The sequence below is a fragment of the Papio anubis genome, chromosome 10 (genome assembly GCF_008728515.1).
Source record: "Papio anubis isolate 15944 chromosome 10, Panubis1.0, whole genome shotgun sequence".
In the NCBI taxonomy this organism is placed as follows: Eukaryota; Metazoa; Chordata; class Mammalia; order Primates; family Cercopithecidae; genus Papio; species Papio anubis.
In genome coordinates this window covers 107,493,482-107,637,660 of record NC_044985.1, presented here as the reverse complement: position 1 = coordinate 107,637,660, position 144,179 = coordinate 107,493,482, and the positions used below count along the sequence as shown (strand labels likewise).

At 42.6% G+C, this 144,179-nt stretch overlaps 1 protein-coding gene and 1 pseudogene across 1 annotated transcript; one reads left to right on the top strand and one right to left on the bottom strand.

Annotated features, from left to right (window-relative positions):
* Nucleotides 1-3,264: 3,264 nt before the first annotated feature.
* On the bottom strand, nucleotides 3,265-3,950 carry LOC116269195 (annotated as a pseudogene).
* Nucleotides 3,951-30,456: 26,506 nt separating this feature from the next.
* AP1S3 (adaptor related protein complex 1 subunit sigma 3) lies at nucleotides 30,457-108,764 on the top strand. Its single transcript, XM_003908009.4, has 5 exons — nucleotides 30,457-30,744; nucleotides 88,971-89,149; nucleotides 90,835-90,943; nucleotides 100,824-100,961; nucleotides 107,422-108,764. The coding sequence occupies exons 1-5, from the start codon at nucleotides 30,742-30,744 to the stop codon at nucleotides 107,455-107,457; spliced, it is 465 nt and encodes a 154-aa protein (XP_003908058.1). The 5' UTR covers nucleotides 30,457-30,741; the 3' UTR covers nucleotides 107,458-108,764.
* Nucleotides 108,765-144,179: the final 35,415 nt, after the last annotated feature.

The following is a 144,179-nucleotide window of genomic DNA, read 5'->3' as shown; positions in this document are numbered from 1 at the left end:
TTTGAGGCAGGGTCTCGCTCTGTAGCCCAAGCTGGAGTGCAGTGGCATGATCTTGGCTCACTGCAACCTCCACCTCCCAGGCTCAAGTGATCCTCCCTCCTCAGCCTCCCGAGTAGCTAGGATTATAGGCATGTGCCACCACACCCAACTAATTCTTTGTATTTTTTGTAGAGACGGGGTTTCGCCATGTTGCCCAGGCTGGTCTTGAACTTCTGAGCTCAAGCAATCCACCTGTCTCGGCCTCCCAAAGTGTGCCACTGTGCTTGGTCCTTCTTCTTTAATTATGATTAAAAAAAAAACTAAGTCCTAATTATGCAACGATGTAAAATGTGTGCCTGGCATCTGAGAATGTAAGGTATATATCATTCACATGACTCCTTAGAAATTTTTTAGAAAAATTTTACATTGTTTTACAAAGACTGAGATTATACTTGTGTGAATTTGAACCATTTAAAACGTTGGTAACGTAATGGATGAAGAGGAAGAAGGAACTTTTATATATTTTTTTAGATTTCAAATCTTCAAAGGTAGTTTTTAAAAAAATCTGTCTTTTTAAAAAAAACTAAAATTGTTTTTAATCTAGTGTTTTATATGTTAAAATGTATTAACTAAGGATAGTGCACAATTAGGCACCTAATTGTGTTGAAAATGCAATTGCACATTTAGAAAAATTCTCCCTGGTTTGTGAAGTTGTTTCTGTGTTCTTATAATCATTTCAATTGCTCTTTAATCTCTCTGTTTAAACTGTGTGTCTGCATCTTAATGAATCCAGTGGAAGCTTCTAATTAAGTGCATAGTGCTGGATTTATTTACACCAATTGCCTAAGTCTCAAAACCAAGTCACAGCAGGATCCAGGAAAGCAGTTACATCTCAGAGAATAAAACACCGTTACAGGATTTATTCCAGTGTTTACACTAGTGTCTAGAAGCCAAATACTGAAAAGAACATAAAAGGAAGTGGGTGTGCTTTGAGTAAGTCTTGAAGCCTACTTAACTTTTTTTTCCCCCCATCAAGGGCCTTATTAGAGTTAATTTAATGAACAACAAAAAAACAGGATTCGGCTCGCACCTGTAATCCCAGCACTTTGGGAGGCTGAGGTGGGCGGATCATGAGGTCAGGAGATCGAGACCATCCTGGCTAATATGATGAAACCCCGTCTCTACAAAAAAATAAAAAATTAGCCAGGCGTGGTGGCACGCACCTGTAGTCCCAGTTACTCGAGAGGCTGAAGCAGGAGAATCACTTAAACCCAGGAGGTGGAGGTTGCAGTGAGCCAAGATCGCACCACTGCACTCCAGCCTGGGTGACAGAGCGAGACTCTGTCTCAAACAAAACAAAACAAAACAACAAAAAAACATGATTCAATATATTCTTCGATGCATCTCTGATGAAGTGAAGGAAATTGGTTATTACCCAAAGCCAATTGGTGATTTTAACAGAGTCAAGTTAAAAGATAGGGCATTGAAGATACAGATGGATCCCTGCCTCCTGGACATTACATTGCAATATAAAGAAATGAAACAGGGAAATGTAGCTGAAATTCTGGTGTCAAGTGACAATTGATAATCTATTTAAATCTTTTTTATATATATGTATAGTTTTATTAAGACAAAAACTGACAGTGTAGTATGAAGTTTACATTTAAACAAAGTTTACACAGAAATCTAACACATGCCTAAAAGGATTTTACAATGTAGCTCTAGATGCAAGTCTAGATAATATCAAGAACTGATGGATCTGGCCGGGCGCGGTGGCTCAAGCCTGTAATCCCAGCACTTTGGGAGGCCGAGACGGGCGGATCACGAGGTCAGGAGATCGAGACCATCCTGGCTAACATGGTGAAACCCCGTCTCTAAAAAAATACAAAAAAACTAGCCGGGCGAGGTGGCGGGCGCCTGTAGTCCCAGCTACTTGGGAGGCTGAGGCAGGAGAATGGCGTGAACCCGGGAGGCGGAGCTTGCAGTGAGCTGAGATCCAGCCACTGCACTCCAGCCTGGGTGACAGAGCAAGACTCCGTCTCCAAAAAAAAAAAAAAAAAGAACTGATGGATCTCAGGACTCAAGACAGAGCATTTTGGGTATCAGTTACTTCTTAGGATTTCTTAAAAAAAATTGTGTGTGTGCGTGTGTGTGTGTGTGTTTTAAAGTGAACCACTGCCCAATATGAAAGTTTAATCTTCTTCTGAGACCAAGGCTTTTGAAATCACTAAACTCTTGGATCAATTCAGTGAAACTTGTGCTGTCAGTGACTGAACCCTGCCAACAATGATTTCAGAGTTCAACGCTCAAAAAAGGGAATGACTCCAAGAGTTCTCCCCACTAAGAGCATGGGTCCTTGTCTTCCCTACTGTCTTATCTCCTCTACCACCCTCTTCCTCTTTGCTAACACCTCAGCCAGTGGCTTGGATGAACAAGCTGATATTTATAACTTCATTACTGGAAAAGAAAGGGTCTTCTAATTTCAGGAGTTAGCACCTCTGAGACAGAATAATCTGCTTGTATACTCTCCAATAAAAGACCTTCCCTCCTCATCAATTTCCGTCTCCAAAATGGCAACTTTGTTAACTTATGAACTGACTTAGTCCTTTGCAGGAACAGCAATAAGTTTAGGCAGGGAACACCTTGACTTATAGGTTTCAGACACTCACAGCTTTTAAACAGTCTCTCACAATCCTTATTTATGGTGCCAATGACTTTTTTTTTTTTTTAAGGTAAAATATTCTGGACATAGAAGCAAATCATTAGTTGTCTGTTCTCTTCCATTGCTTCACCATTTCCCTATCAGGCCCCAAATGTTAATCAAAATGATGCTACCCATCCCCCTCCTCCCCATCCCTCCCTCCCCCAAATAATACACCAGTAATAGCCAAAGACTGCACACATGCTATGCTGTAAAAATGCAGAGTTACCACTATTGGGAAGAAGGCTGTGGGTTGTGGAGATGCTCTTTGAAGATCTACAGTATTTTTTTGCTCTCCCACACCCCCAATTCTGCAAGTTTTGTCCTTCATAGAAGGCCCTTTGCTTTTCTCAGCAAAGTGCAGAAAAGGTTGCCTTGAAACACTTATCCCCTTTCCCCTCCACTGGGATGGGTGTGTCAACTATACAGCTTGAAACGGCTTTAAAGCACTTGGGCTGCTGCAGGGCACAGAAACTATACTGGCTCTTCAAAGGACATCTTCTCAAGCTACCTCTATGGTGTCGAGACAAGTAGAACCCCTTCCCTTCCCACTTGAAACCCACAGTCAGAGGTGACAGGGGTGGTACTCAGGAGTGTTAATTCTTGTCATCTTTTTTGTCGTCATCCTCCGAGGGGTAGGAATGCCACGTCAGCCTTTCCTCATAGAAGGATGTGACAACCTGTGGGCACTTGACATTGGCTGCCTTGGCAGGGACCAGGAAGCCTCATCAGAGTTTTTCCATTTCATCAGGAACATGAGCTCTCCACTGGAGTCTGTAGCTCCAATAATCCCCTCCGGCTCCTCCAGCAAAGCCTCGTGGCTTTTCTGACTCTTCTTTCTTCTTCTTTGGTTTGCTCTCCTCTCCCTTATCTTCAGAATCAGAATCAGCTCTGCGTTTGCCTCCCTCTGATTTCTCTGTCTCATGTGCTGTTTTCTGTGACTGCAGAAACTCAGCAAGGAGGTCGGGGCAATCCAGGTTCTCTTCTGGCTCCCATGTGTTGTCCTCATCTGAGAAGCCCTACCACTTTAGGAGGTATTCCACTTTGCCCTTGACCACTCGACGGTCAAGAACTTCTTCCAGCACATATTCCTCTTCCTCCTCTTCTAGCACCTCCTCCACTTTCTTCTTGCTTTGTTTTTTCCCCATAGTGCCCGCCAGCTTTCTGGTGTAAAGGGTGACGCTGCTCAGAGCAGCGCCCAGGAGCCCGAGAGGAATCGGTGCTGCGCTACTGGTGCGTCGCGTCGGGTCGGCTGGGGGAGTGGCGCCCAGGAAGGCAGCAAGCCGGGTGGCCGCAGTGGAGCCCCTCACTGAAGCCCCGCAGGCCCGGGCAACGGCCCTCCCCTTGGCCGAACGAAAGAGCCTGGCACGCTGCGCTGCCCACCGCCGGCAGATAATCTATTTAAATCTTAATACAAATTCCAAAGTCTTTGAGGAATATACAGGATTTCATAAGAAGGAAAAGTCCATCTTCCTGGGAAACTTCAGTTAATTAGAGATGACTCCTTACTGAGGTTGAGTGGGGATTGCCAGTCGGTTAAAGACCAGTTAGATCGATGGGTGAAGAGGCTCTGGGGGTTGTGTCAGTCATTCCAAGATGTATTCAACAGGAACCAAGCAAAATGGTGGAACAAGTCAACTGCTGAGGTAGGGTCCACATGGTTAGTACAGGAGGATAAAACGTTTGGAGGGAAAAAGAGAAGCCTTTCCCTGCTTCATCCTATTGACCTTTTGGCTAAACAGACGTGATTGAAAAGGAAGTGGCTGATGCCCTAGGTGGAGAGGACAGTGAAAGCAGCTGGCTATGGTCTCACTTGGGTTGCGTTGTCTGTGCCCTGGGTCCTTCCGTTTCCTTTTCTCTTTCCTTTTCTTTCTCCTTACTTTCCTCTTTCCTTTCTCTTTCTTTCCTTTTCTCTTTCCCTTCCCTTTCCTTCCCTCTTCTTTTCTTCCCTTCCTCTCCTCCTCCCCTCCCCTCCCCTTTCCTTTCCTTTCTGTTCACGTTCTCATTTTGGTAGAACACCTCCGATAAACTTCTCCTTTTTTTGAGATGGAGTCTCACTCTGTTGCCAGCCTGGAGTGCAATGGTGTAATCTCGGCTCACTGCATCCTCTGCCTCCCGGGTTCAAGAGATTCTCCTGCCTCAGTCTCCCAAGTAGCTGGGACTACAGGCGTCCGCCACCACGCCTGGCTATTGTTGTATTTTTAGTCGAGATGGGGTTTCACCATGTTGCCCAGAATGGCCTTGATCTCTTTTTTTTCTTTTTTCTTTTTTTTTTTTTTTTTTGAGACGGAGTCTCGCTCTGTCGCCCGGGCTGGAGTGCAGAGGCCGGATCTCGGCTCACTGCAAGCTCCGCCTCCCGAGTTCACGCCATTCTCCTGCCTCAGCCTCCCAAGTAGCTGGGATTACAGGCGCCCGCCACGTCGCCCGGCTACTTTTTTGTATTTTTTAGTAGAGACGGTGTTTCACCGTGTTAGCCAGTATGGTCTCGATCTCCTGACCTCATGATCCGCCCGTCTCGGCCTCCCAAAGTGCTGGGATTACAGGCTTGAGCCAGGTCTTGATCTCTTAACCTCACGATCTGCCTGCCTTGGCCTCCCAAAGTGCTGGGATTACAGGCGTGAGCCATAGCGCCTGGCCTCCATAAACTTCTTAAGGAAGAATGCCTGGGAGATGATTACGTTTTTAGTCTGTGATATGGTTAAGCATTTTGTCCTCACCCAAATCTCATCTTGAATTATAATCCCCGTAATTCCCACATATCGAGGAAGAGACCAAGTGGAGGGAGGTAATTGGATCATGAAGGTGGTTTCCCCCATGCTGTTTTTGTGATAGTGAGTGAGTTCTCACGAGATCTGATGGCTTTATAAGGGGCCCTTTCTCCTTTGCTTGACGTTTCTCCTTCCTGCCACCTTGTGGAGAGAACCAGTTACAGGCAGTTCTTTATAACAGTATGAAAATGGACTAATAGTGGCCGGGCGCCGTGGCTCACGCTTGTAATCCCAGCACTTTGGGAGGCCGAGGAGGGCGGATCACCTGAGGTCAGGAGTTCGAGACCAGCCTGGCCAACATGGAGAAACCCTGTCTCTACTAAAAATACTAAATTAGTCAGGCATAGTGACGTGTGCCTGTAATCCCAGCTACTCAGGAGACTGAGGCAGGAGAATTAGCCAGGCATAGTGATGTGTGCCTGTAATCCCAGCTACTCAGGAGACTGAGGCAGGAGAATCTCTTGAACCTGGGAGGCAGAGGTTGCAGTGAGCCAGGATTGCACCATTGGCACTCCAGCCTGGGCAACAAGAGTGAAACTCCGTATATATGTATATGTATGCTATATATACACATATATACGTATATATGTGTGTATATACTATATACATATATACACTATATATACATATATGTGTGTGTATATATATAGTGTTTGTGTGTGTGTGTGTGTGTGTGTGTATATATATATATATTTGCTGTCAGCCTATGATTTTAGGTTGTGTTCCTTTGAGGCCAAGCCTGTATGGATGCAAAGTTGGTCACCTTTCTTTACAACTAGGCTGCTCTCTCCTTTTCCAAATGGCCTGGCGTTACTGCTTTTATTGTGTGAGCACCTGAGTCCAGAGAGGGCAGAGAAGGTAAAGGTGAAGGAGGGGGAGAAGAATTCCCAGTATGCATTGTTATTCTTTTCCAAAGTACTAAATTCTTTACCTGGATTATTTTATTTAATCCTTTAAATAACTCCTTGAGGTAGGAATTTATTTTTATTCCCATTTTATAGGTGAAAAAATGGTCCTCAAATTCTGCTTTTTCCCTTTCCCAAACACATCCTTTTATTGCCTGCCCAGGGATTCTGGGCTCCCAGAGGTGGCCAAAAGGAGGGGCTAAGGAACACGTTCATGCCAGCCTAGGGTAGAAAGAGCTTGGACTTTGGACTCAGACTTATCTTGGTTTGAATTCCAGTGCTGCTACTCACTGTCTATGTTAACACTTGCAAGTTATGCAAACATTGTGGACATTCACAGGTTTTATTTTCTGTAAAATCAAAACCAGTGTGCAATAATATAATGTATGTAAAGATTAAGACATGTAAAGTGGCTAGCCCGGTATCCTCGGTGGATAATAAATATTGGTTTCTTTCTGCTTCCTTCTTTCAATTGGAGATGATGGAGATGAACTGGAGCTTGAAGCTGCCTTGTGGAAGGAGATGGAGGAGAAGGAGCCTTTGTGGGAAGTGACCGGGAAGGCAAAGCTCACCCTGCAGTGGCGAGTTGCCATGTCTATAGACTGGTTGTTGCATCCTGAGTTCCTGGTTCACGGCCTAAAAAGAATGTAGGGTGAGGCTGGGCACAGTGGCTCACACCAGTACTCCCAAACTTTGGGAGGCTGAGGTGGGAGGATTGCTTGAGTACAGGAGTTTGAGACCAGCATGAGCAACGTAACGAGATGTCATCTCTACAAAAAATACAAAAATTAGCCTGGTGTGATGGTGCATGCCTATAGCTCCACCTTCTCAGGAAGCTGAGGCAGGAGGATCGCTTGAGCCTGGGAGACTAAGGCTGCAGTGAGCAAGATCATGCCACTGCACTCCAGCCTGGGTGACGAAGTGAGACCCTGTCCCAAAAAAGAAAAGAAAAAAAGACTGTAAGGTGTTTTTCCAAAAGGCTAGTACTGGGCAGTGCCAGCCAGTTCTCTGACCCAGCCCTTAGAATACTTGTTACCCCCTAGTTTCCTGGAAGAGGGAACTATAAAGACTGAATGAGCAGGGTGGGAGGTGTGGGTGAGGCCCCACTCTCCAGGGGTGGCCAGGATGCCTCAGCATGGATGGACACCCTCCAATGGAGCTGCGGGGCTGAAGATCAAGGTCCAGAAAGGAAGAGTATCTGGAACCCAGGAACATTCCTCAGGGGGATCTTTTTTGTTTTTTTTCTCTCTTTTTTTGAGATGGAGTCTCCCTCTGTCACCCAGGCTGGAGTACAGTGGTGTGACCTTGCCTCGCTTCACCCTCCGCCTCCCAGGGTTGAGCGATTTTCCTGCCTCAGCCTCCCGAGTAGCTGGGACTACAGGTATTTTGTATTTTTAGTAGAGGCGGGGCAGAGTGAGACTCTGTCTCAAAAAAAGAAAAAGAAATGTTTGGAAAGACATCAACAAAATATACTTACAGAATTAATGAATGAAGTTTCTAAGAACTTCATTCCTAACCCTGGTGCATAAAGACCATTTTCCCACATAATGCCTTCAATTTTCTCTAGGTCAGAAGGTGGGGAAAAGCTCTTACTGGTAGCTATTACTCAAAATGAACACAGGAGGTCTCCACTGCCATGCCTTGGCCTAAAATGATCTTGGTTTTCCTTGGAAGTCATCTGCATCTGCCTCTCATAAGACTGTTAACTTAGTCCTTAAGGTTCAGAACAAAAATAGAAAATGTTTATGTGGGCCGGGCGCAGTGGCTCACACCTGTAATCCCAGCACTTTGGGAGGCTGAGGCGGGCGAATCACGTGAGGTCAGGAGTTTGAGACCAGCCTGACCAACATGGTGAAACCCCGTCTCTACTAAAAATAGAAAATCAGCGTGGTGGTGCTTGCCTGTAATCCCAGCTACTTGGGAGGCTGAGGCAGGAGAATTGCTTGAACCCGGGAGGCGGAGGTTGCAGTGAGCCAAGATTGCGCCATTGCACTCCAGCCTGGGCAACAAGAGTGAAACTCCGTCTCGGTGGGGGAAGCGGGGGGCGGAAAAAGAAAACATTTATGTGCTGCTCTGGGAGATTCATTTTGACCAGATATCCAACTCTGAGCATTCAGGCTCTGATTTTGCCTGAAAGTGTAAGTTTTATGCCAGAGAACCATCTAGGCAAATGTTCAGTGATGACTAAATGGGAGAGATGGAAAATGTAAGACATTCCCAGTCACCTCCCAAGGAAAACGATTTCCTGTGTTGCACAGGGAGGCTCAGGTAAGCAAGCACCCCACTGCTATGGCCTGGGGGAAGGGGGACACCATTTGAAAAAGGATTCAAAGAGAAAAAAATGAGACTGGGCGTGGCAGCTCATGCCTGTAATCCCAGCACTTAGAGAGGCCGAGGCAGGAAGATCACTTGAGCCCAGGAATTTGAGACCAGCCTGGGCAACATGGTGAGGCTCTGTCTTCACAAAAAATAGAAAACTTAGCTGGGCGTTGTGGTGTACACCTGTGGTTTCAGCTACTTGGGGGGCTGAGTTGGGAGGACCCTTTCAGTGCAGGAAGTTGAGGCTGTGGTGAGATATATAATTGCACCATTCACTCCAGCCTGGGTGACAGAGAACCTGTCTCAAAAGAGAGAGACAGACAGAGAGAGAGAGGGAGGAACAGGGCTGTGTTCACGAGTTCTTTACCGATGAGGACTGATGAGGTTTGGGTGCTATTCTGCTCAATAAGCTAAAAGAAACAGGATGTTTTCTAATAAAATTCCATCTCTGTATCAGAGCCCAGCAGGCCTGCCTCACCTGGATCTCCTCTCACCTGCTGCTGCCTCGATTCAGTCTCAGGCACTGTCTCTCCCATGCCCTTCACCTGGTTGATCTCCTTTCAGGCTTCAGGGTAAATGTTTCTTCCTCAAAGAATCTCTCCCAGAATCCCCCCATCTCAGTAGATTTCCCCATTATTCTCTATCACTGGCCCCTGGTTTTATCCATCAAAGAACTTTCATTATTTTTATTTTAGTTTAGTTTTTGAGACAGAGTCTTGCTGTTGTCGCCCAGCCTGGAATGTAATGGCGCAATCTCGGCTCACTGCAACCTCTACCTCCCGGGTTCAAGCAATTCTCCTGCCTCAGCCTCCTGAATAGTTGGGATTACAGGTGTGTGCCACCACGCCTGGTTAAGTTTTGTATAAACTCACCTAGGGCAGGGATACCATCTGTTTCATTCACTGGTGCATCCTGGTGAAAGGAAAACTTCAGCTGAATTAAATTTAAAGGAGTTTAATTGAGCAATGAATGATTCGTGAATCGGGCAGACCCCAGAATCACAGCCGATTCACGGAGACTCCAGGGTCGCCTTATGGTCAGAACGACTTTATAGACAAAAAAAGGAAGCGATGAACAGACATGGGCAGTGAGGTACAGAAACAGCTGGATTGGTTACAGGTGGGCATTTGCCTTATTTGAACACGGTTTTAATACTCAGCAGTCTGTGAGTGGGTTGAAGTATGGCCACTGGGATTGACTCAGGTGTTGTTACCGGTGCCTGCTCCCAAATGAGGTTTTCCATCTTGCCCGCCTATTAAGCCAGGTTGCAGTTTATCTACAAGGATTTAAATATAGAAGTACAGAGTCCTTCTCAGGCCATATTTAGTTTGCTTTAACAATGTGTACCTGGCACATAGTAGGTACTTAATGTAGAATGGCTGAATCGAGCTTAATAAGGAAATAACTAATGGTGGGTGAATGAGGTGCTTGTGAATAAGGAAAGTGGCACTAGGAGCCTCTAATCATTTAACGATTATTAATAAATTAATAGAAAATTAATGCAAGTTCCCCAGTCATTTATGTCCAAAAGTGAGGTATATTATCTGCCTTAAATCTGGTATTCTTTACCTAGATCAGCCTTCAGGGCTTCACTTGTGATGAGAGAACTGGGTATGAAGCAAGTGGGCTGAAGCGAACAGGAAAAGAATTCACTCTGAAGCCTGTGGAACGCGTGTGTCATAGGCAGAGAGAGAGTCGGAACTCTAAAGCCTCTACTGGTCATGGGGTAGGTAGATGCGGTCCAAGTAAGTTATTTGCGTTTGCCTAGGACAGTGGTTCACAGATTTTGGTATCAACAAGACAAGTTAACTTCTATTTATTTATTTATAATAGATGGGCTATGCACCCTGAAGGAGGAAAGAGGAGATTGAAAGTTCAGGAACACAACAAGATGAAAACAACATTTTTGTTTTGAGACAGGGGCTCACAGCTGGGTGTGGTGGCTCACACCTGTCATCCCAGCACTTTGGGAAGCCGACACAGGTGGATCACAAGATCAGGAGATCGAGACCATCCTGGCTAACATGGTGAAATCCCATCTCTACTAAAATACGAAAAATTAGCCAGGCGTTGTGACAGGCACCTATAGTCCCAGCTACTCAGGAGGCTGAGGCAGGGGAATTGCTTGAACCCAGGAGGTAGAGATTGCAGTGAGCCGAGACCATGCCACTACACTCCAGCCTGGTGACAGAGTGAGACTCCATCTCAAAAATAAAAGAGAGAGAGAGAGAGACAGGGTCTCACTCACTCTGTTGCCCAGGCTGGAACACACTGGCCTTATCTTGGCTCACTGCAGCCTCAACCTCCTGGGCTCAAGTGATCCTCTCACCTCAGCCTCCTGAGTAGCTGGGACTGCAGGCATGTGCCACTATGCCGAGCTAATTTTTTTAAAGTTTTATTTTTAGTAGAGATGGGGTTTCACCAGGTTGTGCAGGCTGGTCTTGAACTCTTGAGCTCAAGCTATCCACCCACCTCAGCTGTCCAAAGGGCTGGGATTACAGGCATGAGCCACCGCGCCTGGCTAGAACAGTTAACTTTTATCAAGCACTTGCTAGGTACCAGGCATCATGCTAAACACTTTTCAGGTAATTATTGTGGTTAATTCTCACAAGAAAACTGTGAGTTGGGTACTAATATTATTTCCATTTACCGATGAGGAAACTGAAGCATGGAGAGGTGCTGTAATTAGTCCAAGCTTGCTGTGGTTTTAGTGTGTTGCCTCAGTGACTCTGTGCACACCAAGCCTGGGGCCACTTCTCTGGAGGAAGGGTTTCCATGGCTTCCCTGAGGCCTCAGCAGGACTTGGCCCCTGGGTGTGTGAGTTCTCTCTTTGAATCCTTGGAACCTTGGCCCACATCCGGGGTGGCAACTCCACACCTCAGGCTGGACGAAGAGATGTGAATGTGGTGTGCAGGACAGGGGGCCCTCTTCAGAATTTTGCCCATAAACATCCACGGTTTGGGTAGAATAAGTACAGCTAAATGAGTGGAGAATGAAGGACAGGCATAGAGGAAAGCTCTAAGTCCAGATACAAACTGGAGGCTGCAAGGATAAGGGCAGTGGAAAGACCACGGGCTTGAGAGCCAAGATAACCCAAATTAGAATGCCAGTGCTTTGCTAGTGAGATGATCTTAACAAGTTACTTAATCATTCGGAGTCTGTGTTCTTGCTGATAAAAGAGAGATAATAACCTACAGAGAAGACCTGGAACTATCTCAGTGCTTTCTAAAATATGTTAGGAAAGAGGAAACAAGTGTCAAGGAAAAGAATGTGGTTTAAGAAAATAGATAAAAGGAGGATGAGTTTGCAGAGAAAACCTCCATGCTGAATGAATTCCTGGAAATTGATTGCTTCACCCACGCCTAACATCTCTAGGTCAAAGGGGCAGAATGTTTGACTTAAAGATAAGATGGACAGCCAGGACCTATTACCAATTTAACACTGTTTTTAGACCCACATCAGAAAAAGCCAACATGAAACTACATTCTTAAGGTGGCATAATATCATAAAGACAGAAATTAGAAAGTAAAGTACTTGATTGCCTTATTTTTTTACTATTATTTTTAAGACAGAGATGGGGTCTTGCTATATTGGCCAGGCTGGTCTTGAACTCCTGGTCTCAAGCAACCCTCCTGACTTGGCCTCCCAAAGTGTTGGAATTACAGGCATGAGCCACTGCAGTAGCCCTGATTGTTTTAAATAGAAGAAGGTAAAGTATTTTCTCACAAAAATTTCTGAATGTGGGAGGCAGCCTACTGACATTTTTTCACGTAACAATCTCCACTTTACAGATCCACCAAATACCAGTATGCTTTTATATTCCTTACCCTGCAGAATCCTATGCATGTGACCAAGCAAACCCCGCTTCTGTGTGTGATGACTGTTCTGCTTGTTTGTTGAGTTTCATGTGAAATTCGAGTGGGGCTTGCACTGCTGGTGACATCCCAAGACATCTCATTCAGCTCTCATCATTGCTTTTATTTATTTATTTATTTATTTTTGAGACAGAGTCTTGCTCTCTCACCCAGGCTGGACTGCAGTGGTGCAGTCTTGGCTCATGGCAACCTCTACCTCCTGGATTCAAATGATACTCAAGCCTCAGCCTCTTGAGTACTGCGATTACAGGTGCCCACCACCACACCCAGCTAATTTATTTTTGTATTTTTAGTAGAGACAGGGTTTCACCATGTTGGCTAGGCTGGTCTCAAACTCCTGGCCTCAAGTGATCCGCCCACCTCGGCCTCCCAAAGTGTTGAAATTACAGGCATGAGCCACTGTCCTCAACCCACCATGGCTTTTAAACATGCTTGTAAGACTTCACCATCTTCACATGCTTTGGGAAAAGGTATTTTGAGCAGTGAGTGTGCAAGGCAGGTTTTCCATGCTGAATTTTATAATTTTAATTAACAATAGTTAATATTTTCCACTGGTGTTACCAGAAAGGGGTCCCTATCCGGACCCCAAGAGAGGATTCTTGAACCTTACGTAGGAAAGAATTCAGGGCAAGTCTGTAGAGTAAAAGTGAAAGCAAGTTAATTAGAGAAGTAGAGAAAAAAAAGAATGGCTACTTCATAGACAGAGCAGCAGGATGGGCTGCTCAACTTAGTTATAATTATTTCTTGATTATGTGCTAAATAAGGGGTAGATTATTCATGAGTTTTCTGGGAAAAGGACAGAGATTTCCCAGAACTGAGGGAACAGGCTATATAGGGTAACTTCTATATAGGGTCTTTTAGAGCATATCGACTATAGTCTTTTAGACTGTCTAGGATAACTTCTATATAGGGTAACTTTACAAATGCCATGGTACTTGTAAACTGTCATGGCACTGGTGGGAGTGTCTTTTAGCACATTAGCGTAGTTGTGATATAATGAGCAGTAAGGACGACAAGAAGTCACTTTCATCACCATCTTGGTTTGGGTTGGTTTTGGCCAGCTTCCTTACCGCATCCTGTTTAATTGGCAGGGTCTTTGTGACCTGTGTCGCATGCTGACCTCCTATCTTATCCTGAGATTAAGAATGTCTAACCTTCTGGGAATGTGACCCAGGAGGTCTCAGCCTTATTTTCCAAGCCCCTATTCAAGATGGAGTCACTTGGGTTCAAACACCTCTGATGGATGGGTACAGTGGCTCACACCTGTAATCCCAGCATTTTGGGAGGCTGAGGCGGGTGGATCACCTGAGGTCAGGAGTTCAAGACCAGACTGGCCAACATGGTGAAACCCCGTCTCTACTAAAAGTACAAAAATTAGCAGAGCATGGTGGCACATGCCTGTAATCCCAGCTACTTGGGAGGCTGAGGCAGGAGAATCACTTGAACTCAGGAGGTGGAGGTTGCAGTGAGCCAAGATTGTGCCACTGCACTCCAGCCTGGGCAACAGAGTGAGACTCTGTCTTAAAAAACAAACAAACAACAACAACAACAACAACAACAAAAAAACACCTCTGATACTAGTAGTAATAATAGCTATACTTATTGAGTACTGACTAATCCTACCAGCATCTTTAGGAGGTATAGGAATTATTATATTCATTTTACAGATTAGGAAACTGAGGCACAATGAAGTGAAGTATCTTGCCCAAAGTCATTTGGCTGGTAGGAGAAGAAGCTGGACCAGTGCTCAAGGCTTCTAGCTGCAGATGCTTCTCTTCTGCTGTAAGACAATCCAGGGCTCAGCACAGGACTACAAATCCACAATACCCTGGGTAAGGCTTAGCTCTCAAACGTTTCGCTTTCCAATTCACTTGAGGGCTAGGTGACTGATTGTTCTCCATCCTCCCCAACCCTCCAAGCCCCAACCATGCTATGGATTTTGAATCACCATCCTTGAGGTTTGTTTGGTCCCTTGCCCAATATATACATTTATCTAGTGACTGCACTTATGCTGAACCTACACATGGTCACAGGATTACACAGGGAGTTCACCTAAAAGCAACAAAACCAAGGATTACTCATCAGAAGCACCAGGGCTAACGATTCTCTGGCTGATGTTGAAATTTAACACCAACTATGGAGTTCAGTGTGTTGGATAGGGGGTTGGCAATGTGTGATACTATCAAGCTTCAGACCAAACCAAAGACCTTTCATGTATGAAGCTCTGTCCTACACAGCTCTGAACATGGCCCCAAACACCACTTAGTTGTACTGAGCAATTACCTACACCTTCTCCTGGAGTTCTAGGCCAGTGGATATGTCAAATAGCCATATGCACCTTTTTTCTTTTTCTTTTCTGTCTTTTCTTTTCTTTTTTTTTTTTTCCTGAGATGGAGTCTCACTCTGTCGCCGAGGCTAGAGCACAGTGGCACGATCTCGGCTCACTGCAACTTCCATCTCCTGCGTTCAAGCAATTCTCATGCCCCAGCCTCCTGAGTAGCTGGAACTACAGGTGCATGCCAACACTCCTGGCTATTTTGTATTTTTTTGTGAGACGGGGTTTCACCTTGTTGGGCTGGGAAGGCTGGTCTCAAACTCCTGACCTCAAGTGATCCACCTGCCTTGGCCTCCCAAAGTGCTGGGATTTCAGGTGTGAGCTGCTGGGGTTGGCCTAAGCACTTTTTATAGTGTGGCAATTATTTGAGCATTCAGATTTCCAAAGTAGGATGCATGTGGATGGTGAGTAAATGGTAGCAGAACTCAGATAAGAGTGGGATGCAGCAGTCAGGAATGACGCCCGTTCTTTTAAACCAAGACCCTGAGTGGGGAAGGCAAGTCAACCAACATTGACTGTAGGATCAACTCAAAAGCTGGTCTTTACATGGGAACACATTCTGGTTGCTCTAATGGCTTTAAGTCTTAGCATCCATTACTCCAGCATATACTGTGTTTTTGACTGTGACTGTAACTGCCAGCCCATATCTAAGGTGCATTTGGATGCCATATTTTTTCCTTTTTGATGTCGCCGTGATAACCATCAGCATGCTTTATTCAAGTACTTCATATTCAGTAGAACTTACCAGATAAGAAACTCAGAAGCTGCTCCTCTCTGAGCCAATGAGAAACTCAGTTGCTGCTCCTCCCACGGGCACTTATCTTTAGTTGAGTTAGCCTTTAATCAGATTGTCATTATGATTGGGCTCTGTTCTGAAAGAAAGACCTCATAAATCTTGTTTGATGATGCCAAGTAAGTCATGTCTATTTGCAGATTTCAAAGATTATTTCTAAGAATTCAGGCTAGGTGTGGTGGCTCATGCCGGTAATCCCAGCACTTTGGGAGTCCAAGATGGGCAAATTACTTGAGCTCAGGAATTGAGACCAGCCTGAGCAACATGGTGAAGCACCATCTCTACAAAAAAAAAAAAAAAAAAAATTTATAGGCGTGGTGGTGGGTGCCTGCGGTACCAGCTACTCAGGAGGCTGAGGTCAGAGGTTTACCTGAGCCCAGGAGGTCGAGGCTGCAGTGAACCAAAATTGCATCACTGCACCCCAGCCTGGATGACAGAGTAAGACACTGTCTCAAAAAAGAAAAGAAAATAATTCAGTAGCCATTAGGGCAGGCTTTGCATAATCACATAGACAAAAATGTCCTCTTTTGCTGGGCATGGGGATTCACACCTGTAATCTCAACAATTTGGGAGGCCGAGGTGGGTGAATCACCTGATGTCAGGAGTTTGAGACCAGCCTGAGCAATGTGGTAAAACCCCATCTCTACTAAAAATACAAAAAAACTAGCAGGATGTGGTGAATCATGTGGTGTGTTCCCTGCTACTTAGGAGGCTGAGGCATGAGAATCACTTGAACCTGAGAGGCAGAGGCTGCAGTCAGCTGAGACTGCACCATTGTACTCCAGCCTGGGCAACAGAGCCAGACTCCATTCCACCCCCCTACCCCCCAAAAAAGTCCTCTTTTCCTTTGAATATATACTTTTTTTTTTGTAAAGACAATCTAGCATTTTATATTAGTCTGTTCTCATGCTGCTAATAAACACATACACAAGACTGGGTATTTTATAAAGGAAAGAGGTTTAATTGACTCACAGCTCCACATGGCTGGGGAGGCCTCACATTCATAGCGGAAGGCAAAAGAGGAGCAAAGTCACATCTTGTATGGCAGCAGGCAAGAGAGAATGAGAGTCAACTGAAAGGGGGGACCCCTTATAAAAACAACAGATCTTGAGAGATTTATTCACTATCACTTGAACAGTATGGGGGAACCTCCCCCATGATTCAATTATCTCCCACTGGGTCCCTCCCACAACACATGGTTATTATGGGAGCCACAGTTCAAGATGAGATTTGGGTGGGGACACAGCCAAACCATATCATTCCACCCCAGCCCCTGCCAAATCTCATGTCTTTACGTTTCAAAACCAATCATGCCTTCCCAATAGTCCCCCAAAGTCTTAATTCATTTCAGCATTAACTCAAAAGTCCACAGTCCAAAGTCTCATCTGAGATAAGGGAAGTTCCTTCCACCTATGAGCCTGTAAAATCAAAAGCAAGTTAGTTACTCCTAGATATAATGGGTGTACAGGTATTGAGTAAATACACCCATTCCAAATGGGAGAAATTGGCCAAAATGAAGAGGCAAAGGTCCCATGCAAATCCAAAATGCAGCAGGGCAGTCAAATCTTAAAGCTCCAAAATGATCTCCTTTGACTCCATGTCTCACATCCAGGTCACACTGATGCAAGAGGTGGGTTCCCATGGTCTTGGGCAGCTCCACCCCTGTGGCTTTGCAGGGTACAGCCTCCCTTACAGCTGCTTTCACGGGCTGGCATTGAGTGTCTGTTGCTTTTCCAGGCACATGGTGAAAGTTGTCAGTGGATCTTTCATTCTGGGGTCTGGAGGCTGGTGGCCCTCTTCTCACAGCTCCACTAGGCAGTGCCCCAGTGGAGACTTTTTGTTGGGGCTTCTACCCCATATTTTCCTCCTCACTGCTCTAACAGAGGTTCTCCATGAGGGCCCCACCCCTGCAGCAAACTTTTGCCTGGACATCCAGACATTTCCATGCATCCTCTGAAATCTAGGTGGACGTTCCCAAACCTCAATTCTTGATTTCTGTGCACCCACAGGTTCAACACCATGTGGAAGCTGCCAAGGCTTGGGGCTTGCACCCTCTGAAGCCGTGGCCTAAGCTGTATCTTGGCCCCTTTTAGCCATGGCTGAAGTGGCTGGGACACAGGGCACAAAGACCCTAGGCTGCACATAGCACGGGGGCCCTGGGCATGGCCAGGAAACCATTTTTTCCTTCTAGGCCTGAGGGCCTATGATGGGAGGGGCTGCCTCAAAGGTCTATGATATGCTCTGGAGGTATTTTCCCTATTATCTTGACAATTAACGTTAAGCTCCTCGTTACTTATGCAAATTTCTGCAGCTGGCTTGAATTTCTCCTTGGAAAATTGGATTTTCTTTTCTATCACATGGCATCATCAGGCTGCAATTTTTCCAAAATTTTATGCTGTTTCCCTTTTAAAACTGAATGCTTTTAATAGCACCTAAGTCACCTGTTGAATGCTTTGCTGCTTAGAAATTTTTTTTCCGCCAGTACCCTAAATCATCTTCCTTAAGTTCAAAGTTCCACAGACCTCTAGGGCAGGGGCAAAATGCCACCAGTCTCTTTGCTGAAACATAGCAAGAGTCACCTTTACTCCAGTTTCCAACAAGTTCCTCATCTCCATTTGAGACCACTTCAGCCTGGACTTCATTGTCCATATCACTCTCAGCATTTTTGTCAAAGCCATTCAACAGTTCTCTGGAGAGTTCTAAACTTTCCCACATTTTCCTGTTTTCTTCTGAGCCCTCCAAACTCTTCCAACCTCTGCCTGTTACCCAGTTCCAAAGTCGCTTCCACATTTTTGGGTATCTTTATAGCAGCGCCCCATTCTATCAGTACCAATTTACTGTATTAGTCTGTTCTCACATTGCTAATAAAGACATATCTGAGACTGCATAATTTACAAGGAAAGAGGTTTAATTGACTCACAATTCCACGTGACTGGTGAGGCCTCACAATCATGGTGGAAGGCAAAGGAGGAGCAAAGTCAAGTCTTGCATGGCAGCAGCCAAGGGAGAATGAGAGCCAAGTGAAAGAGGAAACCCCTTATGAAAACATCAGATCTCATGGACTTACTCACTACAAGGAGAACAGTATGGGGAAACCACCCCCACCATTCAATTATCTCCCACTGGGTCCTTTCTATGACACATGGGAATTATGGGAGTTACAATTCAGGATGAGATTTGGGTGGGGGCACAGGCAAACCATATGATATTTATAGTGTGATAACATTTGAATAGTATTAATTAGTAGATATAGGTGATATGGTTTGGCTGTGTCCCCACCCAAATCTCATCTTGAATTGTAATTCCCACAATCCCCACATGTTGTGGGAGGAACCCAATGGGAGGTGATTGAATTATGGGGGCAGGTCTTTCCTGCGGTGTTCTCATGATAGTGAATGAGTCTCACAAGATCTGATGGCTTTAAAAGGGGCGTTTCCCTGGATAAGCTCTCTTCGCTTGTCTGCCTCCATGTGAAACATGGCTTTCACCTTCCACCATGATTGTGAGGCCTTCCCAGCTACATGGAACTGTAAGTCCATTAAACCTCTTTCTTTTGTAAATTGCCCAGTCTCGGGTATGTCTTTATCGGCAATGTGAAAATGGACTAATATGATAGGTCATCTGGATTAAGATGCCATTAAACCCCTAGTGCAGAAGATGAAAGTGACTCTAGGTATATTTGCCTCATTCTTTAATAATTTTACATTCTCACAGTTTCACATTATGCTACGTCTACACAAATCCTAAGGATGTCATGAACAAACAACAAGGCAGACCAACCCTTGGTGATATGTATGTAGCTATGTTTTGTTTAATGAATTCGTGGTCTTTAGAGATAATGGGCAAAAGTAATTTATGGATGGACCTGAAGCCTGGCAGTCCAAGCCTTTTCCTGAAGAGGGAGGGACCTACTCAAGGCATCCACTGCAGAGCACATCCCTGGTGACTATAAATCTGTGGCAACTGGCTTGCTGGCTTTTGCACTTTCCTTAGGGATCTGTCTGGCACCCACCATGGCTCTGGCTCTGGATTTGAACCCCTCTTTTCATAAATCCTGACTGCATGGAAAGCATGTTGTAAACATGCTCAGGTAGAAATGGAAACAACTCGAGAATTTGTATACGGGCCTTCCCTGGTGATTAATTTCAATTGGCAATAAGAGCCACAACCTAAAGGAACTGAATGAGGAATTCAAAGAGTTGCTTCTATGGGGGCATGTGTGTGTGTACGTGTGCACATGTCTATGAATTAAATTATACACAGACTTTTAATTTCATGGCCAGATGACCAGCTTCTTCTCAGATCTGAAAAAAAAAAAAAAAATGCATTTAAAGTCTCACCCAATTGGGCTCGCAGCTGTTTGAACAGTTTCTTCCAGCATTATGTCCCCATGCCCTGCAGCCTAATACCTTCTCAAGTTCATCTCCCCCCAGGCACAGCCTTGTTCCAGCCACACAGTAACCCCTTGCCCTGTACTCTGCCCCCATCATCCTCATCCTGACTGAGAACTAAGCTCTGATTTTTTTTATCTTGCCCAAATTCCTAAGGGGTCTGGAGAGTCATGCCCTACAAACCATAAATTCTCATCAGATGGGCTTTATTTAGCCCTATATATCATGAGTTACTTTCCAACCTGACTCTGGCATAACATTACAAGACAAGGAAGAAAATAAAAATATTTTACCCCAAAACATATTTCTTTGCCATATCTTGAAAGGCCCTGCAAAGTTGTCCTCTGTGGGAGAAGATTTGCATCTGCGAAGAATCTCCATTAACACAGCTAGATCTTCTTCTTCCAGGTCCTCCCGCCCCCCACCCCACAATGGTAAAGATATTAACTAAAAGTCTAGCACCTTTTAAAGATCTGAATAGGAAACATTTGTCATCGGTTGTCTCTAAGGGCAGCCACTGCAAAAAGAACCTTGTCCTCCACAATCTTTTATCTTAACCTGAACATTTCCTTTCTATCAATCCCAGGTCTTTAGACAAACTCAACCAATTGTCAACCAGAAAATGTTGGAAGTTCCCTCCTACCCCGCCCACCTTTGAGTTGTCCTGCCTTTTGGGACCAAACCAATGTGTTTCTTAAATGTATTTGATTGATGTCTCATGCCTCTCTAAATGTATAAAAGCAACCCACCCCAACCACCTTGGGCACACCTCCTGAGGACTGGGTCCACAGGCCATGGTCACTCATATTTGGCTCAGAATAAATCTTTTAAAATATTTTACAGAGTTTGACTCTTTTCATCGACATGACTCAAAACCCTGTGATAAATCTTCCTTGTCTAAATTATTTGACTGGCATAAGTTGTCTTCAAAGTATGGGTCTCAACCTATACTAGCAGGTTTAAAATACCCACTTTCCTAACTTTCTCCATGTTCCAGCTAAACTAGGGGGTGAGTGTGAAGATGAGAGCTGTCCAAAGACTGAACTTGGGTATGACAACATGTAGAAGTTTGGAAGATGAGAAGGATTCAATAACAAAGGGACATGGCCAATGAAGTAGAAGGAGAGCCCAGAGAGGGGTGCTGTAGAGGCCAAGAGAGCAGTGTTTCTTCCTGGAGAGGGTCAGGAGCAGTGTGGTCAAAGGCTGCTGATGTGTGAAATGAGATGAAGTCTGAGTGTTGCCCATTGGATCAGACAGTGCAAGCTCATGGTGATCTCATCGGTAATCTTATAAAAGTATCTTGGTGGAGTGCGAGGGCAGAAGCCTAATGAGAGTGGATTGAAAGAATGTGGGATGAGATCATACCACACCCAGCAGGAATTTATTCCAAACTCAAGAATCACATGAGTTGTCATTACTGATAGGAATTGGTGAAACGGAGACTCTCATATATCAGTGGAAACCCAGTACAATCTTTCTTGATGAATAGATAGATACTGATGCAATAAGCCCTGATTGTGCGACTGCACTTCATCTTGGGCAACAAAGCAAGACCCTGTTAAAACAAAACAAAACAAAAACCCTAAACAACAACAACAAAAACACACACACAAAACCCTTTATGAATTTATCCTGATATAACCAGAAGCTTGGACACAAATTTTATGCACAGGACTTCTGTTGTAGTATTTGTAAAATAACAACTGGAAACAATCTCTGTATTTCGTTTTAAGAACATAGACTCCAGGAATTATATTACTTATCCAATTATAAGGAAATAGAGAATGAACAACCCGAAATGGCCTATTAAATGTCCTTTAAGTATCATGGATTTTTTTTTTCTTTTTTAAGTTAGAAATTGGCCGGTGTGGTGACTCACACCTGTAATCTCAACACTTTAGGAAACTGAGGTGGGCGGATCACTTCAGGTCAGGAGTTCGAGACCAGCCTAGCCAACATAGCAAAACCCCCCCATCTCTACTAAAAATACAAAAAATTAGCTGGATGTGGTGGCACGTGCCTGTAATCCCAGTGACTCGAGAGTCTGAGGCAGGAGAATCGCTTGAACCTGGGGAGACGGAGGTTCAGAGAGCCAAGATCATGCCAGTGCACTCCAGCGTGGGTGACAGAGTGCAACTCTGTCCGGAAAAAAAAAAAAAAAAAAAGCTAGAAATTGATATTGGGAGATTCTCATGTATAATAAGTGAAAAGTCCACTATGACTATCCTGGTTGAAGCCACCATATCATCTCTCACTTGAAATGTTATGCCTATTAACAAGTCTTTTATCCTCTCTCCTCTGCCATGGTTCTATTGTTGACACTGTAGCAAATAGGATTATGGAATTATTTATTATTATTATTATTTAGACAAAATCTCACTCTGTTGCCCAGGCTGGAGTGCAATGGCATGATCTTGGCTCACTGCAACCTCTGCCTCCTGGGTTCAAGCGATTATCCTGCCTCAGCCTCCTGAGTAGCTGGGATTACAGGCATGCGCCACCATGCTTGGCTAATTTTTATATTTTTAGTAGAGATGGGGTTTCACCATGTTGGCCAGGCTGGTCTTGAACTCCTGACCTCAAGTGATCCACCCGCCTTGGCCTCCCAAAATGCTGAGATTATAGGCGTGAGCCACTGCATCCGGCCAGATTATGGAATTATTAATAAACATCTCTAAAGCGTGATCTTGCCACTTCACTGCTTGTGTAAGCCTTAAATGGTCTCCATTTCTTGGTCTCCCATTCTGAATCATTAATGAGACATCCAAGGACCTGCATGATCCAACTCCTTCCTGAACTCTGGCTTTCTTGCTGCAATATTCTGTGGCCACTCCCGCTCCAGGTCTCTTGCCCATGACCAGGCTGTCTCCTCTGCTTCAATTGCTCTTTGTGTTTCATTTCTGCTCCAGACCAGCTTAACTCTCGCTCATTCTTCAGGCCTAAGTTTATACTTTTGTTCCCTGACTCTTTTATGTCCTGAATCAACTTGGCCACAAGTAACAACCCAAATTGGTTCAGGTAACTGCAAAGTCCAGGGTTATCATCAGGTTTGATGCAGGCCTCAAAAGGTGTCACTAGGATCTGTGTATCTCTCCTCCTCTTAGTCCAATCCTTGATGTGGGCTCCATAGAGAAGCTCAGCCTTCATGGTGCTAAACTGGCTGCAGCAGCTCCAGCTTCTTCCTTTGCGTTCAAGCCTAACAGGAAGAGTGGATGCACTCTAAGAGGATTCCACAAAATGTCCCAGAATGTACTCTGTTTTTTGTTTTTTTTTCTGAGACAGATTCTCACTCTGTCACTTAGGCTGAAGTGCAATGGCGCAATCTCGGCTCACTGCACCCTCTGCCTCCAAGGTTCAAGTGATTCTCCTGCCTCAGCCTCATGAGTAGTTGAGATTACAGGTGCGTGCCACCACGCCCAGCTAATTTTTGTATTTTTAGTAGAGATAGGGTTTTGCCATGTTGGTCAAGCTGGTCTCAAACTCCTGACCTCAAGTGACCCACCCATCTCGGCCTCCCAAAGTGCTGGGATGACAGGCGTGAGCCACCGCACCCAGGCCAGAATTTAGTCTTATTGGCTTGAATTATTTGACTCTGGGAATATGCTTATTTTAGAACCAATCATTATTGCTGTGGGAAAGCAATATTCTGACTGGCCAGGAGAGCATCATGTGCAACCCCTAAAGTTAAGAGTTTATGTGTGGATTGGGTCCCCAAGCCCAAACTGAAAATTACAGGAAGCAGGGGAATGGATGCTGGGGAGGCAAACAGGAAATGTCCACCAGCAATTTCTTTGTTGCATGTTTGCTAACATCTTATCCTTTCCTTTCAGAGCATTCATGATAATTAAACAATTATGTATGCTATTATTTATTTCATATTTGTCTTCCCCCATAACACTGTACATTCACCCTGAGAGGGACCACGACTCCTCTCTTCACTGTTCTATGCCCAGTGCCAAGCACAGTTCTTATCACGAGAGTAGATGTTCAAACAATATTTGTTCCATAACTGTGCTACTACAAGAAACCCAGTAGGATGCAAAAGAGTACATACAGTAGGTGTCTCAGTTCGTTCGTGCTGCTATAACAAAATGCCCGAGTCTGGATAATTTATAAGGAATAGAAATTGATTTATCACCGGGCATGGTGGCTCATGCCTGTAATCTTAGCACTTTGGGAGGCTGAGGCTGGCAGATCACGAGGTCAGGAGATTGAGACCATCCTGGCCAATGTGGTGAAACCCCGTCTCTACTAAAAAAATACAAAAATTAGCTGTGCATGGTGGCACTCATTTGTAATCCCAGCTACTTGGGAGGCTGAGGCAGGGGAATCACTTGAACCCGGGAAGCGGAGGTTGCAGCGAGCCAAGATTGCACCACTGCACACCAGCCTGGTGACAGAGCGAGACTCTTGCTAAAAAAAAAAAATAAATAAAAATAAAAATAAAATAATAATAATAATAATAATAATTTCTCACAGTTCTGGAGGAGGCTGGAAGTCCAAGATCAAGGCATCAGCAGGTTCAACGTCTGGTGAGGGCTCAGTCTCTATTCTAAGATAGTGCCTTGTTGCTGCATCCTCCAGGGGGCGAAAGTTGAGTCTTCATGTGGTGGAAGGGATGAAAGGCTAAAAAGGGAGTAAGCTAGTTTCCTCCAGCCCTTTGGTAAGGTACTAATCCATTAATCCACTAACCATCACTTCTCCAAAGGCCCCACCTCTTAAAACTACCACAGTGGGGATTAAGTTTCAACATGAAGTTTAGAGGGGACTCTCATTCAAACCACGGCAGTAGAATTTCAATTTTGGTTTTAAAAACATTTCAGCTGGGCACAGTGGCTCATGCCTATAATCCCAGCACTTTGGGAGGCTGAGGCAGGTGGATTACGTGAGCTCAGGAGTTCGCCACCAACCTGGGCAACATGGCAAAACCCTGTCTCTAAGAAAAATACAAAAATTAGCCGGGTGTAGTGGTGCATGCCTGTAGTCCCAGCTACATAGGCGGCTGAGGCAGGAGGATCACTTGAACCAGGGAAGTCGAGGCTGCAGTGAGGTGAGATCATGCTATTGCACTCCAGCCTGGGCAACAAAGTGTGACCCTGTCCAAAAAATAAAATAAAATTAAAAAATCTTTCTATCCTTTTCTATCTCTGTAGAATACAAATATGCAAGGAAATACACCAAATATAACAATCGTTATTTCTTGTTGTTAGAAGTATTATTATTATTATTTTTGAGACAGAGTCTTGCTGTGTCACCCAGGCTGGAGTGCAGTGATGCAGTCTCGGCTCACTGCAACCTCCGCCTGCTGGGTTCAAGCAATTCTCTTGCTTCAGCCTCCTGAGTAGCTAGGATTACGTGCATGTGCCACCACACCCAGCTAATTTTTGTATTTTTAGTAGAGACAGGGTTTCACCATATTGACCAGGCTGGTCTCGAACTCCTGACCTCAGGCAATCCACCCGCCTCAGCCTCCCGAAGTGCTGGGATTACAGGTGGGAGCCAGCTCACCTGGCCTCTTGTTGGTAGAATTAGAGGGAGGTTTTTATTTTATGTTTATTTTTTATTTTTTGAGATGGAGCTTTGTTCCTGTTGCCCAGGCTGGAGTGCAATGACGTGGTCTCAGCTCACTGCAACCCCCGCTTCCTGGGTTCAAGAGATTCTCTTGCCTCAGCCTCCCAAGTATCTGTGATTACAGGCATCTGCCATCATGCCCAGCTAATTTTTGTATTTTTAGTAGAGACGGAGTTTCACTATGTTGACCAGGCTAATCTCGAACTCCGAACCTCAGGTGATCCGCCAGCCTCAGCCTCCCAAAGTGCTGGGATTGGAGAGGTGAGCCATTGCACCCAGCCTAGAGTGAGGTTTTGAAATAACACCTTCTGATGTTTTCCAAATCTGCAATGAACCTATATTATTTTATAATTAAAAATTTTTTGAAAATACCCTTTAGAAATATATTAAGTGGAGTTTTTCCATTTGGAATAATAGGCCCTCTTTTGAAAAGTAAAGGGTGTTTCTAAAGAGCGTAAGGCCTCATACTAAAAGTTTCACCCTGACAAGACGAATTCCTGAACGCTGCAGAAGGGATTACTGGCGATGTTGATTACTTAAGACATTAATAAGAGGGCAGTAAAGAACAGCAGGATCAGGCTTCAGTTAATGCCTGTGAAGGCACTGCGTAAGCTGACTTTGAAGTTGGCCTCTCCTTTGCTTCTTTCAGTTTCTTAAACTCACAGCTTGATCTTTCTCAGTTTCTCTGAAGTTAGTATTTTGGTTCATAGATTATCATTATTTTACTTTATTATGTTGTCCCTAACTTGCTCTTCTCCCTTGCTGTGGACTTGATGGTGGCTTTTACTGCACTCTCTCTGCATCTTCTGCTAATATTTAAATATAGAATGATCTGAGAAGTGAAACTCCTAAATCAAGTTGACCAAATGCCAGGGCATTGTTTTATGAGTAAATATACACACAAGAGAGTCACATGCACCAGCTCATAAACAACCTAACCGGAACCACGTAATACACTGTACTGGTCTTCTATGACATTAGATTTTGAATCTAAAAGCCTCTTTAGGATCTGACCAGGGAACTCCTCTTCAGAGTGGTACATCTTGAGTGATAGGGCCTCTGGGTCCTCCCTAGGGTTTTGCTATTGGTGGGCCTGATGTGGAGTCAGGAGTTTGAACAGGAGCAAAAATGGGATACAGAAGTCGAGACTAAGGCTGGGTGTGGTGGCCCATGCTTGTAATCCCAGCACTTTGGGAGGCCAAGACAGGAGGATCCATTGAGGCCAGGGATTCTCAAGATCAACCTGGGCAACATAGTAAGATCCTATCTCTATAGATTTTTTTTTTTTTTAAAGGAGAAGTCAAAGCTTAAAAATGCATGTTATTCTTCTGAGACAAATGAGTGACGACATAAACGCTGCTTAACTCGCACTGTTGTGTTCTGAGTAGGTCTGTCAGGAGTAGGGCTTTAGGGGGAACCAACTTGAATCCTAGTGCCTTGATTCTAGGCTTATCCCTGCCTCTTATTAGCTTCTTTTTATACTTATTTTTGTTATTATTATCTTTAAAATAGAGACGGGGTCTTCCCATGTTGCCCAGACTGATCTCAAACTCCTGACCTTAAGCAATCCTCCTGCCTCGGCCTCCCAAAGCGCTGGGATTACAAGCCTGAGCCACTGTGCCCAGCATGCCTCTTATTATTCCTTTTGAGCCTCTGAGCCTCAGGCTCTCACCTGTACCATGTCCACGGTGCTCCCTTTCTTACACATTATTTTAGGGGCAGCTAAGATAACCCTGTGAAGTGTCCGGCTCACTGCAGGTCTCCCTCTTTGGTGATTTGGGGTATGGTGTGAGAATCTGGAGGGAAACACACTGGGTGGCAGAGGCCCCAGAGAGCATCCACTGCCCATCTCAGCCAGGCCAGGAGGAAAGGCAAAGGACACTAATACTTTTTAAGTTACCTGCCCCCCTCAACCTCCACGTCTTTAATTACACCCTCTCCAACCATGAGCCACACGGTAAGGGAACCTTCTCCTGCTTTATTTTTTTAATTTTAATTTTTTGAGATGGAGTTTAGCTCTTGTTGCCCAGGCTGGAGTGCAGTGGCACAATCTAGGCTCACTGCAACCTCCATATCCCAGGTTCAAGCCATTCTCTTGTCTCAGACTCCCAAGTAGCTGGGACTACAGGCACGTGCCACCACGCCTCTAATTTTTTTGTGTTTAGTAGAGACAGGGTTTCACCATGTTAGTCAGGCTGGTCTTAAACTCCTGACCTCAGGCGATCCACCCACCTCGGCCTCCCAAAGTGCTGGGATTACAGGCATGAGCCATCACTCCTGGCCTCTCCTGTTTTAATATTTGACTTAACTGTCATGGCAAGAGCACTGAGAAGATTTCTTCAGCTTTTTAAAAATTTTTTATTTTTTTGAGATAATCTCATAGTGTCGCCCAGGCTGGAGTGCAGTGGGGATCTCGGCTCACTGCAAACTCCGCCTTCGGGGTTCAAGCGATTCTCCTGCCTCAGTCTCCTGAGTAGCTGGGATTACAGGCACCCGCCACCACACCCGGCTAATTTTTGTATTAGGGGTTTCACCATGTTGGCCAGGCTGGTCTTGAACTCCTGATGTCAGGTGATCCACCCACCTCCGTCTCCCAAAGTCTTGAGATTACAGGCATGAGCCATGGTGCCTGGCCTGAGATTTCTTTAGCTTTGAAATTCACCTTTAGTAATTCTGCTTCTTTCCCACTAGCAAAGAAACCCTTACAACAGAAGGCTCTGGATGGTGACACAGAGATGGGCCCTGTCCTGAAGTTACCTAGAAAGGAGGAGAAGCACAAACATTAGATTCTATCTAGTTAGATAAAGCATGATGTCCTGAGTTAGGGAAGGAACAGGCCCTGCGGGGAGAACACAGGAGTTAAAAAGTAGCTCTCCTAGATTCACTTTTCTTTCAGGAAGCGAAATCACCCCACTGCCTGGGGTTTAACTGTTGTCAGACAGTCCTCCTCCAATGCCCCCGGCAGAATGTCACAAGTCCAGGTTTCAGAGCTTTGAGGCTGGAGGCTCTGGCTCTCCTGGGGGCTTGCAGTGATGCCCTAATGTAGAGAACACTCATTGCCTCTGGCCCCTGCCCACCTCTGGGCCTCCTGGCACTTAACTCACATAGAGGCCTTTTTTTGAAGTCTTTCCAGAAGGACTGTTTTTTCTTCTTCTTCTTCAGAGCACTGGCTTCTCACATCCAAGTCTCCTGTCACCTCCCCAGAGGGCACTTACTTGACCACTCAGCTAAATCAATGTAGCTTCCCTGTGCCCATCCCAGGAACTCAAATATCTCCTTCTTAGCACTCATTTGAATTTCTTATATTTTATATTTTATTTACTTGTTTATTATGTGTTGTCCCACAAGAGACTGTAAGCTCCAGGAGACAGACCACCTGTTTGTTCCCAGCTGGGTCCCCCAGGCTCCTGTTGCAGGGCCTGGCCTAGTGATGAATATTTGCAGTGTGAATGCAGGGGTGGATGGAGTTCCCCTTACTTTCAGTCACCTGGGTGGGCCTACATCCATAGGAAGGTACACAACAGATCCTGGGAAGGACTTTCACTGATTTGGGGTTCCAGGGATCACCCAGGAAATGGTGTTTTGTTTTGTTTTTCTTCCCGGACTGAGTCTCACTTTGTTACCTAGGCTGGATGATCTCAGCTCACTGCAACCTCTGCCTCCCTGTTCAAGCGATTCTCTCCTGCCTCAGCCTCCCTAGTAGCTGGGACTACAGACGTGTGCCACCACGCCTAGCTAATTTTTGTATTTTTAGTAGTGATGCGATTTCACCATGTTGGCTAGGCTTGTCTCGAACTTCTGGTCTCAAGCGATCCGCCCACCTCGGCCTCCCAAAGTGTTGGGATTACAGGCATGAGCCACCAGGCCTGGCCCAGGAAATGATTCTTAACTTTTGCAGGGTGTAGGATCTCTTTAGCTATTTAATAAAACCAGTGGACTCCCTTTCTCAAAAAAAACCAGAAATATGCATTCAAAACTTTGTTTACATCTAGTCTGTCTATCTGGTAAATATAATTAAAAGAAAAAAGAAAAAACTCTGCTTACAGGTTGGGGGTTTAGAGACTCTCAACGCCCCAGGTAAAATCTCTAGACTTAAGAAAAGTCAAGGGGAGGAGAGAAATTGGAGAACCTACTCTCTACACCACAACTTCTTAGGAGAGACTTCTTAAAAGGAGGGCGTGCTGCCAGGAGCAGTGGCTCACGCCTGTCATCCCAGCAGTTTGGGAGGCCGAGGCGGGTGGATCACCCTGAATGCAGGAGGCGGAGGTTGCAGGGAGCCGAGATTGCCCCACTGCACTCTAGAGTGGGCGACAGAGCAAGACTCCGTCTCTAAATAAACAAACAAATAAATAAATAAAGTCCTGCTTAAAATGATCTTTGCCCTTAAACTTCAGAGTTTACTTTTTAAAAAGTGAAATGGGGGCAGAAGGGGATAAGAAATCGCTTCTAGTTCCTTCTCTGCCAACTGCTCCCTCCCTAGGAGGCTCGGGATAAGACAGCCTCCGACACTTTTCTGCGAGTATATCGGAAGTATCTTTGTCAGGTCTGATGAACGTTTGTAGAAGGAATACAGGACACAATCGTGCGGCAGAATCGCGAAAGGTCCCCAGAGTTCTCCGCGCAGGGAGTTCCTAGCGGGCCACGAGCTCTCGCCTGCCCGCCTGCTCCGAGCTGCGGGCTGTCGGGGTAGAGGCGCGCGCGCGCGCAGGTGCATTCTCCCCAGGTGCGGCCGCGCTGGGCGGGAGCAACTGCGGCCAAGGCGGGGGCGGGGAGGGGGTACAGAGGAGAGGCAGAAAGGAGGAAGGAGGAGGAGGAGAAGGGAGGAGGAAGGAGAAGGGAAGAAAGAAGATGAGGAGAAGGGAGAAGGGGGGGGGGAGCGGGGAGGAGTGCGCAGGGAGGAGGCAGCGGGGAGGAGCGCGCGGGGAGGAGGCAGCCGCGCTGGGAGGAGTCTGAAAACTTTCAGCGCGAGGGCATTGTGGGAAGCAGCCATGGTCTAAGCCGGGCGCCTCACCTGTCAGCCGCACCGGCTCTTGCGCTCGCCTCTCGCCTTCGCTTCTCCAGCGCTCCTTGCTCGCAAGGCGGGGGCGGCGGCCGCCCAGCCACCATGGTGAGTGCGGGGGAACCGCCGGCCGGGGTAGGCGATGGGGGCGCTCGCGCTCCGGGGAGGCACCTGGAGCGTCCGGGCCGGACGAGCGGCCGGGTGGGGGTGCGGGCCGAGTCCTGCCCGGTCCCCCGAACCGTGCGCCCGGGTGGACCCGCCGCCCGGGACGGTGCGGGCGCGCCAGGATCGCTTGCCCGGGATTTCTGAGGCAACGCGGCGCGGCGGCTCCATTCATTCATTCGATCCCGGTTGGCCGAGTACTTAGTCTGTGCCGGGCTCGGAGCTGGGCGCGGGGATGTCGCGGGGGACTAGGCGGAGCCCCTGCTCTCCAGGAAGCTTACCTTCTAGGAGGGGTATGCGGAGGGAGGGAAGCATGTAATATACAAGTAAAATGAAGAGAACTTCTATAGTAAGAAGCGCTCTGAAGTCTCAAATACAACCGGGTGGAGTGGCAACTTTGATTTGGCAAAGCCTCTTCAAGGACATGACATTCTAGCTGCTGGAGGTCCTGGAGGGGCGCTACAGGTGGATTAGAGAGAGCAAAGCGGGGGGTGGGGGGAGAGAAGGCCTTGTTTGTGGCAGGAGAGGTGGGCATGTGCCAGGTGAAGCGGGTTCTTATAGGCCAAAATAAGGAGTTTGGTTTTGGTTCCAACTGAGTAGGGGAAACCTTGGGAACGTGTTAGCAAGAAAACTGACCTTACCCGTTGTGCACTTTTTTTTTTTTTTTTTTTGAGACGGATCTCGCTGTGTCATCCAGGCTGAAGTGCAGTGATATGATCTCGGCTAACTGCAACCTCTGCCTCCTGGGTTCAAGCGAGTCTCCTGCCTCAGCCTCCCGAGTAACTGGGATTACAGGTGCGCGCCAGCACACCCGGCTAATTTTTGTATTTTTAGTAGAGACAGGGGTTTCACCATGTTGGCCAGGCTGGTCTCGAACTCCTGACCTCAGGTGATCCGCCTGCCTCGGCCTCCCAAAGTGCTGGGATTACAGGCGTGAGCCACTGCACCCGGCCTTGTGTGCACTTTTAAGAGATCCCTTTGGCTGTGGTTGGAGAATGGACTGGGGTGTGTAAGGGCAGGGGATAGGGGGTCAGGATGGAAGCTGAGGCCGGCTGCAGCCCTGCTGGTGAGAGATCTGGTGAACTGCACTTGGGTGGAAGCGATAGCTCAGGCTCCTCTTGCTCTTGCCTGCTGTTTAGGGACAGCCTTTTGAGAGTGTGGTGGTCTGAAAGTCACTAGTCCCACTTCCCCAAGTGTGTGATCACTTCCCAAATCCACAGAAGGGAAGTGACCTGCACCCTGTGGGCCCACCGGAGGCAGGAGTGGGTGGGCCACGTGGGCTAAGAAAGTTGATTAACAAGGAGAGCTGAGCACCTGGCCAGCAAGACCACAGATGCTGGTTCCTGCTAAAGGTTTGGCTGCACACACTGGCGGCGTCATTTTTGTCTGTTGAGGGTTCCTTGTAAATACAGCGTGATGCAAAAACAATGCTGTAAATAACGGAGCAGCTTTCTTGGCTTGCTCAAGTTTCCCAAGGAACAAGGTGACAGATGCCCAGTCCACCAGGGTCATTTGCCTAACGGAGGCTGGAATAAGGCCCTGCCTTTCTGAGTCATCAAAGGCTGCTTTTGTGCTGAGGAATGGGCCAAGGTCTTGTCTCTGAGGAAAAGCTCCTCCTCTGGAAAATACCTATGGTGGAGTTTTATTTTTTCTTGCTGGTGTCATATGTATGATGAGTTGATCAGAAATGTGGGAAGTTTCTTCAGCTTTTCTACCAGATTTTGCCGAATGGGAAGCATTATTGTTATTATTGTTTTCTTCAAGATGGAGTCTTGGTCTGTCACCCAGGCTGGAGTGCAGTGGCGTGATCTTGGCTCCCTGCAACCTCCATCTCCCAAATTCAAGCATTTCTCCTGCCTCTGCCTCCTAAGTAGCTGGTATTACAGGCACCTGCCACCATGCCCGGCTAATTTTTGTATTTTTAGTAGAGACGGGGTTTTGCCATGTTGACCAGGCTGGTCTGAAACTCCTGACCTCGTGATCCACCTGCGTCGGCCTCCCAAAGTGCTAGCATTACAGGCGTGAGCCACCACACCTGGTGGGGAAACATTAATATTATTGGGCATTTGTGATAAGCCAAGCAGGATGTCCTGGTCTTTATATTCATGATCTCATTCAATCCTTGCAACAAACAAACAAGGTTAAGTCTGTTATGCTCATTGCATTTTATCTGCTCTGAGCTATTCTAGCAGTATGGCTTTGGACAATTCCTTGACCTCTCTGTCTCAGTTTGCCCATTTGAAAAATGGAGATAATATCTCCTAACTCATAAGGCAGAGGTTCTGAAAGTATGGCCTGGGTACCCCCAGGAGTCCCCAAGACTTTTACTGGAGGTCTGCAAGGTCAAAACTATTTTCATAACAATACTAAGATATTCATTTTCCCATTTCATTCTCATCCTCAGAAGACTACAGTGAAAGTTTCTTGCAGCTACATAAGCTGAGATAGTATAACAGATTGAACACAGATGCAGATAGGAAAGTCCAACTGTCTTTGATAAGCCCAGATATTAAGGAGATTTGCAAAATTGTAAAACAATGCCATGCTTTTCACTATTTTTTTTTTGTTTTGGAAAATATTGTTATTGGTCATAAATATGTTATTTATGTTTAATGTGTAATAGGTTTACTCTCTTTTTTTATTTTTATTTATTTGTTTTTGAGACAGGGTCTTTGTGTCACCCAAGCTGAGTGCAGTGATATGATCACGGCTCACAGCAGCCTCAACTTCCTGGGGTCCAGCAACCCTCCTACCTCAGCTTCCTGAGTAGCTGGGACTATAGGCACATGCCACCATGCCCAGCTAATTTTTTATTTTTGAGACAAGGCTTGTTCTGTCACACAGAGTAGGGTGTAGTGGCATGAACATGGCTCACTGCAGCCTCAACCCACTGGGCTCAAGGCATCCTCCTACCTCAGCCTTCCATGTAACTGGGACCACAGGTGTGTGCCATCACACCCAGGTAGTTTTTTGATTTTCATATAAATTAGATCTTACTTTGTTGCCTGGGCTGGTCTTGAACTCCTGAACTCATGCAATCTTCCCATCTTGTCCTCCCAAAGTGCTGAGATTATAGGCATGAACAATTGGGTCCAGTGGAATTTTTTACTTTTTACAGAGAATGGAGCCTACCTATGTTGCCCAAGCTGTATTGTTTAAAAATATATTAATATCTATTTTTTTCATTTTAATTTCAAATACAATAAATATCAGTGGATATAACCTACATAAACAAAAAGGTCTTTGGGATTGGCAGGCGGATCACCTGAGGTTGGGAGTTTGAGACCAGCCTGACCAACATGGAGAAACCCTGTCTCTACTAAAAATACAAAATTAGCTGGGTGTGGTGGCTCATGCCTGTAATCCCAGCTACTTGGGAGGCTGAGGCAGGAGAATCGCCTGAACCTGGGAGGTGGAGGTTGCAGTAAGCCAAGATTGCACCATCACACTCTAGCCTGGGCAACAAGAGCAAAACTCCATCTCAAAAAAAAAAAAAAAAAAAAAGAAAAGAAAAGAAAAAAAAGGAGTGTAAAGGCATCCAAAAAGTTTCATAATCACTGTCCCAAAGTTTAACAGGTACCATAAGTGAATGGGTGTGAAGGTGCTTCAAGCAGCTTTGCCGTTGTAAGTGCTCAGTAACCATCACCTCTTCTCTGTTATTACCTTCAAGTCATAAGAAAGAATTGGCAGCCCTCGCCCAGCAGCTCTGAGATCTTCGTTGAGGCTCACTGTGTAACTCACTGTCTTTCCTGGTGCTTCATTCCTGACTTTTGCTGACTCTTATGCTAGGAAACTGGTAGATGCTTACTGGCAGATCTAGGCACCTAGTACTTTATACACAGAAAATGGTTCTTGATTCCACGGCGCCAGTGACCCTGGTTTCTGGCACAGAGATTTCATATCTGGTGTATTTTGGGACTGTATTTGTATCTGGATCACACTGTTTGAAGCAATTGTGTATTTCTCCATCTCACCTTTTAGAAATCTCTACCTTGGAAAACAGTGTTAGGGCTACCATGTTTCAGGAATCCCACGGGCTGAGCCCAGGGTGCTTAAAAAGGCTTATGAGGCGGAATGTGTGTTGAATGGTTGGCAATGTTAACAGATGAAGGAGGATTATGTTGTTTATGTATGTATTTATGTATTTATTTTGCCTTTAACAAAATAGGGGTGTATAGGGTAACACTTGAAATGCTTTGGGGTACTTTTAACAAAACCACAAGTGGACTTTGATGTATGTAGTCCATGTGCTTCTGAAAAGTTGAGGTGATTCAAAACCATACTGTGAACAAAACAGTAGAGCCACCCATTGAAAGAAACTCAAATGGTGATCGCTTTGGGAACACGAATAACCATCTTTTTGTGCTGCAAATTCTGTTCTCATAATGTGTGTTATTTATGTAAAGTAGGATAGACTTATGCTAAAAAAAAAATCAAGGTTTTTTTTTTGGGTGCACGATTTAAAATCTGACTTGAGAGAACTTACCAAACAGAACTGGAAAGCCATTTTTTATTCAGAATATATTTAAGTTTGAAATAGTAGGAGTACACCCTTCTCCCCCTGCAAAAAAAAAAAAAAAAAAAAAAAAAAATTCCCTGTTCATTGTAGTCTCATGGAGCTGTGGAGGGTGAGGGTAACTTTTGCTGACTCCCAACTATGAACCTGTAGGTCCTGCCACGCCCCCTTCCCCTTCTATATCAATTTTATTGTCTGAGGCTTCAATGAATTGTAATAAGCATGTAATGATTTTGGCAGTTTAAGTTCCAGTTTGAGGGTGAAGTGATCTGTTACACTAATGAGTGCTTTCCTCCTTGGAAACTTGATCTAAGCTGCTGGCCAGTAGTTAGTGTAAGGTCGAGGGCTTTGGGATCCGGGGAGAAATGACCTTTGTGGTGTTCAGTTGTCCCAAGAGGGCTCACCTCCACTGGCCCTTCCCACAGGTCTCCTAAAAACACCAGTGAGACTTGTATTTACTCCTTACCAGGATTGTTACTTCTGAGTTTCTATCACTGGTTTTTTTTTTTTTTTTTTTTTTTTTTGTGGTGAGTATTGTCAACTGCTGATAACTTTTGTGTGGCATTTTGCCAACAACAGCTGTAAGGAAGCAGCACGCTGTGTATTTGCTGAACTGTGTTGCCAATGTCTCTGTCCTTTTGGGTCCCGTGAATTATTTCATTTTAAGACATAATGATAAAACCCTTTCCAACACACACACACACACACACACACACATATGCGCACACACACACATACGCACAAAAATCCTCATAAATTGCCCACACTAACTGCCCTTTTTTTCCACATAAAGGATCCTGGGCAACAGAGTTTCACTCTGCTCACTCTGTTGCCCAGGCTGGAGTGCAGCGGTGCCATCTCTGCTCACTGCAAGCTCCGCCTCCCGGGTTCACACCATTCTTCTGCCTCAGCCTTCTGAGTAGCTGGGACTGCAGGCTCCCGCCACCGCACGCCCGGCTAATTTTTTTGTATTTTTAATACAGACAGGGTTTCACCGTGTTAGCCAGGATGGTCTCGATCTCCTGACATGGTGATCCGCCCGCCTCGGCCTCCCAAAGTACTGGAATTACTGGCATGAGCCACCGTGCCCGGCTAATAGAATAAGTTCTTGATGTCTTCATGAATTGTTCTTTTGATATTGTTTTGTTGTTACAATAGCGAGTGGTTCTCCCAGAGACCTGAAACTTCACTGTGGTTCTGTGGTTCATTTCTTCCCTGGGGCCTGTCTTTGTCTCTCTCAGTCTCCCTTTCTGGTATACCTTGTTTTCCCCGATACTTTCCCTGTTTAACCTTTAGTGTCCAGGAAAACTCCCTTTAAACCTATGATACGAAAGCTCCCCCATAACCTGTGATATGAAAGAATGTACACAAATGTCAGAAGCAAATGCCCCTAAATTCTCTCAGTGGCATATGAAACTATCCAGCCAGCACGCTGACTAAGGAAATGCATTTCTTGACCGGGCACGGTGGCTCATGCCTGACATCTTAACACTTTGGGAGGCCAGGGTGTGTGGATTGCTTGACTCTGGAAGTTTGAGACCAGCCCGGGCAGCATGGCAAAACTCCATCCCTACGAAAAATACAAAAAGTATTAGCTGGGCGTGGTAGTGCACCCATGTAGTCCCAGGGAGCCGTGATTGTGCCACTGTACTCCAGCCTGGGTGACAGAGTGAGATCCCAGGGTTAGAGGCTCATGCCAGCACTTTGGGAGACCGAGGAGGGAGGATTGCTTGAGCCCAGGAGTTTGAGACCAGTGAGACTCTGTCTCTATTAAAGCGAAAAAAAAAATGTATTTCTTGTATCACTGCTAGTAATAAGGCAAGTTAAAAATTTTAACAGTGAAAAGGGATACTGAAAATCATTCAAGTTAGAAATAGAATGCTATTGACCATCATGAGGAAACTGGCCTCTGCCAACACCCACTTCTAAAAACTTTCCTACAGGCATCACTGGGCTCTGAAAATCCTGCCTCTCAGCAGCTTCTGAAACTGCCTGGGGAAGAATATGATCCCTCATTAGTCTTTCAGTGTGATGGGGCATGAACCTAGTACATTCAGTTAAGAATAAGTGCACAAGAGATTCTGTATTTAATGTCCTTGTTGGATCTTCCCTAACAGGATTTTCTGGGCTGGTAAGAAATGATTGGTGTGGGTCGACACTGAAATGCTGCGGGAGACTTCCTTCTACACTAGGTATATCGAAGATGACGAATGAAGGCATGGTTTGCAAACTGGGATGCCCATACCTTCTGTGTACTCATTCTTGTAGACAGGGGTTGTCAAGGGATAAACACGACTCATCCCTGGAGCATAGTTCAGAATGAGAATTTTTTTTTTTTGAGAGGGAGTCCCACTCTGTCACCCAGGCTGGAGTGCAGTGGTGTAATCTTGGCTCACTGCAACCTCTGCCTCCCGGGTTCAAGCGATTATCCTGCCTCAGTCTCCTGAGTAGCTGGGACTACGGGTGCATGCTGACACGCCCGGCTAATTTTTGTATTTTTAGTAGAGATAGAGCTTCACCATGTTGGCCAGGCTGGTCTCGAACTCCTGACCTCAAGCGATCTGCCTGCCTCGGCCTCCCAAAGTGCTGGGATTATAGGTATGATCCATAGTGCCCAGTCGAGAAAATATTTTTCTATTAATATATTAATATATTTGGCTCCCAGATGCAAAATTCACACACACAAACCCTAAGACATATATTGTTTATGGCTTGCTGCTTAGGCTACCCTCCTCATCTCATGAGGCCACCTGCCTTTCCTGCTGTTACAGTTATTTGGATAGAAATTTGGAGAGAAAATTTACTAAAGCAGGGGACAGTGAACTTTCTCCGTAAAAGGCCAGATGGTAAATATTTTAGACTTTGTGGACCCTACAGTCTTTCAGTATTCCTCAACTCTTCTGTTGTAAAGGGTAAGAGTTGTGTTTTTTTTTTTTTTTTTTTTTTTTTTTTGGATGGAATCTCACTCTGTCACCCACACTGGAGTACAGTGGTGTGATCTCAGCTCACTGCAACCTCTGCCTCCTAGGTTCAAGTGATACTCCTACCTCAGTCTCCCAAGTAGCTGGGATTACAGGTGCCCACCACCTCACCCGGCTAATTTTTAAATTTTTTTTTGAGACAGAGTTTTGCTCTTGTTGCCCAGGCTGGAGTGCAATGGCATGATCTCGGCTCATCACAACCTCCGCCTCCTGGGTTCAAGCGATTCTCCTGCCTCAGTTTCCCGAGTAGCTGGGATTACAGGAATGCACCACCACGCCAGGCTAATTTTGTATTTTTAGTAGAGACGAGGTTTCTCCATGTTGGTCAGGCTGGTCTTGAACTCCCGACCTCAGGTGATCCTCCCGCCTTGGCCTTCCAAGCTAATTTTTGTAGTTTTAGTAGAGACAGGGTTTTGCCATGTTGGCCAGGCTGGTCTTGAACTCCTGACCTCAGGTGATCCTCCCGCCTTGGCCTCCCAAAGTGTTGGGATTACAGACATGAGCCACTGTGCTTGGCTGGAGCTGTGTTTTAATAAAACTTTATTTACAACAACATGCAGAAGGCCAGATTTGGTCTGTAAGTCATGGCTTATTGACCTGTTTTCTAAGGCAGCTTCCACTAATTCATTCATGAGTATATTGGACAAATAATTTGGATGCCTGCCCCATGACAGGCAGGACTGGCTACGTAATTTGCGGTGCCCATAGCAAAATGAAAATGCAGGGTCCTGGCTGGACGCGGTGGCTCATGCCTGTAATCCCAGCACTTTGGGAGGCCAAGGTGGGTGGATCACCAGGTCAGGAGTTCAAGATCAGCTTTGCCAAGATGGTGAAGCCCTGTCTCTACTAAAAATAAAAAAATGTAGCTGGGTGTAGTGGCAAACACCTGTAATCTCAGTTACAGGCTGAGGCAGGAGAATAGTTTGAACCTAGGAGGTAGAGGTTGCAGTGAGATGATCATGCCACTGCCCTCCAGCCTGGGTGACAAAGTGAGACTGTCTCAAAACAAAGCAAAATTATGGACTGCAGATACTGGGGAGGTGGGGGAAGATAAGGGTTACAGTAATATCACATTTTTTTTAAAAAACATGATTCAGAAGTCTGTGTAGAACTTTTTTCTTTTGTTGTGTAAACAAGTACTTACCTTCAGTTTCATTACTAAGAAGTCATGTCTTCAATTCTAAGCCCACTACATAAGAGAGTCCTGCCTTTCAAAGGCCATTCTGTCTCTGATAATCTAGTCTACATCAACCATTTTTGCAAAAACTATGGGGAGAGGGCAAGACTTGAATATACAATAAGGCAGGTTTGTCTCAGACGGATGCTTGAAGTTTGTTAGTGGTCAACTTTGAAAGGGTATGATGGATATACCATTGCTCGCCTCGTACAAAATTTTGCTTGTAACAGAAGTCATCTTTGTCAAGGTATAAAAGGCCCTGGGGATGGATTTTTAATGAGTGTTGAGTAGGAAGAAAATGAAAGTCCTTAATAACCATTAAGTGGTCATTACCATGCAGGGTGTTGAGTTTACCTTAGTAAGCATAGCCTCTTGAACAACGTTCAAAAAAAGCATCTCAAAATTAGCTGGGCGTGGTGGTGCTTGCCTGTATTCCCAGCTACTTGGGAGGCTGAGGTGGGAAGATTGCTCGAATCCAGAAGGCAGAGGTTGCAGTGAGCCGAGATGGTGCCCCTGCACTCCAGCCTGGGCAACAGAGTGAGACCCTGTCTTAAAACAAAACAAAAACAAAAACAAAAAACTCTTTGAAATATGAATAGAGTCCTAAGTTATTAATTTTGTTTTGTTTTGTTTTGAGATGGATTCTCTCTCTGTCACCCAGGCTGAAGTGCAGTGCTGCAATCTCTGCTCACTGCAACCCCTGCCTCCCAGGTTCAAGTGATTCTCATGCCTCAGCTTCTCAATTAGCTGGAATTACGGGCGCACACCACTATCCTCGGCTACTTTTTGTCTTTTTAGTAGAGACGGGGTTTCACCATGTTGGCCAGGCTGGTCTCGAACTCCTGACCTCAAGTGATACACCCCCGCTTGGCCTCCCAAAGTGTTGGGATTACAGGCGTAAGCCACCATGCCTGGCCCCAAGTTATTAATGTCTTATTCAACTTCAGAGTTGTACTGAAAATTTCCTGGAATTTCTGCCCCCTATTTCCAGTCTCTTTTTTCTCCTTGGATGACTTGAAACACAACACAGGACTAGTCTGCTTCTCAAAGGACTCCAGGAGAAATTCAATCAGCATATTTACTATAGGAAAAAATTAAACAACTGACAGGTGTTGTGGATATATTCAAAGTTGATTACTCTGTCAGGGAAAAATGATGAATGGAAAAATAATACTGTTTCAGGGTATTTCCCACCTGTTCATCTGTGTGTTCTTTTTTTTATGAGATGGAGTCTCGCTCTGACATCCAGGCTGGAGTGCAGTGGCACAATCTCGGCTCACTGCAACCTCTGGTCCTGGGTTCAAATTATTCTCCCACCTCAGCCTCCCTAGTAGCTGGGATTACAGGTGCCCGCCACCACGCCTGGCTAATTTTTGTATTTTGAGTAGAGATGGGGTTTCACCATGTTGGCCAGGCTGGTCTCAAACTCCTGACCTCAGGTGATCCACCTGCCTCAGCCTCCCAAAGTGCTGGGATGACAGGCCTGAGCCACCGTGGCCGGCAATCTTTGTGTTCTTAACTGCAGTGGTTATTACTAATAGGAAAAAACTCCACAAGTATAAGATCTATTTCTTGATTACAAGATACTTGTCGTGTTGTTGGGCAAAATTTTTTACATGCATAGCAAATCTAGAGTGGAAAATTAAGCTCTGAAGTATGTCGTTAAATTATATAATTACTGCAGGAATTCAGTGGGGAGGAGATGGGAGACAGGCCTGGGGCTGAGCCTGGAAGGGCGGGATGACCCCGCCTTCAGTTCTTCAGAAACCAGTGTGTGTATGAGTGTCTGGATATATGTGTGAGAGGGAAGGGATCAGTGAGCAGAATAAAGAAAGGGAATAATTATTAAGGAAATAGAAATGCTGGAGGAGAACTGGGTGAAGGTCGCCAATGAAGAACTGTTTTCTTTCTTTTTTTTTTTTTAAATTATTATTATTATACTTTAAGTTCTAGGGTACATGTGCATAATGTGCAGGTTTGTTACACATGTATACTTGTGCCATGTTGGTGTGCTGCACCCATCAACTTGTCAGCACCCATCAACTCGTCATTTACATCAGGTATAACTCCCAATGCAATCCCTCCCCCCTCCCCCCTCCCTTGACACTCCCATCTCCACCCTTTCTCCCCAACTCTTCCCCTCCAGTTAACCCCACTAACGACTTATTTATCCAGTATTATTGGAGTGACATTTCCCACGTGTAAATTTTTCACATAACTAAAAAACAAACCTAAAAAAAAGTTAGAGTTAAAAAATTATTAATAACTTCCTTTTAGGCCAGTTGCGGTGGCTTACGCCTGCAATCGCAGCACTTTGGGAGGCCGAGACGGGTGGATGATTTGAGGTTGAGTCGAGACCAGCCTGGCCAAATGGTGAAACCCTATCTCTACTGAAAATATAGAAATGAGCCGCGCATGTGGCAAGCACCTGTAATCCCAGCCACTCGGGAGGCTGAGGCAGGAGAATCACTTGGACCTGGGAGGAGGAGGTTACAGTGAGCCGAGATCACGCCACTGCACTTCAGCCTGGGTGACAGAGCAAGATTCTAAAACAAAACAAAACAAAACAAAAAACCCACCTGCCGTTTGAATTTGGGGAAATGAATCAAAAGTAGCTTGTGGCTTATCCAAAGTCAGGAGGTGCCTCAGCCACTCAACTGCATGGCTTAGGGGATGACCTTACCTTACCTTCCGCACAAGGTGTGATGCTGTTGAAACTGCAGGTCTGTTTAGGAGTCTCTGTGTATGTCTTTTGTCTCTGAGTGGATTATCTCATGTATCTTTTTTGGATATTTTTGTGTATCTTTAAAAAACCATCTATAGCTGGGCCCGGTGGCTCACATCTGTAATCCCTGCACTTTGGGAGTGTGAGGCAGGCTGATTGCGTGAGCCCAAAAGTTTGAGACCAGCCTGGGCAATATGGCAAAACCCCATCTTTACTGAAATAATACAGAAGTTAGCTGGGTGTCTGGGTGTGGTGGTGCAAGCCTGTAGTCCCAACTACTCAGGAGGCTGAGGTGGGGAGATCAATTGAGCCCTGGAAATTGAGGCTGCAGTGAGCCATGATCACACCACTGCACTCTAGTGCAAGATCCCATTTTTGTGCCGGGCGCGGTGGCTCAAGCCTGTAATCCCAGCACTTTGGGAGGCCGAGACGGGCGGATCACGAGGTCAGGAGATCGAGACCATCCTGGTTAATATGGTGAAACCCCGTCTCTACTAAAAAGTACAAAAAACTAGCCGGGCGAGGTGGCGAGCGCCTGTAGTCCCAGCTACTCGGGAGGCTGAGGCAGGAGAATGGCGTGAACCCGGGAGGCGGAGCTTGTAGTGAGCTGAGATCCGGCCACTGCACTCCAGCCTGGGCAACAGAGCGAAACTCCGTCTCAAAAAAAAAAAAAAAAAAAAAAAAAGATCCCATTTCAAAAAACAAACACACAAAAACAACGACAAACCATCTACCATCTCCCTCTACGCGCCTGTGTGTCTGCTCCCAGGCTCTCTTCCTCTGCCACTTTAATGTGTGCTTTGAGAAGGGAAGCTTATTTTTTAAACCTGTTTTTAAAAATGGACAAATAAAAATTGAATAAATTTACACCGTACAATAGGCTGTTTTGATATGCATACACATTGCAAAACGGTTAAATCAAGCTAATTAGCATATGTATAACTTCACCTATTTATAATTGTGTGTGTGATGAGAACACAGAAAATATACTCTTAGTCATTTTCAAGTATACAATACGTTGTTATTAACTATAGTCAGCATGTTGTACTATAGACTTCTTGAATTTACTCCTGTTGTCTAACTGAAAGTTTGTATCCTTCAACCAGTATCTCCCCAATTTCCTCTGTCCCCCCAGCCCCTGGTAACCACCGTTCTACTCTCTGCTTCTATGACTTCATCTTTCTTTGATTTCACATTTAAGTGTGATCATATGGTACTTTTTCTGTGCTTGGCTTATCTCACTTAACATAATGTCCTCCAGGTTCATCCATGTTCTCACAAATGACAGGGTTTTCTTCTTTCTAAAGGCCAAATACTATTCCATTGTGAATATATACCACAATTTCTTTATCCATCCATTGATGGACATTTAGGTCGATTCTACATCTTGGGCCATTGTGAAGAGTGAGGCAATGAACCTGGGATTGCAGATATCTCTTCCAAATGCTGATTTCGTATCCCTTGGGTATATACTCAGTAGTGCAATTGCTAGATCGTATGTGAGTTCTATTTTTAATTTTTTTGGGGGCCTTGATACTGTTTTCTATAATAGTTGTACTAATTTACATTCCCACCAACAGTGTACCAAGGTCTCTTCTCTCCAACCTTGCTAACACTTATTGTCTTTCATCTTTTTGATAGTAGCCTTTCTAACAGGTGTGAGATGGCTTTTCACTGTGGCTCTTAATTTGCATTTCCAGATGATTAGTGATGCTGAGCGTTTTTTTTTTCCCATATACTGGTTGGCCATCTGTATATCTTTTTTTCAAGAACTGTCTATGTAGGTTCTTTGCCCTTTTTTTTTTTTTTTTGTTGGGTTTTTTTTTTTTTTTTTTTTTTTTTGCTATGGAGTTGTTTGAGTTCCTTATGTATTTCGGACATTAACCCCTTACTGGATTTATGGATTGCAAATATTTTCTCCCATTCCATAGGTTGTGTCTTCACTCTGTTGGTTGTTTTCTCTGCTGTGCAGAAGCTTTTTAGTTTGATGTAATAGAGGAGTTTATTTTATTTTACTTTTATATTTATGTATGTATGTGTGTATGTATATATGTATGTATTCATTTATTTTTGAGATGGAGTTTCGCTCTTATTGCCCAGGCTAGACTGCAATGGCATGATCTCAGCTCACTGCAACCTCTGCCTCCCAGGTTCAAGCGATTCTCCTGCCTCAGCCTCCCGAGTAGCTGGGATTACAGGCATGCACCACCATGCCTGGCTAATTTTCTATTTTTAGTAAAGACAGGTTTCTCCATGTTGGTCAGGTTGGCCTCTAACTCCTGACCTCAGGTGATCCACCTGCCTCGGCCTCCCAAAGTGCTGGGATTATAGACATTAGCCACCGCGCCCGGCCTATTTTTATTTTTTTAAAGACAGGATCTTGTTATGTCACTCAGACTGAAGTGCAGTGGAGTGATCATGGCTCACCACACCCTGGGCTCAGCGATCCTCTTGCCTCAGTCTCCCGAGTAGCTGGGACTACAGGTCGTGATACCATGCCAAGCTCATTTTTTCTATTTTTTGTGGCGACAAGTTCTCACTATATTGCCCAGGCTGGTCTCGAACGCCTAGACTCAAGCAGTCCTCCAATCTCGGCCTCCTAAAGTGCTGGGATTACAGGCATGAGCCACTGTGCCTGACCAGGAGTTGATTTTGATAGCAGCTTAAGACAAACACCATTAGAAAGGCAGAATTGCATATTGCTTGGAAGGATTGCTGGACTGGACGATGAGGGGCTTCGTTTCTGTACTCAGCTGTGCCGATAACTGCGACTTCCCCGCAATGTCTAGCTTCTCTGGGGCCTGTCCTCGGTTGTCAAATGAGAACTTGGGCCTGAGATACAATCTTAAAAACCCTTTCTGGCTCTCAGTCTGTTTTCAGCTACAAGAAAATATTAATATGTCTCTATGAACATAATGTACATTATTTTCCGAGTATGTCAGAATCCAAAGCAAGGCTGGCCTAACGCTCAGTTGTTAAGCATATGTCCTTGTGTTGCTGTTGCCCAGGAGCCAGGCTCCTCCAAGTGTGACTGGGAGATGGGGGTTTTCATGTCCACAGCTGGCTGGAGGGGCCAACAGCCACGCACACAGGAGGCACGTGGCTGCATTGCTCACGAATCTTGCCTTGCTCGTGAATCTCTGTGTGTGTAGCTGCTATGGTAAGCGCAGTTTTGGCTTCAATCAGATCAAGTGAGAAGCAGCACAGCACTACTATTTTGCTTTAGGCATGTATTTATTGAATACCTACCAGAATTGGGACATTATTAAGACATAAAAAGTTAACAAAACTGGCTCGCTGCAGTGGCTCACGACTGTGATCCCAGCGCTTTGGGAGGCCGAGGCAGGTGGATCATGAAGTCAGGAGTTCAAGACCAGCCTGGTCAACATAGTGAAACCCTGTCTCTACTAAAAATATAAAACATTAGCTGGGTGTGGTGGCGGGCGCCTGTAATCCCAGCTATTCGGAAGGCTAAGGCAAGAAAATCGCTTGACTCCGGGAGGTGGAGGTTGCAGTGAGCTGAGATGGTGCCACTGCACACTCCAGCCTGGGTGGCAGTGAGAGATTCTGCCTCAAATAAATAAATAAATAGATAGATAAATAAATAAATAAACAACGTTAACAAAACTGATTATGCTTCTGCTTCAGGGAGGGAAGGCATGCATACCTAGAGCAGCTTGGATGTCGTTCTAAATAGAGGGTTTCTCTCAAGAGCATGGAAGGTGAAGGTATGGTCGGGAGGCTCGTGGTGCGTGGGGAACTATGTGCTTTGAGAGGGCCCTGAAAGTATGGTAGAGACTTGGGTTAGTGAGAAGCGTATTTCAGGCATGATGGGGAAGGGGGAGCTGGGGCAGTGAGACTGGTTCCAGTAAGATGTGTTTCAGGTTTGCAAAGCAGATTGGTTTGGCTGCGCATGGGAATGAGTTTGGGAAACACACACATACCCCCAAAATTTCAGTCATCTAGTCCTGGAGAAAAAGTGGAATCATTTGGTGGAGGACGTTGATTTGCAAAGGAAATTTTCTCCTTGTCATTTGTCTGGAGGGCAGTCCAGGAAGGACTGGCTTTTTTTTTTTTTTTTTTTTTCCCCCTAGTTTGGAATCACTGAATCATCATTTCCTGGGTATATAGAATACAAGTAAAGTAATCGGTGCTGCTTGGGACAAACACTTAGACTGAAATTCTTGCCTTTCTGTGACTTTTTTGGATGATAGGGATAGGATGTACCCCTATAGATGTTACTGATTTAAAGTATTAAAGTGAAGTTTAAAGTTTTATGTTCATTTTCTGATATGTAAGATGAGTTAAACAAGCACACCCCGTACCTCAGAAAAACTTGAACTCATCTTCGCCTTGGACATTTTGAAAAAAATATATTCAGGCAATAAATATTTATTGAACAGCTATATGTCAGTCGATGCATATGAAGTTCCAAACCATTAAGTATATTTAAGAATAAAACATTTAAAAATGTAATGGACCTAAATGCGAAAACTTCAACTCTGGTCCCTTGTGTGAATCACTGGGAAAAAGACCTTTTTCTTACATCGGTTGCAAACTAAATGTCTTTCAGTCTGAGAAAAAAACCTTTTAAAAGTGAGCTTCCTTGAAATAATAGACTTGTCTGATTTATTAGCAAAATTGACATCAAAGTGCCTTTAAATCATGATAGAAACAAATTCTGGAGCTATTAGTTTAGCAAACATTATGCCAATAAAATTTGCATTGTTGCAATCTCTTTTACACATAAATCAGTTTCAGGGTCAAAACACTGATATTTTAAAGGCCACACTAAATCTTTGTAGCAAGTGTTACATTAAGATTTTTTTAAACATAACTATCTTTTAAATCCCATTTTTCCTGAACTCATTTTTTATAACCAGTGAATATAATAGTATTTTATCAGTAAAAGTTCAAAAAGCAGAAAATTTAAGGTAACTAACTTAGCAATAATCACTGTGTTTATAGCAAATGTTTGTAACATGAGTGCTTCTATAATATACTACTAATTTAGAATTATATTCTGTACTAGAGTCTTGACTATGGAAACTAAGAATTTAGGACCTTGAGCAAAAATGGCCAAAAATGATGCAAAATTCTTTTTTTGGTTAACTGTGAAATTAGATAATCACAAAGATAGTAGGACTTTAATTTTTTTTTTTTTTTTTACACAGAGCATCTTGAAGCAGTATTTTTGTAACACCCTTGAAAGATATATAATGAAATGTCAGTTTTATTGCCAACTGCCAGTTATTTATGGATGCCAATGACTTTATAGTTTATTTCTGTAGCTACACATTGCTAAAATTGGGTTAGATTTCTGCATTTTAAAAGAACGAATTAAAATATTTGGCAAGTGGAAGAAGTGAGCAAACAGTGTGCTTTTTCTCTGATGAGTGATGTAAAGAAAAATTATTTCCAGCAAAAGAGACCTGAAAATATCTGTTGCATTCTCCCTCCAAAAAGCTTTATGCAATTCAGCTACTTGGCAGGTAGATTAAAAATAAACAAAAAGCCAGTGTTTAAAATTGAAGATGTTAAATCTCTCTGCACGTAACTGATCGCTATGACACCAAAACAGTCCAGGGCTGGGTGTGGTTCTGGCATTCACTGTACTACTTACTACTTTCATGTAGGGAGATGGAAGCCACCAAGTAGAGGAGAAATGCCATATTCATTTCACTACTCACCCTCAGTCACATCACATGATAAGTGTAGAAAAAGGTCCTGAAAACATACGTAGTGGGATTTGAGCATGAAGCCTGGTTCACTATCAGGTAATTAGCCCTGCAGTTACTTTAATGGCAATTAAAATAGTATTAAATTATTTCCCCATGCCTGAAGCTTAAATCTATAATCATTAAGTGATGTCATCTTTAAAGCAGCCAGTGGTCCTTAAGGATTTCTGGTATAAGAACAACTTTGAAAATTTGGCCTGCTGCAGGGCTCATGCCTGTAATCCCAGCACTTTGGGAGGCCAAGGCGGGCAGATCACTTGAGGTCAGGAGTTTGAGACCAGACTGGCCAACATGGTGAGACCCCGTCTCTACTAAAAACACAAAAATTATCTGGGTGGGGTGGCGCATGCCTGTAATCCCAGCTAGTCAGGAGGCTGAGGCAGGAGACTTGAACCCAGGAGGTGGGGGTTGCAGTGAGTTGAGATTGCACCACTGCACTCCTGCCTGGGTGACAGAGCAAGATACCATCTCAAAAAAAAAAAAAAAAAAGAAAAGAAAGAAAAAGAAAATTTGCTAACGTTTCTGGGTCTTTTCCCAAGAGCACTGCTTATAATTCCAAAATTTTTCATATGCTTCTAGGATGCCTACAGACACTCCTTTTCCTTCCAGATTATCTTGGAACCTAGGACTTTTTTTTTTTTTTGAGATGGAGTCTCATTCACGCTCTGTTGCCCAGGCTGGAGTGCAGTGGCTCGATCTCGGCTCACTGCAACCTCTGCCTCCTGGACTAAAGCGATTCTCCTGCCTCAGCCTCCCAAGCAGCTGGGACTACAGGTGCATACCATGATGCCTAGCTTATTTTTGTATTTTTAGTAGAGACTGGATTTTGCTATGTTGCCCAGGCTGGTCTCAAACTCATAAGCTCAAGGGATCCACCTACTTTGGCTTCCAAAAGTGCTGGGATTACAGGAGTGAATGAATTGCGCCTAGCTGGACATTTTTTATAGAGGTATAGAATCCAAGCTGCATTTGATACCTACCCTGCCACTTATATTTTGACAATTCTGGGAAAGTCTTTCAACTGTCCACAACTTAATCTTTTTTGTCTTCAATATGACGCATTGCCTAGATTTGGGGATTAAACAATATAATGTACATAAAAGTGCCCAGCATCATGCCTGCCATGCAGTGGGTCATTTGTACTGATGAATGTAATTGTCATGTAGAATACCATGTTCTTGTTATTTGGTCAGCATATTTGTCTCTTTTTGGAAAAAGGTCTCCTGGGAAGTTAGATGATGATCAGAAAATTTCTTGGGAGAGCTTAGAATCAGAGTAGTAAGAGTTAGTGGGCCAAATAGTCTCTGATGTTCTTCAACTCATAGCTGTTGTATCTATCTCCATTCCAGTTCAATAAATCAACAGTGGATACACAGAGAAGCCAGACAGGGCATCTTTTCCCAGAGATATGGTCCCAAACTCTTCCAAATTTTTTTTTTTTTTTTTTTTTGAGACAGAGTCTTGCTCTGTCACCTAGGTTGGAGTGAAATGGCGCAATCTCTGCTCACTGCAACCTCCACCTCCCGGGTTCAAGCAATTCTCCTGCCTCAGCCTCCCGCGTAGTTGGGATTACAGGCATGCACCACCATGCCTGGCTAATTTTGTAATTTTAGTAGAGACGGGATTTCTCTACGTTGGTCAGGCTTGTCTCGAACTCCCGACCTCAGGTGATCCGCCTGCCTCAGCCTCCCAAAGTGCTGGGATTACAGGCGTGAACCACCATGCCTGACCCCCAAATTGTTTTCTTTTTCCGGGACTCTAAGCAGACCATTGCTGTTAACACATCTTTCTTCAGGCAGACCCTGGAGCCAGGTTGACTTTTGGTTGTCATCCAGCCATGTCTTACTAACATTATGCTGTGGTCATGTTGAGTGGACCACCTCTCATACAGAGGGCTAATTTTATTGTCTACAGGCTATTTTATTTTATTTTATTTTATTGAGATGGAGTTGTCTCACTCTGTTGTTGAGGCTGGAGTTGCAGTGACATGAGCTCAGCTCACTGCAACCTCCGTCTCCCAGGTTCAAGCGATTCTCCTGCCTCAGCCTCTCGCATAGCTGGGATTACAGGCGTGCGCCACCACGCCCAGCTAATGTTTGTATTTTTAGTAAAGACAGGGTTTCAACGTGGTAGCTAGGCTGGTGTTGAACTCCTGACCTCAAATGATCCACCCGCCTTGGCCTCCCAAAGTGCTGGGACTACAGGCATGAGCCACTGCACCTAGACTGGGCTATTTTATTTTAATTGCCAAGTTATGGGGGATTGTCTGTCATCTTTTATGAGCAGTCTGTAATATGTTGACTCTGGTGTCATGGATCTATTTAACATAGACTCAAAAGCCTCATATTGGTAAACAGCAGTCCCACTGACACTGCACATATGTGAAAACGGCATTGATTGCAAGGAGGGTTGAGGCGTGGATGCCGGGAAGACCTCAGGCTTCGGTGTCAGACTGATCTCGTTAGAATCTCTCTCTCTGCCACTTACTAGCCTTTGAGCTCAGTCATTGACATAGATATTATGGGACCCTATCCATGGTCTCCTGTGAATACTTTCTGTTCCTTGCTGTTGGTTCTCGTGATTGTTATGGTTTGTGGCTACTCACATTTCATGCTTCTCTTAGCAAAGCTATGTGTTCATGGCTTGGAAACCTGGCTTTGCTTAAAAAGACCATTTGATCTCTTCATTTGTTTTTGACAAGTGGCCAGTTGAAGTAGTTTTTTCAGAAGCATGGAGAAGGAAGGAAGGAATAATTGCCCACTATCTGTCAGAGAGGTTTATCTTCAAATAAATTACATTGCATTCCTCATTTAAACAATCAACCCAACTGGTGATAAAGTAGTACAGTAAGTCGTCACTTAACGCTGTTGATAGGTTCTTAGAAACTGTGTCTTTAAGCAAAATGATATGCTGTATGCCATAGGAACTTGAAAAAAAGTAACTTGATTCTCTTTTTTAAAGAGGTCTTCCTTTATTGCCCAGGCTGGAGTGCAGTAGCTGGGACCACAAGCATATGCCACCATACCCAGCTAATTTTTGTAATTTTTGTACAGATGCGGTTTCACTGTGTTGCCCAGGCTGGTCTTGAACTCCTGGGCTCCAGCTGACTTCCTGCCTTGGTCTCCCATAGTGCTAGTATCAGAGGCCTGTGCCACTGCCTGTGCCTGACTCTTGTTTCTGTCAATTAGCCTGTGGTAAAACTAGTTTTGTCACATAGTATGTTGTTTTGCTTAAAGTTTCAGTTTTCAAGAACCTATTGCTGAAGTTAAGTGAGGACTTAAAAACTGTATTATATTCTGTGGAATACAGAGTACTGTATGCATAAGAACAGTTTATATGCTCGGATTATTTGCTGTAGAATTAAAACACTTTTATATTTATTAGGAAACTAGGACCGATTACCTTAGTTTTTCAGGGTTCACAAGTTTGGTTGGCTTTTCAAATCTATGCATGCATTCATTTTACATTGGTTAGTACCACAGTCCTCAGGAATTTGAAGGTGGCTTGTAAACTTGGGAGGGAAAGTGATTTTTGTTTTGAGACTTGGGTCAGACCCTAAAGAATCATTACTTAGGGCTGACTGGAATTAATTAACCGGATCTTTCTGCTTTCCTTGGATTGCATCCAAAATCAACCCTGGTTGGTTTCTGCCAGCATTAGCTCCTTCATACTCTGCGTCTCAAAGATGTGTTATAGACTGCAGCCCATGACTAAAATTTACCAAGCAGGGAGAACTGATGACTATGTTCTTAGTTTGATACCAAAAAGTACTCAAAGATTTTCCAACATGGTTTATGGCACATTGACATTTATTTTCAGAATCGGTGATATTGTTTTGCTAACTCTGTCACCCCATTGGTAAAATGAATTGGAAGTCTAAGTGAAATACTAAATCACATTTATTTAAAATAAAGATTGGGGCCAGGTGCACTGGCTCATGCCTATAATCCCAACACTTTGAGAGGCCAAGGCAGGAAAATCGCTTGAGCCCTGGAGTTCAAGACCAGCCTGGCAACATAGTGGGACACCCCTCTCTACAGATAAAAGAATTAGCCTGGAGTGGTAGTGTGTACCTGTGGTCACAGCTACTTGGGAGGCTAAGGCAGGAGGATCTCCTGAGCCCAGGAGGTTCAGGCTGCAGTGAGCTGTGATTGTGCCACTGTACAGCAGCCTGGGTGACAGAGTAAGACCCTGTATCAAATTTAAAAAAAAAGTAAATAAAAATTGAGTCTTAGTTCTGATTGTTAGCCTGAAATCTCCTGTGTAGTTTGAGAACACCTGTCATATTTTTTAGTTTAATGTACAAACCTCATTTTGATTGAAGTGTAACTAAGAGTTCTATATTTGAAATGAGAATGTTTTGCAAATAGTGGAGGTTCATGTGACCAGTGAGAATTTCGTCTGTGAAGTTTGTTAGGGTCTTTGGAAAACTAACCCCATGTTCAAGTCCCTGATTACTTTGTCCTGGAGGGCCAGGAATGGTCTAAATGTACATTCAAGTACATTTGATTTCAGAATTAGGTGATGCCTGAGGAGCAGAAAGGCCAACCCCTTGCCATTTTTGCCGCTTTATTAAACTTCTTATAGTGGACATGAGGCTGCCGGCTATGAACTAGATGGGGCAGAACAGAACGTGAAAGGCAGAGAACAGCCATGTCCCACTGTTAACACAGAAAACAAAGAACAGAGTGCGAGATATCCAGTGATGCCAGCCGTATCCACTGAGGCTCTTCCCACTGTTTTTTTCTCTTGCTTGCTTCACGAAGTCTTTTTCCCAGAGTCACAGAACGTCAGGACCTCTCAGGGTTGGAAAGCTCCTGCCACTTCCATTTTCTGAAGCCACTGGTATGTGAAAAAATGAGGGTAGTGTGGAAACAAGGTTATAAATATTGGGGCACATCTGATGCTAGTTGGTGTCACATTTTAAAGGCTTGCACTTAACAAGGTAATGAATGTGTCATTTATAAAATACATTTCCTTCTGCCTTCTGCAGAATGTTTTAAGGATTTATAAAGACGCATGGGCCCACTCTCTGTGCATGCCAGGAGCTTGGGCTGGGAGTAGGACATGTGCTTATTGATGTATAAAGGATGTCTCTGTCTTTTGGCCTCATTGGGGTTTCTCTGTGACAGCCTAAATAAGGCCATGATTCGAAGTGTGGGACCCTTTGTGGATGTGAGGGCTGCCCCTCCCTTCTTACCCCTTTCACTCAAGGAACTACCTTCTATTCTGAGGATGATTTGTTTGTCTTTGCTATCCCATACATTGGTGTTCACCTTTTAGAAAATGTCTTATGAAGGGATAGAGGGGCTGTGTCAGAGTGTATTTAGCTTAGCTGTGTTCTCCAAACTGGGCTATAGTTGGTAAAAATATTCAGAGTTGGGGATCTGCTGCCAGCCTGCCTGGTTTCTAAGCGCAGTTCTACCGCTTATAGCTGTGTGACCTTGGACAAATTACTTAATCTCTCTAATCCTCAGTTACCACATTTTAAAAGATGGAAAATAATTGTTATCCTCATGTGTTTGTTGTGGGGATTAAGTGAGGTAAAATACTTAGCACAAGATGTGACATGTAGTAAATGATATTCCAAATAATGTACAACAGTAGTAAATTAATATTATTTGGCACGGAGAAGCTGAACATCATCTCCAGGCGTAAACTTTCAAAGGCACACTTTGAAATTCATAGGAAAATTGCTCACTAAGGTTTCAAAATGGCATATGTGGGCCGGGCATGGGGGCTCACTCCTGTAGTCCCAGCACTTTGGGAGGCTGAGTGGGGTAGATCACTTGAGGTCAGGAATTCGAGACCAGCCTGGCCAACATGACAAAAACTCTTCTCTACTGAAAATACAAAAATTTTTATTGTAAAATACAAAACCTGGGCGTGGTGGCACACGCCTGTAATCCTAGCTACTTGGGAGGCTGAGGCAGGAGAATCACTTGAGTCTGGGAGCTGGAGGCTGCAGTGAGCTGAGATCATGCCACCTCAGTCCAGCCTGGGCGACAGAACAGGACTCTATCTCAAATTTAAAAAAAAAACAAAAAACCCCACACAAAATGGCATACATGAACAGTAATAGAAGAAAAGTGATTTTTGATTGTTTTTATTGACAATTTTGAGTGCCTTACTCATTTTTGTAACTTTACTGCACATTCCTGATTTACTCCTTCTCTCTCTTTCTACTACTGAACAGGAAGATGTGGCACTCAAAGGCAGTGGTTTTTCAGGCCAGGCTTTATAATCCCCGAATACCTTCCAAACTCTCTTAAACCAGGGTAGCTCTAATTTTACATTTTATTCTTCATAATTAAGTTTTATTTTTCAGAACTAGAGTTTCCATGTTTAGAAAAAAATCCTCAAAATGTAAAAGCCACTTCTCTAAGAGCAAGGAATTGGAAAGGGAACCAAAATTTACTGCTCTGGTGTTTTATAAAGGCTCACATGCTGGCTGGGAGTGGTGGTTCACACCTGTAATCCCAGCACTTTGGGAGGCCGAGGGGGCTGATCATCTGAGGTCAGGAGTTCGAGACCAGCCTGGCCTGCACTTCTTAAAAGAATGTTACCCTAAATGAGTCTGTAAGAGAGGAATCTTTTAATACCATAATGATTTATTATAATATAAAAATAACTACCTACTTTATTAGGAATTTTCTATTCATCATACAGTATTTGTTGAACATTTTCTGCATAGTATTTTTTGTTTTTTTAAGTGGGACAGCACATCTGTGCATTTAGGTATGTAGACCTTTGTGTGTTGTTTCTAGAAAGGAAATAGTACTGGCCAACATGGTGAAACCCCATCTCTACTAAAAATACAAAAATTAGCCAGGCGTGGTGGTGCGTGCCTATAATCCCAGCTACTCGGGAGGCTGAGACAGGAGAATCACTTGAACCCAGGAGGTGGAGGTTGCAGTGAGCTGAGATTGCGCCACTGCACTCCAGCTTGGGTGATGGAGTAAGACTCTGTCTCGAAAAGAAAAAAAAAAAGGCTTACATGCCTGCATGTATAAATGGAAGAAGACTTGGGTCAATAAATGTGATATTTGTGTTATTTTATAATATTTGGCTTCCGAGAAGTATGTAAAACAAATGCTTTGTGACTACTGACCTGAGAATCGCTCTCCGGATTCCAATATTTTGAAGAATATATAGTTATCATTGGCTTGTGGATAAAGGTCTAGTGTCAGATAGTTAAAATCGAACCTTGGAAATCATCTCACGTTCATCTCCCTGGAGATGCTGGTCAACTTACATGTAGAACTGGTTCTTGGCAAAATCTGGGCTTCTGACCACAGTTTATGCCACTGTGCCAGATTGTTTCCTATGGCCATTATTTTATCAGCTCAATAGTAAATAGGCAGAGAATAAGCAGGCCTTAAGACAATTATAGGACACCTAAAACCTTCAGCCTCCTGAATAGCTGGGATTACAGGTGCCCACCACCACGCCCAGATAATTTTGTTTGTATTTTTAGTAGAGACAGGGGTTTTGCCATGTTGGCCAGGCTGGTTTCGAACTCCCAACCTCAGGTGATCCACCCACCTCGGCCTCCAAAAGTGATGGGATTACAGGCATGAGCCACCATGCCCAGCCAAATATTTCACTAAAAATACAAAAAAATTAGCCGGGCGTGGTGGTGGCTGCCTGTAATCCCAGCTACTCGAGAGGCTGAGGCAGGAGAATGGCGTGAACCTGAGGGACAAAGGTTGCAGTGAGCCGAGATAATGCCACTGCACTCCAGCCTGGGCAACAGAGCAAGACTCTGTCTCAAAAAAAAAAAAAAAAAAAAGGTTAAGATGATAAATTTCTCAGACTTCACCACTTTACAGTTCATTCATGTAACCCAAACCACTTGTAATTCAAAAGCTATTGAAATAAAAAAAAGATGGGAAATTTCATGTTATGTATATTTTATCACAAATTTTTTTTTTAATTTGAAAATTAAAATAATGGAGCTAAAATTTAAACCATAATAAAAAGATGTTGCACTTCTTAAAAGAATGTTACACTAAATGAGTCTGTAAGAGAGGAATCTTTTAATACCATAATGATTTATTATAATATAAATAATAGCTACCTACTTTATTAGGAGTTTTCTACTCATCATACAGTATTTGTTGAACATTTTCTGCATAGTATTTTGTTTTTTTAAGTGGGACAGCACATCTTTGCATTTAGGTATGTAGACCTTTGTGTGTTGTTTCTAGAAAGGAAGTAGTACTGCTTCCCTGGGCCAGGTGCGAACTGAAGAGTAATATATTTAGAAAATTAGATTACAAGGCTGGGCACTGAGGCTCACGCCTGTAATCCCAGCACTTTGGGAGGTCAGGATGGGTGGATTGCTTGAGTTCAGGAGTTTGAGACCAGCCTGAGCAACATGGCAAAACCCTGTCTCTACAAAAACTACAAACATTAGTCTGGTGTGGTGGCGCATGCCTGTAGTCCCAGCTACTTGGGAGGCTGAGGTGGGAGGATTGTTCGAGCCCAGGAGGTTGAGGCTACACTGAGTGGTAATTGTGCCACTGCATTCCAGGCTGGGTGATAGACAGAGACCCTGTCTCAAAAAAAAAAAAAAAAAAAAAAAAAAAAGAAAAAATTACAAAAGAGAGAGTGGTGGGCATGGGGTCAGGTGTCTTTATTTTCCCCTGTCATATATTAAGCCATTTAGTCTAAATTTTCACTGGCTCAGCCGTGTTTTGCTTTTGTCAAAAGACAACTGTGTTTGAGGTCAGGATCCCCAGATTCTTGTCCTGAACAGTTTAATAAGCCACATAACTTTGAGTAGAGGCTTCTCCCCAGAACTGTGAGGGACAAAAATCATTGCTCCATGGAGCTCTATTATAGAGTAGAATAATGGCAATACATAAAAAGTAAATAGGCCGGGCAAGGTGGCTCACACCTATAATCCCAGCACTTTGGGAGGCCGAGGTGGGTGGACCACGAGGTTAGGAGTTCGAGACCAGCCTGACCAATATGGTGAAACTCCGTCTCTGCTAAAAATACAAAACTTAGCTGGGCACGGTGGTGTGTGTCTGTATTCCCAGCTGCTTGGGAGGCTGAGGCAGGAGAATCACTTGAACCTGGGAGGCGGAGGTTGCAGTGAGCTGAGATCGCACCACTGCATTCCAGCCTGGGCAACAGAGCAAGACTCTGTTTCAAACAAAAAAAAAAGTGAAACAGTAGTGGTGATAGTGCATTTTATATAGAGTGGTCAAGGTAGGCCTTACTAAGTAAGAAGGTTTTTATTTTTTTTCTTTTCTTCTTTTTTTTTGAGACAGAGTCTCTTTCTGTCCCCCAGGCTGGAGTGCAGTGGTGCAATCTGGACTCACTGCAACTTCCACCTCCCGGGCTCAAAAAATTCTCTGTCTCAGTCTCCCAAGTAGCTGGGATTACAGGCGCCTGCCACGATGCCCGGCTAATTTTTGTATTTTTAGTAGAGACGGGGTTTCACCATATTGGTCAGGCTGGTCATAAACTCCCGACCTCAAGTGATCTGTGCGCCTTGGCCTCCCAAAGTGCTGGGATTACAGACGTGAGCCACTATGCCCAGCCAGAAGCGGGGTTTTGAACAGATTCAATGGGGGTAAGGGAGGGACCCATGAGATATCTGGGGGAAGTGTTCTGAGCAGAAGGCATAGCTGGTGCAAAGGCCCTGTGGTCTGGTGAACGAAGGGAAGAGTAGAGGACTTCAGAGGTCGCGAGGGGGCATGTTGAGTATGGCCTTGCAGGCCATGGTGAGGATCTGGCTCTTTCCTGGAGACAGGTTTTCAGCAGGGGAGTTACCTGCCCTGACCAAAGACAAATCTGGCTGTTATATTAATAACAGATTGTAAGGGAGCAATGGTTGAAATAAGTGTTATAATGTTCTTAATGCGATCTCCTCAAACTTCCCCAGTCAGTCCATTTTTATTTATGTTTTTTGGACGGGGTCTCCCTGTGTCATCCTGGCTGTAGTGGAGTGGCACGAACACAGCTCACTGCAGTCTCAACCTCCTGGGTTCAAGTGATCCTCCTGCCTCAGCCTCCCCAGTAGCTGGGACCACAGGCATATTCCTCCACGCCCAGCTAATTCTGTAGTGATGTGGTTTCGCCATGTTGCCCAGGCTGGTCTTGAACTCCTGGGCTCAAGCGATCCGCCTGCCTCGGCCTCTCAGAGTGCTGGAATTACAGGCGTGAGCTACTGTGCCCAGCCAAGCCTGTTAAATTTTATTGAAAAACAAAGTGTGGAGTACTCTGAAGGAAACTGAGTATTTATAAGGAAATAAGTATTTATAAGGAAATTTAGTTGCTAGATTGTTTTCTAGTGCATTAATCTAGTATGTTCTAGTCAATATGCTACAGAGTATCAAAAATGAGGGGTATGTTTAGGTCTGCCTAATGAAAAGATGGGTCATTTAAAATTAGGAAACATACATTCTGCAACTTTCTAACATAAAAGTGATTGGAAAGAGTCCTTTCTTCTGCAGTGCTTCAGGTACTTTATGGATTGACCAAAAAAATAGCATCCCCACCAAACATGTAGCATTGGATTCAATCCCCATTACTTAGCCTAGAGTTCTAAGCTTGTCAGAAGGGAGGGGCCCTCCCAGAGGAGCAGGGCAGCTCTCTGCAGCCCAGCTTCCCTGGGCCTGCGGGTTAATGTTGCCTCATGTCTGCCAACGATGTTGAGCAAGATGGGGTTCTCCTTGAACCTTGATGCTCAGTGCTGACCATGTCACCTCCTTCTGCTCTGGGGCCTTACTTCACCATTTAGGAAGAACTTATATCAGCTCTGTTCACTGTTTGTATAAATCCATTTTTGTACTGCTATAAAGAAATACCTAACAGCCTGGGCAACATGGTGAAACCTTGTCTCTACAAAAAAATACAAAAATTAGCTGGGTATGGTGGTCTGTGCCTGGAGTCCCAGCTACTGAGGAGGCTGAGGTGGGAGGATCACTTGAATTCGGGAGGTGGAGGTTGCAGTGAGCCAAGACCGCACCACTGCATGACCACACCTCTGTCACTGCCTGTGACAGAGTGAGACCCGTCTCAAAAAAAAAAAAAAAAAAAGCCTGAGACTAGGTAATAAAAAAAAAAAAAAGAGGTTTAATTGACTCATGATTCTGCAGGCTGTAACAGGAAGCATGCTGACTTAGGAGGTCTCAGGAAACTTAAAATCATGATAAGGAGAATGGAGAGCCAGTCATCTTATGTGGGGGAGCAGGAACAAGAGAGAGAGACAAGGGAGGTTCCACACACTTTTAAGACAACCAGATCTCATGATAACTCCCTCACTCCCTATCACAAGAACAGCACCAGGAGGATGATGCTAACTCATGTATGAGAACTCAGCCCCCATGATTCAATCACCTCCTACCAGGCCACCTCTAACATGGGATTTCAGTTGAACATGAGAGATTTGGGTGGGGACACAGATCCAAACCTTATCACTCTGATTAAAAGAATGCTTACAAATACTAGGCTCTTTCTTGATCCAAACCCAATATCGACAAAGCCGTATTTTATTGAGTAGGGTGTGTTGAGGCGATGTCCCTGAGTAATACCTATTTCTAACTGTCCAGAATTCCAGAAAGCCCAGTTCTTCCCTTCCTGTATTGGAGTAGCTACTATATTTTGTATTTTTCTCTCTGTCTCTCTCTTTTTTTAGACAGGGCCTTGCTCTGTCACCCAGGCTGGAGTACAATGGCATGATCATGGCTCACTGCAGCCTCTATCTCCCAGGCTCAAGTGATCTTCCTGCCTCAGCCTCCTGAGTAGCTGGAACTACAGGTGTGCACCACTACGCCTGTCTAAATTTTTGTATTTTCAGTAGAGATGGGGTTTCGCCATGTCGCCCAGGCTGATCTCAAACTCCTGGGCTCAAACAATCCTCCTGCCTTGGCCTCCCAAAGGGTGGGATTACAGAGGTGAGCCACTGTGCCCAGCCTATTTTGTATTTCTCTAGCAATCTTTACTTAAATTTTTAAAAATTATGACAGTAATGTGTAATTATTGTAGAAACTTTAGGAAAAAAACAGAAATGTAGAAAAAAGCCATCTGAAATTATGCTCTGGGAGAGCCATTGCAATGTTGTTTATTCTATTAATTTTCTTCTTAAGATGTTATAAAAATAAATATGAACAAAGCTGAAATAATTAGGACCCCAAAAAGAAAGTTTGTGATCTCAGTTTCACACACACACACACGCGCACACACACACACGTATATGTTTATATCTATAAGAATGTAAAGAATGTACACATTCTAAATATTGAAAGTATAAAGGTAACTTCTGACTGGAAGAAAAGTAAAAGGACAATCGAATTTATATCATATACAGTTAAAATGACATAAAAAGAATCCTTTGTTTATATAAAAAAGTGAAATGCGACCATTACTTTCACACGGCATGCATTTTGCATTTCCTGACGTGATTACCAGGAGGTGTTATTTGGGTGTGGTGCTTTCAACAGTGAAAACATGGTCATCTACTGCACTGGAATTTGTCTCGTTTCTTTTTGACTTGACAAGGTGGCCTGCCAGAGAGGTATGCAGTTTTTCTAGTGTTTGACCCAAGTTTGGCTTTTTATTTATTTTTCTAGAAGTTGAGAGTCTGATGTTCTTTTAAGTTCTCTTTCCCTTTGTAATTTGGTAAAATGTTTTCTTAGTAGAGTGCCAACTCTGGTGACATTTTTGCTTCTGCACTTGGCTGATTAGTGTTAGGAATGGAGGTTTCTGGTATACTCAGCCTAGTGAAGGCACAGAACATATTCAAATTTAACCTCAGAATAATAATTATTTGTAAAAGTTCTGAGAAAGTTATAATTATATATAATACATGGGTAAAAAAGAATAAAGCAAAAGGAAAAAATAACCGAACTCACTGAAACTTCAAAGCAAAGCAGTTTGAGGATCAGCCTTCAAGAAATGCCAGCTATTTCAAAACACATTGTTTAAGATTTATAAGAAGTTAGACATAGTTCTGAACTATAATAAGGCTTTAGCATATATTTGTTAAAGTAAATTAGAATGGTGTTGAATAGATATATCAAGCACCGCTGGATGACTTAGTAGAATAAATTTTGAGACTAAATTTTATCTTGACATCAGAAGTGTAGCATTGTATGTTATATTGAAAGGCAGGAAACATAATCTTCAGAAGTATTTTGGGAAATTGTACATAACACTTTTTTTTTTTTTTTTTTGAGATGGAGTTTTCTTCCTGTCCCCAGGCTGGAGTGTAATGGTGCAATCTTGGCTCACTGCAACCCCTGCCTCCCAGGCTCAAGCGATTCTCCTGTCTCTGCCTCCCAAGTAGCCAGGATTACAGGCGCCGGCCACCATGCCCAGCTAATTTTTGTTTCTTTTTTTAGTAGAGACGGGGTTTTATCACATTGGCCGGGCTGGTCTCAAACTCCTGACGTCAGGTGATCCACCCACCTCAGCCCCTCAAAGTGCTGGTATTAGAGGCGTGAGCCACAGCACGTGGTCCATAATATGTTAAAGCTGCAGTGGTCACTATTTCATTCTTCCTAAGCCCGCTGATGAGTTTTCAAGGCTTCTGCCTAATGCTCTCTTTTTCTTTGCTGTGCCATTCTGAGGCAACTTCATTTCTGCTGTTGTTTCTCTATAAATATTTTCTTACAGGTTGTTTTCTTTTGACTCATGGTTGTATGTGTGTAAGTTTTAAGCCTAAACCATTTCTGTTGTTAGTTTAAGATATTTTTCAACTAACCAGATCTGCCAATTCCCTGTAACACTGCTGCAAAATTCAGTCTTTTCCTAAAGGTAGATATTTGAGCTGGATGCCCAAACATAATTCGCAGATTTTGCATTAATATCCTTTCTAAAAACACTCTCCTTCCTTTCATTTGATCTAGAAGAGTCTAGTAATTTCTAGAAACGTCTTTATTTTATTTCGTTTTTTTGGAAACAGTCTCTGTCAATCAGGCTGGAGTGCAGTGGCATGAACGTGGCTCACTGCAACCTCCACACCACCATAACCTCTGCCTCCTAAAATCAAGCCATCCTTCCACCTTAGACTCCTGAGTAGCTGAGACTACAGGCATGTGTCTCCATGCCTGGCCTAATTTATTTTAAAAAGTTTTTTTGTGGATATAGAGTCTCACTATATTGCCAAGGTTGGTCTTGAACTCCTGGGTTCAAGTGATCCTCCCACCTCAGCTTCCCAAGGTGCTGGGAGTACAGGCATGAGCCACCATACTGGGCTGATCCTCATCTTTTCTATTCTCCTGTCATTAGAATCAATGACCTTGAAAACTAGAAGAAAGGAAATTCTGGCATTGGCAAAGCAAGTGTGCTAACTTGAGAGTGCATTGTGAAGTCAATTAGTGGGTACACTCCCAGGTTGGCAGCAAAGATCTGTAGCTGCCACTTTGGAGGTGTGGGATCTTTGTTCAGCCACTACTTGGCTGGTGGCTTCTGTCTCGCTGGAGCCAGGGGTAGGACCTAACTTTAAGAGCATGAAACTAGCCATCAATTGGGAGGTTCACATGTCTAGCTTTACCTGACTCTCATCACACTCATTTTTTTTCTTTGGAAAAGGTACACTGTTCAGCCTGTGAGATCCGAGATGCAGCGTAGGGTGGGTTGTGTAATTCAACATTCCACCTAAGTTTGAATAAAGACATCCTTGCACTTTACATTTGTGCCGTCCACTTCACCTTTCAAAGGTCAGGAAAATTGCATTCATTATTAAGTATCTTTTGGAATTGATACTTCCATCTTTTTTTTTTTGAGACGGAGTCTCGCTCTGTTGCCCAGGCTGGAGTGCAGTGGCATGATCTCGGCTCACTGCAAGCTCTGCCTCCCGGGTTCATGCCATTCTCCTACCTCAGCCTCCTGAGTAGCTGGGACTACAGGTGCCCGCCACCACACCCGGCTAATTTTTTCTATTTTTTAGTAGAGACGGGGTTTCACCATGTTAGCCAGGATGGTCTAGATCTCCTAACATCGTGATCCACCTGCCTTGGCCTCCCAAGATACTTCCATCTTTATAGTTCCTCTCTCTTGTTTTAGTGACTTCAAATTTCCTACATTATTTTCTAAACTCAGGCATACAGTTTTCATCACAAAGGCATTACGTGGCCAGTCATCCTGGGACTTACAAGAACAATTTTCATTGAGTACGTCGCCTTTACCACCGTCCTAAGTGCCATGCTGTTAGGAAAAAACTAATGAGTTGTTGCATGAAGCAAAAAGCAATTACATATGGAATTTTGAGCAGTAACATTTAGTAACACTAAAATTGCGCCATGAAATTGGGACATTAAAAACCTTACCGATAGCATTTTGCATGCCATGTTAGCCCTTCTTGACTCATCTTGCATATACGTTAAAAAATGAATTTGCTGTATTTGAGTTTGAATAAAGCTTTAACTTTCTGAAAGAGTGAATTTATGAGTAAATTTATGACCTGCTTGGATATGGAAGATCTTGAAGCTGGGGTGGATTGCCTTCATGAAGTGGCAGTGATTTACAAGAAGAAAAACAACACTTCTTACTCGGTTGTTGGTAGATATATTTATGTTTGTTTACATTTGATAACATCATAAAAATTTAAAATTGCTTTCAACAGGGTTCAAGCAGTCATAGGAAAAGGTTGGTCTGTACTATCAACCATACTGGAATTTTCATTGCTAGAAATGGTCAGATTTTAACACAATTAAGTTAATTGTAGTAATGGAAAAACCATCTTACTTTGGTTCTACCATATATTGATTTAGGTAGCACAGGATATAGATTTACTGCAGTTTCACTACGAAAAATGGTTGGTTGTTCAAAAAATATTCCCAGATTATTTGGTTTCCAGAAAGTTACATTTTTTTGAGAACTGTGAATGAACCATGGGGTAGAATCAAAACTCCAAAGAAAATGCCTCTTCCTGAAACCACTGATGAAACTGGTTAACAATTTATTTCACACTGAGATCCAATATGTTTCAGAGTAAATGAAAGCCAAGTAGGCTATTAAAACAGTTTGGCTTTGGCCAGGCGCAGTGGCTCACACCTGTAATCCCAGCACTTTGGGGGGCCGAGGCAGGCGGATCACGAGGTCAGGAGATCAAGACCATCCCGGCTAACACGCTGAAACCCCATCTCCGCTGAAACCCCATCTCTACTAAAAATATAAAAAAATAAGCCAAGCGTGGTGGCGGGCACCCGTAGTTCCAGCTACTTGGAAGGCTGAGCCAGGAGAATGGCGTGAACTTGGGAGGTGGAGCTTGCAGTGAGCTGAGATCGTGCCACTGCACTCCAGCCTGGGCGACAGAGCAAGAGTCTGTCTCAAAAAATAAATAAATAAATAAATAAATAAATAAATAAATAATAAAAATTAAAAAAAAATAAAATAAGATAAAATAAAACAGTTTGGCTTTGGTGCATTTGGGATTTCTGTGGTGATTTGTTAAAGTTGTTTAAGAGCTGTTGGCCAGGCATGGTGGCTCACACCTGTAATCACAGCACTTTGGGAGGCCAAGGTGGGAGGATCTCCTGAGGTCAGGAGTTTGAGGCCAGCCTGGCCAACATGGTGAAACCCCACCTCTACTAAAAATACAAAAAAATAGCCGGGCATGCTAGCAGGTGCCTGTAATCCCAGCTACTCGGGAGGCTGAGGCAGGAGAATTGCTTGAACCAGGGAGGCAGACGTTGCAGTAAGCCAAGATCGCACCACTGGACTCCAACCTGGGCAATGCAGTGAGACTCTGTCTCCAAAATAAATAAATGAAAATTAAAAAATTTTAAAAAAAGTAAAACTGGATGCTTTCTCAGTAGGGAAGAAAGCCCAGCAGACAGTGACTGTAGCTTCCTCCCCTCCTTCCTTACCATCCTCCCATCTGATTTCTCTTAGAAACAGGGGTTTGCCTGCCAATACAAGGTTTGTTTAGTTATCTTAAAATCTCAAAGGAAGTAATGACTCCTCCTCTCAATAACGTTCCAGACCCTCAGTAAAGATATTCAAGCAATCTTTTCTAAGTTAAGTTCCTCATTACTCTCTAGGAAGAGATAAGGGCCCAAGCCAAACTGTTTTGATCAAGCTAAACTAGTTAGATGGCCTCAGATTTTTGCAAAATGTTGGCAGTTCAAAAACTTTGCTTAGAGCTTTTTCTACCTATTTTATTGTCACTTCTTTGATAAATGTAATACTAGTGACGCAGAATGACTCAGTACTAATGTCATTATTGTCTTCAGTTGAATTTTTATTTCTTCTATCTTAACCTCTGTAAGCCTAGGCCTTTTGGCTTCTCTGCTTGTTTTTATGATTGGCACAGAAACTGTTAGTATTAGATGGGGCCGAGGGAGCTTTAAGTGTTACCCTCTCATGGGCTGGGTGTGGCGGCCCACGCCTGTAATCCCAGCACTTTGGGAGGCTGAGGTGGGCAGATCACTTGGGGTCAGCAGTTCGAGACCAGCCTGGCCAACGTGGTGAAACCCCATCTCTACTAAAAGTACAAAAATTAGCCAGGCTTGGTGGTGGGTGCCTGTAATCCCAGCTACACGGGAGGCTGAGGCACAAGAATTGCTTGATCCCAGGAGGTGGAGATTGCACCAGCCTGGACGACAGAGTGAGGCTCTGCCTCAAAAAAAGAAAAAAGAGAGTTACCTTCTCATTATATGGATGGTTCAATATCATAGTGACTTTAAAAGTGGGCAAGGCCAGTCTAATTGGTGCCAGTGTGTATCTCTTTGCTTTCTATTCAAGGAGGCAATGTTGCATTGCTGTTTAGAGAATGGGCTCTGGAATCAAAGCCCAGCTCTGAAACCTTCTAGCTCATTGATGTGGAACAGGGTACTTAACTTTTTTAAGCCCTAGAGTCCTTATCAAGTGGGAATAATAATGGTATCTACTTTATTTAAAATATATTTTAAAATAAATATATTGGCCGGGCGTGGTGGCTCAAGCCTGTAATCCCAGCACTTTGGGAGGCCGAGACGGGCGGATCACGAGGTCAGGAGATCGAGACCATCCTGGCTAACATGGTGAAACCCCGTCTCTACTAAAAAAAAAAAATAATAAATAAATAAATAAATAAATATATTAAAAAATATAATAATAATAGTATCTACTTCTCATGGTTATGAGGAAGATTAAATTAGGTACTGCGTGTAATGTGCTCCTTCCATGGTATCTGACACATGCTCTACACATGTCAACCATCAACTATTATAAATAAGTCTCTGGTATTAGCAAAAGACTTCTCTGGTTATAATTATTTGCATGACTGGAAAAAATGAACAGTAGGGGTTTTAGCTTTGGTGGATGAGAAAAAGGGTCAGATGTTAAGTGCAAATAGCCCTGGGCTGGGAATGTGGAGATCATCTTAATTCTGCCTCAAACTGTACCACTGAAGGTATAATCACCAGGTCTCTGGGCCTTGATTTCTTCAGTTTTCTTTCTTCCCTATTTGTATACTTTTATTTCCCTTTCTTGTCTTATTGCATTAGTTAGGATTTCTTGTATGATATTGAAAAGCAGTAATGAGAGAGTTCATCCCTGCCTTGTCCCTGATCTGAAAGGGAAAGCTTCTAGTATATCGCCATTAAGTATAATGTTAATTGTAGTTTTTTGTAAAAGTTCTTTATCAAGTTGGAGGCATTCTCCTCTATTCCTAGTTTGCTAAGAAGTTTTATCATGAATTGATGTTCAGTTTTCTCAAATGCTTTTTCTGTATCTATTGATATAATCATGTGATTTTTCTTTTTTAGACTGTTGGTGTGATAAATTTTATTAATTGATTTTTTTTTAAGAGACAGGGTCTTGCTCTGTCACCAGACTGAAGTGCAGTGGCATGATCATAGCTCACTGCAGCCTTGAACTCAGGCTTAAGTGATCCTCCCACCTCAGCCTCTTGAGTGTCTAGTACTACAAGTGTGTTTCACCATGCCTGGCTATTTATTTTCTGTAGGGATGGAGTATCGATATGTTGCTCAGGCTGGTCTCAAACTCCTGACCTCAAGTTATCCTCTTGCCTCAGCCTCCTGAAGCTCTGGGATTACAGATATGAGCCACCATACTTGGACTACATTAATTTCATTTTTTATTTTTAAGACAGAATCTCACTCCGTTGCCCAGGCTGGAGTGCAGTGGTGCAATCTCAGCTCACTGCAACTTCTGCCTCCTGGGTTCAAGCAGTTCATCTGCCTCAGCATCCCGAGTAGCTGGGATTGGAGGCATGTGCCACCACGCCTGGCTAATTTTTGTATTTATAGTAGAGATGGGGTTTCACCATGTTGGTCAGGCTGGTCTCAAACTCCTCACCTCAAGCAATCTGCCCTCCTTGCCCCACTTTGGGAAGTGCTGGGATTACAGGTGTAAGCCACCACACCTGGCCATACATTAATTGATTTTTGATTGCTGATCTAGCTTTGCATCCTGGAATAAAGCCCACTTGATTGTAGTGTGCAATTCTATGTATATATGATTGGATTCGAATTGCTAATATTTTGTTGAAGATTTTTTTCACCTATGTTCCTGAGAAGATTTCTTCAGTTTTAGGATAAGAAGTTTTGTACCAAATCAGCTTTATTGTCCTTTCTAATGCTAGAATTTTGTGAGTCTAGGAATGAGTTATTATTTCATTTTAAATACCTCACTGTGGTAGATACTAAATAAATATTTGTTAAGTTGAATGGAATCTGCTGACTTTATCTTTGGAATGTAGATGATCTGGTTTTATAATATTGAACTGTAACAAGATAGAAAACAACAGTGATGATTTTTGAGATTAAAAATAAAAAGGCATAAAATTCAAAGCCAGAGATATACGGTGGATTAGTTTGCTGAGCTGCCATAACGAAGTACCATGAGCTGGGTGGCCTAAACAACTGACATTTATCATCTCATAGTTCTGGAGGGTAGAAGCCCGGCAAGAATGATTTCTTCTAGGAACTCTGAGGGAGAATGCATTGCTTGACTTTCTCCTGGCTTCTGGTGGTTTAAGGGCAGTCTTTGGTGCACCTTTGCTTCGGTTGCATTGCCCTAGTCTCTGCCTTCACCTTCATATGGTGGTGTGTGTGTATGTGTGTGTGTATGTCTAGGCCCAAATTTCCTTTTTATGAGTCCACCAGTGACAATGAACTAGGGGCCCACCCTACGCTAGTATGACCTCATCTTAACTAGCTACATCTGCAATGTCTATTTCTTCTCTCTCTCTCTCTTTTTTTGAAATGGAGTTTCACTCTTGTTGCCCAGGCTGGAGTGCAGTGGCGCAATCTCGCTCCATGCAACCTCTGCCTCCTGGGTTCAAGTGATTCTCCTATCTCAGCCTCCCAAGTAGCTGAGATTACAGGTGCTCGCCGCCACACCCAGCTAATTTTTGTGTTCTTAGTAGAGATGGGGCTTCACTGTGTTGGCTAGGCTGGTCTCGAACTCCTGACCTCAGGTGATCTGCCCACCTCAGCCTCCCAAAGTGCTAGGATTACAGGCATGAGCCACTGTACTCAGCTGCAACATCTATGTCCAAATAAGGTTGACTTCTGAAGTACTGGGGGGTTAGGACTGTAACATATGAATTTGGGGGACACAATTCAATTCGTAGCAGGTGGATTATTCTGTCCTTTCAGTGTAACTACCTGTCTATCCTTCCTTTCTTCTTTTCTTCCATTAAATGTTACTGTGCCATACAGGTGGATGGACAACAGACAGACAATGTTATGAGGAATTGTCTTTATAGAGAGAATGTTCACATTTCACCTAAGTGGCTACTTAATAGTTCACAGCTATTTGATTCTGCAGGTTACTTGTAGCTGGCATTGACTTCATACATGTCAACAGTTTGTTTCTGTGTCTTGTTTCTATGTCTTTCCATTTTTTCCCCTTATTGTTCCTCTTATCCTGTTCTTCCTAGCTCTGTTCTACCCCCTCAGACCCACTTAATTTGCCTTTCCCTGAACATTTCACAGTAGCTAGTTCTGCCACCAGATGGTGTGCAAGGATTAGGAAAACAATTGAAATATGTTGGTCAATGTCTTTTCAACATTTGATTTCAGGAAAAAGGCTGACATGACAGGCCTACCTGAGATTCTGAGATTGACAGCAGGCCCCAAATGACATTCTGAGATTGTGTAGATATCATTTTTTATATAAATTTTCCTCTCATTTATCACAGAAACCTGAGCCGGCAATCTTGAGGGAAAAAGAAACCTGTAACATTTGATGTATATATATAAATGAGAGACTTTGATCTCAGAACAGATTTGACAATACTATTAGGCTGAGATACGGAAGCAAGGTTCTTGGGTCAGAGGACCACTTCCTCAATAGGTAGTCTCAGAAGCCACAGAAAGGAGAAATCTCTTGAGCCAAGCAAAGCTGTAGAGTGTTAGTGTGATGAGGACTCCAGCCATCATCTGATTCAGCGGCCTCAAATGCGGCCTGCAGCCAAAGGGAGCTTGCAGACCATATCCACACACAGTGTGCTTTGTTTAGCTTGAACAAGGTTTTATTTTATTTTTTATTTATTTATTTTTTTGAGACAGAGTTTCGCTCTTTTGCTCAGGCTGGAGTGTAGTGGTGCGATCTCGGCTCACTGCAACCTCCGCCCCCTGGGTTCACGTGATTCTTCTGCCTCAGCCTCCCGAGTAGTTGGGATTATAGGCACCTGCCTATAACCATAGCCGGATAGTTTTTGTATTTTTAGTAGAGACAAGGTTTCGCCATGTTGGCCAGGCTGGTCTCGAACTCTTGACCTCAGGTGATCCACCTGCCTCAGCCTCCTAAAGTGCTGGGATTACAGGCAAGAGCCATGTCCAGCCTGAACAAGGTTTTATTATTACTAATTGACAACGTTAAGACAACCCCAATATTTCACCTAATCATCCAGATTTCAGGCTTTCGGGAAAAGATTGTGAAGACTCAGCAACAGTGATTGACATGTTTTTCTTGGCCACACTTGACTATGGCAGAGTTGCGGCTGTGTCTTTCGTTGGAGCTTGTGATTCATAGTTGCTGCTCTCTCCTCCACCCCCTATTGTATGATGCTGAACCTTTACCCTTATTTAATATGTTACCTGCCTCTGCCTAGCCCGTGAAAGGCATCTGGGTATGTGACCTGGTTCTCCTATTTCTTGGATGAAGACATGAGGTCTGGAGAGAGAGACGAGGGGAGTTGGTTCAGGCCACACCTGCGTTCTGATCCACCCTAACTGGTGCTATGTCTGCACCTAGAAACCGGTGGGAAAAGAGTGGAAGTGATTCACCCTAGAGGAGTGATGCAGTACAAGTAAGGAATCAGCAGGGAAGGTGAAAACTCAAAATCCAAAATTCTGCTGCTGCCACTCAATAGAAGTTAGAGGACCAGGCGCCGTGGCTCATGCCTGTAATCCCAGGACTTTGGGAGGCCAAGGTGGGTGGATCACCTGAGGTCAGGAGTTCGAGATCAGCCTGGCCAATGTGGTGAAGCCCAGTCTCTACTAAAACTACAAAAATTAGCTGGGCGCAGTGGTGGGCGCCTGTAATCCCAGCTACTCGGGGGGCTGAGGCGGGAGAATCGCTTGAACCCGGGACATTGGAGGATGCAGTGAGCTGAGATTGCGCCACTGCACTCCAGCCTAGGTGACAAGAATGAAACTCCATCTCAAGAAAAAAAAAAAAAAAAAAAAAAAAAGGATGCTAGAAGAATACACATCCATAAGTGAAAAAATGGGGAACCGTGAAGTAAACACCTTGTAGGGAACTTGAATAAATACATAATCAGAAGACCATTGGTCAGCGTTCAAGCGAAAGAAAGGAACTCCAGATTACTCACCTCTAAGTACATCCCTGCTGTTTCTGGGATAAACTTATCATTTAAATAATAATAATGGAAAGGTGATTGATGAGACCAGGCGATTAAGGAGACAAGGCAAGTAAGTCAGCTAGACAGCAAATAGTTTGTTGTTTCCCAAGAATGTCCTTCTAGGTGCCTGTGAAATGGCTGTCAGAGGCTCTTCCCATCAGAACGTGGAAACTGTTAGAGAAATAAATAATGGGGTAGTAATGGGATGATTCTGAAAGGGGAAGCATAGGTTGTTTTTGCCTGCCTTGATGAAGATAAATGGGAGTATAAATGTGAGGTGCTGACCCCTGGATAATTTATTTTTTATTAATTAAATTTTTTTTTTTTTTTGAGACGGAGTCTCTCTGTGTTGCCCAGGCTGGAGTGCAATGGTGCGATATTGGCTCACTGCATCCTCTACCTCCCGGGTTCAAGTGATTCTCCTGCCTCAGCCTCCCAAGTAGCTGGGATTACAGACACCTGCCACCACGTCCAGCTAATTTTTGTATTTTTGGTAGAGACGGGCTTTTGCCATATTGGCCAGGTTGGTCTCGAACTCCTGACCTCAGGTGATCTGCCCGCCTCAGCCACCCAAAGTGCTGGGATTACAGGCATGAGCCACCGTGACCCGCCTGGGTAATTTATTAACGATTACAGACATTTACTGAATACTCATTCTTTGCCAGACTCTACACTATAGAGGTTGACATGTGTAATATCGTTTCGTTCTCCCAGCATCACTGAGGTCCTTACCGTTGTTTTTCCTATTTTGTTGATGAGGAGACTGGAAAGATCAGGTAACTCTTTTACATCGACTTAACTCATAAATGACAGAGGCAGGATTTAAATACAAGCTATCAAGCTACTGATTACCAAAGTTTTCCCACTTAACCAAGCTACTCCACTGCCTCCCAGCACCCTCTGCCTGGCCTAGTGATAAATGCCCAGTGGGCCCTGGACAAAATCCGAAAGCAGTGATTGAGCTATACCATTTTGGCTGGATGGCATGCAACAAGCTTGAAAAAGCTAACATTTAAATTTGTGGAATGTAACAAATTTGTTTCAAAAGGTCACTAAAATAGAAGACCGGCAGATGTCAGTGAATCTTCATCCTAAGAACATGTGTAAAAGGTATCTGGGAAACTTCCATCTGGCAAATCTTATTTCTAACCAGAGCATGCTGGTAAAATCTATACTAAGGGTACATCATGAAAGACTTCAGCAGATGGCCTTTTTAAATTAATTTTTTTTTTTTTTTTTAAATTTTTGAGACAGAGTTTCACTCTTGTTGCCCAGGCTGGAGTGCATTGCTGCAATCTTGGCTCTTCGCAACCTCTGCCTCCCAGGTTCAAGCGATTCTCCTGCCTCAGCCTGAGTAGCTGGGATTACAGGCATGAGCCATCACGCCCGGCTAATTTTATATTTTTAGTATAGATGGGGTTTCCACATGTTGGTCAGGCTGTTCTCAAACTCCTGACCTCAGGTGATCCGCCCACCTTGGAAGTGGTGGGATTACCGGTGTGAGCCACCACGCCCTGCTTGCAGATGGCCTTTCTAGGGAGAAGGCAGCTTGGCTTGTGGAAGAGGGAACTGAATTTGGCTGGAGCCCTTTGAGAAGGTGAATATGCCATGCTGCTGAAGAAACAGTGAACATCCCTCCTTTCCACCTTCAGAAAGCCCCTCTGATGGGGGTTCAGACGCAAGGGAGAGGGTTGAGAGGGAGTAGCCTTGGAAAGATAGTCTTGTGGCTTTCAGAGTGCGCTTAGAGGAAGGACATCAGGATAATTGTTTTAAAGGCTCATCCCGACATGCAAAGGTAAACCGTGGAGCCCTGGAGGAATGAGTGTTCAGATGAGTCGTGTGTAACATTTTTATAATTGATCTAGCAGAAAGAAGAGGGCAGCTGGGTCTCTTGGTTTGCAGATGCTATTAGGCACTTCTGGCCAGAGAACTGTTAAACCTGTCAGGATAAAGCTGCCAGAAGATGTGGCAAATACAAGTGCTAATTGAGTTTATCGTATCTGGACAAAAGTAATTCAAGTTGTAAGTTTCTGATACCCAATAAAACCCTGAGCTTTTTAAAGGAGGGCTTTCTCGAGAAAACCATAGGAGAGACTGACTCCTGGATAATTTATTTTATTTTATATTTTATTTGGTTTTATTTTTTTGAGACGGAGTGCCTCTGTGTCGCACAGACTGGAGTGCAGTGGTGCGATAGTCTTAGTGTTATAGGGGTTAGTGTTCTCTAACCCTTATAGAAAAGCCAAAGTACTTCTCCACCCAGAATATTAATAGAGGGCTAGTTGCTATTTCTCAAAATTTAAGAGTTCCACCAATATGTGAGTCCTCATTCCGAACAAGAAATGGAGTTAGGCATGATTCAGGAAGAAAAATGCAAAATGTTAAGGGAATTAAGAAACCTATGGTAGGAAAAAAAGCTCAAGAGGTGAAACCTCTTTAATCCAAAGGTGATAGCTGAGGATCATATGTAGCAACTTACTAAAACACAAAGGATAAACACAGAATCAGTAAAAACTATCAATCCTTTCTACTTAAAACTTGTAGACTGAACACAGTGGCTCACGTCTGTAATCCCAGCACTTTGGGAGGCCAAGGCGGGAGGATCACCTGAGGTCAGGAGTTGAGACGAGTCTAGCCAACATGGTGAAACACCATCTTAAAAACAAAACAAAACAAAAAAATGTATTAGGTGGTGGTGGGAAAAGGGGAGATGCTGGTCAAAGGGTACAAAGTTTTAGTTAGGTTGAATAGGTTCTGGGGATTTAATGTACATCTTGGTGACTGTAGTTAATAATAATGTATTATATACTTGAGCATGCCTCACAGATCATCCCATCACCTAGGTATTAAGCCCAGCATCCATTAGCTATTCTTCTGGATGCTCTCCCTCCTCCCACCCCCACTCCCCATTGTTCCCCCCATGTGTCCATGTGTTCTCATCATTCAGCTCCCACTTCTAAGTGAGAACATGCAGTACTTGGTTTTTTGTTTCTGCATTCATTTGCTGAGGATAATGGCTTCCAGCTCCACTATGTCCCTGCAAAGGACATAATCTCATTCCTTTTTATGGCTGCATAGTATTCCATGCTGTGTATGTACCACATTTTCTTAGTCCAGTCTGTCATGGATGGGCATTTAGGTTGACTCCATGTCTTTGCTATCATGAATGGTGCTGCAATGAATGTATACAGGCATGTATCTTTATAATATAATGATTTATATTCCTTTGGATATATACCCAGTAATGGAGTTGATCAATCAAATGGTATTTCTGCCTGTAGGACTTTGAGGGATTGCAACACTGTCTTCCATAATGTTTGAACTAATTTACACCCCCACCAACAGTGTAAAAGTGTTCCTTTTTCTTCACAACCTCATCAGCATCTGTTGGTTTTTGACTTTTTAGTAATGACCATTCTGACTGGTGTGAGGTGGTATCTCATTGTAATTTTGATTTGCTTTTCTCGAATGATTAGTGATGTTGAGCTTTTTTTTTTTTCATGTTTGTTGGCTGCATGTATGTCTTCTTTTAACAAGTGTCTGTTCATGTCCTTTGCCCACTTTTTAGTGGTTTTATTTTTCTTGTAAATTTGTTTAAGTTCCTTGTAGATGCTGGATATTAGACCTTTGTCAGATGAATAGATTGCAGAAATTTTCTCCCATTCTGTAGGATGTCTGTCTACTCTGATGACAGTTTCTTTTGCTGTGCAGAAACTCTTTAAGTAGATCCGACTTGTCAATTTTTGCTTTTGTTTTAATTGCTTTTGGCATTTTCGTCATGAAATCTGCTCATGACTATGTCCTGAATGGTATTGCCTAGCTTTTCTTCTATGGTTTCTGTAGTTTTGGTTTTACATTTAAGTATTTATCCATCTTGAGTTGATTTTTTTATATGGTATAAGGAAGGAGCACAGTTTCAATCTTCTGCATATGGCTAGTCAGTTCTCCCAGCACCATTTATTAAATAGGAAGTCCTTTCCTCATTGCTTATTTTTGTCAGGTTTGTCGAAGATCAGATGGTTGTAAGTGTGAGGTCTTACTTCTGAGTTTTCTATTCTGTTCCATGGTCAACGTGTCTGTTCTTGTACCAGTACTATGCTGTTTTGGTTACTGTAGTCTTGTAACATAGTTTGAAGTAGTATAGTAGCCTCAAAGTAGTAGCCTTGTAGTATAGTTTGGGTAGCGTAATGCCTCCAGCTTTGTTCTTTTTGCTTAGGATTGTCTTGGCTATTTGGGCTCTTTTCGGGTTCCATATGAATTTTAAAATATTTTTTTCTAATTCTGTGAATAATGTCAATGGTAGTTTAATGGGAATAGCATTGAATCTGTATATTGCTTTGTGCAATATGGTCATTTTCATGATATTGATACTTTCTGTCCAATGTTTTTCCATTTGTTTGTGTCATCTCTGATTTCTTTGAGCGGTGGTTTTTGTTAGCTGTATTCTTAGGTATTTTATTCCTTTTGTGGCAATTGTGAAAGGGAATCCATTCTTGAGTTGGCCCTTGGCTTGCCTGTTGCTGGTGTATAGGAATGCTAGTGATTTTTGCGCATTCATTTTTGTATCCTGAGACTTTGCTAAAGTTGCTTATTAGCTTAAGATGCTTTCAGGTTGAGATGATAAGATTTTCTAAATATAGGATATTTGCAAATAAAGATAGTTTGACTTCCTCTCTTCCTATCTGAATATGCTTTATTTCTTTCTCTTGCTTGATTGCCCTGACCAGAATTTCCAATACTATGTGGAATAAGAGTAGTGAGAGAGAGCATCCTTATCTTGTGCTGGTTTTCAAGAAGAATGCTTGCAGCTTTTGCCCATTCAGTATGATATTGGCTTTTGTCACAAATGGCTCTTATTATTTTGAGGTATGTTCCTTCAATATCTAGTTTATTGAGAGTTTTTAACATGAAGGGATGTTGAATTTTATCGAAGGGCTTTTCTGCATCTATTGAGATAATCATGTGATTTTTGTCTTCATATCTGTTTATGTGATGAATCACATTTATTGATCTGTGTATGCTGAACGAACCTTGCATCCTGGGGATGAAGACAACTTGATCATGGTGGATAAGCTTTTTGATGTGCTGCTGGATTTGGTTTGCCAGTATTTTGTTGAGGGTTTTTGCATTGATGTTCATCAAGGATATTGGCCTGAAGTGGTTTTTTTTTTTGTTGTTGTTGTATCTCTGCCAGATTTTGGTTTTAAGATGATGTTGGCCTCATGAATGAGTTAGGAGAAGTCCCTCCTTTTCAGTGTTCTGGAATATTTTCAGTAGGAACAGTCCCAGTTCTTTGTACCTCTGGTAGAATTCAGCTGTGAATTCATCTGATCCTGGGCTTTTCTTGGTTGGTAGGCTGTTTGTTACTGTCTCAACTTCAGAACAAGTTACTGGTCTATTGGTCTATTCAGGGATCAAATTTCTTTCTTGTTCAGTCTTGGGAGGGTGTATGTGTCCAGGAATTTATCCATCTCTTCTAGATTTTCTAGTTTATGTGTATAGAGGTGTTTTTGTGTTCTATGATGGTTAGTTGTATTTCTGTGGGGTCAGTGATAATATCCCTCTTATCATTTCTGATTGTGATTAACTGAATCTTGAAAGTAGATCTTAAATGTTGTCACAACACGCACACACAGATTTTAACTATGTGAGGTGATGGATATGCTAATTAGCTTGATCGTGGTAATCACTTTATAATGTATATGTATAAAAATCACATTTTATACCATAAATATATACTATCTTTCAGGACATATATTAAAGTGTATTACTCCACGTACAGGCCAGTAGACTCATGACATCCTTATTCTATGAACCTGTACAGGCTGAAAAAAAACTGTATTAGGTAAAATCAAACGATTGCTGGGTGCGGTGGTTGTGCCTGTAATCTCAGCACTTTGGGAGACCAAGGCAGGTGAATCACTTGAGGTCAGGAGTTTGAGACCAGCCTGGCCAACATGGCAAAACCTCATCTCTACTGAAAATACAAAAAAAATTAGCCAGGCGTGGTGGCAGGTGCCTGTAATCCCAGCTACTCAGGAGGCTGAGGTAGGAGAATTGCTTGAACCTGGAAGTGGAGGTTGCAGTGAGCTGAGATCATGCCATTGCACTCCAGCCTGGGCAACAGAGCAAGACTCTGTCTCAAAAAAAAAAAAAAAAAAAAAAAAAAGAAAGACTGGAGGCAATTTCTTTTCTTTGTATTTTTAGTCTTTGCATGTGTCAAAATGTCATGTCTCTTGATTGATAATTTGGCTGGATGTAGACTTCTCATCTTTCAGCATCTATTATTGCAGGTTCTGGTTTCTGATCCATTGCATGTAAACTGTCTTCCTGGAATCTCAGGCTACTCTCTTTGTCATGGTTGTTCTGAAGTTTCATGTTGATGTGTTTCTAAAATTCATTGTGCTGCACACTTGATGAGCTTTTTAAAATCTGAAGTCTCATCTACTTAGTTCTGGAAAAAATTTTGAATTCTTTCTTTGGTATTTTCTTCCTCTCCATTATCTGTGCTCCATCTTTCTAGATATCATTACACCTTCTTGTTCGATTGCCTATATTTTTTTATTTATTTTTTATTTTATTATTATTATTTTTAAGATAGAGTCTTGCACTATCACCTAGGCTGAAGTGGAGTGGCATGATCACGGCTCACTGCAACCACTGCCTCCCAGGCTTAAGCAATCCTCCTACCTCAACCTGAGTAGCTGGGACCATAGGCATGTGCCACCATGCCTGGCTTTTTTTTTTTTTTTGAGACAGATTTTGTCATGTTGACCCAGGCTGGCCTTGAACTCCTGGTCTCAAGTGATCCACCCACCTTGGCCTCTCAAAGTGCCAGGATTGTAGGCATGAGTCACCACACCCAGCACCCCCTCTGTAGTTTTATATATTCCATTAATTTCCCATCTATTAAAAATTATTTTTGAAGGATGGGATCTCACTATATTTTCCAGCCTGGCCTTGAATTCCTGGGCTCAAGTGATCCTCCTGCTTCAGCCTCTGGAGTAGCTGGGACTACAGGCATTCCACTGTGCCCAGCTTACATCTATTGTTTGAGGGGGTCCAATTTATTGGAGATACCTTTGACTTTATTTTGGTTATCATAGTTTTTGACTTTTAAGAACTTTTTCTTATCTCTTTTTAAAAAAGAAAACTCTGTTTTATTAACATAGGAACATCATCTTTTAACCATCTCTGAGTATATTGTGTGTGTGTGTGTGTTTGTATATAGCAATTTGTTCAGCTCTGTGATTTGTTACTGTATCTGGTGGTTTTTTTTTTTTTTCTATTTGTTCTTTTCTGTCTCTTTCTTGTCACAGGCTGTTTTCAAATGCCTGGGACTCTTGTCATCTACTCATATTTAGAAGCAAGGTGCTTAAATGCTGACAGGCAGTTCTGAGGGCATAGACAGGTTGACTGGAGTCTTCATTGTTAGAACCTAAGGTCTTTTCTCTGCCATTTAGTGGCTTCAGGGAAGAATTATTCAGTCTCTTGAATTAAGAGATGGATTTTTCTGTACAACAAAGCTAGAGATGGAGGTTCAGAAACCTTACATATATAGCTTTAGGTTTAGGATCCAGGAGGATTGCAGACATCTGTAAATCTCTCTTTCTCTCTCTCTCTTTTTTTTTTTTTTTTGAGACAGAGTCTTGCTCTGTCACCCAGGCTGGAGTGCAGTGGCGCAACCTTGGCTCACTGCAACCTCTGCCTTCCAGGTTCAAGCAATTCTCCTGCCTCAGCCTCCCAAGTAGCTGGGATTACAGGCATGTGCCACCATGCCCAGCTAATTTTTGTATTTTTAGTAGAGTTGAGGTGTCACCATGTTGGCCAGACTGGTCTTGAATTCCTTACCTCAGGGGATCTGCCCGCCTTGGTCTCCCAAAGTGCTGGGGTTATAGGTGTGAACCACTGCACCCAGCCAAGTATCTCTTCTTAGGGGCGAAGATGATGTAAGTCCTTTGAGTGGGGATGTAAGCCTTAAGTATATAAGAACTGTGGCAATCCAGCCTGGTGCAGTGGCTCATGCCTGTAATCCCAGCACTTTGAGAGGCCCAGGTGGGTGGATCACTTGAGGTCAGGAGTTCGAGACCAGCCTGGCCAATGTGGTGAAACCCTATCTCTATTAAAAATACAAAAATGAGCCAGGCATGGTGGCACATGTCTATAATCCCAGCTACTCGGGAGGCTAAGGCACGGCACGAGGATCACTTGAACCCGGGAGGTGGAGGTTGCAGCGAGCCAAGATCACACCACTGTGCTCCAGCCTGGGCGACAGAGTGAGACTCCATCTCGAAAAAAAGAACTGTGGCATTTACACTGGAGCTTCTCAGATTAGGTAATGCCCTGCTTTGTGTGAACAGTGTCAGCAGCCCTGCTTGGGAGGCTACTGCCTCTGGGGGCCAGAGCAAGCTGTGCTAAGAGGTTCTCCAACTGCATGGAGTTCCTAGATTTCTGTACCCTTGGATAAAGCAATTGGAAACTTATTGTGTGGTATAGTTTGTGTGTGTGTGTGTGTGTGTGTGTGTGTGTGTGTTGCATATGCATGTGCATTTTCACTTAACTGTAGTCCCTAGAAATCTGCATGTGGCACATGTCAGTTACTCGACAGGGAGACTTTCAGCCGTTCTCCCTTCTTTCAGAACTCTGCCTTATCCCTTGTATTCTAGGGACATGATGCCCCCAAGTGTTGATCTCAGGCATTCTCTGGGGAGACATATCTGGTTTGTCTTGGGAATTCACCCTTTCAGTGACAACTTCCCCTATTTTGCCAATTCTGTCATCTCATTTCTGTCTCTATCTTCCAAAGTTTGGTTGAAGATTTCTGTCAACCTTCTTAGCTCAGGAACACCTTTCTCCCTTAAATGAAGACATATGCCTTTGCACACTCTGAAGGGTTAAGACCCAGGAGTGTTACAGATGTCTACAAATATTTCTTCTTGTATTCATCCGTCCTTGCATTGCTGTAAAGAAATACCCGAGACTGGGTAATTTATAAAGAAAACAGGTTTAATTGGCCCACGGTTCTGAAGGCCGTACAGGAAGCATAGTGGCTTCTGCTTCTGGGGAGGCGTGAGGAAACTTACAATCATGGTTGAAGGCAAAGGGGCAGCAGCACCTCATATGGCTGGAGCAGGAGGGAGAGGGGGGAGTTGCCACACACTTTTAAACAACCAGATCTCACAATAACTCACTCACTGACTCTCATGAGAACAGCATCAAGGAGATGGTGCTAACCCATTCATGAAAACTCTAGATCCTCATGATCCAGTCACCTCCCACTAGGCCCCGTCTCCAACACTGGGGATTGCAATTCGACATGAGTTTAGTGGGGACACAGATCCAAACCATAACACTTTTTTTTTTTTTTTTCGAGACAGGGTCTCACTTTGTCACCCAGGCTGGAGGGCAGTGGCATGATCTCAGCTCACTGCAGCCTCCACCCCCAGGGTTCAAGTGATCCTCCTGCCGTAGTCCCTCAAGTAGTTGGGACTACAACTGCACCACCATGCCTGGCTAATTTTTGTATCTTTGGTAGAGATTATGGGGTTTCACCATGTTGCCCAGGCTGGTTTTGAACTCTTGAACTCAAATGATCTGTTCACCTTGGCCTTCCAAAGTGCTAGAATTATAGGCATGAGCCACCACACCTGGCCTTCTTCTTCTTCTTTTTTTTTTTTTTAAAATTTAATACTTTTTTTTGTAGTGACACAGAGTCTCACTATGTTGCCCAGGCTAGTCTTGAACTCCTGACCTCAAGCAATCTTCCTGTCTCAGCTTCCCAAAGTGCTGGGGTTACATGCAGGAACCACCATAAAACAATCCAGGGATTGTTTTATTATGTTGATTACAATCTACTAAATTTGTTTTGTAACTCACTGGATTGCACCTGTTGTAAAAACAATGCTCTAGTTAATGTGAATGAAACCTAAACTGCAGGTTCACACTTTCCTGCCCTTTCACTTTCTTTAGTTTATTGCCAGAATTAAATGACATTGCTTTGAAATTAGAGAAAAACAGTTATTAGGGCTCCTCCATCTTAACAAGGCAACAATGATCATTTTTAAATGATCCTTACCTATTACTGTTTCCCTATGCATATGTAATTGTCATCTTAGTTGTGTAGCTAGGAGATACTTTGGTTACACAGTACATACATTTCTTAAGACTTAATTTTTTTAGAGCAGTATTAAGTTCACGACAAAATTGAGTGGAAGGTACTAGATATCTCATATAGCTCCTGCCCCAACACATGTGGAGTCTCTCCCGTTATCAACGTCCCCCACCGGAGTGGTACACCTGTTGCAACTGATGAGCCTATACCGACTCCTCTCTGTAGTTAATTTATTTTTTGTTTTGTAATTTCAACTTTTATTTTAGATTCAGGGAGTACAGTGTGAGCTTGTTACATGTAGAGTTCATTGTTGGTGTTGGACATTCTATCGGTTTGGACAAATTTATAATGACATGAATCCTCCATTATAGTATCATACTAAGTATTTGCACTCCCGTAAAATCCTCTGTCCTCCACCTGTTCATCCCTCCCCGACACACTGCCACAACCACTGGCAGCCACACAGTCTGCAATTCTTTTTTCCATTACTACAGGGTCACCTGAGTAGTGTACTATCTCTTTGAGCTAAATTTTTATTTGTTGAAAGAACTTTGGCATTTACTTAGTATTAGACCTTCAGATAGAATGTTGACTGATTTTTATTGAACTCATGGATATTCTTTTTATTAAGCACTTTTTTTCTAACTACAGAATCATACATATGAATTTTGGAAAATACAGACAAGTACAAAGAAGAAAATAACATTTACAATTTCACTGTTGTAAGATAACCACTGTAACAATTTAGTGTATTTCTTTCATGTAATATTTTTTGCAAGAATACTTTTACATTTTTGCTCTACTACACACACAATATAATCTTTTTTATTTTTATTTTTTTGAGATGGAGTTTTGGTCTTATTGCCCAGCCTGGAGTGCAGTGGCGTGATCTCATCTCACTGCAGCCTCTGCCTCCCGGGTTCAAGCAATTCTCCTGCCTCAGCCTCCTGAGTAGCTGGGATTACAGGCACCTGCCACCACACGTGGCTAATTTTTTGTATTTTTAGTAGAGATAGAGTTTCGTCATGTTGGCCAGGCTGGTCTCGAACTCCTGACCTCAAGTGATCCGCCCACCTCGGCCTCCCAAAGTGCTGGCATTACAGGTATGAGCCATCGCGCCTCACCATCTTTTTAAAACAACATTGTATCATAAGCATTCTTACTTTGTTGAAATTATTTAGTAAATATCATTTAAACTCTATTATTGGATATTTAGGCATTTTTTAGTTTGTTTTTGTATGCTAATATAAAGAAGTGTAGTAAACATCTAATGCCTCAATATTTGTCTGCATTTTAGGGCACATTCTTAAGAAATATTTTATTTATTTATTTATTTATTATTATTATTATTTTGGTAGAGATACAGTCTCCATATGTCGCCCAAGCTGGTCTTGAACTCCTGGGCCCAAGTGATCTTCCCGCCTTGGCCTCCCAAAGTGTTGGGATTACAAGCATGAGCCACCACACCTGGCCAAAGACAGATTTTAAAAGCAGAATTACTGAGACCGAAGATACGGGCACTTCTCTCGACACTTACTGCTGAGTCACTTTTCAGGAGAGTTGGAGGTCTGGGCGGGGAGTGATTGTTTTTTAAAGATGAGAGAGACTTGAGTTATTCAGCATTTGCAGGTGAGGGGCACAGCCTGGCAGTGGAGGAGTGACGATGCCGTGCTCTCCAAGAGGTAGGTGAGGGTTGAAAGCCAGGATGTGAGAAGCGTTTTGCTCTCTGATGCAGGAAGAAAATACATCGTGTTGGGGAGTGGGTGTGACAAGTCTGTGCACACAGTGATACAAGTGTGGGAGGAGCCAAAGGAGTCCCCAGAATGACTTTTATCCTCTCAGAGTCAGGGAGTGAGGATGGAGACTGGGAATATGGGGGCATGGTGGTGATATGAAATGACCCACGTAGGGGATCAAAGGGGAAGATGCTTGGAAGTCCTTTGCATTGAGAGGTACGTGGAGGGTCTCCGAGTACCACAGGAGATTCAGCCGAGCTTGGTCATCAGACCTTAACAGTGGCACCAATTTGCAAAGCCCTGTTTGGTTTTTCTCAGGGGTGTCTAGTGAGCTCCATGTAGAAGTAAAGGTGAGGGTGGATGGGCTGATTGGGTTTGGGAATTTGCAGAGTGGTTGTAGATGCAGGAAAAAGGACTGAGGAAGTGAAGATCAGAGCAGTGGCATTAAGTGATGTGTCATTATCTGGGCCACCGGACGACGGCCTCTCAGGTTGATGGAACCTGTGTTAGAGCACAGATTGCTGTAAATAAGGTGGTAATAGCCCCTATATGTAGTGTAACAGCCTTCAGAACCATGGGCCAATCACAGCCTGAGTATTTGTCTGAGCAGCTCAGGTCCTGAGATAGGAGCTAGTCCTGAAAGGCTGGTGTTTGGAGTGTGACAATGCTGGGGACAGGGCAAGGTCTCTCTTCTTAGAAGCTGGCTGTGGGTCCATTTCATGGATCCAGGTCAAGAGCAGGGAGATGTGAACCAAAGCTGCTACTGGAAGCCTTCAGGGTTCCTCTTCGCCTAGAAGGAAAATGCCGACACCGGCCAGAGTGCGGACTCAGCAGACTGGTGCTGCTCCGCTCCGTGCTTCCCTCAGAGGACTACCAGTGTCCCCCAGAACATGCTTCAGAAAGAGATTAGAAAACGCCCAGAGAAGTTTGCGTTCTGAGTCTAAATGAGAATTTGGGGCTGTGCCCAATTAGGTCAAGGATTGCTCTAGTAGACACTCTGAGGACAAAGAAAGCTGGAATCACCTGATGTCTTTGGGTTTGAAGGATAATCTGTTAACAAGTGAGACCTCTCAAGATGGCGGCTGACAGAAGTTGCCCCTTTGGAGGTGGGGATGGAGGTCTTGGTGGGACCAGCTGCCCACTTGGTGCCAAGCATGTGAGTCAAGTGTAAGAAGTCAGCACGCCTCATTGGATGTTACAGCTGTTGCTGAAGTTGGTGTCTCTTGGGAGAGTCCCTCCATTGTTCCTTTTGTCCCAACAATATTATTGAAAGGGAATGCTGGAGTGTTGTTTTCCGGAGTCAGATGCACTTGTTTATGACATCTACTTGCATTTAAGTTGGCTCTTGGCAAATACTGAAAAAGTCTTCCCATGCCTTTTTTCCTGCTCTCAAGCGAATACTAATCAAAAATGGTATTTTTTTAAATTAACCTTTTGAAGAGTATTATTCAAATACGCCCTGAATGACTAAACTGATAAATTGGATAAAATTAATTGCTGGAGGTGATGAACTCTTGTGAATCATTACAATTCATTCTTCCAGTTTGTTCAAGCTACCTCATTAAATCTGGAGAGGTGACAGACGCGACAACACAAGCCCAGTTCTCAAGCAGAGCAGAACTTGAGAGGGCTAAATCTCCGAACACTGCCTCAGGCAATGCAATTATTGGATAAGTTTGAATCTATTGCTGTTTTTGAGTTTGGAATGCATATTTGCATTTTATATGGGCTTAATGGATGTATTATTTTCCTGATCATCCTTTCTCCTTGAATTTGTTGTTAGAATGAAACATTGCTCTTTGTTTGTTGTTCTACATTGTTGATTCTTGTTTAAGAAGGCAGGCATCTGATCCTGAGATAAGTTTGCACTACAGACCAACTAGAAAAGCATCCATTATTAAACCCAGCAATAGTTACACCTCTCAATAGAACTTCCAACGTTGATCTAGGTGCCTGGGATTAAAAGTAACATTTAGCCTATGGAGAATTCCCAGAGGATGCTCAACGATGATGATTATGAGATCTGAAAATACAACCAATAAAGAGAAGACATAAAACCTGGCTTATTTTGTCTGGAAGGAAAAGGCTAAAAGAAGACTTAATGGCGGCTGGGTGCAGTGGCTCACGCCTGTAATCCCAGCACTTTGGGAGGCCGAGGTGGGCCAATCACATGAGGTCAGGAGTTCAAGACCAGCCTGGCCAACATGGTAAAACCCCGTCTCTACTAAAAATACAAAAATTAGCTGGGCGTGGTGATGGGTGCCTGTAATCCCAGTCACTCCAGGGGCCTGAGGCAAGAGGATCACTTGAGCCTAGAAAGAGGAAGTTGCAGTGATCCAAGATTGTGCCACTGCCCTCTAGCCTGGGTGACAGTGAGACTCTGTCTCAAAAAAAAAAAAAAAAAAAAAAAAAAAAAGACTTAAATCCATGAAGTCAGTTACTCTTCCAAAGATACTTGATACATTCTCCTTTTATATAATCTATGGATAAAATCAGGGAAAACTGGTTTAAATTATAACAAGAGATTTAGGTTAGATGGCAGAAGAAAAATTTCAAGGAGGAAATGCAAGAGAACACCAGGCAAATGTGTGGACTTCATTTTCCCAGTAAAAACGGAACTGTTCACTAGGCATTGGATTGAATAATCTTACTCACCGTAATGATGCAATGCTGAGCCTATTCTCTTGTGATCATATAACCATTCTATTTTATGCTCTTAGAATGTCAGTCACTTTTATGATCTCTTCTTGGAAGCAAAAATACCCTTCTCAATACAATTCTCAGAAGGTAGTGTTTGATTATTGAATTTGATTATTATTATTTATTATTTTAGATAGATATGGAGTCTTGCTATGTTTCCCAGGCTACTCTCAAACTCCTGGGCTCAAGCAATCCTCCTTCCTCAGCCTTCTAAAGTGCCAGGATTACAGGTGTGAGGCACCACACCTGGCCAAGATTGTCGAATTGTTTATACCTGTGTTATAGTGAAACAGATCAAAAAAAAAAAAAAAAAAAAATGCTGTGTTAAAATTCCAGACTGAAGGTGATTTTTCTTAAAGCTGCTGATGAGGAGGGTTTTTAAATTGGTTTCTCATCACCTGTGATGTCTTGGGCCTCATATCATTATTATGATGGATGTTTCTTTTCTAAGATTACCTATTCACTATTCACAATAGAAAGTGAATAGAAAGACATGGACCCACCCATCAATGGTGGAATGGATAAAGAAAACATGGCAATATACGTATATATCACGGAATACTATGCAGCCTAAAAAAGAACAAAATCACGTCCTTTGCAGCAACATGGATGCAGCTGGAGGCCATTATCCTAAGGGAATTAACACAGTAACAGAAAATCAAATATTGCATGTTCTCACAAGCAGGAGCTAAACACTGGATACTTATGAACATAAAGATGGTAGCAATACACACTGGGGACTTCCAAAAGGGGAAAAAAGGGAGTGGGGCAAGGGCTAAGAAACTAACTTAAGTACTATACTCAGTGCCTGGTTGACAGGTTCAGTTGTACCCGAAACTTCAGCATCACACAATATACCCATGTAACAAATGCACACATGTACTCCCTGAATCTAACACAGAAATTGAAATTATTAAAAAAGTTATTTGTAGTTACCAGGAAAAAAAAAAGATGAATTATTAAGAACCTCAAGCTGGGCATGGTGGTTCATGCCTGTAATCACAACACTCTGGGAGATGGAGGCGGGAGGATCACTTGAGCCTAGGAGTTTGAGACCAGTCTGGGCAACATAGGGAGACCTCGTTTCTACAACAAAATTTAAAAAGTATTTGCTGGGCATGGTGGCACATACCTGTAATCCCAGAACTTTGGCAGGCCAAGGCAGGGGGAATCACTTGAACCTGGGAGGTTGAGGCTGCAGTGAGCTATGATCATGCCACTGCATTTATTTATTATATATAAATAAATATTATATTTATTTATATATAATAAATAACATATATATATTAGCCAGGCATGGTGGTGCATGCCTTTGGTCCCAGCTACTGGGGAGGCTGAGGTGGGAGAATCGCCTGAGCCTGGGAGGTTGAGGCTGCAGTGAGTTATAGTCATGCCACTACACTTCAAAAGAAGACCTCAAATTCTGTAGGCTGGGGGGGTGGGCGGGCAGTTAGGGGAAGATCTGAGTAAAAAGCATGATTTCATTTGACCCTCAGATATCACCACCTAGTGAGTTGTAATGGTTTATGTCATGACATTTAGGCCTCAGCCTTTTCAATAGAGTTGAATCTTGTTTTTTTGTTTTTTTTGTTTTTTTTGAGACAGAGTTTCGCTCTTGTTGCCTAGGCTGGAGTGCAATGGAGTGATCTCAGCTCACTGTAACCTCTGCCTCCCAGATTCAAGCAATTCTCTTGCCTCAGCCTCCAAGTAGCTGGGACTACAGGCATGCGCTGCCACACCTGGCTAATTTTGTATTTTTAGTGGAGACGGGGTTTCTCCGTGTTGGTCAGGCTGGTCTCGAACTCCTGACCTCAGGTGATCCACCCACCTCGGCCTCCCAAAGTGCTGGGATTATAGTCGTGAGCCACCGCACCCAGCCTGAAGTTTAAGCTTTTATCTGTAAAATGTTTTCTTAAAATCTAATAATTTTTTGTTCCCAGTATATATAATTTCCTTCATTATATAATTAACTGAAACAATGCACTTTATTTTTTAAAAACAAAACAACTGAACAAAATAAATTATGATTCTAAACCTGATCTTCTGAGACCGTGGATTGAGAACGCTTAATTCTCATAAAATAAAGATTAGGCCATCTGACAATTTCCAAAAATTAAATATACCATACCTGCAAGGGTTTTTAAAAATTTCTTTTTAAGAAAACATTCTACCAGAGCCTTAAAAAATTTAGTGATGGTGTCTCACTGTGTTGCTCAGGCTTGTCCCAAACTCTTGGGCTCAAGTGATTATCCCGCCTTGGCCTCCCAAAGTGCTGGGATTACAGGTGTGAGCCAAGTGCTGTACCTTCCAAGGTTTTGAAGTAAATTTCCAGATGTTCTAATGTCTTCTGCTTATTTAAACCTTTTAAAATTCATCACCATCATTTCAAATACACATTTTGAAACTTATTTGAAAATAAAATCAGGTTGTTTCCTGGTGTAGCCAATACACTGTCTAAATTGTTAGGAGTCTATGGTGATGCCAAAGACAATTGCAACTTGAGATGGTTGATTCTGAAGCTCTCAGCCAAGTAACATGCAAAGTGGAGGAAAGAGCTTACATTTAAGGCTGGCTGCAGTGGCTCATGCCTGCGATTCCAGCGTTTTGGGAGGCTGAGATGGGCGGATCACCTGACATCAGAAGTTCGAGACCAGCCTGTCCAACATGGTGAAACCCCGACTTTACTAAAAACACAAAAAATTTAGCTGAGCATGGTGGTATGCACATGTAATCTCAGTTACTTGGGAGACTGAGGCATGAAAATCGTTTGAACCTGGGAGGTGGAAATTGCAGTGAGTCGAGATCATGCCACTGCACTCCAGCCTGAGTGACAAAGCAAGACTCTGTCTCAAAAAAAAAAAAAAAAAAAAAGCTTACATTTAAGACAGCGTCTCACTTTCTCTTGCCCCTTGCTTCAGCCTCACTTCCTTTTCTTCTCCCCTTTATTTCTATGTTATCATTATGTTTCCATAGTTAAATATGGTGCTGGAATGTAATTTGTAAAGTAAACCCTTCTATTGCCTTAACATTTTTTTTCGTCTTGTAAAGGAAGAAATTAATGTTTTAAAAACAGAAGTACTACTACTTTCTTGATGTATTTTTCCCTATATGTGTTTATAACACTTAAAAAGAATTAAAATAAGGCCAGGTGTGGTGGCTCATGCCTGTAATCCCAGCATTTTGGGAGGCTGAGGCAGGGTGATCACCTGAGGTCAGGAGTTCAAGACCAGCCTGGCCAACATGGTGAAACCCCGTCTCTACTAAAAATACAAAAATTAGCTGGGCATGGAGGTGGGGGCGCCTGTAATTCCAGCTACTCAGGAGGCTTTGCAGGAGCATTGCTTGAACCCAGGAGGTGGAGGTTGCAGTGAGCCGAGATTGCGCCACTGCACTCCAGCCTGGGCAGCAGAGCGAGACTCTATCTCCATCTTAAAAAAAAAAAAAAAAAAAAAAAAAGAATTAAAATAAAAAATTTAGTTTTCTCCTTTAATAAAAGTAAGCTGCGTCTGTGATACACACATTTCTTTTTTCTCTGGTGGGTTAAATATAATTTGCCAGATGAGATAGCTTCCATGCTGATAAGTGTTTTTTCTTCTGTTCAGAATTATCTTTCTATGTAAATCCATCACTGAATTTCAGTGTCTTTGCAGAACGGCAGAATGACTTGGTTGATCAGGTTCTGTTTTTTGTGTGCTTTGTTTGTTCTAGATACATTTCATATTGCTCTTCAGTCGACAAGGGAAATTACGGCTACAGAAATGGTACATCACTCTGCCTGACAAAGAGAGGAAGAAGATCACCCGGGAAATTGTTCAGATTATTCTCTCCCGTGGTCACAGGACAAGCAGTTTTGTTGACTGGAAGGAACTAAAACTTGTTTATAAAAGGTGTGAGTAACTTTTTGAGAGCTCAGTTTCTCAGTCTTGCTTTGGTTTGTTCTAATCCTGAACATTTTAGATTGCTATATAGCAATTCCATCACTTACTGAAATCTTTGAAGGCTGGAGCCCAGATATTTGTACCAATAGACTAACTAGAAAATAACTCTCATTTTATTGAAAGAAATTCTAGGTGCCAGGATTCAGGATTCTAGGTAAATAAACTACACCTTGATAGTGCATGCATGCATTTAAGAAAAGTGGTATGAAAACCTGTTACATTCCCGGCATTGTTCTTTTTGAATTTTTTGGAGATGGAATCTCACTCTGTCACCCAGGCTGGAGTGCAATGGCATGATCTCGGCTCACTGCAACTTCTACCTCCTGGGTTCAAGCGATTCTCTTGCCTCAGCCTCCCAAGTAGCTGGGATTGCAGGCATCTGCCACCATGCCTGACTAATTTTTGTATTTTAAGAGAGATGGGGTTTCACCATGTTGGCCAGGCTGGTCTGGAACTCCTGTGCTCAGGTGATCCACCTGCCTCGGCCTCCCAAAGCACTGGGATTACAAGTGTTAGCTATCATGCCCAGCCATTCCTGGCATTGTTCTAATGGCTGTAAATACATCAGTGAACAAGACAGATGACATTCCTGCTCTCATGGAGTATACATATTTATTAAGTAACCAAAGAAAATATTGTCAGTTAGTAACAAGTGCTTTGGAAAAAATGTAGGTTAGTATGACAGAGAGGTGGGGATGTGTTCAGTGGGACAGCTCTTATTATGCCTATTACTTGAATTTGTAATGAGTACATTGAGGACACAAAGAGTTTAAGTAGTCAGTTCCCAGTCACAGTAATTGAGTGTTAATTGCTGGAGCCAGGCTTCAAATCCAGATCTTTTTGGCTTTAAAGCCTGCGTATTCTTTTTACCATACCTGCTTGCCACGGCAAGACCATTACTAGAAAGGACCCACCATAGGTGAGAGAACTAAGCCTGAGAGGTAACATGATTTTGCCCTTGGAGACCCAGGTAATTGATGCCTAAGCCAGGAACAGAACACAGCTAACTTGACCTTGTATCCAACACTCCACTGCAGCTCTTGGAAGGAGTTATGCTACTTAGATATGCTCTTGCAAAGGGTGTCTATAAAACTCATTGGGAAAAACAGAGGTAACCTTCACAGACTGATATTCAATGGACTAAATTACCAGCAAGTGCCTGCAAAGCTCCATCTGCTGGGCCCAAGGTTGGAGTCTGACAAGTTGAGGAGGGAGGCTCACACAGAATGACTGAAGTCCATTGTGAAGCGGGAGAGTGGGGAGCGTGGGCTCTTGACAGCACTGGTCAGGGCTTTCTATTTTACAAAAAACAATTGACAAGCTGGAGAGGGGTGTGAAGACACCCTGATTACCAGGGGTGAAAGGATACTGTCCTCCTGATAATAGCTCTTCAAGGTACAATTTTGTTGAGAGCCTTTCATGCGTAATTAACGGAAGTAATCCAACCCCCACAGCATTTTCATATATTCTGATTTATATTTCAGGAGGCTATTGGGGGTGATGAATAATGATTTCATTCTTGGATGAGGAGAGGCTCGGGGGGGAGGAGGTGACTTTACATATTCACGGGAAAAACTGTCTCCAGGTTGCTTAATGTATCGTCATATTTTCCTTTTGTTATTTTTCATTTCAAGGTATGCTAGTTTATATTTTTGCTGTGCAATAGAAAATCAGGACAATGAGCTCTTGACGCTAGAGATTGTGCATCGTTACGTGGAGCTGCTGGACAAATATTTTGGAAATGTAAGTGTTGTCCTTGTCGGTTAGGATTAGCTACAGTCCCCATCTCAGCTCTTACTTCAGTTCTGTCTCTCATCGCATCCCTTTTCTCTCTCACATCTAAAATATGAATTGAACTTGAACCAAAGATCACCTTAGTCCCCTAAGATTAGAATACAAGACTTTTCTCCCTACCTGTAATTCTCAGTAAATGAAAGACCCAAAGCTTTCCTTTTTCCTTTTTAAATAGAGACAGGGTCCTGCTATGTTGCCAGGTTGGTCTTGAACTCTTGGCCTCAAGCAATTCTCCCACCTCAGCTTCCCAAAGAGCTAGGATTATAGGCATGAGCTACCACGCCCGGCCACCCAAAGCTTTCAAGAGGTGGATGTATCTTTATCTTCATACTACAAATGCACCAGAGACCTTATTTCAGTGAACCAGAATTTAACTCTGAAGGATTTCTTGATATTCTGTTCTTTATACTTCATTGACATTGTCATCTCTTTTCTGTTTTGACTTTTTATCCTTTCTCTGGCTTTTTTTCTAAGCTATAAGTATTCTTAGTTATTTATGCATAAGAAAAATAGCAACAAACAACAAAACCAGATCCTTTTCTTTCACATTGTTATTCAATAATCTTTTTGCACTTTCTGCCAAGCGATATGCTATACTAGGTGCTCCTGTCCTCAGAACTCATTCACTTGGCCGTGCTTACAGCATGGGTCCATCTTGACTCTCCAAGGAAATCAGCAAGTTACCACTGAACCCTCCTGTGGGTTGACACCAGCGATTCCTCTTGAGTCTTCACCTGCCTTCACCTGCTTCTCGCTGCAGCACCGTACCCTTGTTCACCATGATGCTTTCTTTAAATTCTTGATTTTGCCATGACATTGATTTCTGCTGACTCTTGTCCTGTTATTTCTGAAGGCCCCTCCTTGGTTTCTTCCACTCAGCCATCCCTAAATGCCCTCATTTCTTCCTAACTCTGTGTGTACTGACTCTCTGCCCTGGAAATCCCTTATTACGTGACTCTTCTTCCCCTGGTTGGTGACAGTCTTCACTGGGCTTCTCATGGTCCAGAACCAAACTCATCTACTGAAAATCTGTTCTGTCTTGTGATTGGAATTTGTTATGTTCCAGGATCCTTCAGTGCAAAAGGATGCTGTTTCTTTTGTCTTTTTCTACACTTTACTGGAATCTGCCTCTATCTATTCAAATTGGGCTGACATTCATTTCCTTCTTTCCACTCTCACTGGTATAGGTTCACTTGGAATTTCAATTTCGCTTTTCTCTTAAACATCCTACCTGGCTTTTTATGCCTCTGAGCTTTTCTCTGTTCGCCCTCTTGCCTTATTAGTTACCATCTTCCTTAAAAAACCCAGATATAGGTGTGGCATTCCTTCACAACCACTTTCCATCATGTACAATAAATAAAATCAATCTCCCTAGCCTGTCGTTTAACCTTTCAAAGCATGGATCCCTGACCACTCCTCCAGCCTTGTTGCACTTCCCTTTTTTATTGACTGATTTATTTATTGAGACAGAGTTTTGCTCTTGTTGCCCAGGCTGGAGTGCAATGGCACGATCTCTGCTCACTGCAACCTCTGCCTCCCGAGTTCAAGTGATTCTCCTGCCTCAGCCTCCCGAGTAGCTGGGATTACAGTCCCCCGCCACCATGCCTGGCTCATTTTTATATTTTTATTAGAGATGGAGTTTCACCATGTTGGCCAGGCTAGTCTTGAACTCCTGACCTCGGGTGATCCGCCTGCCTTGGCCTCCCAACGTGCTGGGATTACAGGCGTGAGCCACCGCCTCCAGGCCTCATTTCCCTTTTTATATACCTGAGAGTTCTCCAGCAACAAGGAATGACCTTGGAGTGTCCCTCATTGGCACCCAATTTGCTCGACCACCAAATTGCAATTCTGTTGAGACCATGCTTGGTGACTCATTGTATACCCCCACCGCTTAACTTGTAACAGCTGTGGGCCAGATCTGATAGCAAATGTTCCAAAACATTTAATCCAGTTAACAGTCTTAAGAAATAAATCACTGGATTTGGAAAGCATTTTCTTCGCTTAATACCTTCTTCCCTTACTCACTGAAGATTTTTGTTAAGTGTTAGGATAATTTGCTTCCAGAAGAGTTTTTTTGTTGTTGTTGTTATTCTCTTTAACAGAATGAGCAGTATTTGCAATATTGAACACATTTAATCAAATTTGTTGCAACACTTTTCATAAGGATGAACACTGGATAGATTTCTAAAAGAATTTTTCCTCCTTCCCTTTTCTTCCCCCTTGCAAATGATATTGTAAGACCTAAAATGTTGCTTCAGGGATTTCAGGTTGTTGGTCTGTATATAACAGCAATAAGACAACTAGACCATCTTTTCTTTCTCCTCTTGGTGTACCAAGTTTATTTTCATTTTTTTAAAGGAAAAATTTGCAAATGTATAATAGCACGTTTTCAAACATATTATTTAATTTAATACTTTCTACTATTCAAATGAATTCTCACATTTTTGTACTTTTCTTTGAAATAAACTACAGACTTCGCCTTTTGCAAGAGCCTGAAGAAGTTTCCCTGAAGTCTGAGCATTCCCATAACCTGCCTTCTCTTTCTCCTTTCTGAACTCTGGCCTGACCTGTCGCATTTTCGTAGATTAAACCAACTGTGATAATGTGAATTGTGGCTGAATTTTGATCTCAATCTATCTGACCAAATTTCAACCAGACATCTCAGGGCATTCTGCTTCTCAAGAGAACTTGAGTGACCTTCGCCCATGCTAAACCCAGTTAAAGTACAAAGAGAGTTAGAATGAATTCCCATTTCTCTAACATTAATTTTCCATTCTATTTTGGTATACCTTTGGAAGCTCTGTCTTTGTCATGTACCAAAATTTAATTTATTAAAAAATTCAATGAATCTTTCATTAAGCTAAGAGCAGCTAAGAGCAATTCAAGGCTGTGTGCCCAGTAGAAGTTCAGTTCTTATTAATTAACAGTAATGAGCAAAGACTTCCAGTACTGATTCTCATTGACATAATCTCAGCAATAAAATATTTCTCTTTGGTTTTCTTTTCCTCCCATATTAATACTAAAGCTTTCCTTGAATTCTGCCCTTATATAATGTTATCTAGGGGAAAACTTGGTACTGAGCTTCTCTTATAACACTGGAAAATATTATCTGCTGAAGACAGATGGATGAAAATCTCTGGCTACTAATTTAAAATATATATATTTTTAGCACTTTTCAATTCCAAGGAGATTTACAAGGATTAACTAGTTAATCTTCCGATCTTCAGTAAGTAGCATTAACCCCAAATTATAGAGGCTCAGGGGAAATGCCTCAAAGTCTCATGCCAGATAAGAGTCTGAGGATTTAGATACCTGCCACATTTCTGCATTACAGACTATAGTGTGCATTTTTACTGGTGCCTCCATGTGTGAGGGTGTTGATGTCCCAGAGAGCTTTTGAACTTGATGTAGGGAGTTTTTTGTGTGTTTGTTTTTTGCTGTTGGGGAAGAGTGCTATGAGTCCCCCAGATGCCGGTGTAGGCTCACTGACTCACCAGTTCAAGGATTTGGGGCCTATCATGTATCTCTGTTTTACAGATGAGAAAAATGGCCCTCAAAAAGGTTAAGAGAAGTGTTTACTTTGCTAACCTTGTCGGGCTGCTGGGAGGGGCAAAGAGATGGCGTGATAGCAATACTCAACAAACTCTTCATTGCTATATAGTTGTACATTGCATTATAATTATTCTTGTTTTATTTTATTTTATTTTTTTTTTGAGATGGAGTCTCGCTGTTGTCTCCCAGGCTGGAGTGCAATGGCGCGATCTCGGCTCACTGCAACTTCTGCCGCCTGGGTTCAAGCAATTCTCCTGCCTCAGCCTCCCTAGTAACTGGGATTACAGGCGTGCACTACCACGCCTGGCTAACTTTTGTATTTTTAGTAGAGATGGGGTTTCGTTAGGTTGGCCAGGCTGGTCTGGAACTCCTGGCCTCAGGTGATACACCCACCTTGGCCTCCCAAAGTGTTGGGATTACAGGTGTGAGCCACTGTGCCCGGCCTGTTCTTATTTTATACATAGCTTTATGGTACTTATATAGTTTACTGTTATTTGAAGCATTTGCTGCATGTAACTTGAAACATTTTGTATTTACTTTAGAGCATAATTTAATAAGGACATGTGCTTCTTAGATTCTGTCCAAAAGGATTCAGTTGGTGAAATGCCAGAAATAATCTCACTGCATCATGAATTCTGCTGTAAGAAAAGAACTTGAAGCCAAAGTACAGTAGAGCACAAGGCTAGGACATTGAAGATAAAGTTAAATGATAGTTTCTATCTTTGCCCATGTTGCCCAGTCTGGTCTTGAGCTTTTGACCTCAAGTGATCAGCCCGCCTCGGTCCGTGAAAAGTGCTGGGATTACAGGTGTGAGTAATTAAGCAGTAGCTTCAGAAACGTGAATTGGGACTGGGAATGGAGGCTCATGCCTGTAATCCCAGGACTTTGGGAGGCCAAGGTGGGGGGGATCACTTAAGGTCAGGAGTTCAAGACCAGCCTGGCCAACATGGTGAAACCCTGTCTCTACTAAAAATAAAAATAAAAAAATTAGCCAGGCCTGGTGGCATATGCCTGTAATCCCAGCTACTCAGGAGGCTGAGGCAGAAGAATTGTTTGAACCCAGGAGGTGGAGGTTGTAGTGAGCCGAGATGACTCCACTGCACTCCAGCCTGGGTGATGGAGTAAGACTGTCTCAAAAAAAAAGAAAAGAAAAAGAAAAAGAAAAAGAAAAAAAATTGAATATGAACTGGTCTAAGGGTCTTCCTGGATGTTTTCTCTCATTCTCAGATGGCAGCAGACTCAAAGAATAACCATAGGGTAGCACTTTCCAGTTGCTGTATGTGAAATAGTTGCTCAGTTGTAACATTCTTTATAATGCCTATGGAACTTGCATATTCATTTCTCTTTAGATCTAAAGATAGTAACTGTATATCAAGGGGTGAGTGTGTGTGTGTGTGTCTGTGTGTGTGTGTGTGTGTGTCGTGTCTCTAACTCTGCATACCACCTTACCTTACCCTTATCCCTTGAAACTAGTACAGTAAATTAATTGCCCCATGGCTGCTGGAGGACCCAGACCTGGAGATGCGTCAAAGTGGGGTATAAGAAGTTCCTAGAGAATTTTCATTAGTATCTGTCAGGTTCACTTTGCAGGATTTTAATTGTTTGTTTCTCCTAATGAGGCTCCTGTCTGTCTTGGATTCCTGGTCTACGCCTGCCATGAACTCTGAGGTTCCTCAGCTTGCTACTATAACTCCTGACTTCTGCCTTTTCTGACCTCTGGTAACTGCTTACTTCTCATACCTTCTTTCATGTACATGGATGTCTGATCTATTGTGATTTCTCTTTGTTTCTTTCTATTGCTTAAAACTGCAAAAATGATGCATATTTTTACATACCCCTCTAAACATATAGTTTTTAAAAATGGGATTTCATTCTGCATATTATTCTGCAACTTTCTTTTTTTCCCCCTTACTAGTCTATCTTAGAGCTCTTGCCATATTTGTGCATGTAAATCTACCTCATTCTTTTCAGCTTCTACATAGAAAATGCTTGCAACATATACAACAGCAGGGAAAGGAGACAGTATCTGTGATACCGAAAGAATCATTCAAATTTCTAAGATAAATATTACAATAGAAAAATACAAAGTCTTTAAGAAGCAATTTGTAGACAAGGCAAGAAATGGAAAAGGCCAGTGCACATCTAATAAGATGTATAGTCTCACTAATAAGCAGGGAAGTACGAATTTAATTAATGTTCATCTGAAAATTTGGAGACTATCCATTGCTGGAGATGGCATAAACAGGTAATCACTCCTACTGTTAGTGAAACTTTTAAGTTTTATAGACTACTTTGGAGGACCACATTTTAGTATTTATCAGTTTTAAATATATAAATCCTTTGACCCAACAATTCCCCGAGGAATTTATTCCTACGCTATACTCAAATTAGTGTACAATACACAACAAAAATTATGGCAGCATCATTTACAATAAAAAGTGGAAACAGCCCAAAGTCTGCCCATATCCATAAAGGAACTGCTTAAATGAACAACGGTATACCCCCAGTATGCCATGGTAATTCTGTGTAGAAGTTGGATTCATTTGGATCTGTCAACTTTAACCATATTCCTTGTGGAGTTTGCTAGTTTATTGACCTAACTTGTAAATTATGGAGGAATTTGCTAAAATATTGACATCTATTTCATGCAAAGTTATAGCATTCAGTACAACCATAGAATTGTATCTGGGATGCCATTAATCTCTAGCATATTAGAAACAAGGCCTATATCTATTTATTTTTATTTTTTGAGAAGGAGTCTTGCTCTGTCACCCAGGCTGGAGTGCAGTGGCATGATCTTGGCTCACTACAACCTCTGCCTCCCGGGTTCAAGTGATTCTTCTGCCTCAGCCTCCTGAGTAGCTGGAATTACAGTCGTGCACCACCATGCCTGGCTAATTTTTATATTTTTAGTAGAGACGGGATTTTACCTTGTTGGCCAGGCTGGTCTTGAACTCTTGACCTCAAGTGATCCACCTGCCTCAGCCTTCCAAAGTGCTGGGATTACAGGCATGAGCCACCGTGCCTGGACAAGACCTCTTTTTAAACTTGCTCCTTCATTTATCTTACAAGCATTTTTCTGTGTCTTACAATGTGCCAGAAACCAGGGATATAAAGATGATGAAGACAAAGTTTCTGTCCTGAACTCACAGTATGGGGGGAGTGATTAGTAATCAATAAGCATAAACTAGTGCACAGAAGATGTAGGTGAGAACCCACAGGAAGTGATGTGAAATGTGAATGGGGAAAAGGGGATTTGGGGAATCGCCATGTGCCTGACTTTTGAATTTGGCCTTGAAAAAATGAGCTTGGTTTTGCCAGCAGGAGAATAAAGAAGAGGACATTTGAGGACACGATCCAAGAATTCTTGGAATGTGCAGAGGGCAAAGGCACAAAAAAGCACCGTGACATTGTGAGTTTGTGGCATGTGTGTCAGATGCACGGATGAGCACTGGCGCAGGAAACCAGACAGCAGGGCCCAGGCTGGTAAAGATTCCTATATGCCTTTGTCCTGAAGACCCTACACAGGAGAGGCACAAGATCAGCATTTTAGCAAAGCATTAGTGGTCAATGGTCTTGAGCAGGCACAGCCGCCACCTGGAAGGTCATTGCAGTGGCCTGATTGAGAAGTGTTGCAGGCCTGAGCAGCAGCTGTGAAAGCAGAGAAGGGAGGAAGGGTAGGGACTTATTTAGACAATAGAATCAGTAGGAACTGATGACCAAATCCAGAGGGATGAGATCAAGGGAGGGAGAGGAGTGAGTGGGGAAGGGGAAGTATGTTGGTTGAACTCTAGAATGAATTAGATGGCACAATTAGAAAGAGGTTGCAACTCCTAAGCAAAATAGGGATTAAAGGAAAAAGAATAATCTTGATGTCAGTTTGGGACATGGTGACATGGATTGAGGAATAGGCAAGTAAATATGTCTAGTTAGTGGGTGAAAATATTGGACTAGTGGCCCAGAGGGAGATCAGGGCTAGTCATCTAGGTTTGTTGAGCTCCCCGCATGCTAGACATAGCTGTAGAGAGCCAGCAAGATGATCCAGGAGAATGCATTTTGCAAAGAGAAGAGGCTCCCTTGAGGAACATGAATATTCAAGGAGAAGATGGATGGGTAGAATATAAGTAACATGAAGCAGAGATGTTTGTCTGTTCTGTTGATTGATATGTGCTAGGCACACCTTAAATACTTCTTAAGCAAATGCAGGGTAGGAGGGAGATAAATTGTCCAAGGAATCTGAGAAGGAATTATCAGAGATAGACGAGAAAAACAGGCATTAAGCGGTATTGCCAAAATTAGGAGAGCAAAGGAGAAGAGATTTTCAAGGAACAGAGATTGGTGAAGAGGACCACATGCAGGTGAGAGGTAAATGTTGCGGAGGTCTGGAGACTTTCTTCTTTTTTTTTTTTCTCCTCCCTTTTTAAAAAAATTATACTTTAAGTTCTGGTATACATGTGCAGAACATGCAGGTTTGTTACATAGGTATATATTTGCCATGGTGGTTTGCTGTACCCATCAGCCTGTCATCTACATTAGGTATTTCTCCTAATGCTATCTCTCCCCTGGCCTCCCACCGCATGACAGGCTCTGGTGTGTGATGTTCCCCTCCCTGTGTCCCTGTGTTCTCATTGTTCACCTCCCACTTATGAGTGAGAACATGCAGTGTTTGGTTTTCTGTTCTTGTGTTAGTTTGCTGAGAATGATGGTTTCCAGCTTCACATCCCTGAAAAGGACATGAACTCATCCTTTGTTATGGTTGCATAGTATTCCATGGTGTATATATGCCACATTTTCTTTATCCAGTCTAGCATTGACGGGCATTTGGGTTAGTTCCAAGTCTTTGCTACTGTGAATAGTGCTGCAATAAACATACATGTGCATGTGTCTTTGTAGCAGAATGATTTATAATCCTTTGGGTATATACCCAGTAATGGGATTGCTGGGTCAAATGGTATTTCTGGTTCCAGATCCTTGAGGAATCGCTACACTGTCTTCCACAATGGCTGAACTAATTTACACTCCCACCAACAGTGTAAAAGCATCCTATTTCTCCACATCCTCTCCAGCACCTGTTGTTTCCTAACTTTTTAATGATCGCCATTCTAACTGGCGTGAGATGGTATCTCATTGTAGTTTTGATTTGTATTTTTCTAATGACTAGTGACAACAGCTAGAATAGACAATTGGGATCTAATTAAACTAAAGAGCTTCTGCATAGCAAAAGAAACTATCATCAGAGTGAACAGGCAACCTATAGAATGGGAGAAAACTTTTGCAATCTATCCATCTGACAAGGGGCTAATATCCAGAATCTACAAAGAACTTAAACAAACATAAGAAAAAAAGAACAACCCCATCAAAAATTGGGTGAAGGATATGAACAGACACTTCTCAAAAGAAGACATTTATGCAGTCTGGAGACTCAATGAGCAGAGTTTCAAGAGAACAGCTTCAGTTGGGTGGGTGGGGTATGGTATGGAAAGAGAAGGTGTCAGTGAGTAGAGGAATAAGTAGGGAGTAAGACAGCAAGGATAGTGTGTGAGCATGGGAAATGAGCCTTATTTGGATGATGGGAGCGATCTTGCCATACTTGCTACACTGAAATAAACACCAAAATCTATCAGACTCTGCTTTGCTGTGTGCCAGGCGTTCTTGATGTGAAATCCCCCAGTCCAGCGGCCTCAGCATCACCTGGGAACCTGCTAAAAGTGCAGATTCTCAGTTCTTATCTAGACCTCCTGAGTCATAAACTCTGGGGGTGCGCCGCAGCACCGTGTGTTTCAATGAGCCTTTGGAATGAGTGTGAGAACCACTGGTGCTGTGACATAATTTTGAGAAAAATTAGCACAGTTGAGTTAATTTTCCTCTGAAGAGTTAGTTTCTGAGAGAGTTCTAAAGCTAGAAGCCAAGATTTACAGAGCAGAGAGCAGGAGCAATGAAGCTGTGCCCTCCTGCCTGGAATGCAGCTGTGGCTCAGTTTTCTTGGTGCAGATAGAAAGAGGAGCCGAGTGGCCTCATTCCCTTACTGAGCCTCAAATTTCCTGTTGCAACACAAAACATTATTATCTAAGGACATGCTTTGCTTTAATAGAATGTGGCATTCCATTTATTAAAGGCCTGGCATTCCCTGTTCTTTTTTTCTGTCCTTAAAATGCCATCTGATATTTTAATTTTTGGTATGCCACATGAGTGCAAACCGAAACAGCTCGAGATTCGGGCAGATGTTTCCCCTGATACAACTGCAAGTTTATCAAAAGATTTGTTTTTGTTCTACCAGGTCTGCGAGCTGGATATTATCTTTAATTTTGAAAAGGCTTATTTCATCCTGGACGAGTTTATAATAGGTGGAGAAATTCAGGAAACATCCAAGAAAATTGCTGTCAAAGCCATTGAAGACTCTGATATGTTACAGGAGGTCAGTACACTTTCCCAAACCATGAGAGAAAGATGATGATGATGATGATGATGATGATGATGATGATGATGATGATGATAGTGTTAATAATTATAATATTAACCAAGACTTATTGAGTACTTACTGTGTGCTGGGTACAGTTTCTGAACTATTTATATGTATTAGCTTATTTAATTCTCACAACAACTTGAAAAGGTAGGTGGTGTTGTTATTCCCACTTTACAGATGAGTAAACCGAGACCGCAAGAGGTTGAATGACCTGCTCAATTTCACACAGCTAGGAAGTGTGGAATAGAGATTTGAACCCAGGTAATTGGGCTTTAGAGTCTTTGTTCTTCACGTTTGGCTGAGCTTTGGAGTGCAAGAGTCCTTCACTGCCAAAAAGGTATCAAATACTTAGTGCTATTCTTTTCAAGAATAATTTTATGAGATGTATAAAAAGACTCTCATTAAAATACCTGTGCTGCCCTGGGAAAGGAGAATAGCAGTACGTTGTTATTTTGTTTGCCAGGGATATTAAAGCTTTATTATCGCGCATGGCATTTATCATTTTAATTAAAATTTCTTACACCTTTTGGGAAGGCTGTGTGTGTGCTCCTGTTTGCATAAAGAAATTGGGAACACCAAGGCTTGCTTGCCAAGGTGTAAATGGACCCAGAAGCATCCATTTGGTACTGCCCTGGACTCTGGGATTTCTATATAAAATAAAATGGGAATGTTCTTTTAGAAGCAGCACAGATTTACATCATTATTCCTCAAGGAACTTACCTACATTAGCCCCTTCATTCCTCCCAGGACACTGTGAGAAAGAGCACTTCACTGACCTCTGCCGTCCCAGATGAGATGCTCTGAGGGCCTGGGTTCCATCCCAGCCTGGCCACCTCTAGATTCTTCTTCCCACAGCCTCAGTGGGTCTTCCCATCTTCCTATTTTCAAATAAGTAGGTCAAGAGGATCCACAGCATTGTAAAGTACCTTTTTAAAATTGGCATTTGGCCGGACGCAGTGGCTCACTCCTGTCATCCCAGCACTTTGGGAGGCCGAGGCAGGCAGATCACTTGAAGCTAGGAGTTCGAGACCAGCCTGGCCAACATGGTGAAACCCCATCTCTACTAACAACACAAAAATTAGCCGGGCATGGTGATGGGCACCTGTAATCCCAGCTACGTGGGAGGCCGAGGCCGTAGAACCACTTGAACCCGGGAGGCAGAGGTTGCAGTGAGCTGAGATAGTGCCACTGCACCACCTGGGTGACAGAGCGAGACTCCATCTCAATAAATAAATAAATATGTAAAACTGGCATTAAAGCTATTTTTTTTCTGCTATTTGGAATAGGGTGATTAAATTAACAAAACACTATTAGGTGTGAACTCCCAGCAACTGTTTTGGTGCATCTTTAGGCTGATTACTTGCTCCCGCCCAGCCAGAGGATCAGTCCTCTGGTGAATGGATGTGGAGGGAAACATCTATTCCAGTGGGTGCCGTAAGCAGCTGTGTGTGCCCATTAGAAGGCCAATGCATTCACTACCAGAGGTGTCTCACCTCAAAAAAATGCATTTAAACTCTGATGTTGATTTGGCCGCCTCCAAATGCCACAGGGAGGAAAACTTTACAAGGCATTTGAGAAATCGGTGGTTTGGAAATTTCATAAAACAGTGTTTCATAAAATATACTGGGAGTTGGTGGCAGGTGGAGGGGGCGGAGGTTTTTTTAACTTCAGGACTTCAGGGTCCTGACTGTGGAATCTCCTCACAGGAGAAACACTTTTTAACGGGGTCTGTGGCACTTCAGTAATTAAAGCTGAATTGAGGGCCAAGACACACCTGGGTTAATTTGAAATCCTCTCAAATTAGGAAACAGGTTGTCATAAATTTGGTGTTGCTAGTTCTATTTAAGTCTAGGAATTAGGTATTTCAAGAGTGAGCTCTTTTACAATTAAACGCTAATTGGTAGTTCATGTTCCTGGTGACTGAGTGGAGGGGCTTGATGGGTAGGTCTCAGGGGACCTTGCATTTAGCCCCGGTGTCCCCATTATGAGCAGGCAATGTCATGGCCGCCCTCTCAGTCTCTTCTGTTGCATTAACAACACTTGCCAAATACAGAGCGTGTTATTAGCCTTCTCTTGGGCTCTGGTATTCAGTGAAGTCAATGAATATTTTGGGGAACTTGTTGAAAAATTGACTTTGTATATCTTGCCTGCTTAAGAAGTTTAAACTGGATAGGAGCCAGTAATATACTTGCATAAAGGAAAACAATTACTGCTTTTTTTTTTTTCCTGTGTTTTGGACCCAATCGTATATTTGTAGTAACTGAAGGTTAAGGGAGACCTTTGTGACATTGCTTTAGCTGTGAGAACAGCTGTCTATCTTCAGTAGCCCCTAAGACTTTTTTCTAACTCCTACTTAATAACAGTTTCTTAGAATAATAATAACTTTTAAAAAGCTACACCTGCCTGCATATTTAGTAAGACGACACATAGTCTCAAATCTCCAAATGCTCAAAGCTTATTCTGAGTGTGTAGTGGCTAGATGTTGATAAGAGGAAAAGAGAGGAACTGTTTACTTGGTTGTGAATACTTATTTGGGGGTAACAACAATGTGGATAATGGCACGAAGTTATTAGAAGGAAAATTAAACCCTCTGGCCAGGTGTGGTGGCTCATGTCTGTAAGCCCAGCACTTTGGGAGGCCGAGGTGGGCGGATCACTTGAGGTCAGGGGTTCGAGGCCAGCCTAGTCAACATGGCAAAACCCTGTCCCTACTAAAAATACAAAAATTAGCCGGTCGTGATGCTGCACATCTGTAACTCCAGCTACTTGGGAGGCTGAGGCAGGAGATTCACTTGAACCCAGAAGGCAGAGGTTGCAGTGAGCCAAGATTCTGCCACTGCACTCCAGCGTGGGTGACAGAGCAAGACTGCATTTCAAAAAAAAAAGAAAAAGAAAAAATGCTGGGCACAGTGGCTCATGCCTGTAATCGCAGCACTTTGGGCCGAGGTGGAGGGATCACGAGATCAGGCGTTCAAGACCAACCTGGCCAAGATGGTGAAACCCTGTCTCTACTAAAAATACTAAAAATACAAAAATTAGTGGGACATGGTGCTGGGCACCTGTAATCCCAGCTACTCAGGAGGCTGAGGCAGGAGAATCGCTTGAACCCGGGGGGTGGAGGTTGCAGTGAGCCGAGATCATGCTACTGCACTCCAGACTGGGCAACAGAGTGAGACTCTGTCTTAAAAAAAAAAAAAGAAAAAAAAAAAGAAAATGAAACTCTCAAAGGTGATAGTGGTCAGTAACCACAGGACTTGCAATATGTGGGAGCAACAAACAGTAGATGTTTTACCCCGACTAACAGCCTGTCAAGAAGAGGGGCTCAAGGCCAGGTGCAATGGCTCATGCCTGTATTCCCAGCACCTTGGGAGTCCCAGGCAGGAAGATCGCTTAAGTCAAGAGTTTGAGATCAGCCTAGGCAACATAGTGAGAACCTTATCTCTACAAAAAAATGATAAAATTAGCCAGGTATGGTGGTGTGCACCTGTAATTCCAGCTACTCAGAAGGCTGATGTAGAAGGACCGCTTGAGCCCAGGAGTTTTGAGACCAGCCCAGGCAACATAGTGAGAACCTTGTCTCTACAAAAAGTAATAAAATTAGCCAGATATAGTGGTGTGCATGTGTAATTCCAGCTACTTGGAAGGCTAAGGTGAAAGGATCACTTGGGCCTGAAAGGTCGAGGCTGCAGTGAGCAGTAATCACACCACTGCACTCCGGCCTGGGTGAGTCTTGGAAAAAAGAAGGGAAGGGCCAGATTGTATCTCACGAGCAATAGGATACCATGTGCCCTTCCCAGTGTTGGGGTGCATGGGAAACTGGTAGGTGCACCCCAACACTGTCACCCTTAAAAGCGTAAACCATGTTAACAGCTAAGCCAAACCACAATGCAGTAGGAAGTCGTAACATGCAGTGTACTATACGCATAAGAAACACCACAGAGCTAGATGTATCCAGAAGAGGCCCCAAGATACAGACTCCAGCTCCTGTCTTACGAAGGTAAGGGCAACTAAGGTTCTGCCAACTCTAAAAGTTTGCCCCAAACCTTTAAAGTGGCAAGCTCAAGAAAATACCAACTTTTACCTTATTTGTTTACATAGCTTGAGTAACAGCCTGGCTTGGCTCAGACAGGGCAGCCAGTGTGGTGTTTAGCAGACTGAGTCATCTGGTGATGTGAGTAGCGCCAATGACTAGAGGCCACTGAACCACAAAGACAGGAAAGTGTCATCTCCAGACCCCTCTCAAGGCTGCAGGCAGGGCCTAGCAATGCCCCCATCTGGTCATGGGTTTTTGTCAACTTTGCAAAAGTAAGATATTTTAACTGCAGAAGGTACATAGCCATACAATATAATATATGATAGAGGAGTGTCAAACAATTAATTAATGAAAATAGCATGCAACTGTTATTTATTTGGTGCTATTTGTCATCTTCAAAATTCGTAATCTGTGGTCATTTCTTTTCTCATTCTAAGTACACTTTATACCTGATTTTGTATTTGTAACTTTATATTCCCATGTAAATGGTGTAAACTCTAGATTCCACAAAACCAGCATGGCCCAATGGCCCGTATGATCCCTCTGCTAAGTTAAAAGATCCCACGGGCAGCAGCTGTAGAGGGGTACGGGACTGTCTCGGCCAATGCCCCCTTAGGAAGTGAGAGCTTTGTTGAGCAAATGTGGATGACTGAACACAAGTATTTTTCGGCAGAGGAACTCTGGGATTCTAGATAGAGCCGGTGAAAACCAGTTGGAAAACCTCCTTTGAAGGTAAGGGCAGATTTCTAGCCCTGGTATCTCCTGAGCAATCTTGCTCAGCCAGTAGCCTTGGTCTCTTCAGCCCATGTCAGTCCGCGTATTTCCCGGCAGGTTCATATGATTCATATACCCTGGGGTTTAAACTTAAGAGTGAGTTGAACTTGGATTGCTAAATGAGCAGATGGTGACTCAAACGAAAGAGGCAGATTGACCTTTTGTCCTCTTGAGCTTTCCTATTGATTCCACCTGGGGCCCTGGTGTGACACAAATATATATGTTTGAAGTAGGAGAGCGTGCAAGAGAAAGCCCATCTGTCTGGCATGGTATAGGACCGGCAACACCACTGTTAACTTTGAACTCTACCTGTAATTGTGAGTCTGTTCAAACATTTTTTTTAAATGCTGAAAAAAAATATTATGGCTTTGGGGCATGTTAGCAAACTTAGTAACTGATGGGCAGTATGAAAAGAATGAGATCACATCCTTTGCAGGGACGTGGAGGGAGCTGAAGGCCATTATTCTGAGCAAACTAGTGCAGGGACAGAAAAACAAATGCTTCATGTTCTCACTTAAAAGTGGGAGCTAAATGATGAGAACACATGGACACATAGAAGGGAACAACACACACTGGAGCCTTTCAGAGAGTGGAGGCTGGGAGGAAGGAGAGGATCAGAAAAATAACTAATGGGTACTAGGCTTAATACCTGGATGACGAAATCATCTGTATAGCAAATCCCCATGACACACATTTACCTGTATAACAAACCTGCACATGTACCTTTAAACTTAAAAGTTAAAAAGAAACATAATTGGTATACTTTGGGAGGAAGCCTTTGAAAACATATGGCAGAAATTATATATTTTTTCCTGTCAACTTGGTAGAGAAGTAAAGGAATTCTTAAGAATTTTGGTCTGTTTATCTTTTTTGTCTTGACAATATGCATAATAAAGATGCTTTGCACAATATCGGTAATGATACATATGTTATACAGATATAATTCAGAATTCTCTAATACAGGTACCTGGATGTGGTCCTCCTGATCATTTTAGCAAGCATGCTTATCTTAAGTCAACAATGATATCTTGGCAACTTTGCTTTAGCATTTCTCTCTCTCTCTCTCTCTTTTTTTTTTTTGAGACGGAGTCTCACTGTCACCCAGGCTGGAGTACAGGGGCGCAATCTTGGCTCACTTCAACCTCCGCCTCCCGGTTCAAGCAATTCACCTGCCTCGGCTTTCCGAGTAGCTGGGAATACAGGTGCATGCCACCACACTTGGCTAATTTTTGTATTTTTTGTAGAGATGGGGTTTTGTCATGTTGGCCAGGCTGACCTCAGATGATCTGCCCACATCAGCCTCCCAAAGTGCTGGTATTATAGGCATGAACACTGCGCTGGCCAAGTATTTCTCTTATCAGACATTCCCTTTATGATCAAGCTTAACTTTTTCTCAGTTGAAAGTTACTTAATTCCAGCTCCATATGGATGTGTATACAAATTATACTCAAACTTTGATTAGAATGCAAAGATTTTATGTCCATGTATCCTTTTGACAACTTGTTTTCAACAATGGCAAATAAATAAAAGAATGCAGAAGATTTCACAGTCTGAGGAAGGATGTGACTTAAAGGGAAAATTGTTCTAATTTATTGTTCGCTTTCAGACAATGGAAGAATACATGAATAAGCCTACATTTTAACTGGAAATCTACTTGAAGACTCCAGCACTACGTGTTATGAAGCTGTAAATAAGCAACGCCTCGCATCCGGTTTTTTGATGGAGACTCAGGCACCATGCCAAAAATAATTTAAAGGGATTCTTTGTTAACTAACAAAGTTAAAGTTGTTTAACATATTTATAATTACTGTGTGTCTGTATTATTAAAAAAAAACAAAGAAAAAAAAGTATGTGTCTGTATTATACTGTATAGGGTACTTGTAGCTCTAAATGTTTCAAGTAACTACCACCTAACCCAACAGACAATATTTGTAATGTTTTAACTCCATGTTATATATTTAAGCCAGTTTAGATAAATTAGATGCAATTTTTTGTTTTGCATTTGATCTTCTACTGACAGGTTAACAACGATGTTGGAATAATCCATGATTTTGAATGTGAAGTATATATGATGTCATTAATACATTTTCTAAATGTTTAGCTTTTTAACTTGTATAATAATTCAAAATTATGTTAATAGTACAGAGTTTATATGTAATGCTAGACATTTTTCATACACTTAATAGTACTGTAACTGCAATTCACATACAAAGTGTCTGATTTTAATGTGCTGAATTCATTTTTTGTTTCAGAATTGGGATTAAGAAAATAACCAAAGAGTATAGAACTTAATAAGTGTTTTCGATAACTTAGAAGCTGCTATCTTGACTGAGGTTTTAATTTATCTTTTAACTGAATATAAGGGACATTCCAATAAGGTTTTCTACAAACTATATATTTATTAAGGTTTATAGAGACCTAGAGATACAGCGTCTATGACTTCCTTTATTATTCTAAAATAGTATAAGAATTAATAACAACAGCAATAATAATTATTGCTACTATTTTTTAAAATTCATGTTCCAAGCACTCTTAGATGCTGGAAATGTCATTTCAAATATGTTTTAATGTATCTCTAATGCATTTGAAGGCCTATTACATGGCTTGCTTAGAGCATTTAAGATTGTCATGGCCTATATGGTAGATTCTTTTCCTCCTTTTTTCTTTTCTCACCCTTTCCTCCCCAAGGAAAAGATTTGCTGCTGACCATTATTACTGTAAATATATCACATTTGTGCTTCCTGGAATGAAAATTCTGTATAACCAGGTACTAACAGTGATCCAACATATTATAGGGAAATAGCTTGTATGCTGGGTGTAGTGGCTCACACCTGTAATCCCAGCACTTTGGGAGGCTGAGACAGGTGGGTCACTTGAGGTCAGGAGTTCGAGAGCAGCCTGGCCAATATGATGAAACCCCATCTCTACTAAAAATACAAAAATTAGGCCGGGCGTGGTGGCTCACGCCTGTAATCCCAGCACTTTGGGAGGCAGAGGTAGGAGGATCACGAGATCAAGAGATCGAGACCATCCTGGCCAACAGGGTGAAACCCCATGTCTACTAAAAATATAAAAATTAGCCGGGTGTGATGGTGCATGCCTGTAGTCCCAGCTACTCGGGAGGCTGAGGCAGGAGAATCGCTTGAACCTGGGAGGCAAAGGTTGCAATGAGCTGAGATTGCGCCACTGCACTCTAGCCTGGGCGACAGAGTGAGACTTTGTCTCAAACAAACAAAATAATTAGCTGGGTGTGGTGGCAGGTGCCTGTAATCCCAGCTACTCGGGGTGCTGAGGCAGGAGAATGGCTTGAACCCAGGAGGCAGAGGTTGCAGTGAGCCAAGATCACACTAGTGCACTCCAGGGTGGGCAACAGAGCAAGACTCTGTCTCAAAAAAGAAAGAAAAAAAGAAAAAGTAAAAGCTTGTAGTATTCTGTCTTGCTGCCTGCTATTTGATGTTTTACCTATGCATTTTCAATGTTAGCTTTGAGGTCTGGTATCATTCATATTAGAGTGGTTTGGGACCTCCAGTGATTTCCTAGAAGAGTATGTTTCCTATTGGATTCTTTGGGAGATCCCATCTGGTAGATTTTTAGAGAACCTGATGGAAAAATATTCTCTTTAGTTCATCTCAGCAGACATATTTAGGGAAAACAGCAAAGCAAGCAGGAGAACAAAGGGAAAAATTCACGAATTCCTCAATATAACCATTATTCAAAGCAAATAACTCAGATTAGCATGTTATATAATCATTAGGCTTTTACTATCTGATATTTCTTCAAGTTACCATGTAATTACAATTATGGCATCAGCTTGAAGTTTATCATACATGATTGATCACTCTGTTTACTTTAGCTTACCTTCAGTTTTGTGGTTTAACTTTTTAATGTGGTAGAATTCTTTCTTTTCTTTTCTTTTTTTTCAGACAGAGTTTCGCTTCTTGTTGCCCAGGCCAGAGTCCAATGGTGTGATCTCAGGTCACTGCAGCCTCCGTCTCCTGGGTTCAAACGATTCTCCTGCCTCAGCCTCCCGAGTACCTGGTATTATAGGCATGCACCACCACGCCCAGCTAATTTTGTATTTTTAGTAGAGTTGGGATTTCTCCATGCTGGTCAGGCTGGTCTTGAATCGCGACCTTAGGTGATTCTCTCCGCCTTGGCCTTCCAAGGTGCTGGGATTACAGGCATGAACCACTGCCCCTGGCTGAATTCTTTAGTTTTCAATACAATTTTGTAAAGATGGACCTCATGTAAATCCGTCACAGTTTTTCCAGTTCTTTTGAGATTTGTCACCATATTTGGATAAAGGTATATCTTGAACCTCACTCAAATGTACTACACATGTTCTAGATAATTCCATATTAGACACTGTAGCTATGGACAGGGCTTCTCAGACTTCATATCAGTGTCACTCGTAGAAAGTAAATGTGTCTCGTCCGGGCGAGGTGGCTCATGCCTGTAATCCCAGCACTTTGGGAGGTCAAGGCAGCAGATCACCTGAGGTCAGGAGTTTGTGACCAGCCTGGCCAACAAGGTGAAATCCTGTCTCTACTAAAAATTCAAAAATTAGCCAAGTGTGGTGACGCACACTTGTAGTGCCAGCTACTCAGGAGGCTGAGGCAGGAGAATCGCTTGAACCCGGGAGGCAGAGGTTGCAGTGAGCTGAGATCGTGCCACTGCACTCCAGCCCAGGTGACAGAGTGAGACTGTCTCAAAAAAAAAAAAAAAAAAAAAAGAAAAAAGAACGAAAGAAAGTAAACATATTTATATGGCACAGTGGGGTAAATTTGAGGGATTTTAGGGACATCTTACATGGGCCAAGGCTAAAATAGTCATTGTGTTTTCTCTATATTATATAATTACCATGAAACTACCAAGGGAAAGGAAAGACAATAAATGTTAAATTTCTATAAAACTTTCAAAATAAAATGTTTTAACATTTTTTACTGAGGAACTTGGTGTGTTTTCATGCATATACTTTTTTAAAGTCAGATTTATGTTTGACATTGCTACTCATAATTCCTGGTGTTGTCTCTTTAATGTGACCTCTTTATTTTCTTGGTACCTACCAACAAGAAGCAACTTCAAAAGTAAGTGGTAGCAAATGGGAGAATAGTGTTTCCTGCTTTTGCTCCTACTGACTTTTCTCATCATTCACCTACATTTTGGTAATCTGATTTCTTTATATGTAATTAATGATGTGATCATTTTTTAAATCTAGTGACAGCTCCTTTTCTTTCATTAACAAATGTAAAGTTGACAGTTCTTGTGATAAAGCAAATGGATTTTTGATTCAAACTGTTTTTTCCATATCAAACCTCCTAAAATAATGATAAAGCTTTGGTCAAAATGTATTGTTCTAATCTTTTTTGAGACAGAGTCTCACTCTGTTGCCCAGGCTGAAGTACAGTGGCGTGATCTCGGCTCACTGCAACCTCCACCCCTGGGTTCAAGTGATTCTTGTGTCTCAGCCTGCGGAGTAGCTGGGATTACAGGTGTGTGCCACATGCCTGGCTAATTTTTGTATTTTTAGTAGAGATGGGGTTTCACCATGTTGGCCATACTGGTCTTGAACTCCTGGCCTCAAATGATCTGCCCACATCGGCCTCCCAAAATGCTGGGATTACAAGCATGAGCCACTGTACCCAGCCAGTGTCTTCTTTAGAATTCATATTTAATACATATTATAATATATTTACATTTACATATAACATTTATAATTCATATTATAATGATAAACACAGTTCATCACCTGATACAACACTTGTTTATGACATCTACTTGCATTTAAGTTGGCTCTTGGCAAATACTGAAAAAGTCTTCCTATGCCTTTTTTTCTGCTCTCAAGCGAATACTAATCAAAAATGGTATTTTTAAAAATTAACCTTTTGAAGAGTATTATTCAAATATGCCCTGAATGACTAAACTGATAAATTGGATAAAATTAATTGCTGGAGGTGATGAACTCCTGTGAATCATTACAATTCATTCTTCCAGTTTGTTCAAGCTACCTCATTAAATCTGGAGAGGTGACAGACGCGACAACACAAGCCCAGTTCTCAAGCAGAGCAGAACTTGAGAGGCCTCGTGTATTTTCATGCTGCTGATAAAGACATATCTGAGACTGGACAATTTACAAAGAAAGAGGTTTAATGGACTCACAGTTCCATGTGGCTGGGAGTCCTCACAATCGTGGTGGAAGGTGAAGGGCACGTCTCACATGGTGGCAGACAAGACAGAATGAGAGCCAAGTGAAAGGGGAAACCTCTTATAAAACCATCAAATCTCATGAGACTTATTCACTACTATGAGAACAGTATGGGAGAAACTGCCCCCATGATTCAATCACCTCCCACTGGGTGACTCCCACAACACATGGGAATTATGGGAGCTACAATTCAAGATGAGATTGGGGTGGGTGCATTAAATTTAGAAAAATAAGCACAGGGACCAACGACTGTTATAATCTACAGATATAGACTAGTCTGTCACTGAAAGGGCTTTCAGTATGTATGTCATAATCCCATGCCTCTGTTTTAAGGGAGAAAGGGGCCCAGTGAGTGACTTTGCAACTGGAAAGCAAATTGTAGAGTTGGAACTGGAACCCACACCTCCAGATTCCCAGTTCAGCACTGGAATTGGACTAGGATTTCTTATTTAACATCCTGTGTAAGGTTGTGCACTCGGATCTGGGTTAGAATCCCAGCTCAGGCACTTACTTTCTGTGGGATCTTGGGTTTTGCCCAACTTCACAGTTTTCTCATCAGTGAAACTGGAAAAGAAAATTATCTCCTTCCCTTTTAAGTTTGTTGTGGGGATGTGGGAATTAAATAAATTAAGTAAAGCATGTCAGAGCTTAGTTCAATGCCTGACAAGGCCTGCTCAACACATGTCAGCCAAATCCAGTGATGAGGACTTGACTGAGTGGAATTGAGCTGATGCAGTGATAGCAGACATTCTTCTGAAGCATACACACTGCAGTCAGAGAACAAACTGGTTCGGGAGAGTGATGAGTCGGTTGATGACAAATGCGTTGAGGAACTTTGCCAAAGAAACAGACTAAAGGCCAAATTCCTGGCTCATGATGTTTTTAAAAATTGATTTTTGCATATTCTTAGATTGGCCAAGAATATGCTCAAAATGGAGGAATGGAAGTTTGAACATGAGGAGGAGGTCAAGACAGAGATGTGGGTGTGTCTTTTGGGAACTTCAAAGTCCTGGGTGTCCTTAGAGGTATGGAGGGTCCCGCACAGGGCTCCTTTATGAACACGTGAGCTACGGTAAGAGGTTAGAGCTTTGGGCCAAATGGGGCTAACCTCACGCAACAGTGAGAAACAAGTTATTAATCTTTGGGGTCCTTCAATGGCCTCCTCTGAGCATTCCTGCTTGGATACCACCTCCCCTAACCTCTCCTTGGGGCCTCTACATGTTTGGTGCTCCAAAAGAGATACCCCTGGCACCAACCCATTTCTGTCCAGTTGGCAAGTCCATGCGAACATCCCAATTATCTAATCACAACTTGCCTCTTTAGGTCCTGCCCATAGCCCAGATAGAACACGCCAAGGATAGGAAGAAGAGGGCCATGTTCCCACAGTCACAATATTTGCTTTGAACTAAGATTGAACTTCTTTCCTTTTTTATTGGCCTCTATTCAACTATCCTCTCCATTCTCCCTCTTCTCTTTTGTTGTCCTGTTTCTACCTTTGGGATTCTGGTTTTTCACCTCTGCTCTCTGACCTCTAATGCCAGACTCCCTGCTTGCCTTCTTTTCTCAGTTCCATGTTGCTCAAGCATTTTTGCCTGAAATTGGACCTCTTAGACTTGGCCTTAGATTCCACTTTTCTGAACTGCCACTCCTGGCAGCTCTGAAGCCTGGGACTAGATCCTGTTACATCCACTTCCCTTCAGAGAGGGCAAGTGGGCTAATGGCTACTTCTGCTAAACACTTGGGGCTTGAAATACAGAGTTTTTGTACTGGCCGGGCACGGTGGCTCACGCCTATAGTCCTAGCACTTTGGGAGGCTGAGGCAGGCGGATCACTTGAGGTCAAGAGTTCAAGACTAGCTTGGCCAACATGGTGAAACCCTGTCTCTACTAAAAATACAAAAAGTTAGCTGAACGTGGTGATGGGTGCCTGTAATCACAGCTATTTGGGAGGCTGAGGCAGGAGAATCACTTGAACCCAGGAGGTGGAGATTGCAGTGAGCCGAGATCATGCTACTGCACTCTAGCCTGGGTGACAGAGTGAGACTCTGTCTCAAAAAAAAGCCCCACAAAGCTTTTATAGCACTATTTCCCCAGATGTGAAATGTCCAAGTCATCTCAGGAGATATTTAAGAAAATAAGGGTCCTATGAAAATATGTGAGAAACATTTAGAAAATTTGCATACTCTCTTCTTTCTCATGGAGAATCACATCACATCTGTAGCCCATTGCAGGTTCTGGAAACTCCTATTGTAAAGAGACCTTTGAACTTGGTATTTCATAATTGTATTTGAGTGCCAGAAATAATTTTCCAGCAAGTACTTATTAAACAACTCACAGAACTACTGATTCCTGGAGATGGCTGCCTTCATTCGCTTAATGGTGGTATCCAATGTGGGAGAGTATAGGCATCCTGGTAGGTGCTTGTCTATAGAGTTTTCCAACTTAGTCCTCACAATGGACCTGAGAAGTAGATTGTGTTACCCCTACTTTATTGTATTGTAGACTGTATTACCCCTACTTTAAAGAGGAGGTTGGGACTCAGTGAGGCGAAACTTTGCAAAGCCCACACTGCTGGTAGCTGGCAGGGACTGGATTCAAGCCCAAGACTGCCAACCCTTGAGCCTGCTCACGTCTTTTTTGGGTCCCACTGGCAGCCAGGGGTGAAGAATAGGCCTCTTATGTCGAATCTACTGGTGACAGTTGTCAGTGTGGCAGAACAGGGCAATGTCACTTCTCTGGGCAACTCTCTGGGGCAACCAAGGAAATCTACTGTATGTTGTTGCAGGGGTGCCTGACAAGTCCAGCCTACAGAATCCACTTTTAGGGCTGGATTATCCTCTCCCTTACTGACCCACCTGCAGTCCACCTCTAAGATCTGCTGGATGTATCTTCAGAATGTTTTTAAAAATCTGACTATTTCTGGCAGGGCCCAGTGGTTCAAGCCTATAATCCCAGCACTTTGGGAAACTGAAGCGGGTGGATCACCTGAGGTCAGGAGTTCGAGACCAGCCTGACCAATATGGCAAAACTCTGTCTCTAGTGAAAATATAAAGATTAGTCAGACATAGTGGTAGTCCCAGCTACCCGGGATGCTGAGACAGGAGAGTTGCTTGAACCTGGGAGGCAGAGGTTGCAGTGAGCCAAGATCATGCATTGCACTCCTGCCTGAGTGACAGAGCAAGACTGCATCTCAAAAAAAAAAAAAAAGAAAAGAAAAAAAAATCTGACTACGTCCATCACCTCTGCCTTCACTACTCTAGTCTAAGCCACCAACATTTATTGCCAAGATATTGCCCTTATAACAATAAATAAAATTAGCTCATCACTTCCACTCTTGACTCACTGTGACCTATCTTCTAGTTAAAAAGTGGTCTTTTTCAAACAATAATCACATCATGCCTCTTCCTTTCTCAAAAATCTCCAAAAGCTTCCCATCATACCTTAACTCACATTCCAATTCTTTACCATTCCCTATGTTAATCTAGCTCCTGCCAACATCTCTAGCCTCAAGTTGTTCTCCCCTGTGTCTGTTTTGCGTTGGTTTCCGTCACTAACTTGTGAGTGAGCCCAGCCAAGATCAGCAAAGCCACCCAGCCAAGATCCCTAAACGTGTGGGCAGTACAAGCTCAGTGTTGTACCTCACAGAGGCTTCCCGATGGTTTGTTACAAACACCATTTGGCAATAATTGGCCAGGCACAGTGGTTCACGCCTATAATCCTAGCACTTTGGGAGGCTGAGATGGACAGATTGTTTGAGCCCAGGAGTTTGAGACCAGGCTGGGCAACATAGCAAGATCCCATTTCTAAAAATTAAAATAAAAAGAGCCAACGGTTGACTTCCTTATCTGACTCCATTTGATGCTTGAATGCCTCCCACTGAAAGTGACTGTTCCTGTTTCATCATTTTCTATTTCTTTAGTTTTAAACCTTTAAATAAAACACACTGTATTTTATTTTATGTTCTTTATCTTTTTTTACTTTCTTAGCTTTGCTTTAGTTGCTTGTAGCAGTTATTACTACCTAAAGCTATATTATATAATTATGATTTTTTTGTCAATCTCTTTCAATAAGCTCTCCTAGGGCAGGGATTTTGTCTTATTTAGTACTGTCTCCTTAGGGTCTGTAACAGTGCTTATGCAGAGTAGGTACTCAGGAAATATTTGTTGAATAAAAGGCCGACATTAAATTCTTTTTAGCTTCAGGAGGCCTTCCCTGATTCCTGCTGATATGGCTTGACTGTGTCCCCATCCACGTCTCATCTTGAATTGTAGCTCCCCTGATCTCCACATGTCATGGGAGGGACCCGGTGGGAGGTAATTGAGTCATGGGGGTGGGTCTTTCCTGTGCTGTTCTCATGATAGTGAATAAGTCTCATGAGATCTGATGATTTTATAAAGGGCAGATCCCCTGCACAGGCTCTCTTGTTCTGCCACTGTGACGTGATTGAGGATGTGATTTTGCTCCTCATTTGCCTTCTGCCATGATTATGAGGCCTCCCCAGCCACGGGGAACTGTGAGTCCATTAAACCTCTTTCCCTTATAAATTATCCAGTCTCTGATATGCCTTAATTAGCAGCATGAGAACAGACTAATACACCTGCCTACCGGCACTTAATGGTTAGGTGCTTCCCTACTATTCTAGTGCTTTCCTATTTCAGCTCTTCAATATTGACTGCTTATTTATCTGTATTCTCCTCTAGACTATGATTTTCTTGAGATCAGGACCTCTATTTGATCATCATTGTATCCCTAGAGCTTAGCATAAAGGCCTGGTGTATGGCAATGGTCACTAAACATTTTCTGAAGGTATGAGTACCTAATCAGGATCTGGTGAGCCCATTTTGGGATGAATGACTATTACTATGGGCTAAAGGAGGAAGCAAATAGAGAGAAAGAGGTGCAAAAAGGATAGTAAGATGTCCTTATGGGCATTGGTTTTATTTGTACAGGAGCTATTTTATGAGCATTTTAAATTTTAGTTGGCTGAACTATCTACCCACAGATGATTTAAAATTGTCCCTGGAGAGTGAGTGACGCAGAAAAATGGGAATGACTGGTATTGATGTGTGTGAATTACACCCTTCAGAGATACTCAGCCGCCTGTATGTCAGTTACATCAGGCTCCTCCTCTTAGTTACTATATTTGGGGCATAGACTTGAATTCAGGAGGCTAAATATAGTGTCGAGAGCCCCAGGCAATTTATAGAAGACGTGGCCAAAAATTTATGTCGTATTTTCTATCAAGCTTTCATTTCAGCCTGTCCCTCATGTACTGCCTTTTTTGATCTGCTTTTATCTGGGTGAACCAGGAACAAGGAACCTGCTATTAAAGATATCTTTACCTAAGGTTAAAAAACACCCTCACTTGCGACTTCCAGTGCAGAGCACATTTAAAGCAAGTTTTTTTGTTGTTGTTTTCAGCCTTCTCTTTATTTTCTTTCTTTTTCTTTTCTTTCCTCTTCCTCTCTTCCTTCTCTTTCTTCTTGTTTAAAAAGGGAGACTGAAGCCTCATTAGAAGAGTGGAAACAGCATCTGTGACAGTAATGAGATCACCAGACAGTGAGCTTCTCCTCTGAGGTTGGTGCTGAAGTCAGTCCCTATTCCAAAGGGCAAAGTAGTAAAACCAAGACTGGGCTGCCTTTGAGGAGTTTAAAGTGTTTATCCAGTTCTGGGAAAAGGCCCAAACTCATGGTGTTAAGATGTAATCTGTGCCACTCTTTTTTAAAACATTTTTTTTTTTTTTTAATTTTTTTGAGACAGAGTTTCGCTCTTGTGCCCCAGGCGGGAGTGCAATGGTACGATCTCAGCTCACCACAACCTCCACCTCCCGGGTTCAAGTGATTCTCCAGCCTCAGCCTCCCGAGTAGCTGGGATTACAAGTGTGTGCCACCACGCTCAGCTAATTTTTTGTTTTTTAGTAGAGATGGGGGTTTCTCCATGTTGGTCCGGCTAGTCTTGAACTCCTGACCTCAGGTGATCCGCCCGCCTCGGCCTCCCATAGTGCTGGGATTACAGGCCTAAGCCACCATGCCTGGCCTGTGCCATGCCTATATAAAATACTCCTTGTTACTTAATTTTGTACTCTATTATGCCACTTAATGATTGTGTTGCAATTTATCCGTATATATTTACTTCTACTTGTCAGTCACTCCCAGCAAAAAATCACTCCTTGAGGGCAGCTTCCTTGTCTCATGATCTTTTCATTTTTTACTCAATGCCCCATATATTGTAGATGCTCATAAGATGGAATTACTGTTTGATTTAAACACACACACACATCACACAGTTACAAGTATATGCTCTAAGTCTTCCTCTAAGCCTTTTTCCAAAAGGACCTCAAGGTCCTTTTAGAAGACTTGTAAGATGCAGGGGTGGTGACATTTGTCATATTCACATTTATTTTGCCTATTTGGCTTGTGCAAAAGAAAGCAAGATGTTAGAAAATGCCTGCAGATTTTCATAAACTTACTAAGACAGTGAATCCAGTTGTAGCATCTGTTCCAAATATAGTACCTTTGCTAATACAAACCTTGCAGCCCCTGGATATTGGGTATGAAGTGATTGACCCAGCAAATGCTATTTCTTCCACACCAACTTGCAAAGACTGCCAGAAGGAGTTTGCTTTTTCCTGGCAGGGCAGAGTATACTTTCTTAGTGAATGCACAGGGCCATGTCAACTCCCTTACCGTCTGCCATATTGTGTCTGCAGAGATTTTGATTATTTTGACATTCCAAAGAATAGCACACTAGTCACAGCATTGATGTCATTGTGCTGATTGGATTTAGATGAACAGGGAAAATCACATACTTCAGATGCCTTAGGAAGACATATGTGAGCCATAGGAGGGCAGATAATTCCAATTCCTAATAACCATTACTGTATCAGTTAGGATCCTGTCATAAAAACAGATATTAGTTATTTAAACAGACAGAATTTAATATAAATAATTGGTTAAACAGAATAGAAGATTTAAAAAATTTTTTGGCAGAGGTGGGCGGATCACCTGAGGTCAGAGGAGTTCGAGACCAGCCTGGCCAACATGGTGAAACCCTGTCTGTACCAAAAATACAAAAATCAGCCAAGCGTGGTGGTGGGCGCCTATAATCCCAGCTACTCAGGAGGCTGAGGCAGGAGAATTGCTTGAACCCGGGAGACTGAGGTTGCAGTGAGCCGAGATGGTGCCATTGTGCTCAAGCCTGAGCTGGAGACCCTGTCTCAAAAAGAAAAAAAAAAAAATTTTTTTTTTTTGCAAAGATGAGTTCTTACTATGTTGCCCAGGCTGGTCTTGAACTCCTAGCCTCAAGCAATCGTCTTGCCTCACCTTCCAAATTGCTGGAACTACAGGCATGAGCCACCATGGCTGGCCTAGGATAGGAAACTTAAATAGCTAAAAGGGAATCCTGATGTGTCACAGAGGTACTGACAGCATAAAGCAGTTGTCACTTTTAGGACACAAAGGCAAGATGTTGGGATTATTGGAAACTAGAAACTTGGAGCAGGAACCTTCCAGGGGTGGTCTGAGCCTCTGAGGAGTTTCAGGACTAAGAGAAGGGCCCTAAAGAGTTGCCATTCAGACCTCTGAGAAAAGAAGAATGAGATAAAGCACAGTGGGAAGTACGCTGGACACATGGTGGGGCCAAAAATGAAAATTCATTCAAGGTGCTAGAAAGATCAGTTTATACACACCATGTTGCAAAGTTTATTTGACTTGATTTATTTCAGGAATGGAATAAGGAAGTAAATATACAAGAGACGAAGACATTCAAGAAAATTGAAGATATATTTCATGTAGATAACCCTCACTTTTCTTATTCTACTTTGAAACCACTGTTGACCGATGAAAAACCTACTGAAAACAAACAGCTAGTCCGTGGAAATACATTTGCTGATTCCTGGAGTTGAGAAGCAGCAACACTTGGGCCCAAGATAACAGCAGGAAGTGCAGAGAAACTTCTCAGCCAGACTGAACTTAGTCCAAATCTCAGCTTTATCATAAGCTGTGATATTACTCAAGTTATTTAACCTCTGTACCTCAGGTTTTTTGTAATTGGGATAATTATTGCTACCATCACACGTTGAGTTCCACACAACTAAAACTGAAGTGCCATCATGCCTCCAACACTTACGCCATGCTTCATTTGTGGATTCTCTGCACCTAAATTATAATCCTCTATATTATCATAACCAAGAACAATCTGCCTATTTCTGATCCACAATACTTATTTATAACACCGCCTTTTTTTCCCCCAATAGATGCCTGGAGTTTGAATCTGTTTAGCATGACCTCCTACAAATCCCTCACTTTCTTGGTGTACACCCAAATTTGGGAGACTCCAGATTGAATATCAGAAAGAGTTAAAAGGTTATCAGACATGTGATTGAAATTTTCCCCAGGATAAAAACAGGCAGAGTCTCAGTAAGACTAATAATAATAACAGTACAGGGATATCCCCCTAAGGACAAGGGGGAAAGACAGGGAGATCTAAAATAAGATGAAAATATGGAATTCAGAAGATGTAGGTTTACGTAAACTTTAGAAAGGGAGTCAGAGAATAAGAGTTTATCAGCTCACTCTAAGCATTTCCCAAAGGACTGGGATTCCAATTCCAAGTGAGCAAAGTTTTATCCATCTGGAGACGGAAAGGGCCATTCTTTTGCTTTCCATAGCTGATTGGAAAACATCTCTGTGTAACTTGTATCCAGCAGTCTTCAGGCATCTTCTCATTCTAATTTGCTTTCCTTAGCAGACTTGCATGCTAGAAGGAAGTGCCCTCTGCTGGTGTAAGAGTTCATAGGCCAAGTCCTTCTCGCATTCTAATTTGGTACCTTGTAATTCGTTTCCTGTTACTGAACAGTCCTGAGTGAGTTTGGGTGATAATATTACACGGAGACCTGAACTGGGGCAGGACCAGCATCAGAGTAATTAGGGCCAGCATTCCACATCAATAGCATATATGTGGCTAGGTTCGGGCGTTCCAAAAGCCCTTCTAATCCCAAATTACCTTTGCTGCTTGTCTGCTGTAATATCTGAAATGCTACCATTAAATTTATCCCATTAGACTATAGTTCCAAGAGTTACAAAAAGGTAAGTTCAATTCAACCTAATAAACTCTTACTGGTTGAACCTTTAGTTTAGGGCATTGTGATGGGTACTTGGAGTTAAAAAACAAAAGCAAAAATTAAGATGACTATTAGGTAAGTTTATCTGTCACCCTCAATAGCTGCAAAACAATTGTAAGATGCAATGAAAAGTTAATATATCCAAAAATGCCCAAAGGAGGGATAAGGACTCTTATGCCATAAAAATTCAAAGAACTGAGTGATTAGTAGGTGCTGGAATAGCCAGACATATGACTTCCATCAGGACTTCAGAGGTAAATAGCCCATTCGTGATGTTCATAAACAATTTGGGTTTCACTGGTGAATTAGCTGTGCAGGCTCCTTGAAAAGAGAAAGATTTAGAATGAATTCAATGACACCGCTCAGGGAGTTACTAAATTAGAGAATAGCTTTCGTGGGAGACCCTAGGACAAATACCTGGGGGCTGAATTGTGTGATAACCAAAAAGTTTCCAAGGACAAATTTGAAATTTGACTATTTGCACAGGGATGTCAGAGTTTGGTTGGATGGTACCCCGTGGATGCCCTGACATACCCGAAGCTCTGTTTGAAAAACGAACACAGTGAACAGTGAAATGGCCCTATGCATAATCTGGGAAAGTCCTTGGAAATCCTGATGTGAAAGGCAGACTGGAAAAGGTCGTTGTTGGGATTTTCCCTCCCCTTCCCTCCCCGCCCTTCCCCTCCCTTTCCCTCTCTTCCCCTTCCCTCCCCTCCTTTCCCTTTCCCTCTTCCTCCTTCTCTCTCTTTCTTTCTCTCTCTGCCTTCTCTCTCTTTCTTCTTTCTTTTCTTTCTTTCCTTTTTTGAGACAGAGTGTCACTATGTTGCCCAAGCCAGTCTCAAACTCCTGGGCTCAAGTAATCCTCCCGCCTTGGCCTCCCAAAGTGCTGGGACTGCAGACACGAGCCACCACGCTCAGCCGCTGTTGAGATGTTATAAGCATATTGTTATGGAATGCAACCCCAAATTCATATATTGAAACCCTAACCTCCACTATGATGGTACTTGGAGGTGGGGCCACTGGTGGGTAGTTGAGTTTAGATGAGATCATGAGGGTGGAGCCCCCAGGATGGGATTCGTGTTTTTTATAAAAAGAGATTAGTGTGCTCTCCTGCCTCCCAACCCCTCCTCTGTCAAGTGAGGATACAACAAAAAGACAGCCACTTACCAACCAGAAAGAAGGCTTTCACCAGGCACGAAAGCTGTCAGCAACTTGATCTTGGACTTGTCAGGCTGCAGAATGATGAGAAATAGATGTTTGTTATTGAAGCCACCCAGTCTATGGTATTCATTATAGCAGCTCAAACAGACTAAGATGCAAATCAATATAAAACACCCTGTGGAAAAAAAGAAATGCTTTCAATATCTTCCGGTGAAAGAGAACTCATAATAAGGATTTGACATTGTTTGACAGGAAGGAAGGCTTCTGTTTCTAGTTTTTTAGTTAACTTGACAGTGAAGTTCAAGTTTGACAGTTTAAACTTTCTTTGGGTTGAAATCATCATTGCCAGGTGGGGGAAGAGGAAGCAGGACCCACACAGGACTCAGGAGGGCATTTAGGTCATTCTACCCAGGCCATTGCCATTCTCTTCCTACTCCTCTGAAAGAAAGGGAGGCTTTGACGTCAGGCGTGGCTGAGTCATCTTTCCTCCCAGGGCCTCCGGCTGGGATTTGCAGGCTGTCTTTGCAGAAGCTATTCTGTTAGTCATTCACAAAAAGCATCCTGGGAAAGCTGAAGGGAAATGCTTGGATGGACAAGTGATTAAATTTCTATTTTCATGGCAGAGAACCTGCTGGCTTGCTCACAAAAGCAGCTGCATCCAGTACCAGGCACCTCAAAGGGCACCCGGCAAATACTTGTGGATTCATTGACAAAAAGACCTGCTGGGTTCTCTTAAATCTTGGTGTCGAAACTGGATTTTCAGATATGATTATGTGGCTGGTAGATACGGTTTTGTGCCTGTTTACTTCTCTGCTCAAATGTCAAATCAAATTTGTCAGGTTTACATAAAGAGGTTAGTAACATTGCTGGCCCTACTATCATGAACATTGTGAAAGGAAAATGAATAAGGCTCTTTCTGAAGCTTTATCTGCAGGGGGATATGTGGGATTCAATGGACGGAAAGTTGAACTGTGAGCTAAGAATGATTGTTTCTCTTGCTCCAGGAAGCCCTCAGCAATCATTTGATCTCTTTTGAGAATCTATTAGGGAAAAGAATAAAAATATCTCCTTACCTGCCAGAAATGCAGGGAAACAAGAATGAAGCAAAAGGAAGAGTATGAGTCCTACATCCTTCCAGCCTGAGACAAGATGTATCCTTATTGCTTTGCCTGCAGTGAACTGACAGGGAATCTGAGATGCATAGAGGCATGGTGAATTAGCCAGAGAAGTCTAGCAACTGCAGCCTGAGCCCCCTTCTCTTTTTTCTCTCTTAGGCGATCTCCACAGCTTTATATACCATCGACGTCCATGAATCTTATATTTCTGTCTCTCGTCCTTCTTCACATATATAACTTTGTGCTTTATGCTTTAATGTGAAGGTCTGATAGGTATTTCAAACTTCACATTCGAAATGAAACTCATGACTTTCACCTCAAACATGCTCCTCCCTTGTCTCCCTTAGGAGGGACTACCGTTTACAGTTATCTAAGCCAAAAAGTCTAGGAGTTATCCTTGAATCCTCTGTTCTTTTATCCCCTGTGAGATAAAATTTGGTATTAAGACAAATTCTTTTTTTGGGGCGGTCACCGGCTGTATCGCCAGGCTGGAGTGCAGTGGCGATCTGTCACTGCAAATCCATGCCGCCTCCCAGGTTCCGCCATTCTCCTGCCTCAGCCTCCGGTGGCTGGAATTTGGTATGCGCCATGCCGGCTAGTTTTTGTATTTTTAGTAGAGGCGGGGTTTCACCATGTTAGCCGGATGGTGCCGATCTCCTGACCTGCGTGATCCACCCGCTCGGCCTCCCAAGTGCTGGGATTACAGGCTTGAGCCACCCCGCGCCCGGCCAAGACAAATTCTTTCTCTGTTTCCTTCTTTCTATTTCCACTGCCAATACCCTAGAATAAACCATGCTCCTTTCTCACTGGTTGGATAGCAGTCTAGTCTGTCTTATTTTACTCTTGACTCCTATTGATACAGGAGTTAAGAAGAAGTTACTTAGACAGATAGTGAGGGTACTGGCGTCCTCGGTAGGATTTTTCTTTTTAATGAAAAGCAGCCCCAAATCATTTTCTACAACTAACAGCCTGTAAAATCAAGCTGCAGACACAGACAAGCAAACTGAAAGCTTGCAGGGGTGAATCCCAGTAGGAAAGAACTCTTTGGGACTAGGCATGTTCAAAATGGCAGCTCCATCTTCCCTTCCCTTTGCCAGCCAAAGGAGATGGCAAGATAGCACCAGCCAAGTTGAAAGCCCATTTGCATAATAAGACAGGCAGGATGGTGGGGAGTGACCAGCCTTCTCCGCATGCCGTGTAAACGTCACACCAGGTTGAACCAATCTGTGAGCGCTATGTAAATCAGACACTGCCTTCTCAAGCCTGCTATAAAATCTGGTGAACTCTGCTGCCAACCAGTCTTTCCTCTCGGCAGCACTTCTCTCTCACTAGAGAGAGAACTGTTCTCCTTTCTCTGTCTTCTGCCTATTAAACCTCTGCTCCTAAAGTCCTCATGTGTGTCTGTGTCCTAAATTTTCCTGGCAGGGCAGGACAAACCCCGGGTATTTACCCCAGACAATGAAACTACTTCACTATGATGTATGCATGCTGCAAAGGAAAGTTCGTATAACATTCTTCTTAAAAAATTATTCAGGCAATTTATTAAATATTGCCTATAAAATATTATGTATCAGTATTTTACAGAAGAGAACAGTGATTTATCGGTCTTCATAACAACTGGTCCATGCAACAATACTAGTAGTCAACACTAAGCTTAACTCTATTTTCAGACCAACCATGCAACATTAGAGGACATGTGGGATCTTGCATCCTAATTCCTAAATTTACAGTCAAAATGTTTTCAGAGATAAGTATTATGAAATCCATAAGAAGCTAAAGTAAGTTATTTATTTATATTTTTTTGAGATGCAGTCTCGCTCTTGTCACCCAGGCTGCCACGCAATGGCGCCATCTCAGCTCACTGCAACCTTTGCCTCCCGGTTTAAGTGATTCTCCTGCCTCAGCCTCCCAAGTAGCTGTGATTACAGGTGTGTGTCACCACAGTGAGCTAATTTTTGTATTTTTAGTAGAGCTGAGGTTTCACCATGTTGGCCAGGCTGGTCTCAAACTCCTGACCTCAGGTAATCCACCTACCTCGGCCTCCCAAAGTGCTGGGATTACAGGCATGAGTCACCTCACCTGGTTCTACCTCTTCTTGAAGTTGTTTCCTTTCCATCTCTTAGATCTCAGCCCTAAGGTCCCTTCCCTAAGAAGGCATTTCCGGGTACCCTTTCTAAAGCAGCAGGCTCCGTGGCTCCCTCGGTCCGTGTGCGTCATATCATTGTTTAATTCCTTTGTAAAATTAGCCACATACTGAAATTCTCCAGCTTATTTATTTACTTGTTTATTATATCTCCACAATCTCCTGCTTCTTTCCAAGTAAGTTGTGACCTCCATGTGAATAAGGGCTTTGTCCTTCTTAGAAGAGGCAATTATGGAGCAGTGATTAAGCTCTCGCACTCTAGAAACAGATTTTTTGGATTCATAGCCCAATTTTGCCACCTGCTAGGTATTTGACCTAAAATCATTGTTTGACCCCTCTGTTCCTCTCTGTTCTCATTAGTAAAATGATAGCAGTAAAAGGACCTGCCTCATGAAATTGTTGTAAAAAGATCACTCCCTGAAAGTTATCCCTGGCGCAATGCACACACTCAGCAAATGTTAGCTGCCACTGTTGATGACTGCACAGTACCTGCTTACCCACATTAGTAGAGTGACCAGGCCGGGCATGGTGGCTTGTGCCTGTAATCCCAGCACTTTGGGAGGCCGAGGTGGGTGGATCAACTGAGGTCAGGAGTTCGAGACCAGCCTGGCCAACGTGGTGAAAACCCGTCTCTACTAAAAATGCAAAAGTTAGCAGGGTGTGGTGGCAGGTGTCTGTAATCCCAGCTACTCGGGAGGCTGAGGTGGGAGAATCGCTTGAACCTGGAAGGTGGAGGTTGCAGTGAGCCGAGATCGCGCCATTGCACTCCAGCCTGGGTGACAGAGCGAGACTTTGTCTCAAAAAATAAAAATAAAATAAATAAATAAAGTAGAGTGAACAATAAATTAGTTTTATTTATTTAAGGAACACTTCTGCTATGTCACGGAGCATTTTTGGGAATACGCATGGGGGCTGAGAGAACAGGTGAGCTGTCCTCAGAAACCTCTTTGGATGACGGCTGGGTAGAACTGCAGCTCTGCAGAGAGATGCGAGCCAGTGTGTGGAAATGGAAAAATGATCATAATAGAAGCCAGAGATTGTATTTTGTACTGATTCTGTGCTAAGTGCTGTGACCCATTTTTCTATTTTGCCTTTCAAAAATTACTAATCCATTTGTGTGAAGTTTATTATGAAACCCTTCTTAGGGCCCCTGGTTACAGCAACCTTCCTGATACTACAGAAACAGCACACGACCCATTGTCTGCTGGAACACGCCTGAGCTTCTACTCCGTGCCTGGTTAGGAACTGCCCATCTTCAGCTTCCAACTGAAATGGCATTGCCTCAGTGAAGCCTCACTTGACCCTGGCAGGATGTTCCAGATCTCCCTGGAGTATGTAGTTCTTCATGCCTTCTACCTTGCCTTTCTAGCATATATCACACCTTACATTAATTCGAATGACTAATCTGTCTTTCTTTCTTTCTTTTTTTTTTTTTTTGAGACAGTCTCACTCACTCTGTCGCCCAGGCTGGAGTGTAGTGGTAGGATCTCGGCTCACTGCAACTTTCGCCTCCCGGATTCAAGCGATTCTCCTGCTTCAGTCTCCCGAGTAGCTGGGGTTAAAGGTGCATACCACCATGCCCGGCTAATTTCTTGTGTTTTTAGTAGAGATGGGGTTTTGCCACTTTGGCCAGGCTGGTCTCGAGCTCCTGACCTCAAATGATCCGCCTGCCTTGGCCTCCCAAAGTGCTGGGATTACAGGCATGAGCCAGGGTGCCCGTCTCATTGGCTTTATTTCTTCAGAGTCTGGTTCAACAACAACAAAAGTCAGGAAATTCAAGATAAAAGAAACATGAAGCAGTATTTTAATGACCACTTGATGAAAAAAGTCATTCAGCACTTCGTTATTCTCATTAAAATGAGAATGACTTTTTCATTTTATTTTAATTTTTAGAGACAGAATCTTGCTCTATCACCCAGCTGGAGTGTGGTGGCACCATCACAGCTTACTGCAGCCTCAAACTCCTGGCTCAAGGGATCCTTCAGCTTCAGCCTCCTGATTAACTAGGACTATAGGTGAGCACCATCATGCCCTGCTAATTTCTAAATTTTTTGTAGAGATGGAGTTTTGGTATGTTGCCCAGGCTAAGAACAACTTTAATCCATCATGAGCTATACTACTGGTTTACAATTTTTGATTATTTATGCCAATGTTTTCCAGTAGGGCTTTGTAGAAAATTAACTGGAAGTCTGATGAAATTCAGAGAGTAAAAAAAAAGAAAAGAAAAAAATCACACTGATGATATCTTGGCAAAAGTAGGGAAATGACCAAAAGAAGGTGCTGTTTTACCCACTCGATTTATGGTCTATGAAAAGCAGAACTGCTTCTGAAATCGCCTTTGCAAAATTATGACTATGACAGTGAAAGCAATCTAACTTAGTTGACTCCATCTTGCTTCTAACCTCCAAGCTGTTCTTGATCATTCCTGGGTATAAGCTAAACTAACTTTGGGAGAGACTCAGTTTATAGCTTATAGATTAAAACAAAGATGATAACACCCCTTTCCCAAAGCAGACTTCCTTCTTGCCTGGGGACTAGACTGCCTTTGTAGGACTAACAAATTAGCCACAAGATTAGAAATTAAGGTTTAGGAGTCATGCAGCTGGAGGCTACAAGATTCTGACCCCCACTAAACTGCTCCTAAGATCAGTGCTTGAGATATTTTGCAGAGCCTGCACTTGATGGATCTGCTGGCATCACCCAGATTGATTAACTGGCTCATCTGATCCTGTGGCCCCCACCCAGGAACTGACTCAGCACAGGAAGACAGCTTTGACTCCCTATGATTTCATTGCTGACCTGACCAATCAGCACTCCTGGCTCACTAGGCTCCCCCACCCATCAAGTTGTCCTTAAATACCCTGCTTCCCAAATGTTGGGGAGACTGATTTGAGTAATAACAAAACTCCAAAGAAAAAAACAAAAACAAAAACAAAACGAAACAAGCAAACCACCACCAACAAAAAACCCTCCAGTCTCCCGCACAGCTGGCTCTGCGTCAATTACTCTTTCTTTATTGCAATTCTCCTGTCTTGATCAACCAGCTCTGTGTAGGCAGCAGGCAAGGTGAACCCCCTGAGCAGTTACACTTCTGATGGGAGAGATCAGAATAATCAAAGAGAAGTTTGAATTCAAGGACAAATTGTAAGACACTTATTAAGTCCGATTGTGAAGAAACCTATTTCAAATAGAATGTAAAGCCAAATCTCTTGTCTGGAATTTGATTTTTTCCTACCGTTAACAAATGAATATTTCAAGGAGGGATAAGATTTTTCATAAGTGTATATGAAAGGTATATTTACCATTGGAGATTAGATGTAAGAAGAATAAACTGAAATTACATTATTGATAAAGTTACTGCAAGATCTTTTGGTATGAACTGAGTCATACAGAAAAGTTTGCAGAAGAAAAATCTTGTGAACCAATGTTCAGCTTGAAAAATATGAGCTTATCTGAAGGGCTGACAATGGAAGAAGAGAGTAACAAATGAGAATAAAAATGAAACAAGAATGGAACTTTAGAATAAAAGGGAAGTGTATTTTAACATCTCCATCCTTTCAATTTTTTTTTTTTTGAGACTGAGTCTCACTCTATCACCCAGGCTGGAGTGCACTGGCATGATCTCAGCTCACTGCAACCTCCTCCCAGGTTCAAGCAATTCTGGTGCCTCAGCCCCCCAGATAGCTGGGATTACTGGCGCCCTCCACTGCAACTGGCTAATTTTTGTATTTTTAGTAGAGATGGGGTTTCACTGTGTTCACCAGGCTGGTCTTGAACTCCTGACCTCAAGTGATCCGCCTGCCTCAGACTCCCAAAGTGTTGGGATTACAGGTGTGAGACACCACATCCGGCCTCCATCCTTTAAATTTTTTTTAAAGTTTCCTCTTTTGTTGTTTTTATGTCTTCAACATTTTAATTTACATACGTAACTCTAACTTTATTTCTTTTACAGAAAAGCATCTTTTTGAATTCTGTATCTAAAGCAGTTTGGTAAACTATATTTTCCTAGAAAATCCTCCATTTCATCTAGTTTTTCAAATGTATTTGTACAGAGGTCTGAAAAGTAGTCTCATTAAAAGTTTTTTCTATTTGAATTATTATTTCTGCTATGTCATTAATTTTGAGTATTTGTACTTGACTTTTTTCCCCTCAGTTAGGTTAGCTAGTGCTGTAACCGCCCAATAGATTCACCTTGCCTGCAGGTAGCCAATTTATCAAGACAGGGGAATTGCAATAGAGAAAGAGTAATTCACGCAGAGCCGACTGTGTGGGAGACTGGAGTTTTATTATTACTCTAATCAGTCTCCCTGAGCATTTGGGGATAAGCGCTTTTAAGGACAACTTGGTGGGTCAGGGGAAGTCAGCGAGCCAGAAATGCTTAAAATTATAACCTAAGTTCCTCCCAAAGTTTGTTCAGTCTACACCCAGGAAGGAACAAGGACAGCTTAAAAGTTAGAACCAAGATGGAGTTGGTGAGGTTAGATCTCTTTCACTATCTCAGTCATAATTTTGCAAAGGTGGTTTCAGTGCTTTGTCTATTTTGTTGATACTTGAAACAATATTTTGTTTTCCTAGTTAGAGCCACTGTTTTCTGTTGTCTCTCTATTAATTTCTGTTTTCATATTTTTTATTTTTATGAAAGAAGTCAGAATTAAAATGAAGCCACTTATGTCAGACCCTGACAAAATGGAGCCAGGGAAGGCCATGAAGGGAGGGTTCTTGTGCCTGATACAAAGACTATCACAAAAAACTGCAAAAACCACACTTTGCACAAAGGCCATTGAAAACTTACACAAAAAATATTTTTGTGAGAACATCTGCCCAGCAACTGCTTGTCCAACATTGGACCAGCACTACCTTTGTTATTGATCCTTGTAGCCAAGGATAATTGTTTCAGAGACACAGATGTAAGGGTTTTTGGTTTAAAAACCCTTCTCTTCCTTTACTTCAGTGAATACGTTCATAGTTTACTATGGCACAGTGTTCCACATTAAAATGCCTACTCCCGAATAAACTTACACCTTTTTAAAATAAAATGAAATAAAATGAAAAAAATGAAATAAAATAAAATAAAATAAACACAAGATCTCCCTCTGTCATCCAGGCTGGAGTGCAGTGATGTGATCATGGCTCACTGCAGCCTTGACCTCCCAGGCTCAGGTAATCCTCCCACCTCGGCCTCCCAAAGTGCTGGGATTATAGGCATGAGACACTGTGTCCAGCCAAACTTATCTTTGGAGTGTTGTAACTGAGCGAGTTTTAGAGAAACGCCACACTCTGAGACTAATTCAGGAGTCCTTTATTGCTGGCGACCGAGAGACGCCTAGAGTTCAAAATTCTCTCGGCCCTGAAGAAGGGGCTAGATTTTCTTTTATACCTTGGTCTAAAAGGGGAGGGTGGAGCCTAGCTGAAGCAATTTTTACAGAAGCAGAACAGGCAAAAAGTTAAACAAAAAAATTAATGGTTACAGAGATAGTTACAGAAAAATAAACAGTTCCAGGTGCAGGGGCTTAAACTATCACAAAGAGATAACGCAGGGGCTTTGGGTACCATCCACCGAGCACATCCCCAGGAGCTGCTGGTACAGCTTCCTCAATATCTTATCAGTAAGTGCATTCCTGGATGTGCTTGGAGTTAGCTTGCCCTAGTGATGCCCTTAAGGAAGAGGAGTAAGGGGTGCTGCAAGTGAAGAAACTAAAATGGAGTCTGTCCGGCTGTCTCAGCTAAGAGAGACAATCAGGTTAAAACAAGGTAAGGTATCACAGGAGAATCTCTGTTATTTAGGCTGATTTCTTTATAAATACTGTGTGCTAACCAATTGCACCACTGGAGCCCCAAGGTTGACATTTCTGACTTGTGCCATATTTTGGTTTACTTTGTTGTTGTTGTTGTTGCTGTTATTGTTTAGCTTTTATGAATTGGGAATTTAGTTTTAAAACAAATTCTTTCCTTTATATTGATAAAGCATTTGAGGCTATGAATTTTCCTCTGATAACAGCTTTAAATATAGCCCGTAGATTCTGAAATGCAGCATTTTCATTAATTTTCGTTATAATTAATTTCATTATCATAAATTATCATAAAATATATGATACTTTTCATTATCAGTAATAATGAAACATCTTTATTTCAGTTGCAAATTTCCTTTTTTAACTAATAGCTGTTTGAAGTATTTTTCAGTTTAAGGTTTTTATTTTATTTTTTAAAAATTTTATTGAGATGTGACTTACAAATTAGAAATTGTATATATTTAAGTTATACAACATGGCATTTTCATAAAAGTATACATTATGTAATGAGTCCCACAATCAAGTTAATTAATATATTCATCACCTCATATAGTTATTAATATTTGTGTGTATGGTAAGAACACAAAATCAGCTCCCTTAATAAATTTCAAGTATTGTATTTGTTATTAACTATGTTTGCCATGTTATACTGTACTCTAGAACTTTTATTCATCTTATAACTGAAAGTTGTACCCTTTGACCAACGTATCTCCATTTATTATGAAATTATTTTTATTTTTATAAAAAAGTTGCAATGATAGTACAGAGAGTTTTCATATATGCTTCAGCCAGTTTCTCCTATTGTTTATAGGAGACTATCTTATGTTATCACGGTAGATCTGTCAAAACTAAGAATCAACATTGGTACATTACTGTGAACTATACTCAAGACTTTATTTGGATTTCTTTTATTTTCCCATTAATGTTCTCTTTCTGCTCTGGGATCTAATCCAGGGTGCCAACTCACATTTAATTGTCAAGTATCTTTAGTCCCCTCTGGTCTGTGACAGTTAAATAGTTTTTTTAATCTCCCAAAAGAAGGACCTTTTAGCTTTTTTTTTTGAGACAGAATTTTGCTCTTGTCACTTAGGCTGGAGTGCAATGGCGCCATCTTGGCTCACTGCAGCTTCTGCCTCCCGGGTCCAAGCGATTCTCTTGCCTCAGCCTCCTGAGTAGTTGGGATTACAGGCTCCTGCCACTACGGCTGGCTAATTTTTGTATTTTTGTAGAGATGGAGTTTCACCATGTTGGCCAGGCCAGTCTTGAACTCCTGAGCTCAATGATCTGCCTGCCTCAGCCTCCCAAAGTGCTGGGATTACAAGTGTGAGCCACTGTGCCTGGCTAACATTCAATGTTAAGTTGGAGCCATCAGTTTTAGATTATTGTGACTGGAGCTTGGAAATGCATTACCAACAACTTTTAGATATTTCTGTACTTTCATCTTCTAGTGTCAATTTCCATGGAAATTCACCCATTCATACACCAATTCATTCTACCATTCATTTATCTACTCATACTATGATTATGAAACCTTATGTGGTACCTAAACACACCACACCCTTTTGTGTTATTTCCGTTCTTTTCTATATGCTCTTCCCACTGATTAGAGCACCCCTCTGTCTCACTGGCTAACTGCTACTTTTTGTTCAAAAATCAGCTGAGAGGGCAAATCATCTGTGAATTTTTTTCTTGACTTCCCTCCTCCCAGGCTGGGTTAGGTGCCTCCCCATCTCTTTTTTTACTTAAAATTTTTTTCTTTATTACTTCTTTATTTTTTTGAGATGGAGTTTCACTTCTTGTTGCCCAGGCTGGAGTGCAATGGTGTGATCTCGGCTCACTGCAATCTCTGCCTCCTGGGTTTAAGCAATTCTCCTGTCTCAGCCTCCCAAGTAGCTGGGATTACAGGAGGGCACCACCATACCCAGTTAATTTTTTGTATTTTTAGTACAGACGGGGTTTCACTGTGTTGGCCAGGTTGGTCTTGAACTCCTGACCTCAGGTGATCCATCCACCTCGACCTCCCAAGGTGTTGGGATAACAGGCATGAGCCACCAGGCCTGGCCTTTTTTCTTATTTTCATTTTACACGCATAATCTTTTAAAGTGCCCTTCTTTATGCCATCTCTTTGCACGACATTCAAAGCTTCCCAATAAATCTGATCACAAATTATTTTCCAGCCGAGTTTCTTACTATACTCTATCACAAGTTTAGAGGCAGAATGGCATAGTAGTTGAGAGAGGGCTCTAATATCAGACTGCTGGGACTAAAGTCTTGGTTCTACTATTCCTAGTTGTGTAACTGTGGGCGAACTACCTAATTCTGAGCCTATTTCCTGATCCATAAGAGATCATAATATCACCAACCTCCTGATAAAATCAGGCGCTATGATAAAATGAGGTAATCCACTTAGGAAGTTGTCCTACACATAGTAAATACTTTACATATTAGCCATTGTTGTTGTTAGTAATAGTAATAGTGAATCTCATGTTGGACTTCGCTTGTTTTTTCCTAAACTCTAATTGACATTGGAAGCCCCAAATCTGAAGTACAATAACTTACTACCATGTTAAAGTTCAACCTAGAGATTAGTACATTTGGCTCAGGATATCTGTGGGTTCTGCATCTGTAGATTCAACTAATCATGGACTGAAAATATTAAGAATAAAATTACAATACAACAGTAAAAATAATATAAATTAAAAATTACAGTATGATAATATAAATAGAAAAATATAGTATGACAACTATAGGCATAGCATTTACATTGCATTACCTATTATAAGTAATCTAGAGGTGATTTAAAGTATATGGGAGGATGTGTGTAAGTTATATGCAAATACTACATTTTTAATACAAGGTACTTGAGCATCCATGGATTTTAGTATCTTTGGGGGTCCTGGAACCAATCCCCTCCCATACTGAGGAAAGACTGTACATAGAAAAAGTCAAGATGTATATAGTGATATAGGGGAGGAGGTAGTGGACTCAAACCTGTAAAAAATGTCAAAAATGGCTTAGAGCTTAGAAAAAAACAGAAGAATAAGAATAAAGCTTATTTTTATGTTGGCAGAGTTCAATCAGGCCAGAAGAGACATTTGAATCAACATAAGATTAGTATAGATTAGAAAATTACATGAAGAACTATTTCAAGTTATCCTTAAACAAGGCATTAAATTAGATTATATTGAGATTTTATTTTAAGGGACTAAAATAAAACATCAAAATGTATTGATTATTTTATTTCATAAAGCAAATTATGGATGTAGTGTAGTACATGTATTTTATGTTTCAACTAAGGAAAAACCCTTATGTAATTCACATATTCTGATGTGAATTTAATTTTATTTTATTCACATTTTTTTTTTTTCAGATGGAGTCTCACCCTATTGCCCAGGCTGGAGTGCAGTGGCAGGATCTTGGCTCACTGCAACCTGCACCTCCCAGGTTCAAGCAATTCTCTTACCTCAGCCTCCCAAGCAACTGGGACTATAGGCACACGACACCATGACTAGCTAATTTTTGTATTTTTAGTAGAGACAATGTTTCACCATGTTGGCCAGGATGGTCTTGAACTCCTGACCTCAAGTGATCCACCTGTCTTGGTCTTCCGAAGTGCTGGGGTTACAGGCATGAGCCATCACGCCTGGCCTATTCACATATTCTGATGTGAATTTTATTTCACAAATGCCAAGTATTTGTGAAATAAAATGATTGGATGGGCTGAGCTCCACAGCCGACTATGATCTTTAAGATTACGTCTACCTCTGATATTCTATGACATTAAAAAAAAAACTTCATTTCCTTAAGAAAATTACTATGGTAGAGTAGGAATAGTAACACAGCAATATCCTTCTTAATGAACTTTCCTCAGTGGAAGGTCACTTAGAGTTTAATGGGATTAATTTGGCTGACACGTTCACTTTTAAAAGGAATTTCTGTGCTTGTGCCAGCCAGCATGGATCTTGACAGGCAGAAGAGCTCAGATCCTGCCAATTTCACACAGGAGACCAGCTCCTTAAGTCATGACTCTGGCTGAGAAGTTGCCCACAGATGCCGGTTGCTGAGATGAAGAATCCATGGTGCAAAGAGAGGTTCCTGGGCTCCCATGTTGAGCAAATCCTGCTTGTCCTTTAGGCTGTACCAGCCCTGACTCTGGGATCCTCTTCCCAATCTAAAATGAAAGGGCAAACAGATTTAGGGGGCATCAGTATTTTTCTGCCTTGGAACTTATGCAGAGGTAAAAACGAGTTTTGTTTTGTTTTGTTTTGAGACAGGGTTCACTCCGTCACCCAGACTGGAGTGCAGTGGTGTGATCTTGGCTCACCACAACCTCTGCCTCCTACATTCGAGAGACTCTCCTGCCTCAGCCTCCTGAGTAGCTGGGACTACAGGCATGTGCCACCATACCCGGCTAATTTTTGTATTTTTAGTAGAGATGGGGTTTTGCCATGTTGGCCAGGCTGGTCTTGAACTCCTGGCCTCAGGTGATCTGCCCGCCTCGGCCTCCCCATGAGCCACTGCGCCTGACCTGAAGACAGATTTTATACTAAATAGGTTCATTCCAAAAGGCAAAGCAAAATCTTTCTAACACAGATGCAGCCTTGGCAGCCCCATAATGTCCCCCGTCCTCTCTGACCCTTCTCTTCCTGCATCTTCAGGATCAAGCGGGGATCAGCTTTCTGTTGGTGGTGCTGGTGTTCTCAGCAGCAACTGCTCTTTTATCTTCCCTCCTGAGAGGCAGGGCCATTCCTTTTTTAACTCCAGGAGCTTTTAAGTTTTTGCATTTTACTGCTCTTCCTATGAGCAAGGAATGGCCTTGAGGACTGAGGACAGGGACACTACAAATAATTCGGGTCAACCCAGTAGAAGCAGATCCCACTGGGATTCCAAATAGCTTTTGCCCTTACACTAGAAAATATCTCCAACTAGCTAGGTAGATTCCATTTTTATCTTTTCTCTAAAGCTGTGGGTGAAGGACAGTATACCAGAATAGACCAGGTATTGATTCACGGAACACATTTCTGTAACTGCCATGGTTTTGAACATTGAACTTAATCGATTTGAAAAGGTCTTGATAAGGAATAGAGGCATGGCGATGCCATCCAACTACCTACTGACCTGGAAGTAGGTAGTACCTGGCTCTGGAAGGCAATATTGAACTAGTTAAGACTTAAGCTTTAGACTCAGAGTCTGTTTTTATTGAAGCCTTGCTTATTATACATATTTGTGTTACCTGGGACAGGTACTTAATTTTTCTATACCTTAGTCTTCCCACTGTATGTTCTCACTTGTAAGTGGGAGCTAAAAAGTGTGTACACATGAACACAGAGAGTGGAACAATAGACATTGGAGACTCGGAAAATTAGGAGGCGGGGTGAGGGATAAGAAATTCTCTAATGGGTACAGTGTACACAAGGCAGGTAATGTTTACGCTAAAAGCCCACACTTTATCACCACGCAATATATCCATGTAACGAAATTGCACTTGTACCCCTTAAATCTGTATTTTAAAAAAACACCAATATTCCCAAGCCCAATAGTATCTACCTCACAGAGTTATGGTAAGGATTATTTGTTTATTTTGAGACAGATGCCCAGGCTGGAGTGCAGGGGCATAATCTTGGCTCACTGCAACCTTGGCTCAGGCAGCTCCTGGGTTCAAGCGATTCTCCTGCCTCAGCCTCCCCAGTAGCTGGGATTACACGTGCCTGCCACTACTTCCAACTAATTTTTGTATTTTTAGTAGAGACAGGGATGTCATCATGTTGGCCAGGCTGGTCTCGAACTCCTGACCTCAAGTGATCCACCCGCCTTGGACTCCCAAAGTGTTGGGATTACAAGCATGAGCCACTGCCACCGGCAGATGAAATAATTTAAATGTTCACTGTACATCAGTTATTATTAAGGCACAGACAAATCTTTACCTCTGTACTCCTTATCCTTAAATCTAAGCTTCTTGGGGCTCCAAGTTAAATATTTTATAGCCTAAATTAGATTGGAGGAAGGGGTGAGGGAAAGAAAAAGCAAGCTCATAGAGATTTTGCAAAGAAAAAAATCGTCAGGGCAAGGTAAATCCTTTGATGAGGGGTGAGGGTGGAATCAAAGATAATTTTTAGGTTTGGAACTTCAGAGACAAAGAAGATGGTCATACTATAGAGTGCATCGTGCAGAGAGAAAAAGGTTTGAGATAAACATAAGGAGTTTAATTGCTGGTATGTTGACATGGGTGCATTGATGGAGCATCTAGCACAAAATAACAAGAAGGCAAACGCAGAAATTGGGAAAATACATCTTTTTGTTTACTTCTAGAAATTACTAAAAGAACCTTAATATAATATAACTTTAGCGACTTTATTTTTAGATACTTTTCTCTAGATTTGGAATTGTAGATAATTTCTTTAATTTTGTACACCAGCATTTGAAGGCATTCTAAACTAAACCTTTAAATTATGATTTTGGAGAATCCTTACATTACAATTTTGGCGGGGATGTTCCCCTAAGAATTTTACCCTTATCTCAATATGTTTTGATCTTTATTTTAACTTAAATAGCAGAGTTTACATTTCCTTGGAACCTGGGTGTTCTGACTATGAAGAGTGTGTTCATTTCTTATTGCTTCATTGATTAGCAACTCAGAAATCTCCCAAAATGGAAGTCCATTAGGAAAATCTCTCCCTTTTAAAAGAGATGTTCTGAGAATAATCCTATTAGGCTAGAAGCCTGCTGAACTTATCAACTCTAAACACATTTTTCTACAAAGGGGAGGAAAAAAATCCAACTAGAGTGAATGACAAGTAAATGTTGATAGAAAATGTATATTTAACTTCAGGAAATAATAATCACATTCTATTCAAATGTCAGTTTTATGCCAGCAAATAGTTGATGACCTTTTAAGATCTAAACTTGACACATTTAGGTAAAAAGTAAAAAATAAAATCAGTCGACTTTAAATATTAAGATCAATGTGTTCTTTAAAATAGTCATATACTTTTTTAAAAAAAGAGGAAAAGTCATCTTTAATATATTTGCATATATTTAGTAACTCTGATGCTCTTTATGATTTCCTAAAGATTTAGATTTTCATCTGGTTTCATTTTCCTTCCACCTAAAGAAATCCTTTTAGCATTTTTGACAGTCCTGGTCTGTAGGTTATGAAATCTTTTCTCTTATCTGAAAGACAATAGTTTCATCCAAAAGAGAGATTTTTTCCCCTTATCTGAAAATGTCTTTATTTGATCTTGATTTTTAAAGGCTATTTTTGCTGAAGATAAAATTTGACATTGAATTTAAGAAATTGTTTCAGCATTTTAACCATACATTGTCCTCTGGCCTCCAGTGTTTCTGGTGAGAAGTCAGTGGTTTGATTCTCGTTCCTTTGTATGCAGAGTGTGCTATTTTCTTTGTCTGCTGTTAAGATTTTCTCTTTTTGGCCGGGTGTGGTGACTTATGCCTGTAATCTCAGCACTTTGGTAAGCCGGGGTCGGCGAACCACTTGAGATCTCTGAGTGCAATGGCGTTCCACTTCATTTCTTCCCCTGTTTTTCTCCCCCTCCAGTGCTCTCAGTTGATTGTTTTTTTGTACCGTGTCCAGAGTTTATAGTTGTTAATTTTACTGGAGGGTTCGTCTGATAGGAGCTAGTCAATGATACTGAAAGATGAACTGTACTGCCCCTTTCTTCACTCCCCAGGGAAAGGAATGGTTGTTCGCACTAAATCCATCGTCTTGAGCACTGTCACTCTTCCTTTGTCTAATGTTCCTCCTTTTTCTTCCCTGTTGCTTTCCTGAAGTGGAGATTGATTTTGTATAAGTGTAGGGTAAAATATTTGAGCAAATGACAAGAAAGTTTCCATTTCGAGTCTCTTTCTTTCCAAATTATTAAACTGCAGGGAATTTGCCCATATCCCTAGGCAGCTAACACTACACAAGAGGGAGTGGGTTGAGCATATTATGTATATAGGTATGAAATACAGCTGGAGTTTGAATTGCAGAGATTCTTTGAAATCTGCTGCTTCGCCTTCTGCCAGGAAGACTCTTTAATTGGACAACCAAAGGTGATGAGTATAAGAAAATATATTTATAAAAATATTAAATTAAATTGGTATATGTAGAGCATTTTCATTTTTATTTTTTATTTTTTAAAATTTCAACTTTTATTATAGATTAAAAGGTTCACGTGCAAGTTTGTTACATGGATAAATTGAGTGATGCTGAGGCTCGGGGCTCCAATGGTCCTGTCACACAGACAGTGAGCATAGTTAAATTGTGTTTAGATGAACATGTACTCCAAGCAATTTCTTAGAAAAAGGGACAAGTGGCTGGGCGTGGTGGTTCACGCCTATAATCTCAGCACTTTGGGAGGCTGAGGCAGGAGGATCACTTGAGGCCAGGAGTTCAAAACCAGCCTGGTCAACATGGTGGAACCCCATCTCTACTAAAAATACAAAAATTAGTAGGGCATGGAGGTGTGCACCTGTAATCCCAGCTACTTGGGAGGCTGAGGCATGAAAATCGCTTGAACCTGGGAGGTGGAGGCTGCAGTGAGCTGAGATGATGCCACTGCACTCCAGCCTGGGCGAAAGAAAAAGCGCCATGTGGTTTAATAAATTTGAAAAAACGATTTGGGGAATATAAATATAGATTATTGCTGCACACAAATTATAGATTTACCAAAATTAGGAATACAATACAGTCCTGTTAGCACTGGTAAACTATGTTGAACATGCTTATTCTTTCTTGGATGATTCAGAAGGCACGTTGAGATCCTTTTGCTTTTGTGTCTTGGTTTCTCTTTCTACATTCTCTGCTTAGATATTTTCATCTATTTCCATTATTTCCATGCTTTAAATGGCATCTATAAGCTGATGTCTCCCAAATTTATCTTTTTGATGTAAACCTCTTCCCTGAGTGCAACAGTCTATAGGCAGTTCTACATTTTTTTTTTTTTTTTTCTTTTTGAGATGGAGTCTCACTCTGTTGCCCAGGCTGGAGTGCAGTGGTGAGATCTTGGCTCACTGCAACCTCTGCCTCCTGGGTTCAAGCAATTCTTTCTTGTCCTCCCGAGTAGCTGGGATTATAGGCGTACACCACCATGCCCGGCTAAGTTTTGTATTTTCAGCAGAGACAGCGTTTTGCTATATTGGCCAGGCTGGTCTCAAACTCCTGACCTCAGGTGATCCACCTGCCTTGGCCTCCCAAAGTGCTGGGATTACAGGCATGAGTCACCATGTCTGGCCAGGCAGTTCTACTTTTATGTTTCATAGACATTTCAAAAGTAACATTTCAATCCAGAATTTTTAATTCTATCTTTCATCAAATATATACTTACCCAGTCTTTCTCATTGCAATAAGTGGCATCAGCATTTTCTCATGCTGGAAAACATGGCGTCAACACTGATTCTCCACTTACATCTAATCTATTAGTGAGTTCTGTTTGCTGTTGCTTCTCTTTCAAAACATATCTTGAACTCATCTATCAGTCCAATATATTAATATCAATTATAAAAATGGAGGGAAGATATTTATCACATTGTTTTCTGAGAAATTAGAGTCTCACAAATTATTCTCGTACCTTAAATTTGCTGTTTTATGTTGTTCACTCCTTCATTATTACCTACATGAATGAAGTATAGGGACTGGAAGATACCCTGTAATAATTCAGATCAGAGGTCAGAAAGCTATGGCCATAGTAAATAACGTTTTATTAGAGCACAGGTAAGCCTATTCTTTTGCGTGTGGTAACAGGTTGTTTTCCTGTTACAACAGTAGAGTTGGTGAGTTGTGACAGAGGCTATATCATCCACCCTGCCTAAAATATGTACTATTTGATTTTTCATAGACAAGGCCAATTTGCCAATTCTTGATTTGGATAAATGTGATAATGCTTTAAAAATATGAAGCTGTAGTGTAAAAATTAAATTAGGGAATGTTTGGATCATTATCATTTCTTTTTTCTACACCAGATCAGGTTATATTTCTCAGGGGATATCAAGGCGTGAGAATCATGAATGGAAAGTAAGAGATGAGCATCTATTTTCTTTTTTTGTTGTTGTTGGAGTCTCGCTCTGTCGCCCAGGCTGGAGTGCAGTGGCACGATCTTGGCTCACTGCAACCTCTGCCTCAAGCGATTCCCCTAGCTCAGCCTCCCGAGTAGCTGGGACTACAGGTGCACGCCGTAATAACAGCCAGCTAATTTTTATATTTTTAGTAGAGATGAAGTTTCACCATGTTGACCAGGTTGGTCTCGAGCTCCTGACCTCAGGTGATCTGCCCGCCTCAGCTTCCCAAAGTGCTGGGATTACAGGCGTGAGCTACCACGACCAGCTGTCTTTTCCTTTTTTAAAGGAAAGCATTTGACAATATTATTGTAATTTTATTGGATGTAAAATATTTAATTTCCTCTGGATGGCCAAAACTCCCAGATTTGAAACCCGAGGAAGGTAGAAGTGAGCTTGGAGGACTAGGATGGAGAGAGGTTACTATCCACCAGCATCTGGGGAGCCCAAGGCTTCCCCCAGGACTCTCCTGAGCCTGTGTATCCCTGGAGACCTTTTGAGTATCTTCTGTACACTTTAACCTCACCCCTAAGTCCTGGGAGAAATGCGGGCCACATGGGGACATGGGACAGGATCAGATATGCTTGACAGAAAAGCTAGGGGTGGCTTTGAGGCCCAGTTAATATTCCAAAGTGGTAACTTTAGCAAAATTGTATTGGTGTTGAGAAAAATAAAAAATTTCAAATATGTGGTGCTGTGGCACAGCCACGCAGCACCACAGCCTGTGGGAAGTGAGAAGGCAGGAATTGAGAGGGAGGCTGCTTTCCCAACACCAACAGAGCAGAGGAGGAAGGAGCTGATGGAATATGAGGCTGGGAGAAGAACCTGGTAGCCTTACCCTGAGATGGCCAGAAAGCCCTTGGCCTCACCTTGGACTGACCAGGCAGCCCTAGTTTAAGTACAAGGTAGTCAGTCTTTCACCCTTCATGGCTGTGGTAATATTTCTTCTTACTCTTTTTCTCCAACTACTGCCAAAATGGCCAAACTTAGGCGAAATGTTGCCCAAGAGACCAAAACAGAGGCAAACAGTTTCCAAATATATGTAGATCATGAGCAGAAATCTGAGGCTTGGAGAAAGGGCTGAGAAGCCATGAGCTCTTTGGGGTGTCAAGGACAGACTCCCATCCCAAGGACTTCCATGGGGAGGGGAAGGATTGGGTAAGTTTGAGTTTTATGGTCAATATAGCAAATTAATCAAAAGCTTTCACAAAACAAACACCCCAGCCCTGCTGAAGATACAATGAGGCTGAAAAAACACAAACACCAAGCTAAACAGTCTGACCAAGGTGAGCTGTTGCAGTACAATCTCATGGGTCCAGTGCTCAGCGGCAAAATGGAGACTCAAGGACCTCTTGTTTGCTGTTCTGCAGGTTTACAAGAACTGGTCAGTAAAGCTGGTTTTTCAATTGGTGCTGGACGCCAGTCACGATCTCTCATGGCCTGTGGCTTGCAGTGCTCCTCAATCCAGCTGAAGACACAGGCCGACAGCTCCTGGAAGTTGGTCACGGAGATGAAGGCATTGAAGGGCTGGAATAGGGAGTCCATGATACTTCGAAATACACTGATCTTGACTTGGTCAGAGGCCTGGTCCTCCCCTCATGGGTGTTGTCCTGGTGTGCCTGCACAATAATTTTTCTAATTATACTTTGGACCACATAAGACAATAGTTGATGGTAGAAAGTATGAGTGACATGGGTCAAAAGATCTATGTACCAGGTTCAAATACGTCTCTCATTAACTTTATGACCTTAATCAAGTTGCTTAAACTCTCTGATCCTCAATTTCTCCATCAGTGAGATTGAGACTAAAACCATCGAATCATGGTTTGTACAAAGAAGCACTGGGTAAGATAGTATGTTTGTGGAATCTTTTTTATTTAATTTGTTTAGTTATTTAGGGTTTTTTTTTTTTTTTTTTTTGGAGACAGTCTTGCTTTATCCCCCTGGAGTGCAGTGGCGCGATCTCAGTTCGCTGCAACCTCCGCCTCCTGAGTTCAAGTGATTTTCATGCCTCAGCCTCCCCAGTAGCTGGGACTACAGGTGCCTGTCACCACGCCTAGCTAATTTTTGTATTTTTAGTAGAGACAGGATTTCGCCATGTTGGCCAGGTTAATCTCGAACTCCTGACCTCAAGTGATCTGCCTGCTTTGGCCTCCCACAGTGTTGGGATTACAGTCATGAGCCACTGCGCCCAGTCTGTTTGTAGAATCTTATACAGATTTTGGCTCCTAGTATTATTTCTGGGATTACATATAACATTTTGTATTATAATAAAAGGAAGAACTCTAAAATTTGACCAGTGTTACAGGTATTAATGGAGAGCCACAAAATTAAAAACGCAGAGCTTTATCTTACAGGCACATACACATCCACTCCAAATACGTTAGGCTATTGTATTAGTATGCTAAAATAATAAAACAACAGGGAAATATTTTTATAAATATTGAAATGGGGAAGACCTTCCCAGGAAAAGCCTCAAACACAAAAACCATAAAGGGAAATACTGATATATTTGAATACATACAATTTTTAAATTTTAGAGTCATAAAATATACTATGAACACAGTTAAAAGACTTTGAGAAAACTGGAGAAAATATTTGCAGATGGAGACAGAGAATTAACACCCACGAAATAGAAGATGATATTAAAAATCAGTGAGAGAAGGAAAATAACCCAATACAAAAAATGCAGAAGGATCTGAACAGAATCCCATCGCATCAAATGTCTAATAATAATGATCATAAAAAGGTGCTTAATTCACTCACAAATAGAAATGCA

Bases quoted from the DNA above. Each gene is read 5' to 3' on its own strand.
- AP1S3 (XM_003908009.4), top strand. The intron at 89,150-90,834 runs GTGTGAGTAACT...TTTCATTTCAAG, and splicing joins CTAAAACTTGTTTATAAAAG to GTATGCTAGTTTATATTTTT. The intron at 100,962-107,421 runs GTCAGTACACTT...GTTCGCTTTCAG, and splicing joins ACTCTGATATGTTACAGGAG to ACAATGGAAGAATACATGAA.